The sequence below is a fragment of the Homalodisca vitripennis genome, chromosome 4 (genome assembly GCF_021130785.1).
Source record: "Homalodisca vitripennis isolate AUS2020 chromosome 4, UT_GWSS_2.1, whole genome shotgun sequence".
NCBI classification, from domain to species: Eukaryota; Metazoa; Arthropoda; class Insecta; order Hemiptera; family Cicadellidae; genus Homalodisca; species Homalodisca vitripennis.
This window is the reverse complement of record NC_060210.1, coordinates 153,100,884-153,245,062: the sequence shown is the minus strand read 5'-3', so window position 1 is coordinate 153,245,062 and position 144,179 is coordinate 153,100,884. Positions and strand designations below refer to the sequence as shown.

Genomic DNA, 144,179 nt, shown 5'->3' with positions numbered 1-144,179 from the left:
GTTTCGATACCATAATTTAATCGAAAATGAAGTAATTTCCTTGCAGTGTATGTATACTATAAATGTAAGCATATAACAAAAATTTGTGCAATTAAACATATTTTTATACTATCGTAAAACAATGTTTACGCAGAAAAGTTGATTAAATGTTACAGGATCTTTCTATTAATAATATGTGTTTGCTTTAATGCAACTTAAGTCACTAAGATATTATTGTTAGCATCCTTAGAGACTGATGGGACGTATTCTATATAAATATTAAAATTAGAATAATCTGATACGTTAACCGGGGGTTTTTATAATGTAAATATAAATTTACAGTAAAATCAGTTGATTAGTTTACGCGTAAAAACGAAACAAACTCACTTTCATATTTATAGTATTAAATACGTTATTATAATTAATATACCTTGTGATTATCTAAATGCATAATAAAGAAATATATTTCCTGTTTGCAACTGATATTTCAACTATTAATGAAAATTATAGCAATAAAAGTTTCATTCTAATAGCTCAGTTTTAATTCACAGAATAAACACAATATATTATTGTCAACTTTGTTATTGTTTCAGACATTCGGCCAGGGCGAGAGTATTGTTTGTCTTGGAACAAAGAAAGTTATTCAACGGGTATTGTTGTCATCCTCATAGTGTCACAAGATAAAATCTACTCAGGTAAATTACTTTAATTAACGTAACAGTTACATTTATCAAATACACGCTTTTGTTGGTAGTGTTTGAACTATAAAAAATTCATTTGTAAACTATTAAAAATAATAAAATTTATACAGCATTTACTGTCTGCATGATACATTTTATAAGTATGAATAACATTTAAAATACATTGTCCTAATAATATGTTGACTTCATAAAATTATGAATCATATGCAATTTTTACAGGATTACAAACAGTTTTGTGATGTGCGAACTGCTACATTTGTATTATTAAACTAGTTGGTTTTAAGTTTGGTGGCAAATATTTAAGAACAAATTTAATTATTCATAGTTTTTATCTTTTTAATTTGTGTTTGCCAACTAGGGCACAAAAAAACTAACATCTTTAGTTCTGTTCAACACGATGCTGAAAAAGGATCGAGATTTATTATTACATTACAGTGCCTTCATTTGCTTATCAATTATAACACACACTTCTATTATTTAGTTGATTCTGATCGAAATAAATTACTTTTCTTTTATATTACAGAATTTAGAAAGGCAAAATCAAATAATGTTAATTATTATTTTCTAAATATAGGAATATCCTAATGTATTGAAACACACACATACCCGCACGCACACACACACACACACACACACACACACACACACACATAAACAATTACGAGTAGCCTAAAGATTTGAAGTCTGTTATATTTTTTGCAAAAACTAAGCTTGGAATGCGCTACTACACTACACAAAGAAGCTACAACAAATAATGAACCAATATAGTATATGTCTAAAATCTATTGAAACAATACCAGACAGGAGGACACCACACCACGTGTCGCGTAACAAGTTTTTCGAGGGTTATGTGTAACTTTCCAGATCTATAAACATTTCATTCATGAAATGTGTGAACAGACAGACGGACTATCATACACGAAATAAAATGTCAAACAATACCAGACAGGAGGACACCACACCACGTGTCGCGTAACAAGTTTTTCGAGGGTTATGTGTAACTTTCCAGATCTATAAACATTTCATTCATGAAATGTGTGAACAGACCGACGGACTATCATACACGAAATAAAATGTCAAACAATACCAGACAGGAGGACACCACACCACGTGTCGCGTAACAAGTTTTTCGAGGGTTATGTGTAACTTTCCAGATCTATAAACATTTCATTCATGAAATGTGTGAACAGACAGACGGACTATCATACACGAAATAAAATGTCAAACAATACCAGACAGAAGGACACCACACCACGTGTCGTGTAACAAGTTTTTCGAGGGTTATGTGTAACTTTCCAGATCTATAAACATTTCATTCATGAAATGTGTGAACAGACAGACGGACTATCATACACGAAATAAAATGTCAAACAATACCAAAATGTTTGCTAACGCTTAGCCAAATCAAATTGAGTGAAACATGCCATTATTGAACTTTTCTATGAATTTTCTCCATGAAGATTTGAAGTTATGCGGATAAACAGGCAGGCATGAATAGTGTTTCAAGCCCGCAAATTTATAAAACTCAAGCAATAATAACTTATAGTTGTTAATGTCTTGAATGAATGAATTTTTAATTTAAATAAAATCCATAGCTTAAGGAAATTATTAATATTTACGATTAATAAATATTCATTTGTGCCAGAATTTGTGCTGTGGTGCAGGGATAAAGAAATGTTCTGATATAAACTGAAGAATGATTGATGAGATATCTCCCCTCTGATCTTGATCCGTCAGGGAAATAATGAAATCTCCAGAGACCTTACTAGGTGTTGTTCTCTCCTTGCCTGCGGTTTAGGTTGCCAGCGGAACATTTTTCATTTTCTTTTTATATCACTTACATTGCAATATTTTAGTTACGTTCCATAAAATAAATACGTATAAATATATGTATCATAATACATATTTACATTCTACACACACAAATATATAAATACACACACACATTTATATATAAATATATATATATATATCTAAATAAATAAATATATATATATATATATAACTGTAACTGTAAATATATATATATATATATATATATATATATATATATATATATATATATATATATATATATAACACTGTAAAACTCGTATTCAGGTTCATAAATTGTTAAAAAATTTACATTGTATATATATGAACATAAAGTATACCGTTTCAAATTATTCCAGTTATTTCGTTTAGTTCCTTTAGTGGTAATAACTAAATTAGCCTGATTCACTGACCATGCTCGACTCTTTATTACCTCGACTAATTGATACAATATGAGAATTTTAAATTAGATGGATTACGCCAAACGTTTATTAAAAAACCTTATTGTAAGTTAATTGTTAAATCAAATAATAAAAAAGTGGTAGAAACGCTGTAGTGTACGTTCAGATGTATTTATTAAACTAACCTTAAACATGATTATGGTTATTGGTTAGACTGATATTTTTTCTATTTAGAAAACAACAATTTACAACCTCAGTGAAACTTTAAGATTGCAGTGTTAAATGCTTTAGCGGGCTGATCTATTTCTTAACCTCGTACATATAACCTAAATTTCTCTATTATGCTAATTCACTTGAATCTATTTTGATTACTTCCCTGCAATGACGAAATATTACACACATACCTTTTCTGAAAAAGATTGTCTTTCAAAATACAAATTATGGTATACCATACATTGTTTTATATATTTTAGGATTAAAAGTGAAATAGATAAATTGCAAGTAAAATATTTTATAATCAGGCTATAAATAGGCTACGTCATAAATTTTACTCTCTGAAAACTGGAAGAGTATATTAAAAGCCTAATATACATATAATAATAATATTCATAATATATACATACATATTTCTGATTAACTGACGATAGCTGTAGTAACTTTCACGACATATAAAATTATTAATAAGAACCTGTTAGTTGGGTAACTTTTAGTTTTGAAATAGATTATACCAATAATGATGGGTTTAAGAAATAAATAAATGCTTATTATGTACTTTGGAAAACCCGGAAACCTAATCTGGTCCCCAGATAACCGCATCATATTGAATTAATCCTATTTTACCATTACGAATGTCACAGGAAAAGATAATATAACTTGAAAAAGTCTAGGTTGTTGGGAGTTTTTTTATATATTGTATGCAAAAATGGCAATAGAAAGATTTAAACTCTTATGGATGATTACGAACTCCACCATGGTTACAATTGTCAGATTTGAAATGTTTTATCAATTTAAATTTGATTATTACAACTGTTGGTTTGTCCTCTGTTTATAGATTAAATGTATTCCATTTGGAGCAAAATATATCCTGTAATCCTGTATAATATATGCGTGGAAACTTTCCTTATTACAGGGAAGTAATCGAAATAGATTCAAGTGAATTAGTATAATAGAGTAATTTAGGTTATATGGAGGGAGTTAAGGAATAGGTCAGCTCACTAAAGCATTCAACACTGGTCGCACAGGTGCGGGGTTTCATTTAATATCAGTCGCTTAACTCAAGGATATATACTTATCCCACAGATTCTCCGAATGTTTTAGAAATGTATAACATGTTACCGAATGTCTAATTGAAGGGAAAGTGTATTCTATCCAAAAGGATCAGCTATATCATATAGAGTGCATAGATGGTGAGATTCGCTTATCCCAAATATTGGAAGACTGTTTTAGAATAAGACGACATGTTACCTAATCTGTTTAGAGACCAAGTGTATTTTATCCGGAAGAAAATATTTAATATAGAATGAAGTGGTTGGGAATTTGTGACAATTTTCGTCCCTTACCCCGAGATTGTAAGGATGTATATAATTGTATAACATTATAACGGTTGACCTCAGTTTGAAGGCCAAGTTTGTCTATCCTGAACCAACTATAAAGAGTGTATGGATGTTGATTTGTTTGTGCAAAGTTTCTTCACTTATCCCAAAGTTTCTATGGACTTTTAGAATGATATAACATGTTATTGAATTATCTCTGTTTGAAGGCTAATTAAAGTCCATTATCAAGGCGCATGATGAGATATACGATAATACAATAATCGTCACATAACTTCGTGATGCTGGGAGAGTTTGCTGTTTATGTTCTGGTTTGAGATGACCTGAAGATTGTAGGCCTATTGTAAACCGCCTTAAAACGTTGATGTAAAACGGAGTGAAGAGATGTTTTTCTCTATTGGATTTATCAATTGATTACAGATGTATAGAGAATAATTAATTTTTTATCTTTTTGTTGTTTATATATACAAATATATAAGTAATTTATATTATAAATGCGTGTATAAGTGTTGGATTTATATATTGTTTTTTTTTCTGGGAAGACGTGAGAAGGAAGCATATATTATGTTTTATTTTAAATTTCTGCAACTTATGGTGGATTAATAATGAATATTTTAATATAATACAAACTTACCTGTTAGGACACTGCCTTTGTTTTGTTCCGAATTAGGAAAGTGGGAATGTGTTTGAAGAAACTCTTAAGGCACTTCTTCATGTTTGAGAATTGCCAGTGAAACATAATGATTGTACAAGTTAACATAAATTACCAATTGATGCTACTGGACCACAAAATCAATCACCACAATACATAAAGAAATAAAGTGCATAACTATACAGAAAACGTTTGGTTTTTTTTCAACTTTGGTATCTTTTTATGCATTATGCGGGGGTAAGCTATTTAAATGAAAGCTTCTTACTGTATTTTGGTCGAAAACGAAATGAAGGAATAAGATTACTGCAATAAAATACTACAATATTTTATCCGCTCTGCAAGTTAAATTACTAATCACGTAGAACTATAGTCATTATTTGTTTCATACAATCTAAATTGACGTACGCATCTTGCTTTTAAATAACTGAAGTTCAAAAATAATTGTATAATCTGCCTATAGAATATAAACACAGTGAATCGCACACTTTTACAGTATGTGATGTAAAATTCATCTCACCATAATAATTTCGTCACGGAAAGAATGAACGTACTAATAGTATGGTATTTCTCCATGAAATTTAAGTATTTGTATTACAACTACTTACAATTTATAAATATACAATAGTTTATTCATTTTCTAAACTTTTACTGATAGCGACAAAATAGATTAAAATTATTATTTTTAACTGATTTTAAAATATTCTTGGTGATAGTATTAGCCATAACAGTGCAAAATCATACATAAGGATTAGGCGGGTTTTCCTCAAAGTTTATGTGAGTAGCCAAGACTTAATCTATTACAACATACAATGGACAAACATAAAAACATTTTCAAACTCTTAAACAAAGGACTAACTGGAGTTTAAATAAAGAAACCACGTGGATCATTTACCTCTAGAAAAAGTTAGATCAGATTAACAATGAAATAAAAAATATTTAACGTTCTTTTAAGATGACAGAGTAACCCTACATCGTAAAATAATGTTTCACTACTAAATTCAATCTAAAAATGCCACTAGGTGACCTCTGTTTCTTTTATATCGGTTATATTATTCTTAATTAATTATTCGTTAGTGTTTATGTATCAGGTAATGTGGAAAGCAAGATAGTGCTCGATAGAAATTCCCAAAGAGGGACGCATTGGCAGATAAATAAAGATGAGCTCGATATTGCCGAGAATTATTTGTGTGTTAGTGTATTAGCTGTCAGGCAATATCGGAAATAAGCAACCATCAATATCGATTCCCCAGTAGCGATGCATTAGCTGATGATTAGATGTTCGCTCAATATTTTCAAGGATCGTTAGTGTATTAGGGTTTTAGCTGACAGTCAATGTCAGAATCAAGCTACTGATCGATAGCAATTCCCGAGTATCGATGCATTAGCAGATGAATGTGGTCATTCGGTGGTTATTGTCTAAGATCATTAGTGTTTGGGGTTTAGCTGACAGGCAATGTCAGAATCAAGTTACTGAACGATAGCAATTTCCGAATACGAATCATTATCGGATGAATGTTTACATTCGCTGGTTATTGTCCAAAATCATTAGTGTGTTAGTGTTTTGGATGTAACGCAATGTCAGAATCCAGCTACTGATCGATAGCAATTTACGAGTAGCGATGCATTAGAGGATGAACACAGATTAGCTCGTTCCATTTGTTTTTACGTGTTTTACACCAGTTTACTATTGCCGGGATTTGGTTTTGCTACCAGTCAGAAAATGTACTATTGTATTCTGATAGTTATGGTGCTATGTATATCTAGAAATAGACTAATGAAATGGGTAATAAAAACAACTGTTTTTTTTCTATATCCAAACCTAGTAACATTTACAAAATACAAGTTAGAAGTACAGTATACCACGTGTCACGTAACAGGCTTCGCTGGGTTCAATGGAAAAAGCTGAGGTTTAAGTGTAGTGTGCTGAGGTGTAGTGTTATTTCATTATTAAGGGATAGAATGTCAGAGCTAAATTTTATATTAAGAGATAGGCTTCATCATCGCTAGAAATGAAGGTTCAATAAATTTTAAACTATAGAAATGTAATATATCTCGAGATATCTTGCTAAATAATACAGTCACAGTTTTGTTTGTAACATTGCCTTTCATATCAGTGTATAATTCATACACTAATTTACGTTAAAATTATGATGGATGTGGGGGAGATTAAGTCTCTTGTGTTAATAATAGTACATGTTACACTCTTGACTTATTGGTTTTGGAATACATATTACAAATGTATGTATTCTATTATTTTCTCGTTGCTATTATAGTAACTCATAAGACCAATGTACAATTGTTTTCTAACGCTCTGCCTAATTCCATGAAACTACTTGGACAGTAATTGACCTCGGGTTCCTCATATAAAATTTTAACTTCATGTACAGATTTTAAGCCTAAAGGTCAGTTTTTTTCTTCGAGAAATCGTGAGGACAGACAGACAGAAATAGAATTGTACAGTTATGTCCATAACAAGACGCAATGAAGTTTCAACACATCTTTCCATTTAGTGCAACAAGTTCTCTATTTATAATTTAACCTATAGTATTCTTTTAAATATGAATATATTAAAAAGTTTTCTATGTGTTCCCCAAACAATATTACATATTTCAATTAACTAATATATCATTCACGATGCATACTAGGTACATACTGAATATTAAATAGCTTTATTTATTGAGGATGTGCTTCATAGGAAACATTCTTTTAAAAGGGGAATTAGCTAGAATTCCTAATGTTCGTAAAAGTCCCACATATGCAAATCTGTATCCGGAATTTATAACACATCGTTGACTATTATTATACTTAATGAGTCAGTCAGGTTGAAGTCAGGTGGTTTAGAACGTACTGAAAAGGCTTACCATTAGATTTATAAAAAGTAATACGTAGTTCCTTATAATGTATCTTCACATTAATTTCAATGTATGTAATATATTTTTAGTGAGTACATCTTCTAACTGAAATGAATCTAACGACATTTTTCACTTAAATATCTGTAAAAAACATAGTTCACAGTTACTAGATTAGTACATGTTTCGGGTACACTAATTGTCTGTTTTACACAATTAATGAGGTTGAAAAAACTAACCAACTACAAATTTTCAATAAATTAATGAGTGTATATTATAAATGATTATAAGCCCCACTAGATTTGATATTATTTAAAGAATTAAGTATCGCTAAATGTTTTTTATATTAAATATGTACGTAATCACATAACTTATTTAATAAGTAATTTAATCTCTCAGCCAATTAAAAATAATATCTGATTCTTAAAGGTTTATGGGATAAATCAATAATTAATGCTATCGAAAATAAATCATTATTTTTTGCGTATTTGAATATATCCTCTTCATCGGGGTTTCAGAATACTTAGTAGTTTTACTAACAAACGGTTTGTTGATCGTCAATAAGATACTTTGACGTCAAAGGAAACGGCAAAGTAAAAATTTTACAATAATCATTAGAATACACAATTAACATACTTTCAAAATGGAGATCATAGTTAATATTTAGTTTTCACTTTATTAGAACAAAAGGTAGGAGTACGCCAGTTATTAAAGAAGTTCAATTTTATAGGGTACATATTTATAAAATATGGGCCGTCTTTGGATACAAATAACTTACAGTAAACTCTGGTACACAATAAATGATAGGCAATGCAATATCTGTTAAATTACGTTAATCGTTATTGTCATACACTTAAAATAATCCACAATATGTTGAGTAACAAGCTTTGCTAAGGTTGCATGCAAAGTTATAATCCTGTAGCTCATTTCATTATGTTATGTATAGAAATTTCAAACGTTTTGTATTCAATGTGTTTAAAAGTTGTTAAAAAATAAATTCATTTATTGTGTGAATTTCTCGTTTCTATAATAATTACCCATTAGAACAATAAAAATATGTTTTACATGCATCATCATCTAAATCGGTGTTTCTTATACAGAAATAAGGTTTTATGTAAAAGTGCTAATGCTATAGGCAGTCTCAGATATCATACAGAGGAACAAACAGATGAACGACAGAAATGATATTTTTCCAGCCTCTTTAGTGTGGAATTCACTGACGCTTAGGCAATAATGTGAATACTATATGTATATACTCGTAATATAAAAAAACATAATGGTATTTTGTTTAAAAAAATCTATCGTATGAGACTTGCAAATCTGGGTACGGCAACAAAGTATAACTTCTATTTATTTATCATATATAATTCTTTAAAATATAAAGTGTGTGTACTTATTTAATAAAATGTAAATATGACATAAATAGTTAAATATTTCCTGAAATAAATTGAAACTATGATTAGAAGTCTGTTTGTCAAAGTTTTTAAAAGTATTAATTCTAATAGAGCCTTGCTGAAATATTGCTCTAAATAATGTAGCTTACACTGTAATTAAACGAAAATAGCGCGCGCACACACACACACACACACACACACACACACACACACACACACACACACACACACACACACATATATAATTACCCACACAGGAAGATTAAATATTATATATATATATATATATATATATATATATATATATATATATATATATATATTGACAATCAATATTAAAACTGTTATATTTAAAAGTTAATAAGTTTATTAGCTATCGAGATTGTACAGAAGATATTTCTAAAATCGGGGACACTCTGAAAAAGAACACTCATATCTCATACGTGTTCATTTTTACAAAGCAATTTTTTCTAAATCTATGAAAAAACCTCAGTATCTCATATTTTAAGTTTTTCTAGTGGTATTGTACAATATTTATATACAAATATTTTCAAAATAACATATATTAAATATTTTATTATAAAATAACTTTGATATAACAAATACCTCAAATTTTAAGAAGAATCGTGCTTGAAACCAAGAAAAAGGAAATTAAGTATCATTTACTACATTATCGTTTTTTTGTGTGTAACGCTATTTTATCTAGTTTTACGTAGCTATTGGTAACGTTAATACGCTTAATGGCAAAAATATATGACAAAATAATGTTATATTGTACTTTCAGCCTTCCGCTATTTTACCATTTCAACCTTCAGAAAAAGTATTGCGGTAAATAATGGATATAATATTTAAGGAACTATTTTATTCATTTTCGAAATATTTAGGTTGTGTTGTTGATATTTCTTAGACTATATAATATTAAAAACAAGTGTTGGAATGTATGGTAGCATCACTTCTGAACTTAAAGTGTAATACAGATGTTTTCTTGGTACCTACAGTGGAATAGTAATGATAAGTGGAAGACGATATCCCCATAAATAATAGGATAGGAATACTTAATATACAATTCCAAGCTCCTGTGGGAAGAGTAATAAGCTGTCAAGATTGAATTGGCAAGCCCTGTACGGCAGTAAGCCCGTCGCCCTGTAATGGAGTGTGTGCTCGGTGGCTTACCTTGTCTGAACAGGTTGGCGGTAAGGATTAAGGATCTGTAATCTCGCTGTTTGTCATTTCCCGCATCTTTAACTAATATTCTTTTTAGGTCAAACATCTCACGATTTTTCAATACCAATAGCTGGTCAAAACATTTAAAATTCTTACTTCCAAGACTTTTTTATAATACCCGTTGTAGAAAAACTAAATAATCCTGCTAATTTAATTCCTAAAGTTAAAACAATATGTTTTAAAAGTGTATTGATTTTAATAATAACATTATCATTATCAGTATAGTTGCAGGATATATTTTGTATTTATTATTGTCAAACAATTACAAAATAGTCGGTATCTTGTAAACCTTTTATAATTTAGTTAAAACAGCTGGTGTCTATCAAGAAGAAAAATGTTTGCCGTTTCCGGCTTGTGCAATCCTGTTTTTAAAGTAGTCGTGCTCGCTTATGCGTAAACGAATTCTGTTCAAACAGGTACCATTAGAACTTTAATTGCATTTTTAAATAGTTGTTGTTTAGTAAACATTTTATTAATCTACTTGTTTCTTTGTTATTTAACTTTTAATATATTGAGCACACGCCATTTTGTTAATTTTAAAGAATAAAATATAATTATTTTGATAAAGTTTTCTAAACAACAACTATTAAAACCTATGTACCCAATTTGGTTTCTTTAAATTAACTAGTTTTAGAGGTAATAATTACAAAAAATATAAAACTGCGGCTAGCGGCTGAACAGATATAACAAAAAAAATATCATTAGATATATTCTATGATATTCTATTTATTTTTTAATTTCGAATTTCCATTAGATATATTTGGTCATTCGATATTGATTAGGGCTGAAATGTATGAAATATTAATAATATAATCCAAATTATTATACGTCAAAATAATCACTGCACCGGCCTTACCCATCAGGTGGAATAGATAAAGAAAGATGAAGGATAATATAACTCACAGTGAAGCCGTTATTAGGTAATAAGGTGTCTTGTAGGTCAACCGCACCGCTCCTTTATACAGTTCTTGTTAGGAACACGTATTTTAGTGCATCAAAACGTTTCAAAATATGTAAAAACAAAATTTTATAGTACTCGTATTTGGATAAAACATTATAATAATTAGCATACTACCCTTTAACAAGGATATCAGAGTCAGTATTTTAGTATATGAAGACTTTGACACAATCTATCAATTACGTTTATCCCGACATATTAATATATATATATATATATATATATTATATATATATATATATATATATATATATATATATATACATATATATATACATATATATATACATATATATATATATATATATATATAATCATAGGAATTCTTCGGAAAAATATATGAGTGGGCGTTAGTGATCATTTAGTAATTCGCCAGTACTAACTGTCTGACTGGTACATACTTGGTTTACCTTGTGCCGTAGGAGCGCACTAAGGAGAAGTTTTTCCCTCCGTTCCACTGGCCTCTAAATTGCTGAAGATTCACATAGGAAATGAATAAATAAAAAAACATATATTATTAATAAAGAGAGCCTGTTAATATAATGAACTGTTCTTTGAAAAAAAGCAGCACGACCACATATTTAAGTAATTTTACTGGAATTTAAAAATGGTTTACGTTTATAGTGTTTATGCCATAGAGTAAGCTATAGTTCCTAAATTCGTTATAGGTCTATCTGTTGCTTAAGACACTAACAATACGAAAAATATAATTATATTTTCTTATTTATAACATCAATATTTATAACATATATATATATATATATATATATATATATATATATATATGCTTTTTTTCACAGAACAGTGATAACAAACATATTTTAATAACTAAATATGTTATTAAAAAGGAACTGTTGATTTTCCTTAATAAAATTACAGTGTTGTCCACAGGATGCTACATATGATGCTAATATTAGTATTACATTTAAACAAAACACACGATACAAAGTCAATATAGCGCTGACTTATCGCAGTTTATTGCACCAGTCAGTTTAAACGTCTGTTACAATAATGTCATGCCGTTCCCTCAGTAGAGAGCCTGCTAAGACAGGGACGAAGTACAAAAGTAGTGATCTTACTACCACAAAGACATCGTAGTCTGCATATGGATTCCCAGTGGTGCTCATATTCATAACTATACGCTATTAAACCTGCGATAGAAGGGGTTGGTACCGCAGGGATTTTACTTACTTATTATCTTTACTTACCTAATTCTAGGTGGGAACATATTACTATTTTTTGTAGTATTAGAATACAAAATTATGTAAAGTTATAATAGAAGGCGCCAGGAGTAATATTGTTGGGAACCGTTTCGACCTCAGAGCTCTGTCACTTTTAATACCACAACAAAAAAATCTTTACCATGCCATTTTGTTAAAGGAAAATCTATGTATGTTTGGATATGATCCATAAATAATAAGACGTCTGAGTCTGTTGTTATTAAAATGGTCTTCCCTCTGGCGTCTACAAAATATTAAACTACATACAATCATAAGATGTCCATAAGAACAATTTCTTGTGTAAAAAACTATATTTGACTCTGTAGTTCACTCCCTTATACAAAAAGCTGCTTCGTTTAGAATAATGGGAGTTTTCAGTTATATAAAAAATTATTATTTCATATCTTGTGTATTTCACAAATTGACGATGGAATATTGATAAATAAATTAGAAGTTTCGAAAAATTAAATGTTACATTCTTATTTGAAGTTCATGAAGTATTAGGTTCATTATTAATTGTACATAAGAATCTGAAGAAGTAGAATATGAGTTCCTAGCAATAATTTTATATAATTTCCAATGATTTCGTGATAGCAATTTTTTAGATAGTTTATACGATAATCATAAAACAAGATTTAAGTGTGTTTATTTATTATATTACCAAATCGTAATTTACCTTAAAGGAAGCTGTAGTATATAAATGATAAGAAAAATAACCCACTTTCCGAAGTCATTCATGATTCGGTTGGATTAAACCTTGCCGCTACATTAAACTCATTTACAGTTAAAATTAAGCCAGAATCACGTTCCTATAATTTATCACAATTTCTAACCTTATCGTTTCCATGATATTTTTTAATTTTGCATCACTACAAAATGTTTATAATGTTATTAAAAGAATTAATTTAAGTATGATTATTAGCACAATGCATCAAATTTATCTCTTAATTTTATTTGAATTTCTATGTATGTGTCTCCTGCAATAGGCCAAGCAGAAAGAAATGTAGTATTTCAGTATTTTATGAATACGTAAATAAAATTCGAAATGATTCTAAAATTGTATAATGGAATGTTCCCAGGAGAATTAAACAAATTAATTAGAATATGATTAGTGATTTATTTTAAGAGTGATGATTAAAACGTTTTCAGTTAACCAATGTGTTACTAAATAAATTTTCGACATAAAAAAGATATACCTTTTTCTTGGCTAAAAACTTAAGATGTAACGCTTACAATTATACACACGAAATTATTATCAAATTTACACATGGTGATTATTTAGCTAAATTCTAAATCATTATCCTCAATATCAAATTTGTTTCAGTTATTTGTGAGTTATACATTTACGCCACTTTGTATGGTTCGTGTATCACCTTGTCTTTGCTAGACTTTCAGATATTTGCTTTTGTCAAATTTTACTAATAATAATTAATCAACGTGATTTTTTGACATTGCAGTAATTTTTATGCTATATTGGGGATTAGGTTTTACCACCCGAAGATAAGAAAGGATTCTAATTCTCAAATATTATTTCTGTAAAATACAGTAGTGGTAAAAACCGAAATACTACTGCTTTTTTAAGCAAACCATTAACAAAAATGAAACTTTAAGTATTTTCAGTTATATTTCAAACTATTCAACCTACATTGATGATGATGTTCTGACATTATGTTTTAAGTTTCCATCAGTATTATAAATATTATTGTATATCTGTAGTAACGTTTTGATAGTCTGTAACGATGTAGTTCCATAATGAAAAAGTAAAACGAATCCAAAGAGTATAAGTTTTTTATGAATATACTAGATCGTAAGTAGGATAAAATTTTGATAATAGTCACTTTTAGACCGTTCCTTGATAAAAATTCCGCAGACATTGGGGTCCTCAGTTATACATAATTATATAGATTTTCTTAATCAAAACAATAACTAATATTTAACTTATAGCGTAGCAAATATTTTATATGGAGAATAAAAGTTGAGGGCCTATATTTGACGCTCTTTGTTGGTACTGTGGTAATTTGCACAGTTGGTTTTTGTTGGTATATATTTTCTTGATTTGGGCAATAAGGCAAACTCAACTATGAAACTAGAAATATCCTACACTGGAAGTGAATTAAAATGGCTGGGATTTTATACTTTTTTGCCAAAGTACGTTGGCCTAAGGTTGAGACTTTTCTATGTAATCATTTTCTTGATTTGGGCAATAAAGCAAACTCAACTATGAAACTAGAAATATCTTACACTGGAAGTGAATTAAAATGGCTGGGATTTTATACTTTTTTGCCAAAGTACGTTGGCCTAAGGTTGAGACTTTTCTATGTAATCATTTTCTTGATTTGGGCAATAAAGCAAACTCAACTATGAAACTAGAAATATCTTACACTGGAAGTGAATTAAAATGGCTGGGATTTTGTACTTTTTTGCCAAAGTACGTTGGCCTAAGGTTGAGACTTTTCTATGTAATCATTTTCTTGATTTGGGAATTAGGACAGGCATTGAACTTTGATGTCAGAGTGTAATATATTTAAACTAGAATTACATGCACACGAATACAATCTAAAATATAAACCATCAATAGTTTTATTTAACTTTCGAATATCTTGGCATGAACACACGAATAATAAGAAATATATAAAAATTTAAGTAAGTACCAATGCCTATATCTGTTTCAAACCGGTAAATATATTACGTTATAAATCCCTTATTAAAAGATTAGACCTATCAAAAATTTTGTAAATCGTGTGCAAAACCACGAATAATTTATGGTATATTCTCATAACTGAACTGACTACTGTTATTAACGTTTCTTATTACAATAGCCGCAAATAACAGATGCTATATTCTTATAACTAACTGAAATGCCTTTAACGTAGGCATTTGAAACTGTTTTATTTCAATACAAGAAAATTAACATTATGGCAAAAAAATGTTTATGAAACATACGGTTAAGTTCTAAAAAAAGTTGTTTTATAATGAACAATGAATTAGTTTTATTAAAAAATTGAAGTGTATAGTATATTAAAAACTACATTTTCAATGAAGTTCGTACTAATGTTAATTCTAAATAATCCTTCCTAAAATAAATTTGATATTAAAAATTCCATTTTCTGTACAGGGCTTAACAGTGGAATTACACAAGCTTGTGACAATGGTGAAGGAGGAACACCGGTATGACTACAAGAGAACAATAATAAAGTCGCTTTCATGTCTCCCCCTGGCCTACCAGGAAAGAGGATTAACGTAATGGAAATTCTTACACAGATTATTTTATTTATTTTCTCCCTCTTGCATTGCTACATGAATAAAAAGGATTTTATATCGGATTGCTGTCAAGTCTAAAGCTAACACATTGTCTGCATAATTCTTTTGTGGCCTTAAAAGATATCCTCGATTGTGTTCATAAAACTTTATTATTGTCTATTTCGGCTTACTACATAGCATTGGAATCATTGATTTAAAATATAAAAATCAATAAAAAGTTCTGTATATCAATTGTTCAGCCAGTCAATTTTAATGAATAAATTTGTCTAAAATGTTATTTGACTTCTAAAAGTATTTGAAATTAATATTTATGTTCAGAAAATCAAATACAGGGTAGCTGAATATTTCGATATTATAATGTAAAGTAAACTATATTTTAAACTGAAAAATTTCACACAATTGTTAATTAAACACAAACTAGTCGCACTTCCAGTCGTTTCAGTTAACAATCGTGTTTACTGAAAGGTCTATTAAGTTTGTAGTGAGACGGTTTTTATTGTTATTCAGTAAGTAAGTTAGACATAAATATGGTAAAGACATCGGAATGTGAGAAAATGTGATGAAATTTAAAATAAAATATTACTAGTAAATAGACTTTATGACGTAAAATATAGAAAAAAGCCGCGGCACTGCCTAAACTGTAATAGTGAACTAACGTCTATACACCCTTGAATTAATTTCATTTTTTGAACATAATGCATCTGAGTTGCGACTTCTAAAAATTCCTGGTTTTAAACTGTACCTCTGAAACCCCTTGCCTCCCTTTGCAAACCACCACAATTGTGGACTTTTGTATGTTTACTATAACCCTTTAAGGTATAGATGTATACATTTTGAAATTATTAGGGTAGATTATTATATATACAAATCAATATAAAATGTATTAAAACCAAACAACTTAGTTTAAAATAGTACATAAATATATATCCATGCATACAATATAAATTTGTTTTACTTTTTAGCTTAAAAAATCCAGTTTCGAATGTAAATAAAGTTAAACTATCCTATAAAGAACTCACATACCGTCTTTAATGAGGACCAACCGTTTGGTGTAGATTTTGAGTTTTAATTCATAGAACTCTTATGTCATGATATTATTTAAAAATAACCATATCGGTAGTTTTGGGAAAGCTCGATAGATTGTCAGTTCGTAATCACAAAAATTAAATGGTATTGATACATAGTAGGAGTATTGTCAGTTTCCCCGTGGATGAATATGGTGCAAGAACCTAATCACGCTCCCTCCGGTGTGTACAGTTTCAGTGTTGTATACACTGTAACTAACGTTGTGTATATACAGCCTGAACTGCACCTTAGGCACCCATGTGCATCAGATGCTCAAGACCTGACCTTGACGTTACACATGGTTTATAGGTTAAAATGTGTATAGAACGAAGATACTATTTTGTTCAAACCCATCTAATAATACTTGCAGTACATGAGAAATGATTTTGTTTGAGCTTTCTTCACATTCCCTAACAGAGCGTTTAGCAAATAATTATCTTAGTTAAAAATTGATGTCTTACAATGTCGAACAAAGTCCCCTAATTGGGACTCCATTGACTTAGCTCGGATTGGCCTTAGCAACATACTTGACTTTGTTCATTATTTGCAGATTTAGCTTCAGATCCGTTTTATTTTACGTAAATACTTCTTATGATGCTTTGGAGAAGTTTATTATACATTTTAATAGAGTAAAATTTTAATATTTAGAACAAGAATTAGTCTAATACACTCTATAGACCAAGTTTTATAACAATAAGTATATACATATAAACAAATATTAAAACCATTTAACAGATCTAGATTACACATAAAAATATTGGTATGATAATGTAACAAATTCCGGTAGAAAGAAAAATAATTGCTTTATATTTGATATATATATATATATATATATATATATATGTGTGTGTGTGTGTGTGTGTGTGTGTGTGTGTGTGTGTGTGTGTGTGTGTGGTGTGTGTGTGTGTGTGTGTGTGTGTGTGTGTGTGTGGTGTGTGTGTGTGTGTGTGTGTCTATCATAGAGGAAATAAGACAATTAAAAGGTAGTGATTAGGGCTAGACTTTAAAAATCAGAGTCAGGATTTTTACTCATAATTAACATACTTAAATACGTATATGAAGTGCTACATTGATATCATATTGTACTATTAACCCCAAATTTTTATAGTCAAAGATAACAAATTGGAATATTTAATTCAGACACTGCTTAATCTGAAAAGACGCTTTGCTTGTAATGTACGTAATACATAACTTTCCATCTGAATGTCTACATATGTATTAAACCTAGCTGAAATCATTTATTTTACACTATTTAAGTTTTAAAAATATGGTAGTGATAAAATATTTTCATTAAACGGATAACGTGCAGAAGTAAGAGGACGAGAACTCGAGTATGTGTACAATAGAGACTGGTTTGTATTTCGGAGCAAGAAATATGACTCAGCAGCTAAAACTTACGACCTTTTTATCAGGACAAACAGCCATTGTGTGCTAGTCTTCTCGACTTTATCTTGAGATTCCTGCTGCGCTCCCACATCTAGCTTGCTGTAAGTTGTATCGGCTTTTTACTTAGCCTACTGTTGTATTTTTGAATAAATAACACAAATATACTTTGTGTAGAGATTACTACGCTACTTGTTAAATGATTCTTTCATGAAAATAAATTATGTATCTGCAGAATATACGCTGTACAATTATGAATTAATATATAGGCTATTTACGAAATTAATATAAAAATGTATGATATACATGTTGCACAGAAATAATGTTAACCTAAGTACTTTATTACAGTGCTACATGCTTTATTTGTGATACGGGCTTAAAAATAATTATTTTTTCATCAACTTTGAACCAAATTACACTTTTACTGATCTTTACTTGTTCCTATTCAGAAATAAAATTATACATTTTTAATAGTATTATAGGAATTGTTTTTTAAGAGAATCAAGGTTTAAGTCTTTTTATTGCGTATCTACACAATTATATTTAAATATGTGTTGCACGTTTATAGAAACCATTAAATATTGTTTTGTTTATACAAATAACATGTTTGTAGCTCGGTTTTTGTATGAATACAGAGTACTAGTACAAAACACAATGTGTCGTAATAGGCTTCACTGATGTGCACCCGAATTTAATAATCTATAACTTGTTTCATTCTCGAGTTGTCCCACAGGCAGTTAGACATACAGACCATCATAAAAAAGATCTTGACACTAAAATAGCACTCATTATTGTTAAAACCCATTACTGTGGAAATAAAGTTTCATGCCAAATTTTAGAGTTCACATATGAAATATTACTCGATATAATTGTAGTACATTTAAGTTAGGTACATTGGTTTTCAAATAGATGTTTAAATAATAAGTCTGCAAATCAAGTTAGTATAAAACAATGAATGTGTTGAGGTAGCTAGGCTACATGTGTTAATATGTCACATGTTTTAATCTCTCATGAGGTATTTAGTTTGTTTATACATTTATTTATTATTATATTTTATCATCACGATTTGCCAAAGGAACAATGTAAGCATCAGGTAATACTCAGCCAAATCTCATGGGGTGAAATGCATCAAAATCAAACTCAATGTTTCTCATAAAGAAACGAAGCCTTATGCATGGTTCCAAGTCCATAGATCAGTTGGTTATAAGAGATATCGTGCTGATAGAAAGAAAGATAGACAAATTAAATTTTTTCAGCTCCACAAGTGATAGGCTTCAAAAAGCTCAGCCAATAAATTGTTGTTTTCTGCTTAGTTACATGTCTCTTACTATTTATTGGTTAAACAAGAAGAAAGTAGTTATGATTTATCTTGAAACACTGAAACTTTAGTTCATCAAGATGAATCTAATATTTGCAAGATATAAACAGTAGTTATCTAATATTGTAGGTGAAGTATGAAACCATGTATCTGTTACGTAATGCACGGTAAAATTATTTACATTATTTAAGCTCTGTGTTAGTTACATTGTTTGAAGTTGATAAAAAATATTATGGTTTTAGCTTCAGAATTACAGAGATTTTAATATTGAGATAGAAAGATGTCTTTTGGAAATTTGTAATCTGTAAGATAAATTGACAATTGTTCTCTGAAGACGAAGCGTCAAACTGTAGAAACAAGGTTGCCATTGTGTGAACAAAGTTTTAGGTGCATGCGCCAATGCAAATGTGGTGTTTGCTCTATTTCCTCCATTTGTATTACTTATCTCACAATATTATATTGACTGTAACTTTTCTTTCTTCTAAGGATTTATATTTTGGATCACATCCCAAAGATATACTTCTTTGTTTGAAGGTTTTATTTTGACGATGGAAGAATTGTGAAGGAAACAGGATTCATTTCTGAGTCAGAAAAACAGAATTGTGACAAATTTGTGTTTATGCCGGGATTATCGGAGAAAATTATAAGAGTAGGTAGAAAGTACAACATTATAACCGCGTTTAAAACATACAATACTCTTAGACAAAGTCTCGTAAAAACAAAATAAAAAAATGGCACACAGGATCCCAAAAACTGTGTTTACAGTATAAAATGTACTTGCAATAGGGATTACACAGGCGAGACAAAAAGACCACTAAACGTAAGGATAAAAGAGCACAAAGAAAACAGTAGAAAGTTTCTCACAGAAAAGTCAAAAATTGCACACCATTGTTGGCCCGAAGACCATCATATGAATTGGGATGAAGCCAACATAATACATCGGGAACCACATTCCTTCAAAAGGAAATTAATCGAGGCAACATACATTAAATACAGATCGACAGACAGACACAAATGAAAGTTTTTCAGTGTCTCGTGTAGTAGGCTTCATGAAGCTCAACTAATAACGGAGTAAACATGATTGCTTATAAAGAGCCTTAAATACTTCTGTCTGAATAAAATCGCATGTTACTTAATTGTACCTGCACTTCACTCGTTCGAAACATTTTCGTTGTTGTGAATAAAATGTTGTTGTTGTAAAAAGTAAATATGTTCACACTGTAATCGTTTTAGCCACACAACAAAGAAACGATAGCGAAGGTTGTTTTTTATGGTTGGGTAGGATTTATGGTGAAGCCAGTCAAGATTAGACCGTGCGGAGTATCGGAGCTACTCTCCATCTTATCTGCTCCCGAACATCACGAGCTATTGGTACGTCTCCCTCAAGTCATCTTCTGCTTTCAGTTATTTTGTTCGTGCTAACCAAGCACCAAGCATTGTATACCATATTTTTACAAGTTACGGGTCAAAATGTAATCTGTCCGTATAAACTGTAAAACATTATGGGTGTATAATCCTTTCGCACACATATATATATATATATATATATATATATATATATATATATATATATATATATATATATATATATATATATAAAACAGCTTGATTTTATTATATTACCTACTACTTAACTTTTGAATAAAAATACTTTTAATACTCATTAGTTATTCCTTTGATACTTTAATTTTTATATTAGTAAGTCTAATTCCTGTATGTAATGATTACTGAAATATGACTCGTTAATATTACTGATTATGAAAAACGTTAAGGTTAACGGGCAAATTTTTCGATGTGTAAACAAGCCCACTGAAAATATATGTTTAAAATTACATATTACTACGATCGTATATGTATTATATATTAATACATTAATACATATACGATCATAGTAATATGTAATTTTAGAATATATATATATATATATATATATATATATATAAAAATCATTAAAATCATTGGTTTGTTAATATCTTAAACGTTTCTCCTGGTCAAACGTTTTAAAATTTTTTAAATAGTAAGCTTATGGAGCCCAGCAGACAATAATAATATTTAAAAAAATCAGAACTGTCCTAAGCGTTAAAAGTGTAATTTAGTTTCATAAAAGTTACTAATTTTATGGAAGGACTATTTATTCTATACTAGTTCAATACTGCAAGAGTTAATCTATAAAAAGTCTCAATTTGTTAACATCGATACAAAGTTTTAACCACAACATTAGCAATCAATTAATGTATGCCCACACAATACACATACAATAAATAAGTGTACATAAAACATATTATCGTTGCAGACATGTTATTATTAAATCAAGATTTTAGTTTAAAAAGTCTGCATTGACGGTAATAAACATGTAATTTCAATGAGGTACGACAAATATATATATATATATATATATATATATTTAAAATGGTAAATATCTTTAAGTTTTCGATAAAACATAAGAACACATCGTTCAGGCCAAAAATAATACCACGTGTAATTTTCAACAAATAATTATTACCTAGTACACTTGTCAGCTTTTCCATCACTTCAAAAAATAAATCACTTAGATTAGTAATTCGTTATTACCACTTATGTACTACACCATACTTAAGTATATTTCCAGCTTATTTCATAGAAAGAAAATTTCACGTTTAGCTATCATTAGGAAATGTAAAACAAAACGTATGTCATTAGGTTAAATGGTTAATGTTTACATCAATGATAGGATGATAGCATAATACATACACTGTTTCTTGTTTTTATAAATTCCCAAAAAATAAGATTGTTAAAAATTTACAGGTTTGAACTTGTTTATAATAAAATTATGTGAATGTGGTTAATTTGTAGTTCACTGTTATTGTATACGGTTGAAAATACTTGAGTGTTACCTGTAAACCTATTATAATGTTTAAAATTATCGTGAATGAAGTGAGAATTCAAACCTCTTTTTTAATTCTCCTATTTGAAACATGATGACATATAACTAGTTTCGAACATTTAACGACCGACAACTTAAACCGACCTATTGGAAAAGCAGTCAGGATATAAGGTTTCCTGAGATTGTCCGGAAATTACAAAAAAAAAACAGTAATTTTGTTCACTTGTGAAATTGATACACATGCGAACAGCAGCCATCTTAAAACTTTGATTCTGTGGACTGGCAAACGGACTCACTCGAGTGTTATATGGCAATATTGCAGTTATATGCAGTCTAGTCTCGATGCATTTGAAAATAAAACATAATCACGTTCACCATTATTTCATGTAATAAATCAAACCTTTGTAAAACAGCTGTCTGGAAATCTTTTGAGATAAACACGTAAAAACAAACATTATTTTGAAAAAAACTCAAATTTTAACCACACTTTTTGATTTCCTTTACGATACATACTAACTTACATCCAACTATTTCTTTATAAAATTTAAACGGCTACCATTTTGAAACCTTAAGAGATATTAAACATCAGTAGTAAAGTATAAAAACACTGAAACACATATACACCTAATATAAGCGCTCATACAAGGTTATAAATTATGATTGAAGGGATAAACAATACACGTCCTCCTCCTACCACCACTGAGGATATTGCTTTATTACTTTATTGCTAATATTGCTTTAAATCCAAACATCACCGTCGGCAAGCCTAATAAACTATAACGTGTTCATAAACAAAGTAATTGTAAGATATTAACTATGAATTATGTCATAAAACGCGCATGTTGCTTTCTCCGCATTAAAAAGTAATTTTTGTTTACAGTTAAATCATGATGCAAAATTTAGGGCATTAAAAAGCTTTGAAATCTACCATTAACATGTTCAAACAATAAATGTAGACCGTACTTAAGTTGTTTAAACAATAACATAACTGTACAAAACAGTATGTGTCGTATTATTGATAACTGAATATACGTAACTTTGTAAAGTTTAAACTATCAGCATCATTACAAAATCATTGCCACAAATATAGTGATAACTCTTAACCTACCTCATAGAATTTACTTTCAGAATAAAAATTACATGTTTAAATATATGAGTTACATTTCCCAGTTTTGTTATAATAAATCATTGAAACTAAATACTTTTTGGACTTACATATAAGTTTAAGGTTATGGGATCATTACGAAATTAAGTTTTTTTCGTTGAAGTAGATATAAACGTGTATGGAGAAACTGATTCAATAGCTAGAACACAATTTTAATTTGTTAAGAGAAGGTGGATTTTATCTCCACTGTAGCGGATATATAAAGCTTGAGCTTAGAGGTTCAAAGGTGAACTATTTATCAGAGTTTAGTGTTTCTGGAGATCTCGATCTCTCTCCAACACTCACTTGATCTCATCCGATAGAATAGCTTTCACTTTCACTACTTTATCCCGAGAAATTTATGCTTAGAATTAGGGCATTGAAGTTTTTATTTATTTATTTCAAAGGAAATCCATATTTACAATTCTATCTATTAGTTTATAATGTTATAAGTTTTTCATTTAGATAAAATAATTTACAAAACATTTTTAAAAACCAAATAATTATGAATACATTTTAGAGCAAAAACCATAAACAATGAGTGACAAATACCTTCAATAAATATAATGTAGTAAAAACGTTATGGATAACTAAATAATAATTTTATATAATACAAAAAATCTATAATATACTGATATCAAAGCTCATGGGATGGCTCCTTAATAATAAATAACAAAATTTGAGTTGGATCATATAATCAAAGAAACAAATAATTAAATAAAAAAAAAACAAAAAGCATCAATGACAATACTGAACATTACATTAAACAAATAGCAAGTAAACCAATACATTTATTTACCAATTGAGATAATTGTAAGTAATAACAAATAAACACGTAATGAAAATGATAGATCCAAGGACTCCAATTTATTGTAATAGGATCTACAATCCTTCAATTGCGGCGGAGTAGTTTATCAGCAATATTAAAGCATATTGTACAACATTTTTTTAAGACCCAAGAGAGTCTTCTTAAATCGTCTAGTTTAGTCTGCCTGGTTGCTTGCCGACATTTCCATGCGATAACTCCTGTCAGAAATAAAAAATATATTATGTTACACAGTAATGCGTGTGATTTTAAATTTATTGAATTGTTCTGTAAGACATTTCATAGTTTGTGTTAATCCTTCGATTCTTCGTTTTATCGTTTCAATATTTTTTAACCAATAGGATAAATTATTATTTGTATCAGTTATAACTAATCAGGCAAATTATTCATTATCTATTATTATACTTACCTTACTGTTATGGATCTGTATGCTAAATATTCGAAATAGGTCACATGTAGTATAGACCTATTATTATTATGTCATTTCTGTCAATTTTTGTTTCATAAAACTAACGTATACAAAGTGGACCTAGACGTTTACCATTTAAATTGTGTTTTGAAATTTAGATTACTTTTACTATGACCATTACATGTGAAAACAATTGTATACTGTATTAGACTTTATTATCACAGCAAACCTTTGGGATAAGTATTCATTATTTCAAATACGTATTATTTCAAGCCTACCGATATTTTAAGATTTACTTCAAAATTTTATCAGTTCTTAATATAATTTAATTTATTATATGGAATAAGTATACATACTCGTTAAAGTATTGGCTTTGTAAAGATAAAATTTATAAGAATCAAACGAGTTTACAATGAATTTTTCAAAACAAATTGTATTAACTGAAATAAGTAATATTAAGTTTTGAAAATTAACCATTTTGTCAGTTGGAAGTAAACAATCTTCAATGGATAGAATAACACCTAGCTAGAATAAGTAAATATGCATTAAGATTAAGGCGATATTAAACAATTTAATGGTACAATTATTACGTTTAACATCTTAAACTGTAATTAACTAACTTCAATTTAACAAGTATAGTACATCAATAATACCTTTAATATTTTTATTAATTTAAATAAACGCTTTTGGAGGCTACGTCAATAAGTAAAAAGTTACAATTCTACTAGGATTTCAACAATTTTTCATTAAATAAAATCCACAATTTTGAAGATTTTAAAGGTAAAAATTAATATTTTTTGTTACAGAGTCCATGATGAGAGTGGAGACTACGAAAGTCATAAAATGGTAGCGGTCTACGTCAAAATGACATCGGTTCAAGAGGAATCAGTTTCAGTCCACATCATGATTCGAGCATTTCTGTACCTCAGCTGGGACGTTAATGAAACCTAACCTTCATTAATCCATAATTTATGCACAATGGACGTACTTGAGAACGACACCAACGCCACCTTTTCGGACATTTACATGAATGCCAATGAGGACGAAGCCTTCTTTGAGTTCATCGCCTACGGTGTGCTCTTGAACCTCATCGGTCTTATGGGCATTATAGGGAACGTTATCTCCATGATAATTCTGTCCCGTCCTCAGATGAGGTCATCAATAAACTACCTCCTGATTGGTCTCGCTCGCTGTGACACGGTTCTCATCGTGACATCCATATTACTATTCGGCCTTCCGGCTATTTATCAATATACAAAGACTGATCTTCTTTTTGCTTATCAATATAAGATATTCGCTTTTCTCTGCCTAGTAGTATTTCCAGTAGCACTAATCGCTCAAACTGTTTCTGTTTATTTGACCTTGACTGTCACCTTGGAACGGTTCGTGGCGGTCTGTCATCCACTCCAAGCACGATCCTTGTGCACCTACGGAAGAGCGAGGCTCTACGTCATACTTATCATCATATTCTCAACTATATACAACCTTTCTCGATTCTGGGAGATTAAGATAAGAGAGGAGTACAACGAGGAGACCAACTCTACAGTTTATATGCCAGTTACCTCTGATTTGAGACAAAACAAGATCTACATCTCCTTGTATATCCACTGGTTGTACATGATTTTCATTTACTTTCTTCCGTTCAGCTGTTTAGCAGTTCTCAATGGTGCTATTTACAGACAGGTAACAATGAGTTCAGTCATGTTATGTAAAAAGTCTCCATAAAATTATGCATTATTTATTGTTATATAATTTGTTTCATATATCCTGAAACCGTTTCTAAGTAGTATAAAGTGTTTGGTATACTGTATATTTCTAAAGAAGAGGATGATTTGTATTACTCGAAAGAAATTTAAAATCAAATTTACGTCCAATAACTATTATTTTATTATTAAGACTTGATAAACTGTTAATTGTCAAAAATTTATGAACATAGGACAGTATTATTACGTTTTTTGTCTGGTTTATGGAAATAGTATTATGCGCCAGGCTTATTAACATTAGTCAGGTCAATTATTCAGTCACTATATAACCAAAATTATTTAATTCCAGTATTAAACTAGATATATATTGTAGAGTTTTGTAATTCTGAAGATACCGTAATGCGCCAGACTTGAGAATACTTTTATAACTATTCATTATAGAGTCACAGTCAATTGTATAGTTGAATTATTATAGCTGAATTATTGTATAGCAATTTAACAATTTTTCTGCCACAGGCACTGTCTGCAGACCAGGCTTGAGAACAAGTCATAATTACGAAGTATAGAGCAATAGTGATGATTGTGTCAAAACTAACCTAAAAATATTATTATGTGGGTAAAAGTATAATTACAACCAACTTGGTATTAACACCAAAATATTTAAAAAAAGCATTACCCTATAAATATTTCAGAAATAATTATATAATTTCACTTGAAGCAATTTTATTCATACCGTTTAGCTGTTCAACATTTAAAATTTTACGTAATTAGGTTTCTTTGTAAACAGATGTTGTTTAATTATAACTGACCATTACAGGTGCGGCGAGCTAACCAAGAACGCCAGAGGCTATCCAGGCTCCAGAAGAAAGAGATCGGCCTCGCAACGATGTTGCTGTGTGTTGTAGTGGTCTTCGTGTTGTGCAACATCCTCCCTCTGGTCACGAACGTGTTGGAGTGTTTCTACGACATCATCATCGATCAACTAGTAAAGACGAGTAACCTCCTCGTGACCATAAACTCCTCAGTGAATTTTGTGATTTATGTGATATTCGGCGAGAAGTTCAAGCGACTGTTTCTCAAGATGTTCTGTTCGCACGGGATGTGGTCGTGTGCAGGCGCACTAGGAGGTAGGGACTCTCCCGGACGGTGCCACTCACGAGGATAGTCTGATATCTAACGGTGACGGCAGGAACTATTCTGTGCGTGGTGTCCACTTGTGTCAGTTACATCGGTCGGGCACCACTATAGTCCGTAACGGTCGACTCGGTACCACCAAGAACTACCACCGCAGCATGCGTGTCTCCCGCACTCTCTCCCCTGGACCCTGCGTGTACTATCCGGCCCGCTCGGCACCGGAGACCTGGGACGAGACCACTACCACCACCACTCTCAACCAGCTGTAACTCTCTACGCGTTGGGGAAAAGCTACTAGCACTTCATATGTACATGTATATCCTAGATGTATCTATGTCTGTTGTAAGATATTTTAATGAAGAGTATGTAATCTAGTCACCGTTTATGTTTTTTAAGTTGCCAAATATTTTATTATTTAATCCAATTTTATGACATTTTAGAATAGAATCACATACACACACACCCCTTTATTTTTTTTAAACACAAAGCTGGAAAATTGTAGTTTAGAACTGCTCCTCTCAAATATCCTTCTTAAAGCTCTTGAGTAGTATGTTATCATTCAAAAACAAGCTAAACTGTATATGTATATAAGTCGTGTAAGTACTTATCAAGAAAACTCTACTGTCTCAAGAAAAGTTACAGGAAATTATATTGCTGACATATGGTGTAAATAGCAGGATATGAAACAGAGTAAATAAAAATAAACTATTTACCAATGCTTTATCAAACTGTCTCTCAGTTCTGATATTACTATTGCTCGTTTGATAACTCATTTTATTTATATTGGATTTAATAATTTTCCAAATTTTATAGCGAGATACACACGTCACAAAAGTATGAACATTTGTTCTATTTTGTCTCTTGTCCATTATACTTTGTTGAGAGAAATACTTTTTAGAGTAATATATAACATATTTCCTTGTAATATATGAATATATTAAATAATTTATTTTCAAATATTATATATTACTGCTAATTAAATATTTAGCAAAACGGGTATTACAATTCCCAATTGGCTAACAGTAGTCCAGTTGCAGATTTTAAGTGTAAATTTGTGTAAAATTAAGACTTAATAATGTTTTAAAAAACAAGTTATAAATTAAATATTTGTTCTATCAAAACGAATTAAAGAAGTAAGTATAAAAAGAAAACGTACGGTTACGATAAATTACAGATCAAGTCAAGGGAAACCTTGTAACTATATGAATATTCATGCTTATGAATGACCTCCTTTAAATCTATGTCTCTCATCTTTAAATTAATTTATATGCCTACGATTAATTGTATTACATTATTTTGGACAGTAAATTATTAGCTAATAAGGATACATTTTTCTTCATCGGTTTTGTGTATCTCTAATTTATTTTGCCTATTCATTTACAAGAAACTGTAATAAAAAGTGTGACTTACATGCAATTTTAAAAATTTACTTTGGAACAATAACACATATACACTAATATAATATCAGGAAAAGTGCTGATTATAAGAATTTATTTCTCTAAATACTATAGCAGACATTTTATATTTTGGTTTTATCTAATCCCTCTTTCTTTATGTACCTTCACTAGAATCGTCCTTTAAAACTATGCGTAAATTATTTGGATACAAAAATTACATTATGTATTATGTCATTAGTTATACTCGTATTACCAAAAGATTTACCTATAGTAGTTTACATAGTAAATGAATGATTATATAGTTGAATAAAAAATCTAAGCTATAAACTCAATAATTATAAAACAGGTGCACCTACAAGATTACAGTTACTTTGTTGATAGTTATATTTGTTTTTACCGTATGTAATGATTGCTTAGATTAAACAAGATAAGGTGTGCTGCAGATATTTATGGTTGGCGGTAAATGTCTAACCATTCAGGGACGAAATATGAATATATGGTTTTATATCTGACCATCTCAAGTTCGCCCTTTCAAAGCTACAGGGTATGTGATAACCTAGAGAACCAAACTGTAGTTGTGTACATTCTACATATTTTTATACGTACTTATCAGAAATCGCATTACTTAAATATGTCTATATGTGTGTACCTTTTAAACTATATTACAGCTATACTGTGTTTTACGGCGGTTTGTTGAAGAATTTTAATTCTTAGTGATGATTATTTTGTAATGTTTACAAATGTATTATAAAATGATAGAAAAAGTGATTATGATTGTCAAAATCATACAGACATTACTTAACTGAACTGTGCTTTAAATTTTCTTTTGATAATATCCGAGCGTAAACATACAAAAACATGTGTTCAGTTATAACTTGTACTCAAAATATAGTAAAAAGTTGTATTAAAATAGTTCATTGCAACTTGTAAACATTTTTATTTAAATTTTAACTAAAATGCTGAATGCATTTTAACGAGTAGGAACTAATGATCGAATAAGAACTAAAACTACATTTAAATAAATAAACTTTTTATAGCATTATTGCACGACCGCTTGTATTATTTTTTCCTTAATTATTTTGTTTTTCTAAATTCAATAAATGAACAACATTAAAATGTATATAAGAACATTGTGCCTAAAAATAAGGCGTTAGATAAGTTTTATGAAAATCAATAAACATACTTTATAAATATTACTATTAAAAGTATGTTTCATCAAGCGTGCTGTGATATCGATTAAATAAAATTGTAAGCAAAGTTATTACCGCTGTTAAATTATTAGTACTTATAAAGGGTACTATTGAGTTAATGAGCTGAAATGGAACTTTTACCTACGAATACTTAAAAGTATTTGTTTATACACTGATTTTAAAGTTGTTTTATAAACATTACTATGATAGATTTGTACTTGTTCATAGGCACAACATATCGATTTTATTTAAAATTAGGCTTGGTTTAAACACAATCTCCTAATTGCCAATATATTTTAAGCTGATTCTTTAAACGTAAAAGGTGTGTTATAAGTAATATTATATGAATAAAACGAATTGTATTTAATGTGTTTTAATTGACCTTAACAATATTTTGAAGTTTTTGGGGCTTTTAAAGTTTAATACTAGTCTCAAGAATCAGAATAAAACTACATGCTTTTATAAAATAAGTAATTGGAATAAAAATATTAATGTGACTCAATATTTATTTGAAGCATGTCAAATATACACAATTTAAACATTGCAGTTATATTTTAATGTAAAAAATATAATAATAATTGTTTCTATCTAATAATAAAAATATACCAGATTTACAAATATGACTCTTGTAACTAATAGAGTTACACTCCTCTGTTAACATAGAGCATTATTATTCTGGGAGCCAGTAGAAATGAAATAATAACATGATTATTAACTGTTTAAGACAATATTTTGTGACATAACTTTTAAAGAATTTATGTAAGTAACTGCATTTAGAGTATTGTTATAAAATTACAAATAAACAAAATTGGGCTAGCAGTAATCAGCTGTTAAATGTAATAATCAGCAGATGAACTAAAATTATATCTTGTTAATATACTTAAACACATTCAATACCAAAAGGGCGCAGAAGTGCTGTATGTTGACACTTTCTTTATAATGAATTACGACGCTTGGTAGCCAAAGTGTTAATATTGTATATTACAGTTAGATCAGAATTGGTTCATAATACATTCACTACCGAGGTGCACAGAGTGTGCGAAAACACCTACATTATCATACATCGAGACGCTTAGTAGCCAAAGTATTAGAGATATTTACAAAATAAAAACTCTGTAGTTCTACATACATTTCACGTATCGGATTACACTAATGTATTAAAATATACGTGTCAAAGTGTCCAATATTTATTATTATTCATGAAATATTTTTATGAAATTTAAATAAAGAATAGGTTTTTTAATAAGAGGCAGAAAACGATGCATTATACGACTACGTTTCATTTGACGTTTCTTATTTATTTTTGCTTGGCAAGTAACATAGTGTCATTTGATAGTGTAGTTTATGAACGGACTGAATATCAGTTAGTAAGTTTCAAAATTGAAACATCTAATTGGTAATGTACAATGTCATCAAGTACAATGGTGTTCACACGAAACACATTAACCAAGTTGAGCTGGTTCCATTGTGTTCAGTTAAGAGGCCATAGTAGAACTTGGTGTATTGTTTACTGTGGGTGCAAGGATAATCTAACACCAAGAGTTGATTACCTAGGATCCTGCTCTGTGTTATCTGCACACTTTATATATATATATATATATATATATATATATATATATATATATATATATATATATAATACGGTATATTTTATTATTTAGAGAATCATATGTATATGACAAATGTTTCATTAAATAATATAGTTTAAATATAATTTAAATTTCCCTTAATTATATATATAATTAAGACAGGTATTTGGTCTTCCGATCATATGTTAGTTTGCTTATTTTAAACGCATATGTGACAGATATGGCCAAACACAAAATAATTGAATCGTAAAAGTAAGCGCTCTGTGGTGTAATGGTAGCACATTCACCCGGCAAGTGAGAGATCCGGGATCGAATCCCGGCGGAGCAAGTACTTTTTGTGATTCAATGTTTATTGAAATTAAATAAGGCTATTGCCATTTATACAGTTGAACGTAAATAAAAGTCGTTTGACAGGTATTTGGTCTTTCGATCATATGTTAGTTTGCTTATTTAAACGCATATGTGACAGATATGGCCAAATACAAAATAATTGAATCGGAAAAAGTAAGCGCTCTGTGGTGTAATGGTAGCACATTCACCCGGCAAGTGAGAGATCCGGGTTCGAATCCCGGCGGAGCAAGTACTTTTTGTGATTCAATGTTTATTGAAATTAAATAAGGCTATTGCCATTTATACAATTTAACGGTATATATATATATATATATATATATATATATATATATATATATATATATATACGTATAAAATTAAGGGAAATTGTAAGTTGCTGCCAACTGCCATAAAAAGTTATTTTAATAGCTATATAAGCAACTGTTTTAAGTCTTACATTTCGTACATATCTACTATATACAATAATGAAATACAAACATTCCACAGAACCAATTGAAATGTAACATTTTACGTGTAACTTAGGTAAAATGCGGTTTTATTTAACTATGGTACACCAAACGTGGTTATCTCCGGCAGTGGTGTAAAACCATCACCACGTTTTTATAGCCTGTTTGCTATTTAATAGTATTATATTTAAATGGTTTATATTAAGAAATTGGTTAAAAATTTTAATTTGAAATGGAAGCGGAGAGTTAATCTCATTGGATATACTTTTATAAATGTTAAAAATAGTTTATTGTGTGAAAAAGTTAAAGACATAGTGTAGAACGACATAGCGTTTACCGCATTTAGTGACTTATACTACTGTAAAACGTCTCTATATTTATAGCAAATATATATTATCAAATTCTCTACTGCAGATAAAACTTTCTGAAATATAACAATACGATAGTATACAGTCTATAGTACATTTGACTTTTACTACAGTCAACGTGGTTACGTAGTGTCAACATATCGTTTTCACACACGGCTGTACCTAGCGACTAATGACCTAAAACCGTACCAATCGATGTTTAGAAACAAGAGGTATATTCTGTAAATAACAGTGTACAAAACATTATGACAAGCTATCACGCTCTTTAAAGTATTTTTTTTTTCTCTTTTTATACTTCAATTTATAGTGGTTTTGTTTTTATGTTTGCATGAAAAGAACGATAGTTTTTGGGTTTCTTATGAAAAATCTCTTAATAGTTGAAAATAAAACAAATTACACTTGGCCGATTTAAAAATAATACACCATACAATGCAGCTATTTAGTCATTATCGGATAAAATACCAATATCATATTAATAAAAATACATCGAAGTAAAGGAGATATACAATAACTGAGAAATATTGGTTTTTCAGAGCTCATAATAGTAATGTATAAAAAACTGATAACCGATACTGACACTTTACCTGAGGTGCACAAAAAAAACCTTATATTTAAAAAACATAGCCTTATCTAATAACGTCTTCTCTAATATTACAAACACGCACAGTAATTTTGCAAAAAAAATCACATAAACTGGCCGATTAAGTTCAGCGATGGATCACTGAGCGTTCAAAGCGACTTGAAATATTTATCCGCTCCCACCAAAGATGTTGACCACGAATGTCGAAACCACAAACTCACCTATAAAAAACCCTACACTATTAAATTTAAGGTGAGATATTAATTATTAATGAAATAAAACCTGCTTCAGTAAGGCTGGATTATGCACGTGATAATAAAATAACTGATTTTATCATGTAAAAACTAAATTAATTTTATTGTACGTTAAAATTATATTGATAATAATTTTGAATATAATTAAATAAACTTATTGCTTTCAACTCATAGTCACTGCTGCCCTCTATCATAAAAGGTACGTAATACGACTGTCATAACTATTTGAAACACACTACGACAGATAGTATTTTGTCATGGCATACAAAAATTTGCAATAAGTATTCTTTGATGAATAGTAATTAAATACACAACAAATGTATAAAATGGGTACTAATGGAACAAAATAAACATCTGCAAATATTATAATTTACAAGTTTTTCTATCTCTACTTATATAAAAGAATTTTATTTAATGAAAGTACAACACCTTTACTAGTATTTTTTATATCGTGAGAGATATCCTTCATTGTCTTAGAAACTTTTTTACAGTATGTTTAGACTTCATTATGGTTTACACCATAATTTAGATAGTTCGGTTTAGAGCTATGTTTACTTTTTCAAAACGCATTCAATTATCTAATAAGACATATATCACTTTGAAATATGTAATCATTATAATTCATTGGGTTCAAAAATTGATATCGTTTGTTTTGTGTGGCATAATTAGTTCAGTGTATAACACTGAAAATTGCTCTTTCAAAGTTTACCATTTGATTTTTCAGGTTAAAGTTAATTAAGATGTGTAAAAAGCATAGTTGTATCTTGCTTATTTTACCGACTGTTTTTTTTTTTTGTTTTTTTAATTTTTTTAGGAAAACATTATATGTTACGTAAAAATATAAAGTTAAAAATTTCAAAACTATTTTAGCTTTATTATATCTAAGACCTGTCTTTAGGAAAAGTTTCAGAAAAATATCATATCAGCTTTCAAAATGGTGGTTATACTTATTTTTCATAATTACTTATCACAAACTGGAACAAATAAAAATGTACACGATGATATATGTTGTTTGCGTGTGAACAACTTGATACGATGTTTATTTACAACAACAAATAATAACGGAATAGTGAAATTTAGACTCAGCACCATCAAAGTATTTAATAACTTATGCTGGGATTAGCGTTGACTTCTAAAACAGTATGTACAACATTTTCTTCTATTTTCCACTACACTTTATAATCAATTTTTATAAGTTATGTTATCACGTATGTTATGAAATGGTCTCTTATAACTATACATTACTGTATTTGACACAATTAAATACTCAGGAGTTTAATGAATGCGACACCAATATAACATGACAGTAATTATTAGATCAAGAGAACAAGGATCTCCTAACTCGAACTCAAATACCAAACAGGTTGCCAAGTGATTACTACTGAGAATTATCCAATTAGGAATGGCTCTCAGCAAATCACAGAAGCATCTTACAATAAAGCACAACTTGCCGGAGGCTGTGTGCTTGGCATTCCCTTATTACTCTCGCAGCCTAATATCCCCAAGTCTGTTTAGAATATGAAAACTGCTCGTGAAATTCATAATCCGTAAATTTTTTTATAATTATGATTTTAACGTGTAGATTGTTATAAACAAATGAATTACTTGATTGAACATTTTCGTTATATAGTCAATAATAAAATATAACAGTATGTGAGAGAACAAGTAAAAATATAAATATTGTAGTTGACGCTATAAATTTGGACAATTATACGTATCCCAATGGATATTAAATAATCTTCATATCTATATTTAACTCGTATAACTTGTTATAGAAATACAAAGCATATATTCCTATAAGCTATATTAAATACCCAGAAATTAAAAAACAAAAGTTGAACTTGGAACTTGAATTACAAATTAACATGGAATCATTATTTCATCACTTGTTTTACGCTACGAGGAAATATTCGATTGGTTTTTCTTATTTTCCCATTTCCCACGTACACTTATATTGTAATTACTTGTAAAAAGTTGTTAGTTGAAAAAGTTGTTAAGTCCATAACCATTTTGGATTTTATTCACTGAATATAATTTTTCAATACAATTAAAACAAACACTAGGACCGATATCCCCTTTTATTTTATTTATTTATTTATTTATTTATTTTGACTTATAAATAGCTACAGGTCATCAGTTACCTAAATTAGCTATATTAAATAAAACAAAAATTAAAAAAAATTATACTATCCTCTAACCTAAGTGCAGTGCAAATTACAAATAAATTAATAATTATATTAGCTCAAAAAACAAAATGAACGATGTTATTCTTAGCAATAGAGGAAAAAAACTTTCACCTTGAAATAAATAACATGCACAACATCTTAAAATTATATAAGAATTAAATTGAAAGAGCAAAATGAAACACTTCTAAACAAATAATATCTAGATTGGTTACATGAATAACATACAAAAAATCCTACAAATAATCCAAAAACTTAACTTATTAGTAAGAATACTAAGAATTAAACAGATTATTACAGCTTTTCGAGTAAAAGTCTCAAACTAAAGGTTTTAATTTTCCAATAAAATCTTTTGCACTTGTAAATCAATATAAGAATGGTTGTTATTAATAAATCTAAAACTCCTAAACAAAGAAAAATAATAATGGCTGATTGTGTTACATCTAGGAATAAAAAACAATATTTTGGACCTTGAATGAAACTTAGGGACATAAAAGTTTATATTTTTAAGTAAGTGTGAACTATCAATCAGGTTATTTAGTAATTTAAATAAAAAAGATAGATTAAAAATTAGTCTTCTTGCTGAAAGTTTTTGAAAATTAAATAAATTTCTTAAAGAATAAGTGGGGAAATTTCTATCACAATATGTGTTGTGTTTTTTTTTTTATTTATACGCCCTTCAACTCGCAACGATTTACAGATTCTTTAAACTATTTTCCAAATAAGTAACTGTTCTAAAGAGACCTCATTCAATTCATTTGGAAACTACACACATACTATACAAGTATTTTACATATGCATGTGTATTTTAATATTTATTTATAATTAGTAACTTATGCACAAATTAAAAAATTTACACTCACGCCGACTATTTTAAAATAATCCTTTCCAGAATAAACCATAATAAGGATACCCAGATATTTTGTACAACTTATTTGTGACCAGCTTGTTTATGGAATTGGTAGAATGTAAATCTTTATTCGCAAAGTTTAAAAATACGAAGTTTGTGTATTATTTTGGAAAATAATGAATCCTGTTTGTACTGTTAATTGTGAAAATAGGACTGTACAGAGGAGAAGAAAGAAAAAAATATGTAAAAATTAAATTGTTTTTAGCTGTAGTAAGGTATAATATTTGAAAACAAACATTTTTTTGATTAAATTTTACATGTAGATTATAGATTACAGACTATACACTATGCAATTCTATACGTAGAACAAGTTTCAATATGAGTACCTTACTTCAATATATGTCCAAATACTGTTTTCCGGACTAATATAAATAGCCTCTAGTAACTTCAATAATTCTATAAATAATTCTAAGAGTCATAGATGTTGTGTTTATTTATTACCTAAAAGAATTATTTAAAAAAGAATTTAAATAAAATTGATTTTTGAACAAATTGTCCCTACACTGCATATTTTTTCCAACTTATGGGACTACTATTTATTAAGTTTTACTATATAATGTTCTACATTATTCACTAACAGTAATTATAGTAACATTACATTATGAATTCTCGTGGGTATAGCGGTTATTGTAAAACAAACAAGCAACATCTTGGATTGCGATTACTAAGCGATTTTCGCCTAGCAAGCAGTCTGACAACCTGCCATTTTGTGATGTTTGGAAATCAGTGGTTTCAGGTCAGGTAACTACATATATTGCAACTACACACCTAATGTGATATTTTATTGCGTAATAAAATTAGCACGACATCGTATCGTAGAAGAATCTGCGCGTATTCCAGTAGATGTAACAAACAACGCGTTGTCAGTGTTTTGTCATCGGCTGGGATATTGCCAAGAAGCCGAGGGGAGACAATTTCAGTGCCTACTACAACAATCTACGTAGTTGATTTTGTATGGCTAAAGTTAGTAACCACTAAAAGTTTTTAATGAAAAAATTAAAAAACCGTTTAATTTCTCAGGTCTCAACTTCCTAAATTTTATGCTAAATTTATAATTTACTTTCAAAATGTTTGAATCACAATCATAAAATCGTACCCACCTATGATTGCATAAAACATTTACTACTGACTCCTCATGGATGGTTCCTTAGAAGAAAAGTAGGACACTGAATACATCTTAAAGTAGCTGTTTGGTAATGTACACTGACGTATGACAAACACATTAGAAAATTCTGCATAGAAAATTACAATATGGAATCAGAAATAACACACAATTTGTTATAGAGCTCAGTTCAAAGAATTAGAATTTCAAATAATGTAACGATGACTCAGAAAATATCAATATTTTATAAATATTATAAAAAAATACACCAGTGACTTTTCATGATTTAAACTAAAATATTTGATGACTTCGTAGTATAATTAGGGAAAGGAAATAAAGAATTACTTAATTAAATTGTTCTGCATTTGAACTCTGTAGTTCTAAATCTCAAATCATCTCTATATTCAAATTTAAAGTTACCTCTTTGAAATATATTTTAAATGCAGTTTTTAAGAGACGAATTAATTCGAGAATTGTAATTTAAATAATAGAATGAGTTAAATAAATTGGAAGAAAAAACTTTTTAAATTTAGACAAAACGAAATATATTTTTGATTTGAGAATTATTGTACATTCAGGACATATTAAAGTTCATGAACAGAATAGACTTGTACTCGTTAATAGTTTAAAGAGAAAGAATGTTGTTTGATTAAATTTGTAGAATATATATATATATATATATATATATATATATATATATATATTTACATTTAAAAATATATGGTTATGGATCTTCTGGAAAGCAATTATATAAATGATAAAATTGTAGTCTTAACAGTTTTGAATATCATCTTCAAAACCGCCCTATATTCATTTAAATTTAGTGTTATTTCTTTAAAAAATGTTATTTTACTACAATATAAATTTAAGACATTTTCTGTGATAATCTATAAATGTTGTTGATGAATCGTGATATTTACAAAGAGTCTTAAATAATTCATATTTTGTCATGAACTCGTTTCTTTTATATTCATTTTATATTCATTATAAGAATACATTTTTTATGTTATGAACCAATTTATATTATAAAAAGTTATAATAGTTAATGTTTTTAATTGTTTATATTTCCATTCAATATTTTCAAATTAAAATTATATTTTTCCTCTACAATTTATGTGATAGTCATTTGATGACTTTAAAATTCAAAGAATAGTTTCTAATATAAAGCAAATAACGAAGACAGTATAAAATTGTGTTTAAGATGATTCTAGATGTTTATTATGACTGATTTCTATTATAAGGTTTTAAAGCGTCAGAAACTGGAAAGATTTTCCAGAGTTCGTTTGTATAGGACAAATTTAAATATTCTGTTAAACAAATTTTATTAATAAATTGTTTTTTTTTTCATGATAAAGTTTTAATATTCCTAAGCTGTTTGAAAAGTTTTCGTCAAAGTTGGACGTTTCGTCAAGTTATACAAAGATTTAATTTTTAAATTTAGTTAAATATTATTAAGTTTTAGTGATTTTTCCATTCATAGTTTTAAGAAGGTACTGTTCATGGGAATGAATTTATGTTTCGTACTTTAACACTAAATGTTATAGATGTTCGAATGGCTCTGCAACTTTATCCGCTTGATATGTAAGATAAATGTTTAGTACAATGTATATAGATTATTCGTTTTTTTTTCACCGTCGTAGAAATATTTCATATGATTTTATAGGTCAGTGTGTGATATTTTAGAGATTATTTCCGTATGAAAATTGAATGGCACAAGAAGTACACTAAGAGTGAAACTATATTGTGTAATTAGATTACAAGTTAATATTTGGAATTTATATTTAGACATTCTCATATATTCTTGCGAAAATAAAGCCGTATATTTGGTTGAATATCTCCAACGAGTTTAGTAACACTTGTACAGTATTAGACCATGTAGCCTACAGGAACTCTAAAATTGAAGTTAATAGCGTTCTTACTGAAAGCACTTGTGATGTAATACGATAGAGTCTTATGATATTTTCAAAATCAAATTAGTCATATATAATAAAAATTAGTGACCAGATACCCATTATCGATGTTTATGATTAATACGATCAGAAATTAAGCAAAATTTAGAGTAGTCCTTATTGCTATTGTAAAAGTGGAGATTGCAATTTCGGCCCACGAAACTATACATAAACACACACACACACACACACACACACACACACACACACACACACACACACACACACACACACACACACACACACACACACACACACACACACACACACACACACACACACACACACACACACACATATATATATATATATATATTATATATATGTATGGTTCATATTATGTTATATAGAGATTATAGTTTTCTAAATTGTATGGATACAGACATAGTCACTAAAAATAAAAAAATAAAATTATCAATAATACGTACATAATACGCGATACTTAGTACATCTTGCCTTCCAATCCATGTTCGCTTTATCATACTGTTTCCTTGGTACTGTCTAGGAATTATATAAGTATCTCTCTACCTAAGCAGTATCATACTCGTATAACTCAACAGTGAGAAATGAAATCAAAATTCCCTCGATTTCTTTAATCAAAATTGCACTTAGTGTTGCGTATGTAATATTTCTACCTGCGTCTACTTGCTACAATCACAGATTCTCTGCGGTCACCGGGAGGAAGTTTAGCCACGGACCAAGATGGAATTTTTAACTGTTTCAGAGATCATTGGGGCCTAGCCCAGAAGGATGTTTGAACTAAGAATAGGCCTAGGGGCAAAAAATATCCATTTACAACTTCAGTACATTCTGTTGAATAGTTTATGCGTGTAAGCAAAACAAACGAATTAAGGCAATTTTTTATTTATAATATCATTTATACAAAGATGTAAGCTATATTTTATTTATGTAACAATCTTATTAAATAAAAATTAGAATCGTTATTTATAAAATCCTTTGCAGGTTTAGTTACGTCCATACGCGTAAATATTAATTACATAGTTCTTGTATCAACAAAAAAATATGACTTAATACAATGTATTACAAAAAAGTTCTTCGACTAATCAGAGGCGATGAGGCATAACGGGTGATTGGAGTCTCGTAGAAACAGTGGACTCCAGGTTAAATACCTTAGGATTCGAAATGCAAAGGTTAAGTGTCTTGAAGCTAAATATAATTGTAGTTGTTATTTACAATACAACTCCAAGTTTTGCGTACTAATAAACTTGACTTGGATTGAGAAAGATGTTAATAATTTAAATTTATATTTCGTCTATAAAATAAAATAAATACTGTTTGGAATTTCGCTTCGAATGATAATTCACCTATGTAAGTAATAAAAGTACAACACTAAAACTAAAATTAACAAAATATGTTTTAAATGTACAATTGGCGAACAAAATCTGAATACGGCTAATACATAAATATACCAGGTTGACCAACAATCGTGATGTGTAATTACCAGGAAGGGACAGGCGCGTTGGAGTGTTAAGAGGCGCTAGAGTGGTTCATCTCACTTAGAGTGTTACTGGAGCCAGCTCGTTACACATTTTCTTGCTTCTGACGGAGTTCCCTCTACCCAGATTCAGAATTGCATAGGTAATTACTTAATTGGAAAGCAGGTATTATTATTTATTTCTTAAGAAAATTTGGGTTATTAAGTGTTTTAATGCATTTGTTACTATATCCGAGACGATTTATCCCAAAATATCTGATTTTTATTAAAAATAAAGTATTATTTTAAATATTTATTCACAAGTTACAATTTAAAACCCGGTTGCTAAAACCAACTATCCCTAAAAAGCCATCAGTGTAAAACTCTGAGTTAATTTTCTTATTAAAAAACTCCATAAATATGCCTGAGTTTTATCTTCATCCGTGACTGAAATCCCATCTTGGTCCGTAACTAAACTTCCGAGAAACAAGTGACCGCAGAGAATCTGTGATTGTAGCAAGTAGACGCAGGTAGAAATATTACATACGCAACACTAAGTGCAATTTTGATTAAAGAAATCGAGGGAATTTTGATTTCATTTCTCACTGTTGAATTATACGATTGTGATACTGCTTAGGTATATAGATACTTATATAATTCCTAGACAGTACCAAGGAAACAGTATGATAAAGCGAACATGGATTGGAAGGCAAGATGTACTAAGTATCGCGTATTATGTACGTATTATAGATGTTAATTTTAGTTTTTAATTTTTAGTTACTATATTTGTATCCATACAATTTTGAAAACGATATTGTCTTGAATTATATCTCCATGTATCACTCATACATATATATACTCGGGCCAAAATAGCAAACTCCAGTTTAAAATATAGCAGTTAATAATAGCAGTTACAATAAAGACTACTCGAAGTTTCGTTTTAGTTCTGGTCGTAATAATCATAAACCCTGAAAATGGGTCCCTGATCACAATTTTTAGTGATATTTGACTAACTCAGCTTTTTACATATCATAGGACTCTATCGTATTACATCACAAGTGCTTTCACTAAGATAGCTAATAACTTCGATTTTCGAGTTCCTGCACATGGTCTAAAATAGCACAAGTGTTACTAAAATTGTAGGAGATATTTAATCAGATACACGGAATGATGCATAGAAAATGGAAGCGAAGTCGCCGGTATGCGCTAATGTTGGTACCACAAAAAGGAAGGCATAAAAGACAGAACAGGAGAGATGAAGGCAGTCAAGAATGAAAATGTAAACGGATCGGCTGGACGGACCAGACACAGCCACACAGGCCATACAGGCTACATATACAGTGGTTCCGCTGGTCGCGACCGTCACTTTACTTCGGCACTAGTGTCGCCTGTCCTAAGAAAGGGGTGGAAGACGTAGTAACAGTAGTCTTAAAGGATACAAATAAACTCATTTAGTTTTATAAAAGGAAATAGTTTGAAAAATACATAAATACTATTGTTGTTGTGACGTTTATATTGAACTATTTCTTATTTCTACTCGATACATTAGTGTTGTGAGTTCCCTTTAATTTAAACTATTGTAATATACTCTTAACAAACAACGACATAATATAGTGTATATTTTACATTTGTTCAGATTTGTTTGTTTTAGAGAATAAAATGATTTTCCACAATGGAAAATATTTGGATTGAGCGCAATACGACTGTATATGTATATATTGATGTATTTTGCAGATTATATCATCTTTCATGAAAACTTTGGAGATTGTAAGATGTAAAAGTAGTCGTAAATTTGATATCTTTTGTAGAAAGGATTCATAGAGCTGGAAACCTGCCAATGTACAACTCTTCTGTAGCAAAAAGCTTTATAGAAATGCTCACTTGTTTATTCTCTTTAAGTGCGAAACACTCGCTTCACACTTGCGCGCTTGTGACGTTATATATAAGTTCGATATCAGTGCCAACTCACGACATGAAGGAGTTCAACCATTTATTATGGTTTACCGATTACACTAATTTTAGTTTAGTTAACGGTTTCAAATATAAAGCAATGAAAAATGTTTACGATGGTTTATTACTTAGTAAATGTAACGTGTTCGTGAAAGATATTACTATTGAAAATAAACATCATACTAGGTTTTCCCTTTAAGACGACAAATTATTTACGCAAAGATACTGTATTTTATGTAAGTACTATACAAATATCTTTAAATGTTAAATGTAAGACCGAATGCTACTTAATACGGAAGCACCAAGTTTTGCTTAGTAGTTATTGGCATGAAGAAATTGAATATATATTTTTTATATTTTTTCCGAAAGAACTTTAGTATATAATGTATCAAAAGTATGTATATAGAGTTCCTTCGATTTACAAAATATTAATATGTCATTACTAAGAGTATACTTTGGTATATATGTAATAGTAGTAAATATAAAACATTCTAAATACTGAAATTTGTCTTAAGCTATGACCGGTATATTTCGTATACTGTGATTTATGTGGGGTGCCTATACATATAAAATAGGATGTTTGTATATATTACATTAGTAGACTATTTGACCGATCATCATGACAAAATATATATATATATATATATATATATATATATATATATATATATCAAATCAAATCAAAATCTTTTTATTCACATACAAAAAACAATAACATATACATACATGTTACGCATACATATTCATACACACGCGCGCGCACACACACACACACACACACACACACACACACACACACACACACACACACACACACACATATATATATATATATACATATACTCACCCATCTCTATACAGTTTAGGCACCGCTTAACGACCATATTACTATTAGATGGATGAAAACAATCCAACAGCACCACCTAACCAAATCTCACAATAATAATACTTACAAAATATTCCCAAATAATTTGCTATTAACAGACTTTTATATAATTTATTGGCAACGCCAACGAATCAGTGCCTCTGCAGCAGCATCATCCAGGCTGAGCAACAAGCGACCCACCCTACGCTTGTACTCGGCTACACTTCCACACTCTGCCTGCAATATGTGCTCTGGTAGATTTTTATAAAGCACATGAGCTATGTAAAAAGAGTTAAATTTTTCTATGGAACAAAAATGTTTTTTTTTACATCATATATATATATATATATATATATATATATATATATATATATATATATATATATATGTATGTATGTATTTTTCCACAGAGAAGATTTTTGCTATGCCCATTGATGTAACTCGACATCAGGCAACGCTACAAATGGTAAAGTTTTCAATGTGCCTGCATATTATAAGCTGCAATTATGAGACTATTAGGTATATTAGGTAACATTAGGTTAAACACTATTTGAAGGCAGTACGGTAAGATACAATTTTTTACTTTAAAACATATATTCTTTAAAACATTTGTTGGACATAAACCTTGAGTGTTAGACCGCTTTAAAATAAATTTCATGTAGAATGGCTACAAATATAAAATTTTTACAGATTTTTTGATCTTGACAGGAAAGTGTACATCGGCGTTGGAGATTTCATTCACTTGAAATAGAAGTGCTCATGCAATATTAAAACTTACGAAAAGCGTGCAAAGCTGAGAAAAACATTTAATTTTCGTATATTTTTAAATTACAGGCATTGTTCAGGTAGGAGTAAAATGAAAACGGGCATTGCAAATTTGATTGGTATTGGTCTTATTAAAATTGCATTTTACTACATGTTTTTATCTCTTATAGAAATGAAAAAAATTAATTTCTTTATTTGTCTACTATATATTGCAATACAAACTGAAGCTTTATTTGCTTTTATTATTGCTTAATTAGCTATTGATATAAATAAATAAACGTTTGATTTACAATTATTATTGAGTTTATTTGTCACATGTACGATACAGGGTTTCGTGAATTATATTGCCATGGGCACATAAAAAAATTATATCCAACATAGAAAAAGTTTTGGTGAATGTTAGGTTTGACTTTATACAAAAAATAGGTTTGAAATTTGAAAGGTTTGGAATCATAAATTGGGTAGATCTTACTTGAGTAAGTCCAGTTTTACTTTGTGCATTCCATTGACATTTATACATCTTCCAATCATCCTTGTCGATTTAGTACTAGCAATGTTGATCCTTGAAGATTTGAGAGTTCTGGTTGCCATCCAATATTCAAGCCTCTAGTAAATGTTTGTTCTGTGCTTTTACAAAAATCGAGATTGACTAAATATTAACACAAATAATAAAATGTATGACTGTATTTAATAACTAAAAATGTTGATTAATTTTGTGTTTTTTAATACATTTCTTGATGAAAAAAGGTTCTTCTCAGTCTCATATTAAGTCATGATTCAAAAGAATAAATTCCGTTATTGTAAAGTCACCATCTGATCTAAATTCACTTTATAACTCCAGGTGTTGTAAACTTACTTTGCATAACAATCTCCTTGTTTTTAATATTAAGATTTAATGTATTCTGTGGTATTTGGTCTAAAGAAATTACTTTATTTTATCTGATAATTAAATTTTACAATAATTTATGTATTTCTATCTTATATGTATGATAATTTGTTTTATGTTAGTTTTAACTCTAAAATAGGTTGCTACTTTATCTTAATTTCAAAATCTATTAACTTATATATGTTTATTGTAAGTTATAAAAATTGTATGGGTGTATGTTCTTCTTCTTGTATGGATTCCTGTGTGTGTGTGTACATATGTGGTATAAACTCCTTTAGTTATTTATTAATCTTTTAAAAATAAACATAAAATAATATGAACTATTAACTTTTGAAATCAAAACTGTGATAGTATAAGAAAGGTTTAATGTATTATTTTAATTTATTATGGTTTTTTATTTATGTATAGTCAATAATGATTTTCATGATTTTCTATGTTCAGTCTATCCATGGAATTTTGTTGATGGTCATGGAAGTCTATCACTCATTAAGCTGCACAAAAATTTCTTTTGTCTGCCGGGGGGACGTTTGGCGGGTTTAAGAGAAAGCGGTGTTTACAAGCACTGAAACGAATAGCCTTCTACGGCCTCCATTCCTGGTTTATTGCCCAATTCACTTAGCTTTACCTAATGTGTTTAACGAGATTTTCCACATAGTTGATTATCATGTTCTGTTTACTGATGTATTTCTTACATTGACAAAACATTTATACGTTTTTTAAATTAATGAGTTATCAGTTTATCACATTAATCTTCCAAAGGGAACACATACATATTTTATATCCCTATACTGTGGCCATGAAGCAATACAGTCTCTATCAAACAATCAGTTAACATAATTAGCTGCATTAATAATTATTATTTGATAAAGCAAATAATTAGGTTACACCGTATAAGTAAAAAAATAGCTTCTCATTATGTTACAGGATATTGCGTTACTGTTAAACTGAGTACAATGTTAATATTGTACTACTGTATATTGCATGAGAATATACATTTTCAGGGATACAACGGATTTTACAGTGTTAAATAAATTTTATATCAACCCCATTTCATGTTATTTGATATCCCGTTTTCTAGGAATCAAGACCATATTTACACTCTATTAATCACATAAACTGGTTAATATTGAAATTTGTCCCTGTGAAATAATCGATCGCTGCAATAATTATTGAGATATTAGAAATATTATTGTATCAGATGGTTTCGCAATATAAAATGATAATGATCTCTCAAATAATTATTCTAATAGCTTGGCATCTTTAAGGCCTACCGTTAGACACGCAAATAAATGTTAAATTAGGGTCAGTTAATTATATATATGCCCTTAAATTGGCAATTTTCTGTCTCTTCCTCTTTATAGTGTTGTACCTATTATTTTAGTGAATGCTGACGGTTTTTAAGTGTATCAAGTTAAGTACACTTAAAAGAAAGTATTAAGTAATGTTTTATATTTATAGTCTTTTTAGTACCCTCCCTTGTAGACCTACACGAAAAATAGTATTATTAATGATTTAATTATCTTCATCACACATATTAGTAATATATTAACTTTATTGAAATAAATGTCTTAATAATGAATAGTGAAAATTACTGCATTTTTATCTAACGTATGTTACATTTTCGTTGAATAATCTTTTAAAGCATGGCTGTGTTAAACATAATGTAGATGCAATGCGTTTTCTAAAAGCTGGTTAGTACCTATATTCAAATTGGTGTAAAAAATTTAGAGAGTTTTTGGTTTAGGACTATCGTTGATAACCGGGATCTCCAGGTATTGCCACAGAGGTATCATATGACTAGGTATCTAATATGTATGTCCTACACTGAAAGATATCTACAGGTAGTGGTGTCACAAAACATTTAGGCTAAATCAGCGTCAAGGGACCGAACATAAATAATAGTCTAGGAGCCGATAGCCATGGATATCTAGGATTAGTCCAGTATTTATACTGTATAAGCAAACAACCTGGTTTATCTTGAAATCGAAAGACTAATTTTTCCTTTAAAAGAAATCGATCGTCAGCCGCGCTAGTTTTGGCCGATATGGGAATGGTAGGGAGGAAAAGGTTAAAAATTTAAAAGATAAATGTTTTAATATTATATTTAATTTATTGGCACTCGAAATCATCCTTCAGATAGATAAATTATCGTTATATCATAGAGACTTAAAGTTTCTATTTTACCGACCTCTATATGGGTACCTGACATTTATTTAATATTTATTTCCGTGTCTGAATATTTTTTAATTATAGTTTTTAAGTTTTTTACAGTATTATGTTAATAAAATGTCCATTTCTTACTACAAAGTTTAACAATCGATTTTCTTTCATAAGTGAAATTTCTCACGATTTAATGAATAACTAGGTTATGTGCTTACACAATTCAAATTGAGTATTGGTTTCTGGACTTTAAGAGTGTGATCAAAAGTTGATCTGCAGATATATGCTGGGTTTGGAAAGGTAGAGACGGACACAGCTACATGGAGTAAAGAAACACTCTACCGTACAAATCTGGTTGGAACTGTTTTTAGATACCTTCCTGTGCGAGATATTTTTTAAACATTTAAGAGTGTGTTGGACAAACATCTAATACTTCTCAGCTCGCATCTCTTAATTTTGTTATGTATTTGAAACAAAACCTGCTATAAAGAAATGATTTATTTATCATTTGTAAACATAAACAAAATTTGAAGACCATATATTACTGAATGAGAGTATTATAAAATATCTTGTCAATATGAGTAATAAGAATAATAAATGCTTTAAACTGTTTAAGTAAAAACAATGTGTGTGTTTTTAAATTGTTCTACTAATAACTTAAAATATGTATTGTTGTATACGTATAAGGAACAGATCGTTATATTTCTAATATTCCAAAACAAGTTAAGTAATTACCGATAAAAAAAATAATATTCCCATAATTTTATAAAATTTTATAATGTATATTTTTTCTCTAGGTATTAATGTCGGATACATATTTGTTTGCTTTATAAAAAATGTATAGGGCGGTTTATTACATTTTAAAGAAATAAACACTTTTACTCAAAGTAGTACAATTTTGTATTTATATTTTCATATACTACAAAGACTATATTAAATGGATAATTTCTAATAATTCACACATCTGTGAAAACATCTATATCTCTCTCTATAGATTGGACTTGCAGATGGTCGAGCCATCTAGACTTTGAATCAGCGTTAGCGATAGCTCAGTTTCGAATCCTATCTATGACCGTTGAATGTTTTATTATTACCATCAACCTTGCACTAAATCGACTCTCCCACTTATGTTTGATAACATCCTTGCACAGGTCAGTGGCCCATGAGGACGGGCAGAATAAGGCTTAAAGGGAATAGGCGCTTCTTAAAACAAAAAGAAAGATGGATACAAATTGTATAATATACTGTACGAGCTTGATAAGGATTTGCAGTGATTAAATATATGAAACTAAATTTCATCTAAAATAAATGCATTTTTAAATGTTTATAGACGTCAATGTCCAAAGAGTGAAATTTCTTGAAATTACATTTCTAACGTCAAATATTTTTGTAGTTATAAGCTACATAACTAGAAATTAGAATTAACTACAAAATTATTGTAAAAAACATGGAAATTTCGGATATCGAAAGGAAAGGAGAAAAATTAAACACGAAAGAAGAATACATATATTTAAATTATAACAAAGATCCTCAAAACATATTAAATAGCAATCTAAAAAAATAAAACAAATCCTATATTTGAAAAAATATTAAATACAGAATCCAAAACAAAATTACAACTTTGTCATATAAATTAAAAATCTGTTTAAATGGTCCACATGTGTACTGTATATTTGGTTGTTTGTAGTTAAGTTAAATAAATAAATATAATATATATATATATATATAATATATATATATATATATGTGTATATATATATAATTGTTATATCGTTAATCCCTTTGCATTAATAATGTTAACTGGAGTGACTATTGACAAATGTTTGTTCTTGGCCAACGTCCCGTCGCTCGTAACGGAGACCGATAGCAGGAACCCAGAGTAGAGCAGTGTCGACAGACCACGGTGACTCCCACATCAAAGCATTCCCTCGTAGCATCTTGTTAGTTCCAGCATGTCACAGCAACTTTAGCCAAAAGACGATGTGTTTAGAAAGTCCTCGGAAAAAATAGCGTTGTCAACCCAAGGGTAGAAGCTGAATTCCATTTGATCTATTGTCTACAAATACATGTTAAACCACACTGTGCAGTGTTAGTATTTCCATGCAAAAAGGGTCAATTTTTAACATTTTAGGAACGTGGAATTTTCTTTCAGTAATGTGTACCATTACTTGAGAAATATTTAAATTACTAGCTGACCCGGCAAACGATGTTTTGCAGTATAAATTCTTATTAGTATTTGCGAATGTGGTGTATGAGTGGAAGAAGCATGGAGCGCTGTAAACTATGACGAGTATAAATGTTACAAACCATTAAACATTCGTATTTTCTTACTAAATATAACTGATTCTGTGTAGTTAATAATCATATACGATACATGTCATAATATTACTATATAATTACAACATCAATCCCTTAACGCAATGTATTCCATAATATTTTTTGCTAGCTAATCTTTAGGTAACATAAACGAACTGAATGGTTTGCCCACTCGAGAGCATGCCTCATATAATTGCCCGTGTGACAAGTAATACTTTAAAACGGGGATGCTTTTCTACAACCTACGGTGCAAACCTGTATGAAGGTACCCTTCTTCCGAATATCAAAAATGCCTTTCTTTACTGCTTTATTTATGGTCATTGTAATTTGCTATGATATTAGTGTCATTTTCTATTGCTGAATTTGCCTCTTTTCTGATAAAAAAATACATACATCCACAGCTCTGATAACCTTACCTTTGTAAAAACACAAATAATTTAGGATTAATAACAGTGTTTAAATGTAAAGTAAACGTCCTACTACATTGTCTGTTATATCTGCACGTCTAGCCGTTACCCGCTCATTTGCACGCAATTTAGTAGGCGATGCACGTGTATAACAACTACTAGTTTGAGTGAATTTTATTTTCGACGCCAATGTTAAGTTTGCCTTAGTGCTACGATCAAGAAAATACGTTAAAGGTTTATATTTATGGCTATTGTAATTTATTTTGTTAGATAAAAACATTATCTTTTAGATCTAATTATTAATATTTTATTAATATGCACAGCTAAAAGTTAATATTTTAGAACATTTATAGCTGGAATTAGTACATTAGTATAAAAGCACAATCCAACGAATTTTCATCTAGCATAGTTGTTGGTGACTGCTTCAAAGGGAGTCTTCGGTGTCAAATTCTGACCATCTTATGTTTTTGGATATTTTATGAAATAGATAAGTACTTAAATAATCACTGAATTCTAAAACGGGGTTAAAATATTTTCACTCACTATAATTGTAAACAAATTTAAAATTAAACATTGTTTACACAGAAAAGTTGATAACATTAGAAATGCTCTTTAACTTAATTTTTTAGGACTTTGGAAGGATTATGTTGTTACTTTAAAAACCAGTGGGGTGTAACTGGAGGGATTTTAGAAATAAGAACATGCATATATTCATCCCAGGAACTTTAACAATCTCCATGTCACATATCAGCGCAGTCGTTTGAATGTTTGAAAATCAAGTTAATTTTACAGACACACATTAATTCAAGTAACGTTTAATAAATAATTAAAATTACTTAGTGATGGTAATTATTGCTCATTTTAAAAATTTAATAATAGAAGATTTAAATTTTTTTGTCTGAAGTGTCCTGTGAAAATTATAAAATATTAAAAAGAATAATATTAGAAAAATAAAAAGAAAAGATATTAAAAAAGACACAAGGTACACTTACATGTACATTATTATAAAATGGTATAAAATTCATGCTTTACGTTTAACCTTAGATAATTTATTTTAACACATTTAAATACATCTTAACTTAGCTCCTTCAAATAGTGTTTGGCTATATAACTAACGTAACGGTCTGGTATTTGCAGATTCCAATATGCAGGCGCTTTGAAAACTGTGATCTAAATTTAATTTGTGGACCACCCTGAACACTTCGGGGTATGAAAAATAGATAATAGCCGATTCTCAGACCTACTGATTATGCATATAAATTTGGTAAAAATCGGTAAAGCCGTTTCGGGTGAGTAAAGTAACTATCATTGTGACACGAGAATTTTATGTATAAGATAAGAATTGTTATGAGATTATTCTACATTTAAATTACGGTTTGATTTTAAATGTTGAACAACATGAATTTTGAGGAGCTTTACAGTGTGTTCAGTATTTTATTTTTAAACCTGTAGATCCTGTAGTACATTTCTCTATGAAGTATATTCGATACATGTTGGACTTTTAGTTTTGAGGTATGTTAGTTTTGTTACTGTTAAAAAAATGTTTATGTTTGAAATTTTCGTACATCTTCCATACACCAGATATACTTAACAATACCTCCCAAACATCTACTGTCAGCTCTACGGTCCAAACATGAACACTTATGTTTTCAAAGGTCTGAAAGTTAGCCCTTACTTAAAATAAACTGGTTGGTAAAATAATAAATACTTCACAAAATACTTAAATCGTCGTTCTCGAACGGAAGTAAAATAATTGTTTTGTTTTTTATAATGCCGTTATCATAATATATTGCGATTAATGTTAATTAGGAGAAAATTTGTTGTATTTATAACGGAGATTTTGCCATCAAACAATACAATAAAGAGTTCGTAAAGTGAGTGATTGTTTATTACGTAATTGTAATATCGAATCATTTTTCAAGATTATAAATATAAATCATCTAAAGATTTTAGGTTTTTAATTAAGAGTTGGATCTCCAAATTGTACGTGGAAAATTTTAAGATTACACATTTTTAAAGTCAGAATAACTTTCCTATAATCATTTAATAAGCTTCTAACATTTAATCTTGAAATGAATTAGGAGAACGTTAGATTTATTATGTTACTTGTCTTGAACCTACCAGACAATTTGTATAGCTATGAAACCCGTCTGAATAATTTATCAACTTTGAAATAAAAAGAAAGGGTTTTAGTGACAGAAGACCAGCGATGGTGGCAATGTGCAAGGGTAAGATTGCCATGTTTAGGAGCATTCTTGTCAAAACGGTACTTGTTCAAGGAAAAGCTATGTACATTAATTGTTGACTAGCTTTCTTACTGTATCTTCATTGTCTATATTCAAAGTGAGGTTGATGGAAAGATTACTGTAATTTGCATTGTTTTAAAAGAATAAAACTGGTATTTCCTAACACTAATTGATTAAAAAATAATAAAAGAAAGTTCCTTCATGATAGATTTTCACTCAATAGTTGGTTATCTTTCATATTACAGCTATGACAGCTTTGTCTTGTGACTCAACTAATCTAGTCAAAATATACAACGGGTTACAATCATTCAACCATATTGTCCTCTTGTACACATGATATACTTCTGTACTATATAGGTCAGAAAAATATTTATTTAGAATTTTACTTTTGTATCTATATCAAGTTTAAGTATATCAAGCTTTCTATTTAATTTTATTATTCCAAACACCTGTCCTAGCATTTTGGGGAACAATATCCTGCGTTATATGAGGGTCTCCATTTTCTGCATCGTTAAAATAACCCTCCAACTTCTCGTTAAATATTTTAAGGCTAGAGAGGTTTTAATTTTTTAGTGCATAAAATATATGTGACATGTGGATTATGGTTATTTTTCTAAAGGTTTCTCAAAATATCATAAAATTTGAAGAAGATCGTTATTTGTTGTATTTAAAAAGTTTAACTTTAAATTGAAACATAAGCAGAATATGACGAATGAAATATATTTTTATATATCAAATAAAGCTTTGTAAGTTGTGTTTATCTAAGAGAGAACGCATCAATAAATAAAAAAGGTACTTCTGCTTCATTCATATATTTCTGTGTTTATAGACATAATTTTATTTCTATAGATGTATTAGCAGTTATCAGTGGCTTCGTACGCAGTTTCGTAGGTTTTGCTCCTGTATGGGAACGTATGGTTCCAGTAAATCATATTTTCCACGCCAATATGAAGTTTGCCTTCTTGCCACAAACAATGAAATGTTAAAATGTGTATGTTTTGGCCATTGTAGTGTACTCAGGTCTTAGTATTGTTTGTTCAATATTTAATTTTCTTTTTCCCGATAAAAATATTAATAAATATACGGATATGAGCGTACTTTTGTTAAAAGACTAATCAGAGAAATATTATAACAGTCGTTAATTTATAATAAAAGTTAGATAGCAACTTTTTATTTCATATCCAATAATTTATATTTGCTAAAAAAATATATTGTTAAAAGAGCATCAACAGTCGATATATACATTTTTATTTATAAAATAAAAGATGTTTTAAAAACTGTTGGAAATTAATTTAGAGTTGAAACTAGTCCAAAAGCAGGTCCAGCGAAGTTTCAATTTTTCCCGCCTGTTTTAAAAGGAGTCTTCAGAGTCAAATTCTGTCCATCTTATGATTTAAGTCACTTTTTAAGGTTGATTTCTTAGGTATAGTACTTAATTGGTGAAAACTGAAAATGGCGTGAAACTAATAGTTACTCCTTAGAGTTTACAAATTATAAATGTGAACAAACTGAAAATAGTAGTTCATTAATATATGTGGTTGAGCTGTCTTAAAACAATATTTACACAGGCCAGTTATTTGGCATCGACAGGCTATTTAATTAATATTCCACAGCTTAAGAGATCAATATGGGATTTTTCGCTACTTATAAGACAATGGGGGCATAGCCGGAAAGAATATTAGAAATAAGATTAGGCCTATATTCCTCCCAGGGACCGTATGAATATCCAAGTAAACTTTTAGTACAATCAGTTGAATAGCTTACCCGTGAACGTAAACCAAATAAACGAAGGCACTTTCGAATTGATAATAGTATTAGGATTTATACTCTTCGGATAACTACTAATAATACACAAAATTGCTGTTTCATAATAACATTTGGCCACTAAACAAATCGTATTGGCAATAATTTATTTGTTGTATTTTTAGGCAATAGTACTCAGTAAATTTTTAATCCATGGTAAACATAAACTAATCCATTACAAAACTCCTCCTATGCATAATGCATAACAGAAATCAGTAACATAAATGTTAGATACATAAAGGCCCATAAACAGAGATGGAGAGACAGGCCTTGTAGATTTTATGGAGACAAGTTATCGAGGTTTACACCTTTGTTAAAGGACAGTAAACACGCAGGTCACTGATTTTATGTTCGCACACTATAAGGGCTACATGTTCGACAACCTTCAGAAGTGCATAAGATCAAATATCTTCATCTGAGGTTTTGTCCTAATATCTAGGTGATATGTACGTATAAAATAAATAGATTTTATAAATAATCTATGTCAGGTTTTCAGTTAGATGTGTAAATTTAAAATTACATTTTATAGCTTGTTATCGGGACTGCGACCTTTTGTTTTTGAGAATCTTATTTCATGAACTGGTTTGGTGATGCCACAGACGTATCCGGCACTAATTTTGATTTCCACACCACCACCTATTTTACCATGTCCATTATCCTCCAACCAACTATTTCCGGCCTGCGTTGATCTCTAGTAAGGAAAATCTAATGTTCCGAGAACTGCAAGCAGCGCTTCTGAATATCGTCGTCGCTCAGATCTCACAGGTCCGGAAACCACGGCTCCGGTACATTGTCCTTTGGACCATACCTCCAGTTTTCAGCCAACCTAAGCCTCCTCCGGAGAAGATTGCCTGCTCAACCGAGAAGTGACCAATCAAAGGATGTTAGTTTCACACATCACTATAATTAAAGTCTGTAAGTAGAGGTACTGCATTCATTGCCCGGCGTTCCCGGTTGATTGCTCATGTACGTGAGCGGCCTAAATTTTCAAGCAGAAGTGGTCCTTCCGTGTGTATTTCACGTATCTACGCTCGGGAGACGAACCTACTTGCTGTGTGAGCTAACCAGGATGACTGGATATTCATGGGCTCGATACAGCTCTTCTATATATGTACTGGCGGAGATGATGCGTGGGAAATGTTTTAAAATACGAGATAGAGCTCTATCGGACGTCCTGGGGATATTCCACACACCAGTCGTCTGGACACTTTACAAGTATTTGTATACTTATTGTGTCATCGACACCGACCTGTGTATGCGAGGGTGAATAGATTGCTGTGATGGGGGCGCCAGTAGAGTCATCAGTTTAAACAAAAAATAAATAAAACAATAAGAAACTCTGGTTCTGATTTATCAATATCGTAAATGCCATTTCCTAGCCATTGCTATGCTTCATGGTTCATCAAATCCAAATACTAGGCTCTTTGATTTACACAATCTTTTATAATAGTATTGGCAGAATGTATAATAGTCCTATTGTACATCTGGTTATCTTTTAATTTGCAGTATCAACAAGAAATGTTTCCAAAAAAGAATTTCAATAATGGTTTATAACTTTAAAAGAAGAATTTTAAAAAAAATATAACCTAATATATTTATTAATTTTTTTATTACAATGATATCGTGACGACTAATTTGCAGTATAATTCAGGTTATTGCTAAGAATTGATGTATCCATTGACAAAATCTTAAAATTTTGAGCTTAACTTAGTATTAAAGACCCCCTGAGTGTGTGACTATTAAATTATATTACGAAATTGTTAAATATTGCACAGATCTAAATATAGTAATATAAGATATATTTAAGTACTGAGCAAGCAATATTATCAAACTTATATTTCTTTGCAACTCAAGTTATATATACTATCGTAATGCACTGAATTGTACACCTGATTTCATTTAGACAGCACTATATGTTTATATTATTTAGTGTAGATAACTTTGATGTCGATATGATGTAACAAGTTCATGAGTTTCTGCCTCACTGAATATTTTAAACCTCTTCGGATAAACATGACAAAAGATTTTAGAATTCTAGTCTGAGACAGAATCAGTTTCCAGAGCTGCACTAAGAGTAAGGTGAACTGGAGATAAACTCAAAATTTGCATTGAATCAACCCTTCCCATAATAGCTACGTAATTATGTTTATTAAATATGAGTATATGTCTTCTGTTAATTTCAAGCTGAACTGGAATATGAAAAGTTTTGCATGTGACAAGTAACATTACAAATGCAAGAAAAAATATTCAGCTACATATTAAAAAAATTTCATAAAATGATTTATAGAAATAAAAAGATTTTTTAAAATTATTTGACTAGGTATAGCTTTCTTAAAACTACGCCGTCCTCTTTCTGTTTGACCACCTATGTGGTACCTATTAATAGAAAGTTTCTAGAAATTTTGACATTTTGTAGCTATGTTCATCTTGGATAGACAAAGAACGTTATTGAATTTAAGGACAAAACGCAAAAGAAAAGTAAACTAACAGGAAAAATTGTAACACTTCGTATTGGTGTTATGGTTGTTGCTCTAATTTTAATCTTTTGATTCTTGTGCCAAGATGAGCATTTATACCAAATTTCAGGTATCTAAACCCTTTCTATCAAGAGTTATCTTAATGATGGACAGATAGTGATAAGAAATATGTTTACACTTATAGCTCATAAAAAACTAAGTCCAGTTAACAGTAAGGCATTTATTTTTTTATATAGTGGTAACAATCAGAACTATGGATTTATATTATAAAAGTAAAACACAACAATAGGTACAGAACTACCTTATAACAGTTAAAAACATCCAACATAATTAAATGGATTCAAAATTATACATACAATTAATTAATTGTATTAAGTACCTAAATATAAAGTAATTGTTAATTAAGATATAGAATACATAAATATTTAATTCAGTTTAATTTATCAAACCTTTTTATTACTTACTTAAGTTAATGAGTACAAGGTTAAAAAGTAATTGGAAACAAATTCAATTTTTGTTTCTTTTTAATAATTTGTTTGATTGATATAAAAGAAAATTTATGAAATTGAAATCATCTGAATGTTTCAGTTTATGCCAACGAGCAATTTTAATATAGTACATAAATATTATAATGAAAAATGACATAAATACACCTAAAGAAACAATCTTAAGAAATACAAATAGCGTTGCATGAAGTTGTGCAATCTCTGTAGGTTTAAAGACAATTCGGTGATATTTTTGTATCAAAGTGTATATATCTAACATTGAATATAGATTTAAATAGAAAGCTAAAAGATAAAGAGTTATCAAGTATGATATTAGCACAGGTATTAGCCAACGTATCAATTTGAATGAAAGTATTATTGTGTAATAATAAGTTATTATTGCTCTACCAAAACGCAGTAACATAAGTAAACGTATAATAGCTATACACAATAGGACTGACAGCCATATCTGTAACTGTACGAAATATAACATAAATGTATCAAAGTCAAAATAAATATTCATGCCTTGTTTTTCGAATGACGAAACATAACTGTTAAGTGTATAATAAAAAATAAAGTAGACAGCAAAGCTTATGAAACCGAGTAGTACTATAAGTAAACGAAGGACATCTGTTACACTCGAGAGATATTCAAATAGACCTTCTCGATTAATGTGCGAAAGACAACGGTAAAGATAAAATACAATGTAACAAATATATATAATTTTCCAGACATTGAACACTACGATGTGCTTCACAGAGATGACCTAGAAGAAAAATGAAATAAAAAGAGTTACAAAAGATGTGAGGAAATACATTATGGCAACAGAACATTAATAATTATCAATAGTAATCATAGTAATAGTATCAATATTATTGGTTTAAAAAAATCAGGCTAAAATAAGATTAATGATGAAATCGCTCGCTGTTTTTTAACTTTGTATCTTATAATAATTGTTGGAGGTAATTTCTTTTTATATATCAAGAAAGCTAGGTTATATTGTTATAAATCAAACTTGGCTGCTTCCTCCTGAAATACACTAACTATAATTTAGCAAATGTTATTAAGTCCGTATGTCCAAATTTTCCATATGTTTTCGAAGCTGAGTGCTAAGCACAGATCAAATTCTTTCTTTCTTATATAGTTGCTTCGTTTATTAACTATAATACAGTATATATTGTTTATACTAATAAAAGTGTAGGAACTTTCAACAGTTTTATGTCTAAACTAGTTTGAAATATAAACGTGTACGAACAATATGTAATTGTGTGTGTATGTTTATGTGTGAATATGTGTTTTTAATATGTAGCCATTTTTAAGTTTCTAGCAGATCAAAAGATAATTAGTTTTTCTTTTGTCAGATATTCAAACCAATAGTAAAAAATTAAAATGGAAAATACATAATATTAAGTTTAACTTAAGACCCTTTAACTAATATTATTTTAAACATTGCATATGGGTTTGCTTAGCATTTATTTATGTAATGGCCTTACGTGAAAAGATAACTGGGTTGAGTATTAAGTTAGTTTAGGATTTTTTTGTCTTATTGATGTATAATAATAAACTTACAGATGATAATGAAGCAAACAGAAATCAACATATGACAATGAACACTAAATAGGTTTAAATTTAAACACGTTTGGCCTTAACCATTTTAAATCATTGTGAAACAGTTGTGGCATAATGTAACTCTTAATTTACTGAAAACTTATGTAACTCCCCTGTGGTCTGTAATAATGGAAACATATATACTCGCGATTTACATATCAAAATATTTTTATAAGGTGCTTCAAAAGTTAACATGACATATCAATACACCCTAAAAAATCTGCAACCATTTTATTTAGTTAATAACAACAGAATATAATTTATCTCATATCTTCGTAAACCGAAGATTTAACTAGTTTGAGCGTTGTGGTAAGTCGAAAAAGGAAGCTAATACATCCTGTGTGGCATAAATATCTTACGGAGATATAACAAGTCTAATGGAGGTAGGCCAAAGCTTTTGGACTATTTTGATGACTTCACATTTAAGAATCACAGTATTTACATATTTACAAATAGTTATTTTATAAAATTGTTCCTGCCCCCCTCCAGCTGTATTTTGAGTTATAATTATTACAGTGCAGGAAGTAATTGTCAAAAATTATGCTATTCCAAACTCACAAGTTGCAATTTAAACTCACACTTCACAGTTGATGGACGCAAACAGTTGCATGCTACCTTCTAACCCTAAATTGCGTACAGGGCCGCAGCTACACTGAGTAGGGGGTGGGGGGCGGCAATGTAGTCTGGCAACGTCAGTTGATGAGTCACTACTGTTTGCGCGTTGTTTAGTGACTGTCCACACAAATCACTTCAGTCTATTTTTATAAGCTATTGTCTTGCAGTTATTTCGCCAGTTGTTTGTACTTACGACTATCTCTGTTAATGCATTGCGATATACTTTTTTAACCAGTTAAAAGTTTGTATAAGTATTTGTAAATGTCGTGGTTTGTCATTCGTGTTACTGCTATTATCTAGAAAAAGGAACATCTATGAAGAGGAAATGAAATATCTAAAATAAGAAATGATATTAAATTTATAGTAACAATCTAAAATATTGTTTAAACTATTTCGAGATACCATCAAACAAATATATGATTTAAACATTTCAACCCAACAAAATATTAAGTTGTTACATCAAAATCACCTCTTTATTTTGTGAGATGAATCTAGTTTAAAAAATTATATTTATGTATTCAAATCCATAATGTTAACTTGTACATAATAATTTGAGTTATAAAATATTACAATGTTGATGTTCATAAAATGTAACATGTTTTATAAACGTTTATGGTTAAGAATACAAATAATTTTGATCTAGTTCTTGTTTATTGCATTTTTTAACCTTTAGCCATAAATGTAATATGTTTGAAATATTTTAAATTTAACTAAACAAAGCAATTTGTTTTTCTTTTTTATAGTACAAATTGATTTTTATTTAGATTTTATTTTTCTTAACAAGTTTAATATTTAATTATAAAGGTGTCTAATTTGTTTTTAATTTGTGAAACATCTGACACAGTTAGAAACAATTCCATTTCAAACAACATGGAGATGTTGTGAAGAAGTAACCTCCGATACTCTAATAATTCCTTTTATATTTTTTGGCAAAGCGGTAACAAATCTTATCACTCAAGGGGTCGGAAAAGTTTCATTTTTGTCTCTTTGTATATTCATATACGAAGAACTAATTTATTATAGCCTTGAAATTCTGCACGAAGCTTCATTTCTATAAAAACTTCCAGTTCGATAATAGTGGATTTGACTGAGCGTCGTTGAACCCTATCACTGAGAAGGAGGGCTTAACATTTTGTTTGTCTGCCAGGAGGATATAAACTTTTTTTCTGTATAAAAGTCTGCCAACAGGATATATCAACAACAACATGAGCTATAAAATTTAAATGTTGCATACAGTTTCAACAAAACCTGTTATGCGACACTCCGTCTTGTTACATATCATTATTCACTCCTGAGAGCATTAACAATGTTTAAACTTTACATTTATTCGTGTTCAGTAGCGTTTAAACAATTCAAAACAATATATGCTGTATACATTTATTTCAAGCCTAGTTTTTTGTGTTTCTGTCTTATAGTTTGTCCGAAACCTCAAGAGCCCTGAGCATTTGGTGATCCTCGTGCCGCATCAATCACACGTTTAGCCCAATCTGATGTCACTTTTGTTTTGATGACACACACGCTAGGGTTATTTTACTTAGGCTAACTTTTAAGTAGTTTATAATAGATTAATATTTTGTTTCTGCATTTTATTTCATGGACGTAGAGTCCAAACACGAAATGCCTACAACATTACCGACGTATCTCCGAAATTAGTGATGATCAACTCACAAAATTAAAATTCATAACGATATTGTCATATAGTTGTTAATGATATAAAACAAGAATAAAATTTAAGTTTTTTCATTAAAAATAAACAGGCATATTAACTATTCTCATTATTATATTAACCTAATCTCGTACGCTAATTACGTTATCGTTTCGTAATACGTACTATTTATTTCCTTTACTAACAAGCGCTTACTAAAATAAAGTCTAAGTAATTGATATCACAGTTTTTCATTGACTAATCTGGTTCTAAGATACGTCGGGAATGTCGTAGTTATTTTGTATTCGAACTATATTTTTATTGAATAAAATGAAAACTAAATAAAAAAATAAATATTAACCTAACATAAAATTTATACAAAATAGACAGCCTCCTACGTAAGTTATCAGCACGGAGATGGCAGGTAGGCCGGGTAGTTTCAAAAATTATTAATTTATTTACAATTAGTTTTTTTAAGTGTGACAATGGATAGTTCAGAATTTTAAAGTAGGTCACTAATTCAAAAGACCTTGCACCTCGCTTAGTTTATCAACTTACTGAGTTATCCGTTTTTCATTTTACTCCGAACAAGTGCTCTTTATGTCGTTATGGACGAAGTATAAATTGATAATTTTGTATTTTTTAATTATGGACCGAGTTAAATTGTCTGTAAGACTGGGAACGTTTTCAGATGGGTGATTAACCCACTTGTGTAAAGGATGGTGTACGTGATTAACTCGGCTTGATTTGCATTCTTTTTCAGTTAACATTTGTATTGCAATTTTAACATTCATGTTGCCAATCCATAACAATAAAGTGAATCGTGTTATAAATTCATCCATATAACTTTACTGCCAGATTAGTACTAACCCACCATCATATTCAAAATTTAAACTTAATTATCTGACTCTCTGGGTTTGTGTTAATATTCTCATTTTCATAAAGATTAAAAAATTATATGATGTATCACATATAACCGTATGTACCATTTTAGTAGTTTATATCCTCATTTATTCTATTCGTTTATTTCATAGGACAATAAAACCAGAATAGCTTGCCGCAACAAACTGTCTGGTGCCGCATACAAGAAAAATAGAATAAAGAAGAAAAGGAACTGAGCATGATGAAGGCCACTTTAAAAGGTATTTAGTTCTAACAACTTCACATGCATTAGAAAGTCCTACTCCATTATCATCCGATAATGAGTTGCCATATATCAGAAACTCCCCAGCATAAAGATATCTTTTTTAAAATCTTCGGGATCATCGATTCCAATATACGAACTATCAAACTCGGATGAATATCACAGCGCTGGTAACCTTGTCGGTGAAAATATTTGACAAATTATGCCCTCATTAACCATTTAAGTATACTATCAAATGAACACCAGGGAGAATCAACAATGTCATTTGACAAAATAACTAATATATTTTCTGCCAAAAAAAATCGAGAAAAAATATATTTAATTCAGGTTACAAATAGGTTAAAACACATTTTTTATCACTTAATAATTTACTACAAAGTTTCTATGCAGAGTTCAGTTTGTGTTTTGTTACAAAATGTTGTCTTTGTTTCGTTTTTAAAAGTATGTACGTAGTGGACTATTCAAAGTTCATAGAATGTAAAATTAGTAATGTTGGTTGTGCCATTATGAAAACATTGAACAATATCAGATTTAAGTAACAATAGTATTGTAATTTATATTATTACTACAACGTTAATACTTTATATTTCTCAAAATTATGTTTTACTAAATTCATTAAAAAAAATGTTAGATGAATAACTGTTTTGCATTGTTCTAACATTTATAGTGATAGTTGGTTACAAACTTTAGTTCTATCATTGATACAAAATCCCCAAATATAATAGTTATAATTTAGAACTTCTGGATTATTTACTAATTATTTTAGAAACAGCATTTAAAGTACTTTTTAAATTGCCGGAGTTGAATGTTGGAAAGGGGGCGGCAAATTTAGCGGTTGCCCTCCTGTAAAAATACGTTGCTGCGGCCCTAAGTGCGTACGGTAGTATAGTATATAGGAGTATTATCATATTACTAACCTAAATTAACTTTACATAATTACTTACCCCATCTAACCTAATCAGACCTATCCCACTATAATCTTACCTAACCTAATAAACCTAACCCAGTGAGATCACAAACTCCAATATTTATGATCTCAGTAGCACATTAGGATAATTTTGAAGGTATTCATTCTTTTGAACTCCACTACAAGAGTGGCCTAAATAAGAAGTCAAGATTAACACATTTATTGCTGAAGGAAACAGGATTTTTCCGGACATTTGCCATCGTTCAGTGAAACAAGAAATCAGTAACACTACGTTTCGAGATCTGCAATCTGATCTCTTCTTCAGGTAAAGAACTAACCTAATACATAATTAAAAACTAGGTTAAAATAAACAAACCATACCAAAGCGTTTTGGCACGCCTAAGTCATGAATCACAACCTACATGTTGTTTGTCAACTTCACTAACTCTATAAACATGCACTTAATATAAAACTATACAAAACACTAATCATTAAAACTGAACTACGGAATACAGGTCATAATACTCTCTCTTTTAAAACAAGCCACGGCTACGTGTGTTCATGATGTACTAATTTTGGTCGAGACCAACCTTACAATTGGAATTCATGACTCAGAATTGGGACTCCACAACTTTTCCACATTCAGGTGTGATAGATCCATAAGTAATAGCGATAAGGACAGTGGTGGTGGTGTCCTCATTGCTGTTGGTTCTTCTCTTCTTTGCGCCCAACTAACTACTTCTGTGACTGATGTTGAGTGCGTCTTCGTGAAGGTTCTTACTAAGGAATTCCCTCTCATTCTGTGTGCAGCCTATATTCCCCCTAACATGCCTATTTCCAAATATGAACGCTTTTGTGATGCCGTAATAGATGTGGCCTCATCCAATCCTGCAATCGATAACTTTGTTATTCTTGGTGATTTCAAACTGGAAAGATACGTCTTCCTGTTCGCTCAGCAGCGCCTCTCAAAGTCTTGTTGGCTTGGCAGAACTGCTTCAGCTTTATCAGCACAACAGGATTGTAAATCACCGAGGTGTTATTCTTGACCTAATTTTTACTCCTTTTACTGACACGATAGTAAGCCCAGCTGATGATGTGATAATCCCCGAGGAATTAAATCACCCACCATTAAATTTTTCAATCAACCTCAATTGTGTGAAGACCAATTCGAACCCTTGCTCAAGTCACAACTTCAGACGATGCAACTTGGATGCCGTCTTTGCCTGGATCCAGGGATTGTCTTACCCAACGGTTGATTCCACTAAAGCTGAAGAACACTTCACTATATTCTGTAGGAACCTTGCCGATGTTACCAAGCTTAACTCTCCCATTAGGAACTCCAAAAGATCAACCTTTCCCAAGTGGTTTACTGCTGAGCTCAGGCGCCTGGTGATCGAGAAGAAAACTGTCCATAGGCGTTTCAAAGACACTGGTGATCTCTCCTTATACGATTATTTTAGAAAACTTAGAAATCGGTGCAGGCAGTTAGCTGGTGAGTGCTATCGTGACTATACAAACTATGTGGAGTCCGCCATTCCTAATAACATTAAGGTTTTTTGGGCACATATCAACAATCTGAAGAAAGCAAACATCACATCGAACCTGGTGTATAATGATGTTGAAGTGGATGAACCTAGCGGCCAATGCGAGCTATTTGCTGATTACTTTTCGTCAGTCTATACCAACATGTCACTCCCATCATCTGACTTTTGTTTTAGAACTTCTGTCAACCTACACAGCCTCGTTTTAACTGCTCAACAAGTAGAATCAAAACTTAAAGCCCTTGATCCCTATAAGGGAATGGGTCCGGACTCTCTACCTCCTGCGGTGATCAAGTACTGCAGTCCAGTTTTGGCCCCACATCTCTCAATTTTTTTCAACACACTGCTCGCCAGTGGCACCTTCCCTGCAAATCTGAAGATTATTTCATCACCCCTATTTTCAAATCTGGTGAGCGATCCAATGTAACCAATTATAGGCCGATAGCCATTCAGTCGGTGCTTGCAAAGGTTTTTGAGAGCCTTGTGGTGGATAAACTTGCATTTGATCTCAAGCATGTAATCGCCGAGGAACAACATGGCTTTAGAAGTGGTCGATCGACCTCTACCAATCTCCTGGTGCTACATAACTATGTCACATCTGCATTTTCCAGGCGGAGGCAGGTCGATTGCATACTGCTCGACTTCTCAAAGGCGTTTGATAGAGTCAACCACAATCTTCTCATTTCTAAACTGAGAGGCTATGGTATAACGGGATCTCTACTGGAGTGGCTGTCAAGTTACCTGACTAATCGGGGAATGATTGTGAAGTTTGCCGGCTCTTACTCTGAAATGTTTCCAGCCCCGTCTGGTGTTCCGCAGGGCTCGCATTTGGCTCCTCTCCTTTTCAGTCTTTTCATTAATGATATTTGCGAAGTTATCTCTACGGGTTGTCTCATGTTCGCTGATGACATCAAGATATTTGTCGAAGTGAACTCTCCTGAGGACTGTCAGCGACTACAGGATACTTTAGATCATATCGTAGCCTGGTGTCAGCGGAATGGGATGGACCTGAATGCTGATAAAAGTGCTGTACTCACGTACTCCCGGCTGGACCCACCCACTGTATTCAACTACACTCTCTTCGGCTCCTCACTAAATAAAGTCTGCAGTTTTAAGGACCTTGGGGTCGTTATGTCTCATGATCTCAGTCCGTCGAATCATATCTCATGCATATGCAGCAAGGCCAATTCACTAATGGGATTCCTATGCAGAACATCGAAAGACTTTCAATCCCCAACTACATTGACAACACTGTTCAAAACCTTAGTGCGTCCGATCCTAGAATTTTCATCTGTTGTTTGGTGTCCCTACCTGACAGGGCACATTGATACTCTTGAGCGGGTGCAGATCAGATTCTTGAGGCTCATCGGACTGCGTCTTGGCTATCAGTTCCTGGAGACGCCTGTTGACTGTTTGAGGATCTCCCTTGGCCTTCCACATTTGGCGACTAGAAGAAGGATGGCGGACATCTTGATTCTTCATAAGATGGTTAACGGTGCTCTAGACTGCCCTCGTCTTCTCTCTCTTCTCGAGTTTCGAATTCCGACATCCACTCGTTCCGGGGACATCTTTTTCAAGAGGGCACTTCCTTCTCTTTACAGCTACCACAGCTGTATTCCCAGACTTATGAGAGAAGGTAATGAGGTTTCAGGTGGTGTGGAATTTTTTGGATCCTCTTATCAGTCATTTCGATCGTGCTTGGGGAAGCTACTATGGCGGGCAACTAGTTCTTAATTTGTTGTTGTTTAGCTGTTTACTGTTATTATTATTGTGTTCATATTATATACGTGTTATTATTGTTGTCCAGATTCCTATATATATATATTGACCCTAAAGTAACCCACCATTATTATTTTTATTATATAATTTTTGTTGTTTAGCTGTTTCTGTTGTTATTATTATTGTGTCAGATTTATACATGTTATTACTGTTGTTCAGATTATATAAATATCATCTCACTATAGACCATAATGTAACTCGCAATTATTATTATATAACTTTTGTTGTTAGCTGTTTCCGTTGTTATTATTATTGTGTTCAGATTCTATACGTGTATTATTGTTATATAACTTTTGTTATTTAGCTGCTACTTTTATTATTATCTCGCCCAGACTCTTTACGTATTATTATATTATTATTGTTGTTAACTTGCAATAATTATTGTTGTTCAGATTCCATGGATATCATTACACTCATCATAAACCTTATTTAAATCACCATAATCCTTTATGTTATTATTGTTATTTTTCTCTGATTGTGTTTTGATTTTGTTGTTTTGATTAATATTAAGTAAAATGCTTGGTTATGGATAGCTGCCAACTTTGTTATAAGTTATGTTGTACAAAATGGTTTACCGTTGAAATAAATAAATAAATACGTCTTCGTTCGTTTACTAACCACCTACGACTGACCAGAGGGACTAGCCATTGGTAATCGTCACGGCTGGCTAAAAGAAGATGGCGGAAATAAAAAGGAAGGGGGACAGGAATGGGCCCTTTCGTTATTATTGGTTCATGCGAGATGAACTTCTTAAAACCATATTGTGACTCCGCATTGGTTTATTACAAATATCTGATCCGTTTGATACTTTTGGTTTTCTCTTTAGTTCATTTTTTTAGAATTGGCAACCAAAGCGGCCTAATCTCGACTGATGGTTGACTGATTGGTTGGTCTGCCAATTTAATGTATGTTGCCTCAATTAATTTCCTTTTGAAGAAATGTGGTTCCCGATGTATTATGTTGGCTTCATCCCAATTCATATGATGGTCTTCGGACCAACAATGGTGGGCAATTTTTGACTTTTCTGTAAGACCCTTTCTCGTGTTTTCTTTGTGCTCTTTTATCCGTACGTTTAGTGGTCTTTTTTGTCTCGACTGTGTATTCCCTATTGCAACTACATTTTATACTGTAAACACAGTTTTTGGAATCCTGTGTGCCATTTTTTGGTTTTGTTTTTACGAGACTTTGTCTAAGAGTGTTGTGTGTTTTAAACGCGGTTCTAATGTTGTACTTTCTACCTACTCTTCTAATTTTCTCCGATAATCCCGGCACATAAGGGATTGACATAAACGCAAATTTATCACAACTATGTTTTTCTTACTCAAGAATGATTATTCTGGTTCGTTTGCTAATTGAGGGTATCCATTTCTTCTGAGATCCGATTCAATTTTCTTAAATTCTTCTTTTAGTCCATCTTTATCAGAGCACAAGCTCTTTGCTCTATCAAACAACGAGTAGGCTACTCCTCCTTTGACAGATTTTTAATGGTTGGATTGATAATTTAAATATTTGCCTGTGTGTGTTATCTTTCGAAAAACAGTTGTCTTAAGGACATCCCTATCTCTTAATACACACACATTCAAAAAGGGAAGCTTGTTTTGGACTTCCATTTCCATTGTGAGGTGGATGGAAGGAGAAATACTATTAATGTGATTCAAAAAATTATTTAATTCAATGTCTCCATGAGAAAAAATAACAAAGTATCATCCACATACCTCCACCAAATCTTCGGTTTGAACTGAGCTGAAGCCAAAGCTTTTCGCTCAAATTCCTCCATAAAGATATTGGCGAAAATAGGAGACATTGGAGAACCCATTGCCATCCCCTCATATTGACGGTACATTTTACCCTCTAACTCAAAATAATTGCATTAAGTGCATAGTTCTAACAGTTCCATTTTCTTGTTTTGTTTCTGATTTTGTTCGTTCTGTTCCTGTCCGTTTTCTTGTTCTGATTTCTTGTTTTACTGAACGATGGCAAATGTCCGGAAAAATCCTGTTTCCTTTACAATCCTTCTATCGTCAAAAATAACCTTCAAACAAAGAATTTATTGCTGGCATGACTCATGAGTGCCAGTGCCGCAAGCCTATACAGTGCTGTTGCACCTCATGAGTGCCGCGCAACTGAACTAAACTGGAACTGTCGGTATCGACCTGATGTTCCGTTGAGGCGGTTTTAGTATTGTGTGAGTGTTTAGAACATCTGTGACGACTCTGTGGACGGTCTGAATCGCACGGTGCGGCACGGCATTTATGAGTGCTACATTGCACAATATTGTCGCTTGGTCGTGGACGTACTATGGTGTTATTACCTACGTTTAGTGATAATAAGTGACTATAATAATGGCAAACGGCAAACGGCCCTTCTACACCGGGCACAAGACATATTCACATGGCGAAAGGTGCACAGTGCTGGGGGCAATCTGGAGTACCCCTATTTTGAACTGCCCCAAAAGTCAAAATACAACATTGGAAGCTGTTTTTATCCATCACAGATGTCTAATTACAGCATAAAGATAAGATTTATTTTATAAACAATTTTCAGTACAGGTATAATGTAAAATGTTTTTTACAGGTGGTAGTGAAAGTGTTAACGTTGTTCATAGTCACTCTTACATAGAATACGCAGATTAGTATAACAAACCGTGTAGTTTTTATTTATTTATCTCACCTGTCCCTTTAGGAGAATATTGCCAGTAATCTTGTACTCCACAATGAGAGTGACTTGACTCAAGAGGTCCAGTTTATTGTTGTTCATAGTCACTCTTACATAGAATACGCAGACTAGTATAACAAACCGTGCAGTTTTTATTTATTTATCTCACCTGTCCCTTTAGGAGAATATTGCCAGTAATCATGTACTCCACAATGAGAGTGACTTGACTCAAGAGGTCCAGATTAATGTTGTAGACTGTTAACTCTAAAATTACGACTCGTGTTAGCTTGTCCTGCCAATTGTTTCTTCTCAGTTCTACCAAAGTACTGTCTGCGTCATGTCTCGTAGGCCCCAATGTAACAGCATACCCTCCACGCTCATATAACTTGCCAGATTTACCTAAAATAATTATTAGTAACTGTATAACACGCATTATTATTCTATTTTCACTAGGACAATATTGCCATATCCTACAAGTTACGTGTCTGTGGCGTTTTAACAGAACTAGTCAATGTTAAATTTCTGAATGGCCGAATACACGACACTGGGGATTACCTTGATTGGAAATTTCAATGTTCTTAGAACATCCCTCACTCTGTTTTGAATAATAGTGTTCCAAGACTTGTGTCTGGAGCTTAAAACGAGTTATTTTTATGTATGATAATGACATTGAATAATACCTGTTATATGTGTTATACAGTAACTGAGGTTTTTCGTTTTTAAACTTTTCTACGATATTTTATAATATTGGTAGAGTGTATTAGGGTAATTTTAAAACAGTCTAAAAAATAATACAATTATGATTTAATCTGTTAATTCAATATTTCATATCATTATTAAATATAGTACCGGTATGTGAATATAATTTGGACCTTGATTTTATTTGTGCGAATAACATGAGCTATGTATTTGATGATTGGCAAATGCTAGCATATAAAAATTATTTAAAATTGCCATTTTCTATTTTGAATAGCTCATTTTAAGTGACAGTTTAAAATTCATTTTAATTAAAGTTATTTATTTTGATAGAACAGCTTTGAAGGTTTATTTATGGCATATAACTATCACGCTCACGATCTGTTAATTTAATTTTTTTTTTTATTATAAACATTTAACATTTGATATACTAATTATATTATCCTTATTCAGAGTATTTTTACTTTCATGAAAAAGTACCATCCGTATCAGTGTTCTGTTAATAGTTATGGCCGTAGTATTATCCCAGTTTTAATATATGACACGTTTTTGACAAGCAGATAAATTATAACTTTAGACACGGATTATTGTGGGCAGCAGATTTCGTAATAATATCTGATTATTTAGTTCAAAATGAAGAATTTAAATATACGTAAAACACACACACACACACACATATACACACACACAATAAATCAGTATATTAGAGTTTTCTTTTTTTTTTAAATTTAGATATTTTTAATATTGGTTGTAGTTTTAAAGGAGCGCAGTCAATGTTACAATGTTAGCAGTATATTTTATTGTCTTATATATAATATTTTATATATTGGTTTTAAATATTTTGATCTTATATATATATATATATATATATATATATATATATATATATATATATATAAACATTTAACATTTTCTTACTGATTCATATATTTCTTCCTATCTTTTCTGGTTCCTTTTAAATAGTTTTTAATAAATATAGCTCACTACAGTTCTTTTTAAATTTCTTTTTACTCTACGCAGACTTTTTTGAGTTTAAACAATGTTTGAATCTGTATTTTTATTTTTAATATGCTGTCGCACAATGTCAAAAACGTATCATATTAAAACTCGAATAATAATACTGCCATAACTATTAACAGAACACTGATACGGATGTTAAATTTTCATGAAAGTAAAAATACTCTGAATAAGGATAATATTAGTAGTATATCAATTTTAAAATTTTTATCATAAAAAAATTATGGTTATAAAATTTGGTTATTCTTTTATCTCATTAACATTCATAAAGAATTTCACATAAATCAGACCAGTAGATTTTGTGAGGTGGAGTATCAAATATCTAAACACCAATGTACAAAATATCCAAACTTGCAAACATAGTTTCTCACAAACTCTCGCATTCATAATAATTGAGTCAGTAAATGTTAAAAGAACCTCAGTAAAAAATAAATAAAATTTCGACGGAAGCTTTATTCTTCGCCTAAAATAATCTCAGTCACATGCATTATTAGTTGGGTAAATGTCTTATTAAATTTGTGACATGTACTAGAAGGGCCTCAGTAAATGACAGGCACTTTGATCTTGGCAACACTAATGAACTTCATTGTTTTATCAGATGTAAATTATTTAACGTTTTAAAATTAGAATACACAGCTGATTTTCTGATTCGTCCTCAAAATTATTGTCTTTCATCATTTTGAGTGTGATATGTACACATTTATTCAGCTTTAAACTCAACTTTATATTCTCAGTTATTTTAATATAGTATGGCAAACCATTTTCAGAAACGTTCTGAATACTTGTCTGATTGAAACGGTGTTTCAGTCTCCACACATGTAATAACGTCTAGGTCCGTGTAAGTTGTTTTAGTTTATATTGTAAAATTATAAGATTGTTGTATTACCAATCAGTTTCATAACGTTCTGAATACTTGTAGTGATTGAAACGGTGTGTTCAGTCTCCCACACATGTAATAACGTCTAGGTCCGTGAAAGTTGTTTTAGTTTTATATTGTAAAATTATAGATTGTTGTATTACCAATCAGTTTCATAACGTTCTGAGAATACTTGTAGTGATTGAAAACGGTGTTTCAGTCTCCACACATGTAATAAACGTCTAGGTCCGTGTAAAGTTGTTTTAGTTTTATATTGTAAAATTATAAGATTGTAGTATTACCAATCAGTTTCATTAACGTTTCTGAATACTTGTTCTGATTGAAACGGTGTTTCAGTCTCCACACATTGTAATAAAACGTCTAGTCCGTGTAAGTTGTTTTAGTTTTATATTGTAAAAATTATAAGATTGTAGTATTACCAATCAGTTTCATAACGTTCTGAATACTTGTAGTGATTGAAACGGTGTTTCAGTCTCCACACATGTAATAACGTCTAGGTCCGGGTGTAAGTTGTTTTAGTTTTTATATTGTAAAATTATAAGATTGTGAGTATTACCAATCAGTTTCATAACGTTCTGAAACATTGTTCTGATTGAAACGGTGTTTCAGTCTCCACACATGTAATAACGTCTAGGGTCCGTGTAAGTTGTTTTTAGTTTTATATTGTAAAATTATAAGATTGTGTAGTATTACCAATCAGTTTCATAACGTTCTGAATACTTGTTCTGATTGAAACGGTGTTTCAGTCTCCACACATGTAATAACGTCTAGGTCCGTGTAAGTTGTTTTAGTTTTATAATTGTAAAATTATAAGATTGTAGTATTACCAATCAGTTTCATAACGTTCTGAATACTTGTAGTGATTGAAAACGGTGTTTCAGTCTCCACACATGTAATAACGTCTAGGTCCGTGTAAGTTGTTTTAGTTTTATATTGTAAAATTATAAGATTGTAGTATTACCAAATCAGTTTCATTACGTTCTGAATACTTGTAGTGATTGAAACGGTGTTTCAGTCTCCACAATACATGTAATAACGTCTAGGTCCGTTGTAAGTTGTTTTAGTTTTATATTGTAAAATTATAAGATTGTAAGTAATACCAATCAGTTTTCATAACGTTCTGAATACTTGTTCTGATTGAAACGGTGTTTCAGTCTCCACACATGTAATAACGTCTAGGTCCGTGTAAGTTGTTTTAGTTTTTATATTGTAAAAATTATAAGATTGTAGTATTACCAATCAGTTTCATAACGTTCTGAATACTTGTAGTGATTGAAACGGTGTTTCAGTTCTCCACACATGTAATAACGGCTAGGTCCGTGTAAGTTGTTTTAGTTTTATATTGTAAAAATTATAAGATTGTAAGTATTACCAATCAGTTTTCATAACGTCTGAATACTTGTAGTGATTGAAACGGTGTTTCAGTCTCCACACATGTAATAACGTCTAGGTCCGTGTAAGTTGTTTTTAGTTTTATATTGTAAAATTATAAGTTGTAGTATTACCAATCAGTTTCATAAAACGTTCTGAATACTTGTTCTGATTTGAAACGGTGTTTCAGTCTCCACACATGTAATAACGTCTAGGGTCCGTGTAAGTTGTTTTAGTTTTATATTGTAAAATTATAAGATTGTAGTATTACCAATCAGTTTCATTACGTTCTGAATACTTGTAGTGATTGAAACGGTGTTTCAGTCTCCACACATGTAAATAACGTCTAGGTCCGTGTAAGTTGTTTTAGTTTTTATATTGTAAAATTATAAGATTGTAGTATTACCAATCAGTTTCATAACGTTCTGAATACTTTGTTCTGATTGAAACGGTTGTTTCAGTCTCCACACATGTAATAACGTTAGGTCCGGTTGTAAGTTGTTTTAGTTTTATATTGTAAAAATTATAGATTGTAGTATTACCAATCAGTTTCATAACGTTCTGAAATACACTTGTTCTGATTGAAACGGTGTTTCAGTCTCCACACATGTAATAACGTCTAGGTTCCGTGTAAGTTGTTTTAGTTTTATATTGTAAAATTATAAGATTGTAGTATTACCAATCAGTTTCATAAACGTTCTGAATACTTGTCGCTGATTGAAACGGTGTTTCAGTCTCCACACATGTAATAACGTCTAGGTCCGTGTAAGTTGTTTTAGTTTTATATTGTAAAAATTATAAGATTGTAGTATTACCTCAATCAGTTTCATAACGTTCTGAATACTTGTAGTGATTGAAAACGGTGTTTTCAGTCTCCACACATGTAATAACGTTTAGGTTCCGTGTAAGTTGTTTTAGTTTTATATTGTAAAATTATAAGATTGTAGTATTACCAATCAGTTTCATAACGTTTCTGTAATACTTGTTCTGATTGAAACGGTGTTTCAGTCTCCACACATGTAATAACGTCTAGCGTCCGTGTAAGTTGTTTTAGTTTTATATTGTAAAATTATAAGATTGTTAGTATTACCAATCAGTTTCATAACGTTCTGAATACTTGTAGTGATTGAAACGGTGTTTCAGTCTCCACACATGTAATAACGTCTAGGTCCGTGTAAGTTGTTTTAGTTTTTATATTGTAAATTATAAGATTGTAGTATTACCAATCAGTTTCATAACGTTCTGAATACTTGTTCTGATTGAAACGGTGTTTCAGTCTCCACACATGTTAATAACGTCTAGGTCCGTGTAAGTTGTTTTAGTTTTATATTGTAAAATTATAAGATTGTAGTATTTTATCCAATCAGTTTCATAACGTTCTGAATACTTGTAGTTGATTGAAAACGGTGTTCCAGTCTCCACACATGTAATAACGTCTAGGTCCGTGTAAGTTGTTTTAGTTTTATATTGTAAAAATTATAAGATTGTTAGTATTACCAATCAGTTTCATAACGTTTCATGAATACTTGTTCTGATTGAAACGGTGTTTCAGTCTCCACACATGTAATAACGTCTAGGGTCGTGTAAGTTGTTTTAGTTTTATATTGTAAAAATTATAAGATTGTAGTATTACCAATCAGTTTCATAACGTTCTGAATACTTGTTCTGATTGAAACGGTGTTTCAGTCTCCACACATGTAATAAACGTCTAGGTCCGTGTAAGTTGTTTTTAGTTTTATATTGTAAAATTATAAGATTGTAGTATTACAATCAGGTTTCATAACGTTCTGAATACTTGTTCTGAATTGAAACGGTGTTTCAGTCTCCCACACATGTAATAACGTCTAGGTCCGTGCCGCGGTTGTAAGTTGTTTTAGTTTTATATTGTAAAAATTATAAGATTGTAGTATTTACCAATCAGTTTCATTTACGTTCTGAATACTTGTAGTGATTGAAACGGTGTTTTCAGTCTCCACACATGTAATAACGTCTAGGTCCGTGTAAGTTGTTTTGTTTTAGTTTTATATTGTAAAATTATAAGATTGTAGTATTTAACCAATCAGTTTCATAACGTTTCTGAATACTTGTTCTGATTGAAACGGTGTTTCAGTCTCACACATGTAATAACGTCTAGGTCCGTGTAAGTTGTTTTAGTTTTATATTGTGTAAAAATTATAAGATTGTAGTGATTACCAATCAGTTTCATAACGTTCTGAATACTTGTTAGTGATTGAAACGGTGTTTCAGTCTCCACATGTAATAACGTCTAGGTCCGTGTAAGTTGTTTTTTAGTTTTATATTGTAAAATTATAAGATTGTAGTATTACCAATCAGTTTTCATAACGTTCTGAATACTTGTAGTGATTGAAAACGGTGTTTCAGTCTCCACACATGTAATAACGTCTAGGTCCGTGTAAGTTGTTTTAGTTTTATATTGTAAAATTATAAGATTGTAGTATTACCAATCAGTTTCATAACGTTCTGAATACTTGTAGTGATTGAAAACGGTGTTTCAGTCTCCACACATGTAATAACGTCTAGGTCCGTGTAAGTTGTTTTTTAGTTTTATATTGTAAAATTTATAAGATTGTAGTATTACCAATCAGTTTATAACGTTCTGAATACTTGTTCTGATTGAAACGGGTGTTTCAGTCTCCACACATGTAATAACGTCTAGGTCCGTGTAAGTTGTTTTAGTTTTATATTGTAAAATTATAAGATTGTAGTATACCAATCAGTGTTTCATTACGTTTTTGAATACTTGTAGTGATTTGAAACGGTGTTTCAGTCTCCACACATGTAATAACGTTCTAGGTCCGTGTAAGTTGTTTTAGTTTTATATTGTAAAATTATAAGATTGTAGTATTACCAATCAGTTTCATAACGTTCTGAATACTTGTTCTGATTGAAACGGTGTTTCAGTCTCCACACATGTAATAACGTCTAGGTCCGTGTAAGTTGTTTTAGTTTTATATTTGTAAAATTATAAGATTGTAGTATTACCAATCAGTTTCATAACGTTCTGAAACACTTGTTCTGATTGAAAACGGTGTTTCAGTCTCCACACATGTAATTAACGTTCTAGGTCCGTGTAAGTTGTTTTAGTTTTATATTGTAAAATTATAAGATTGTAGTATTACCAATCAGTTTCATAACGTTCTGAATACTTGTAGTGATTGAAACGGTGTGTTTCAGTCTCCACACATGTAATAACGTCTAGGTCCGTGTATAGTTGTTTTAGTTTTATATTAGTAAAATTATAAGATTGTAGTATTACCAATCAGTTTCATAACGTTCTGAATAACTTGTTAGTGATTGAAACGGTGTTTCAGTCTCCACACATGTAATAACGTTTAGGTCCGTGTAAGTTGGTTTTAGTTTTATATTGTAAAATTATAAGATTGTAGTATTACCAATCAGTTTCATAACGTTTTCTGAATACTTGTTCTGATTGAAACGGTGTTTCAGTCTCCACACATGTAATAACGTCTAGGTCCGTGTAAGTTGTTTTAGTTTATATTGTAAAATTATAAGATTGTAGTATTACCAATCAGTTTCATAACGTTCTGAATACTTGTAGTGATTGAAACGGTGTTTCAGTCTCCACGACATGTAATAACGTCTAGGTCCGTGTAAGTTGTTTTTAGTTTTATATTGTAAAATTATAAGATTGTAGTATCTATTACCAATCAGTTTCATAACGTTCTGAATACTTGTTCTGATTGAAACGGTGTTTCAGTCTCCACACACATGTAATAACGTCTAGGTCCGTGTAAGTTGTTTTAGTTTTATATTGTAAAACTTATAAGATTGTAGTGATTACCAATCAGTTTCATAACGTTCTGAATACTTGTAGTGATTGAAACGGTGTTCCAGTCTCACACATGTAATAACGTCTAGGTCCGTGTTAAGTTGTTTTAGTTTTATATTGTAAAATTATAAGATTGTAGTATTACCAATCAGTTTCATAACGTTCTGAATACTTGTTCTGATTGAAACGGTGTTTCAGTCTCCACACATGTAATAACGTCTAGGTCCGTGTAAGTTGTTTTAGTTTTATATTGTAAAATTATAAGATTGTAGTATTACCAATCAGTTTCATAACGTTCTGAATACTTGTTCTGATTGAAACGGTGTTTCAGTCTCCCACACATGTAATAACGTCTAGGTCCGTGTAAGTTGTTTTAGTTTTATATTGTAAAATTATAAGATTGTAGTATTACCAATCAGTTTCATAACGTTCTGAATACTTGTTTCTGATTGAAAACGGTGTTTCAGTCTCCACACATGTAATAAACGTCTAGGTCCGTGTAGTTGTTTTAGTTTTATATTGTAAAATTATAAGATTGTAGTATTACCAATCAGTTTCATAAACGTTCTGAATACTTGTTATGATTGAAACGGTGTTTCAGTTCTCCACACATGTAATAAACGTCTAGGTCCGTGTAAGTTGTTTTAGTTTTTATATTGTAAAATTATAAGATTGTAGTATTACCAATCAGTTTTTTTTCATTTACGTTGATGTTGGGGCTGAATACTTGTAGTGATTGAAACGGTGTTTCAGTCTCCACACATGTAATAACGTCTAGGTCCGTGTAAGTTGTTTTAGTTTTATATTGTAAAATTATAAGATTGTAGTATTACCAATCAGTTTTCATAACGTTCTGAAATACTTGTTCTGATTGAAACGGTGTTTCAGTCTCCACACATGTAATAACGTCTAGGTCCGTGTAAGTTGTTTTAGTTTTATATTGTAAAATTATAAGATTGTAGTATTACCAATCAGTTTCATAAACGTTCTGAATACTTGTTAGTGATTGAAACGGGTGTTTCAGTCTCCACACATGTAATAACGTCTAGGTCCGTGTAAGTTGTTTTAGTTTTATATTTGTAAATTGATAAGATTGTAGTATTACCAATCAGTTTCATAACGTTCTGAATACTTGTAGTGATTGAAACGGTGTTTCAGTCTCCACACATGTAATAACGTCTAGGTCCGTGTAAGTTGTTTTAGTTTTATATTTGTAAAATTATAAGATTGTAGTATTACCAATCAGTTTCATAAACGTTCTGAATACTTGTTCTGATTGAAACGGTGTTTCAGTCTCCACACATGTAATAACGTCTAGGTCCGTGTAAGTTGTTTTAGTTTTATATTGTAAAATTATAAGATTACAGTATTACCAATCAGTTTCATAACGTTCATCTGAACACTACAAATTCCTTAATATTTCCATTAGAGTATTGTATAAATATGTAAGTTTTAAGCAAAACTTATTATAGCTTTATCCTACTGAGTAAATTGACTGTACTTACCATATAATCTGAACAGTGTAAATGTGAATGTTGAATCTTTTTCGGTATACTTCCAAGGAGAGTTGTTTTTCATTACGTCAGAATAGAGGGCAGACTCCCAACCCACTCCATGAAGGTCGGTATCTGCATGCGATTGACTGAGTCCAGGTATGCAGCTTGCATTTTGGTTGACTTTGTTCCCACATGGTACTATATTATATCAGAGGAAAAGCTCATATAAATAACGATAAATAAGTAAACAAAAATAGGCTGTCAAATAAATATCCTACGTGTTCTATTAGGTCTAAATTCATATTGTCAAGTTAATAAGTCTGCATATAATTTATTAATAAAAATCGCTATTTGTAAAAGAAAAATAATAAAATGTTATAGGCCTAATATTATTTAAACTGATTTTAAAATCTTTAAAAGTTAAGAATAAATAGTTAAATAACAACGGTCTTATTAGACTTCAACAATTAATTATAACTAAATTTTGATACATCTTAATAGTTAAATATTTAGACTTTGCTTTTTTTAAATTTATTTTCGTAACAAATTTTCAAGTATGGAAATTTCAGAATTAAAAGAAATATTAGGGCATTCGTGACATAAAATGAAATATCATGTAAGTATAATTTATATTATCCATTTCCATTAAAGAATATAATAATGCAGGGATTTTTATGTGTATTTTAATAATTTCTCCATAAACTATACAATCAGAGGTTAAATGACTTCAAGGCTTAAAATTTATTCTTTTGAAAAAAGACAGTAAAGGGACCAGACACCACTACGGATATGACATGCTGCTCGTACAGGGTGTTTTCCAAAAGTAAATGTATAGAGCTAGAAATTTTTTAATTCATCGTCATAAAATAGCTCGAAAAATATAACTATTAAAGCTAGCTGGGTCAGAGAAACAATTAGAGGGTAAATTATATTATGATATAGTACTTAATGTTTTATAATAAATTGGTTCTAATTATTTACGAAGGGAGAATTTGAAATGCAAGAATGTGCCCAAGAACCGAAAGATACAATAATACTCTCATTCACGTTCTACGCGTTGTATGTTTTGATCTTACTTGGGTCTACGCGCAGCTGCCTCAACAAGGGCAGTCCTAACACTATCCCAGTAAAGTCTGATAGCCAGTACGCCCCGGTCTTCAAATCTGTAATCATAAAATAAAACCACACTAAAATGCTGTGTCATACTGTCCAATTTTGGGTAGAGATTTTGAGATATATATTATCTGCTTTTGGTACATTTTAAAGCTCTGTCCAAGCTTGCTTATAGTAGGCTATGTGTCTAGTTTTTCCTACAAATGAAACATTTAAATGAAAACATCATAAATAAAATAACAAAAAAATCCTCTTTTATTATATTATGGTTTTTAAGGGCTTCCTATCAACCACCACAGACTATCTAACTCACTCTCTCCAGGCACCGTACTTGCGTGCACTGCAAGGAACCCTAATTTTCTCGGGATAATGATTTCTAGGTCCCTGCCAGTGAAGGTTAGTCTCAGGGCAACTAAGTGATGAAAATATATGAGAGTGAGTGACGCTAATTTGGTGACAGTGGAAATGCAAACTTAAAATCAATCGATAAACATTTAAAGTAATGTTAAATCAGCATCTTACTAAACAGGGTGTCAAAAATGTCCCAGCACGGCTTTATATTATTTAACCAATCCAAATACGGCTTAAAAGACTTCAATTGTGTTAGTGCACATAAAACACTATTTTAACACGTATTAAAACAATATAAGGTGACAGCCTGCAATGATTTAGAGGAAAATGGTATAATCGGATCATGCGTGGAGTAGTATACTATGTAAAATTCCTTTATTATTTTTATAAAATGTTGACTTTATTGAAAATGTATCAGACTTTGTACTATTTTCATTTAATCTGTGAAGAGTAAATGCAACGGTGACAGAACAAATCGTTAAACAAATTAAAGATTCGATCAGTAAAATAGAATTTAGGTTTATATATTTATTGTTAAGAAGCCGGATGTCAGTCCACTTTCGCATAAGGGACACTTAAGGTTATTCGCCTGTTCTCCAAAATTGTATGCACAAGATAACAGGTGGTTATACAAGGGTAAATTTTAACATTATGCATTCTTAATGTTTTATAGCCTCACTCATATTCCAAACATCAAATATAAAAAAATATATTTATTAAAAATCACTGTTAAGAAAACTAAAAGGGATTAATATTAAAAGTAGCAGGTAAAGTACTTATTGTAAATATGTGACGGTTTTTAAATAAAAGTAGTGGTCCCAGTTGCCATGCTGGTGATGACATTTTTAATCATCATTCTTTACATACCTGTATGCGGCTTAAAAATACTATTTTAAATATACGCTGTTATAATCAGCTATTTATTTGTTCCATGAACCTTTTCAGATTAGGCCTATTAACTATATCTTATGCGAACATTATATATTAAGGATCAATAAATATACCAAAATTGTGTTTGATTATGTTGTGTAGGTGTATTTGTAATAGCTATGTTTATATAAATCAGTCCCGGGATTTAATTGTCACCCAGTACGAAAAAATATGTTTGTTCCATTGCAATTCCATTTTTAATATAATACTTTTTTAAAGTATATATATATTACATATAAATATATAAACGATTTTAGCAGTCTTAAGATAATTAATAATTATTTGACAGAACTGTTCTTTTCAGGAACGTTTCACGTATCATCTCAAATTACTACAAATATGTATATAATTGAGCGGAAATGCTATACAGAATAAAACGAATCACCATTTTTCATTTTATATATTCATGCAATCATTCATTGTCATTACTAGTTTTTAGACAATTGAGTTTCACTACGTGTTAAAAGTGAAAGTGACACTTGAAATACGATAAAGTGGTTATTATTCTATAATAGGGAATTTATTTCACAAGTATAGTTTTTAGCATAGTAACTTGAGGGAGCCCAATCCCTTCCAACAGCCATTCTGTCTTGTGAACTAGCCAAACAAATGTCCTAAACTCGTGAAATTAATTCGCAAACTCGAAAAATTGTGAATACACGTACGTAACTCTCTTGCTAATCAGCTGTGTTCCCTACATGCAAGTAATAGTATATTAGCTGTTGCTGTACCCAACACTTGGCTGGGCCAACTATAAAAAACTTGTCAAGGATGAAACTTCTATTAATAAAAAAATAAATTTGTTTGGCAGAATATACAACAATACCCTGTGTCACGTTCATCTCTTCATTCTGTTCCACAAACTTGACGTCATTATACCATCTTGTGTTGTATGCTGCATACATGAATGTGTGCTCCAAATACTTTTCCATTCTGTATAAACAAAATTTATAAAAGCACAATTGGGAAATTACAGTCATATTAGTTATCTACCTTTCATATTTTTCTTCTTGTTTATTAGTTTTACATATTGTACATTTGTTTTAGTTTTTTATTGTAAAATAGAACCTCCGAAAAGAAAGAAATGTAATATTCTTTCCTTATAACTCCATTAATTCAATGTAATAGATTGGGTTTTGTATCCATACTATACTCTACCTGTCCAGAAAGTGCAAAAGAATAATTTATTATATTCATTATTTTTGTTGTGTGAGATACTTCTCCATAACAAGATATCCATAACAAAATTTATATTTAATTAGCTATTTCATCTAAAACCTTAGGTATGTGTTTAAAATCTCCATCATATAAATTTCAAATATTGAATAGTTTGTTAATTATCTTTTTCCATTCCTTATATAAATGGATAAAGTATTGGTTGCTATGGCAATACTAGCACCTGTGGATTAGCTAAATGCAGTATAGGCTCCCATCAACCTCCTACCCAATTGTCATATCTACTAAAAAACAGTTTATTCTGGAATATTCCTTGTCATCTATAATTTTGTGATAATCGTAAAAAAAATATCCTAATTAAACTATAACTTAGAATCTTTGGATCTATAAAACTGGAAAACAATTAAAGAAAAGAAATATGGATAATATTTGTTAATTTAAACATGAAAATATGACTAATACAGAAATACTTACTGGTTAATGTTGGAAATAGAATAGAAGTTAACAGCTCCCATGTTTATGTGGCGAGAGCTTGTCATTACCGTATGCAGTTGACTGTTTGTACGATAACGGGAACTCCACAAAATAGAGATGACAGTACAAACAACAATGACGAAGAACGCGGATATAACAAAGTCTATTAAATCAAACCAATTCTTCTTCAACTGTTTCTTTTGGATCATTTCCTATACAGGAAACAAATTAAAAAAGTTATTAAACGGTTATTTTATTACATTATACAAATGTTTCAACTAACGTGACAATTTTCAATCACTACACTGGTTTGTATTGTTTCAACAAAAAAATTGTAAAAGATCTTATCCTTTGCTATTTTGGCAACTAATAATGCATAATATTATATTAAAATTTTTAATTTAGAGTAAATGACCATTTTAGTTAAAACAGTACAATGTCGCAAATACATGAACTTTATATAGACACTAGAAAATATGGTTACAATATTTTTGGTTCAATGATGTCACTGACTCTATAAAATTCATATTTGTCAATTTAACCTAGATACTTAAAGACTCATTAAGTAATAATTATTTAATCTGATTAAGATAAGCAGCCATAGATTAGTGTGAATTATCACATAGTTTCCAGTAACATATCATGATATTTACCTCTCTTTGTTTTAAGCGGTGAAAGAAACAAACGAGTACTAAAGTTAGGTATTGATTGAGTTTTCTTATAACTATCTAAGTTATAACATTTGTGTATAAATAAGAAATGTCTCTGCAGCCTATTTCTAGATTTAAAATAAGAGTGATATTTATCGAGTACGTAGTTACACAATCGGTATTATGAAGAAAAAAAGTTTTAGAATAAAAAGTAATTTTCACCTACATTAAATCACTGTACTCCATTACTTATATTAACACTATTAAGAATAGTACATACATATCTCTTTGCATGTGTAAGAGGAGAGTACATTGGATGTTGTCTTATTGCTAATACTTTGGCTAGACTCTCTTCGTTATTTTCCAGGACCACACGCATAGCTTCCTTGTAGCTGACTGCATGGGTATTTACTTCATACATCGTCTAAACAAAATAAAAAAATGTGAAGACTATAGTAACCAATTTATCAAGTTATGTTTACTGTCGATAAACCTTTTATTTCTTCTACAAAATTCTATTTCAAAAATGCTTTCGCCGATGGTGTCATCAGTTAATATAAAAATAAATATGGTAAAATATATTCTTTAGAAGTATAGCTTTCTAAGTCCTGCTTTTCTGCAATACACGTTTGATACCTCCAATATTATTATTTCGTGAAAATTGTATAAATTTGTAACAAGGTATAAGGTTGTGCATGCTTGATAAATTATCTATCTTCTATATAAATATTCAATTAATACATGAACCTATAGGTAATTTATAGGCAATTGAATCCAAATTGCTACAAAAAGTCACGTAAATCAATGAGCTATAAGATTTATCGATGAGGGACTCATTAACGACTGTTATTTTTTCGTCCGAGTTCTATTAATGTTAATTTAACCTTGTAACAAAGTCGTATTGCTTCGTTTCATTAAAACAAACGAACATGGAAAATATGTGGTAAGCTTTATTATAATTATATTCTCAAATTGAAATTATATTTTAAATATATACATATATATATATATATATATATATATATATATATATATATATATATATATATGTAACAAGAATAAATATACTCTACAAGAAACCAATAACCTAATAAAATTATTAATGCGAAAGTGTCTTTGTTTTTTTGTTTTGCTTTCATGCATCAATTATTTAACTGACTGCACTAAAATTGTACATGAACATTCTTAGGGTCTCTGGGATAGATATAGGCTTATTCCTACATACACAATTCCTCCGGACTACGCCCCACTGGTCTCCAAAATTCCCATCTTCAATATGCTGCAAAATATTAATTGAAAGAGCTTGTTAAATGTAAGCAACTATTCCATGTAAACATTTTATAGTTACAACGCGGTCATATGTTCATCAATTTAACTACTGTTTTGAATTTGTTTTAATTTATAGAGTGAAAGCATAACAAAATTAAATCACTTCGTATTTCAACATCGTGAAAACAAGAAAAACATATTATTTATTTTACTAAATTAAGTAAATTGGAAATGTAAAGTTATTGAATTTAGTTTTCTTAGGCAATATGGGGCGGCAAATATACAGTATTTAAAAAACCAAAAACGGAGGGACTGAGCGTTACTTTGATTCAACAAACCATTCGCTGGGTGGAAGCAAGTGAGCTCAGTGAGTCCGTGATTATAGCAAGTGGAATCACAAAACAATACACGAGACTTTAAATGCAGTTTTTGTGACAAAAATCGTCGATCGGACATTGCATCTATGTCCTACTGAAGAGGTATAAGATTCTAATGAGGTACATAAATACTGATATAACTCCTAGACTGGACCGAGGAAATAAAATGATATAACGAACGTGGATCGAGAAGCAAGAACATGTATTTTACTATTTTATGTTTCATCTTTACACACAGATGACAACTGTTAACATTTGTGTATTGAAATGTATTAGTATTATTGAGTTAACTTTTAATTTTAAATATCAAAATCTATATTCATACAATTTGGACAACTGTTCAAACAAACTATTTGGGGACTGTTTTGAATCCCACATCATTACAGAATTCTATATATACCTATATATTTATCGCCTCTATATATATATATATATATATATATATATATATCGTTGGAAAATGGGAAACTCCAATTTTGATTTGTAAATATAGTTAATTAGTACTGGAAGTGCAAAACCTCAAAAATAAATTACTTGCAGTTTCTCTTAACTTTGCCCTCATAATTATGAACTCTGAAAATGGGTACCTGATGCACGATGTATAACTAATTCCGGTTTAAAAATATCATATGAACCTATCGCATTACATCACTAAATTCACTAAGAAAGATATGAACTACGACTTTGGAGTTCCTCTACATTGATCTAAATAGTTTGCGTTACTAAACTTGTAACAGCTACCCAAATGATTACACAGAATGTGCCATAGAAATTTCGTACGAAGCCGCGGGTACGTGAAAGTAATTGAATAAATCAACTTATATTATTTTTAATACAAACTCTATTATAAAATTTTTTTTCTCTTCGCTATACGAGAGAAGGTTCAACTTTTGTATAGCCGATGTAAATGTAGATGTACGAGGTGCGACAATAAAGTAAAGAGACATATCTTGCACCTTTGCAAGATGTGGCAACTCTACAGGCTTGCGTGGACAAAACCTCTTCAACCTTGGTCTAGAAGCTGTTTCTAGTCCAAGCGGGACATCGATGCAACTGCTCAGTCGTGAGTTGTGCTGTAATAATTTAGCGTTTGTGTGTCTCGTCAAAGAAATGGAACCACATAATATTACGCAATGGTATGCCATATCTTTTTGCATTAAATTGGGTGAAAACGCGACAACTTACGGTAAGCTTCAAAAGATTTTTGGAGGGGAGGAGGTTGTATCAACAGCTCAAAGTTTACGTTGGCATAAAATATTTAGTGAAGAAAGATTGAATGTTGAAGATGAAAACCTGAGTGGACGACCATTAACCTCACGGACGGATGTCAATTTGACCAGAGTGTGTGACCTCATACGATCTGATCAAAGAGTATCCGAGGAATAGATTGCAGAAGAACAGAACATTAATCGAGAAACGGTTTGTCTAATAATAACTGAAGTTCTTGGTATGAGAAAGATGCAAAAATGGTTCCAAAAAATCTCACACCACAACAACAAAAAACACTGAAAAATGTGGGAACCGATATGTTAGATCAAACCGAAATCAATCCAGAATTGTTGAGTCGTGTTATCACTGGTGATGAAAGTTGGTTTTTGTCATTACAATCCAGAAACAAAACGCCAAAGTTTTACAAACAGTTAGCCATTATTACCACAAAGAAAGTTTAGAAGGAGTAAAAGAGTTTTTCATATCCGTGCCACAAAATTGCTGATAATGGGATTCTGCAATACGTCATCCTATACTGCTCTGGCAGTACAGTAATTTTTAACCTCAAACACATTTCAGCTCTATCACAACCTCCTTATTCACCAGATATCGCTCCGTGCGACTTTTTCCTGTTTTCAAGACTCAAAACGGCGGCCAAGGGACACCATTTTCAAATAACAAAAGATGTCCAAAAAGATGTGACGAGGGTTTTGGAGGAAACAAAATTTTTTAACATCAGTCTCATTACTTTATTGTCACGCCTAGTAGATTCCCGTGTCCTATCCTGTCACCACAAGAAATTATCCTCTCCACTGACCTCTGATCAGATTGACTGACTCAGCAATAATCAGGCACAGGGACTTCTTTTCGTAAATAACAGTTCCATCATTTTTATTTATATATTGTTTTGCCGATATTAGATCGTACTCGTCAATTGGCACTAATACGAGTTACTGTCGCAGTAGAGACTAGAAAACTAGTCCTAAATATTTCAAAGGTGAAATATTTTTTTATTTAAAGAAATACCAATAAATACAGTAACTAGTGCACATACTAATTATGTATAGGAATTAACTAATACTTTTTACTCGATACTTTTTAAATGTATTAGTAAACTAAAAGTTACAGATAATAGATCAGCTCTGATATGTGTTGATAAGTTGGTGTGTGGGGTAGAAACACCGATGGGGGGGGGGCAGTTTTATCTATATTTTAGCTGATGGTCAGTTGGACAGAAGAAGTTGTATTGCTGAGTGCTAATTTCCAGATGATGCCCTCTGACCGACCATGACAATTATTGCCCTCAGTCATTCCAATACTATATTGTGTTATATACTTCGCAGTATTAAACATCTGTATGTTAAACAATACGAAGTATTTGTTTAAAATATGTTAATTGAAAATGTATCTACAATGAGGATGAAATTTCAATAAATTATTTGAATATCGACGCGGCTGGGGTAAAACAAAAAACCTAGATGTTAGATGTAAATTCAGTCGAGGAAGTCTAAGAATTAAGATCAATTAAGTCGTTCGTATAAATTATTAAGTTTATACACCTTTTATGGCTCTTTATTTATATTTACAAAATTATAACATCACTGTATGTACATTCTCCAATAGGATTTGTTAGTGTTGACGAGCAATGCTTATTAGTAATTGAATAAATGTCTGCTTATAAAAAATTCGGATAAAAATGCATAAATATGCTTCACGTCCATTTTATTAGAAATTAAATAATAGAAATATACAAAGAAGTACACGTATGTTTGAAAATGTACACACAATGTTTATTTTAGTTGTAATACAACCTAAATCGCCATATGAAATATAACCTTATTAAAGTGACACAACTTCTCGGAGATATTCATGAATTAGTAGAAGACAGTGTACTGTAACTGTGAAGAAACTAGTGCAAACAATTGAAGAATTGGGTTTTGAGTAGTACAGAAACCGTATGCTGTGAAAGCTATGATTATCAGATACAACTCCATTCTCTTCCATCTGGCGTTTAAAGTCATTGGATGAAGAAAATTATATTTGATAAAAATAGTGTCATATTTGATCTATGTTCATGTAATGTAGGATCATATTTACTTCTATAAATCACAAGTTCGATCCAGTCGGGTGGTATGGATGGATGCTTCTAGAGCATAACCATGTGTACAATGTTAGTTTTGTATTTGATTACAATTTACCTGGAAAACCATAGTCAAGATAAGAGCGAAGAATATTATCTTGATTGGACTTGAAACAAACGTGTCTGTCCCTGAAGAGACTAATACAGTCGAGAGCCATTCTTTACTTTGTACTGGACCAAGTTTCAATCCATAAAGCATCACAAAATAGGCAGATACAAAAATTGCAGCAATACAAAATATCCTGAAACAGTTTAACAGTAGCCTTGTAAACCTTTATAAACAAAATTATAAACAACATGTTTTATTTTATAGACGTTGAAAAACACAATGTTAAGTATAAATTTTTGAATAGTAAAATTATTTTATATTGGGAAATTTCCTAAAAAATTTAGGATTGTTGGAAGAATAGAACATTCACCATAATTCTAGAATACTTGATCTACTCAGATCATGCTTTATCAGAGATGATACCATTTTATAAAGATATTAATGCAATTTTAGACTTATAGTGACTTCAAAAATACTTGGAATATATATTTTAATTTGGAACACATGTGATCAAGTCCAATATTTTGCGTGAGACAAAAACAGAAGTCGAATATTGCCATTCCTCCTAGTGGATAACAAAATACACTTAATTCCAAGTCTCTACCAACATATTTAGTAAAATGATAGGGTTCGCTGACACAATCGAATTCTATGGGCCACTATGGACTTTGCCTTACAGAAGCAAATTATGTAAATCTGCAGCAGTTCAAAGCTTATTTTATTTATATATATGTCTTGCATGAAAATATGGAGTTTCAGTTTTGTAGGGCTACTAAATTAGATTCCAATTTTATTTTGTAACAACTTGAAACATAATATTAACCAATATACGATATATAATTATTATTTTCAACGGATAAGATGAAGGACACAGTAATTTCATAATCATTGTAATAACACGTTATTATGAAAAATACAGAAGGCCAGTCAGATTGGACATTTGGTTGAAATCGCATGGTCTCCTTATCCATTTAAGTACAGAAACATGAGAATGCACTGTACATAAATTTAAATTTCTGTCAAAACTTCCGGTACATATCGATAGCATACCAGTAGCATCGATTAAAATGCGTGTTATAATAACATACACAGTTTAAATAAAAATCACTTTTTGATATTCAAAAATTCTAAAGCATCTCGTGCTAGTGACGTGTTTAAAAATAATATTTATTAGTATATACATCAGGGTGATGTTTTATACTAATATTTTAACACGAAAATTTCAGTAGTATTACTTTGAGTTCTATACATTTTGAAGAGTGCGAGCTTTCCACTGACGTATCAATCATATAAATCCATTTATCAGGTTTTTTCCAGATTAGGCTGTTTAATTAAATATTATTTTCAATTAGAACAGACTTAGTACATTCGGTAGAAAAGTTTAAGGTTATCGTATACCTTATTTCAATATTCTAGTGCATACATATTTAGTATTGTGTTATTTTACCATGCTAATGCAAACCATATTTTCCTCTTCTTAATCACTATGTAGAATGGGGGTAACTGAACTGGTGGCAAAGGTGGTGTTCTCACAACTTTTATGACCAATCGAAGAAAGTTCTGGTACACGGATTTATCTGGAATCATATCATTTACATATTAGTAATACAAGAGTAAATTACTAATTAATATTAAAATGGTTGTAGAGGGACTAGAACGTCAGAATCACACATTAAGTGTGTTCCTTGACTTTTCTAAAGCATTCGACTGCGTTGACCATGAAATACTGCTTGACACGCTACATTCTCATGGCATCCGAGGTGTGCCGCTCTTATGGCTTAAATCATTTTTAAGTCAGAGAACTCAAGTGGTTCAGACCTCAAGCCAATTTTCTAAACCAATTCAACTGAGTTATGGAGTTCCTCAGGGCCAATCCTTTTCCTGATATACGTCAAAGACATACATTTATCGCTGCTGCGTGGTAAAATTGTGCAGTATGCTGATGACACGACTCTCTGTTTCAGAGATAACACATAAGAAGGTTTGGAGCTACAATCCTTTGTCAATATCAACAATTGTGTGCAATATTTCAAAAGCCTCAACCATCAAACGAATTCATCGAAATCCAAAGTGTTAAATTTCACAATGCGTCCAATGGACTCCCAATGTGGGCAACCGTCATGTTGGCAGATTCCATATTGGAAGAAGTCTACTCATCAGAATTCCTTGGAATACTCCTCGACCGAGGGTTGACATGGAATAATCACATTGACCATCTGTGCACCAAAATGTCCTCAGGAATATATGTTTTGAGGTCCTTGGCCCGGTATTGCTCCAGTCAGGTATTGATTGCGGCATATTATGGGCTAATTCACTCTCACCTTTCCTATGGAGTGGTGTACCTGTACAGGCAATAATTTCCTGAGGGTGTTCAAATTGCAAAAAAAAGCTATTCGTATCATCGCAAAGTTGAATTTCAGAGAGTCGTGCAGGGCAGCATTCTAAACTTTACAACTGTTGACTTTGCCCAGTCTCTACATTTTAGAAACATCTTCGTTCTGTTTTTCTAAATGTGCCCTAACCAGGGGACGTGACATACACGGGTATGAGACTAGAGGCAGATATAACTACCGTACTGGAAGACACAGAACGGTGGTTTATGAGCACTTGCCATCGCAGGCAAGTGTTCATTCCATCAATAATTTGCCAAATTCTATTACAAACGCCCAAACGCCCAAGGCGTCAAAAGCTCGTCTTAAGCGCTTCCCGGTGTCAAATGCATTCTACAGCGTTGACGAGTTTCTGGCTTTTAACTGGGACCCCGCCCAATTCGATGACTGACTCCAGCGCTGGAAGAGGGTTGAGATTGGCGATGTATGAATGAGACTGGAATGCACGAAAATTATGTAAGTTTGGACGTGGTGGTAATGTGGTATGCGAGTTTTAAATGCATAATTAATTCTGACGTTTGCCATACAATGTGTAATTGTGACGAGCAATTAAATATTTGATTTGATTTGATCTTGTGGCTTACGAAAATACATCTTCCCGGCGGGCTTTGTTTGTTGAACTTTATATCGTTAACATGTAAGACATTTTCTAACGTATGCCTTTATATCACGAAACCAACCTGGCCAGTAGTAAAATTGTGAGAGTTTCAAGGCGGTTTCTTTAATACCCAAATAACCTGCAGTTTCTATATCGTTATTTTCTTGCAGTACGCGGTTCCGAGACAGAGCGTCGGCCACTTTGTTTAAGGCACTTTTCCGGTATCGTATCTCCATATCGTGTTGTTGAAGTTCCAACACCCGGCGGGCCAGCCGAACAGAAGGAGTCTCTAACACTTGTAACCATTTCAAAGCCAGATGGTCCGCATCTACGATAAAGTGATATCCCTCTAGGTAAGGGCGAAATGTTTTTACGGCTCGGACTAACGCTAAACATTAATTTTCTGAGACTAAGAATTTGCGTTCATTGCCCGTCAACAATCTGCTACCGTACGCAATCACAACTTCTTTTCCTCTCTGTGTTTGTGTTAACGATGCTCGTAGACCATCGACCGGGCCCACTCTTAAAACAAACGTTTGTCCAAACTCAGGACAGGCTAGGATAGGCGTAGTCGTTAATTTTTCCTTAAGAGTCTTGAATGAACTCTTCTGTTCTTCCGTCCATTGCCATCTAGTATCTTTCTTCAACAGTCTCATGAGGGGTGTGTTCAGTGATGCGAAGTTGGGGACGAACCTCCGATACCACGAGGCCATACCAAGGAAGCCTCTTAGAGTTTTCAAATTGGGTGGCCTAGGAAATTCCGCCTCTTGAATAAATTTAATTTCATTTAATTTCATTTCAAATTCCACAATGGCTCGAACTTTCTCTGGATCTGTCTTAATGCCCCTGTCGTTCACAACATGACCCAAATACTTCAGTTCGGTTTTGCAGAAGTGACATTTGGCAGGGTTAAGTTTCAGACCTGCTCTTCTTAGCCGTTGAAAAACTTTTTGAAAAGCTCTAAATGAGCCTCAAAGTTAGGGCTCACGATAACCAGGTCATCCAGATAGGCAAACACTTTAGGTTCCAATTCTGGTCCTATAACGGTGTCCAAGAGGCGCTTGAAGGTAGCCCCAGCCGAATGCAGACCAAATGGCATGACGCGAAATTGGAACAATCCTTTTCCGGGCACAGTGAATGCTGTCTGCGGATGATTTTCCTATGACAAAGGGACATGCTAATATCCATATTTGAGATCGATGGTCGAAATAGCGGGCTTCCTTGAGTTTTTCTAAAATGACGTTGATTTGTGGCATGGGGTAAGCATCCTTCACCGTGACTGCATTTAGGCGTCGAAAATCGATACAAACTCTGTATGCACCAGATGGTTTTTTGGTAAGTACGATCGGTGAGCTCCACGGACTCAAAGACGGTTCGACCACTTCAGCTTCGATCGTACGCTCTAACATTTTTTTTAGTACAGCCTTCATTGACGGATTTCTCATACAGTACCTTTGTTTAATAGGTGTATTATAGATCAGGCAAATCTTGTGTTCGACTATTGTTGTTTTACCCCTAACATCATCGAATTCAGGCAACTACTCTCTTAGAAATTTGTCTAAGACCTCTTGTTCATCTTCTGATAGCTGATTCAATCCGCTAACATCCCCTACATCACTCTTCTTAAAGAAGATATTACCTTCGGGTCGCGTCTGGGGAAGGAAATCATATGTCAGCAACCCCAACGATTTAATCGAATCGACACCAACTATCAGGTCCGAAATAAGTAACGGCACGCAAAGTGCCTCGAACGTATGCGTCGTATCTCTATAGCAGATCAAGGCTTTGAACGTATAATAATCTTCCAACAATTTCTGTGAGCCATCAGCCATCTGGATTTTCATCGGGCGTTTAAATGGTACATTTCCATTTCTTCTCAGTTGCTCGGCTAGGCTCTTTCCCACCATCGACATCGTTTCCCCAGTATCTACTAGAGCAAAAAATATGCTATCATGGATTTCTATTTCGATGTGTGGTCTGTTTGTTGTTCATGTTTCTGCTACTTTGCACTGATCCAAAAAAATTCGCTATTTATTGAAGCCATCTCTGCCAGTCTTCTGGGTTCGTTTTTAATTTCTTCGATAGGGACTCAGGTGACCCCTTCTCGGCTGAGTCCACCGTCCGTTTCCCGTCTGGCAATTGCAAGCGGTAGTTGCTATACTTTGTCGCTTACAATAAAAACACCTCAAGGCCTTGGATCTCCGACATTCTTGAAAAAAATGTCTCTTTTCTCTGCAGTCCCAACATATTCTATCGTCACGTATACGCTTCATGTTCTTAACTGGGGTTTGGAACCTTTCTTTAAGCTCAAGTTTCTCTTTTTGAACGTTAGGTTTGACAATGTGGGTTTCTGTCGTCCGTCATTGCGTATGGTTCGCCTCGCCATGAATGGTGCAACCCATTTCGTTTACCCCTTGAATGGGTTTCGTCTTTGTAACGCCGCTCTCGCTAATCGTAGACGATTCGTGTGATTTATCAAACTTCTTCTTGGCATGGTATGCCGTCTCTGGCACTAGGGCGAGTGATGGCGGTGGAGGAGGACGGTAAGTGTTTAGGACCCTAAAATATTCTTCATACTGTTCAGCTCGGAGGATCATATCAGATATGGTCCTACATTCCTGTCGTTTCATCGTGAGTTTATACTCGGGACGCATGTTTGAATATAAGATGTTGAGTTTATCGACTAATTTTAACGACTCTCTTCTGCCCATTAATGTCATTAAAGCCACGACAAAGTATTTAAATTGCTCCTGTTGACCTTGTGTACGCTTCCGTATCTCGTCGTCAAGATTTTGTTTGTATCCAAGAGGAAAAAACTGTGTTTCAAAGTCCCTCCGAAAATCCACATAATTGTCCCATAAGTCCTTGTCGTTCCTATACCACAGGAGAGCAGATTTTTTAAAATTTCTGGCAAGGCTTTAAGGATGTCGTTCCGTTCAATGCCGTACGCGTCGAGTAGCTCATCCAATCTCTCTAAGAACGAGATCGGTCCTTTCATTCCGTCAAACGAAGATTCCATTTCCTTACTAGGTTGCATACGTTAAGCTCGTCGTGCCGATTGAAACCACCTGATTGTTTTTAAAGTCCAACAGGATTCGTTTGTGTATTAGGTCGGCTTGGGATTCTCCAGTGGTTTTTAATGAGAAAATCATTAGCCTAAGAGTTCTGCTGTCAGCGTTAGGAGGGATTCCAAGAATTTAACGAAGAGCTATGCTTCCGAACTGCTCGTCGCTGCTCGGTACCCTGTGGGTGTGAGAAACGGAATTGCCTCCTAATGCGCCCGCATAGTCCATCCTATTATTATTTTAGTTCTCGACCTCACTCCCTGAAGTCGTTAGTTTATCCGACCGTAAATATGCTACGAATCGTTTTCTTAATTCGTCGACTTTTCCCTCAGCATCTAGATCGTATTTTAATAATTCGTTGCGTAATTGACTTTTGTCTAAGTAATAGACCCATCCAACATATGGGTCATTTCCCGTTGGGGATTTATCTTTTATCGTTTCCAGTTGCCTAGTGGGAACATTAAGCGTGACAGTACATCGAGTTTCTGTTGACACTGGTACAGGCGTGTCTTCATCACCCTCAGTACCTTTAGCCTTGTCTGACTCGGCTATTTTGTTTGAAGTAGGCTAAGTATAAAATACTTCCAACTGCCAGCATAAAACTGCAAAGAACTTGCAAAATATGACGTTTTCAAACATTTCAAACAAATTTCCTTAATTAAACAGTATTTTAATAAAATTATCGTTTAATTTCGTCCAATTGTTCGGGCACCAAATTTATAACGTTTAATCGGAACAGGGATAGTTTATAATACTATATAACCCTCAGACACCGGATAGAACAGTCGAAAAGGGGTTAAATCCAGGGTTCAAAAGGGAAAGGTAGTTTCCAAGTTCAGCTCAGACCCAAATTAATGGAAAACCAAAAGCCGAAGCAAATACAGCACCGATGATCAACGGATCAACAGGCTTTCATCATCGCCGACTCGGAAACGAAAGGAAATAAAGGGAAGGCGTCAGCTTTTGCTTTAGAATGACTGTTTCCTAAATAAACCTTCCCTGACACGACAGTTGCTAGTTCAACTTGTGACGATTAGGATGGATTTTTTGGAAGCAAAACGTGTCACCGCGCAGGACTAGGCTTGTACCGCCTGCACGATGAAGACCCGTGGAGCGACCATAAAGCTTTCTTTGGTACTAAAAATGCTGGCGACGCATAGGGAGACATTGATGGTCTAATCACTCCGTTTGGCCAATAAATGATCCACATGTTCCTTGATTGCCTCCATTTTTGGTGGAGCAAACTGATAGGGCCTATTTCTAAACGATTGTATCAGAATTTAATTTGATTTGATTATTCGACCAAATTGTACGGCCTAATTTAGTAGTAATTGTTTCTGGAAATTCATTTACTAGTCTTAACAGTTGGTCCGCTTGATCAGATGAGAGGTTTTCCCCTAACTTAATTGGACATATTGTTGTACTTGGTAATTCAGCTGATTGAGCGAGATACATGACCGAAGGAGTGCCATATGGAAAAGTTAATGTTTTATTTGCCATATTAATGATCACCCTAGTTTTAGTTAGAAAGTCACAGCCCAGAATAATTGGCATTGGTAATTCTGAGGCGACAAGAAAAGGAAAATCCCAAGACAAGTTTGAAATTTTGAAGTGTAATATAACCTTTAAATTAAATATTATATTTTGTCCGAGGCTGAAATGGCTGACTCATTGTATGGTTGAAACAGATTTTTATCACCCTTGGTATATTCTTTAAATTCTGAAAACAGGCATTCGATATAATGGAGAATGAAGAACCCGAATCTACCAAAGAATTAATGATTAACTTGCGAAAAGTCAAAGGAACTGTACAAAAACTGAACTCCCGGGAAAGAAGGAGCTTGAGCCGACTTGGTGAAAGGTGTCTTCACTGCTGGCTTGATTTTATCAAAACGGGCGGTTAAAGTTAGAAGAGGGGATTCTCCGCCCATTAGAACCCTCTTTTGTAGTTTAAAAACCCACGTTGAGATTGATTCCTGGAGAAATTGATTATATAGTTGATTCCTATTGTTTGTATTCATATTTTGAAAAGGAGTCTATGTTGATTAAATTGTCCCGATTGACTGCGGCGGTTATGAAAACTATTTTGCTGATCTTGTATGGGATATCGATTATAAGTTACATTGCCTCTCCCTATTTGTCTATAAGATTGGTTTAGTTGACGTCCACCATGGACCTGTGGTCCAGTTTGTTGATAATACTCTGGTGAATTTAAATCTTGTGTGAACCGGTTTTCCGTATTTTGAATTACTTGTAATCGGGGGGCTAAGCTCAACAATTCAGAAATGGTGGCTGGAGCCGGAAAACCCGCTAATCGAGCTCTGGTTTGAGGGTTAATTCCTGTAATGACAATTTCAAGCATCTCCTGGGGTGAAATAGCCGGTATAAGCAATTCTGCTAACGGTCTGATATCATTTGATAAAACTAACCAGTGTTTCATTTGGTTTCTGGGTTCTATATATAAGTTCGACCGTGGCCTGTTGACGAGCTCTAGTAGGCAGAAAAGTATCGAGTACGGTGGTAATTAAGACTTTCCGGATTCTGTTTTGATGAAATAGCTTGTAGCCAGATATTTCTTAATTGACCTGTAGTTTTAGGTAAAATTGCTAATATGACGCTGTCTGGATTAGCTAAATTTAGCATCAAAATTTCCCTAAATTTTATAACAAAATCGAGTAGTTTTCTAATAACTATTCCATCAAGCGATGGTAAAGCTGTAATTAAATCAGTTAACACAGAGGGCAACATTGCGCGTGATGTCGAGGGTGACGGTGAAGTCCCCCTGCATCTGCGACAAGGCTGACGCAATTTGGTTTCCCACAGCGGTTGCCGTTGTGTGGACTATTTGCATCCAATCGGTTACGGGACTCTGAATGTCTGTGGTTGTATGGCTAGTAGACGACTCTGTTGGATTAAGAACAGTTTGCTTGACAGTTGGCTCCACTGATACGCTCTTTTAGTAGAACACGATTGTTCTCTAATTTAGGTGCTGGAGTGTTATTCCCCAACAATAAGCACTGTTCTTTGGCCTGAGATGCATTTAATAGATTTACCCAAGCCAGTCCTTTAGGGCGTTTTTCCCATTCATACGGTGGATCAGTGACACTAACGTCTTCTTTGAGGATATCTTCGCACTCTAACATCTTATTTATGCTTGACTCAATATAAATTAAATTATATCAATTACTAAATTATATCAATACTAATATCACAATACTATTTATTATGCAAAGTGGGAGGGGTATTCAGTACCAATTGTAACCATAAGGGGGTTTACCAATTAATATTGTTGTATGTTTCACTTTTACTATATATTTGTTATTAATTAATTACTGCAATAATTGAGTGCTTCATTTGATAGTTCAATTTTATTATAGTGGCCAATTATTTTTAAGCGTAATATTCAATTGGATAGATAAAAAAATTATTATATTTAGTAATATTATTACTTAAGGCTTATATATGCATCATATTTTATCTTATGGATACCCTTTTATTACTTACTGGCATTAAAGTATTTTTTTTTTACAGAAAACATAACAACAGTCTGTATATTAAACCTATGAAACATTTAATTCAGTTTTAAAATAACAAGTCTATATTCTATTTTAGCTGGTTTTAATAACTGGTTTCAAGAGTTTTTTTTTTTAAAATATATCTTTCAATAACATTGTTAAAAGTAGAAACCCTTCATTGTTAAAAATGTACGCTGTCTAGTCTGTCCGAATGTGGGTAAAATTTTATGGAATAACTTTCGATTATATAAATGACCGTGGGAGTAGGAACAATAGTGTTGTTTACCGACTTCAATGAAGATAAAAAACTGGTTGAAAGGCATTTAATTTATTAACTGTGTGATTGCACCGTTGAATACGAGGATAAACCGGAAGCTGAGAGATTAGAATGTGTAAATTTGGACATAGACGTCGAATGCATTTCAATAGAGCTACAAATTGTTGCTTTAAAATGTCAACAGGCGTGGCGTTCAGAATATCATTTGTTGCCGATCAGCAGGAATAGAGGGTAATCAGAATTTAAAAAAGGTCGCTGTGATTTGATTTTATCTTTTAAATCACATACTTTAAGTCCTGAAAAACTAAAATTTGTCTCAACCTTTAATTGTGAACTTTTGAACTTACTTAAATAGAAAAAAATAAAGTCGGGCTAGTGAGTCACCCATTAATTGAATTACGTGAGATTATTCATTTAATTTATGTAAGAGCGAGGGCGTAGGGCTTTCTAAAAATAGGAGGCAAGAAATATATTAAATTGCATGAGTTATACCGAGTCTAAAATATATTAATTTTAGTTAAAGACAAATCTCTATAACGGGTGCGAATAAGCCATTGTTTAAATCAAACCATTCATTACCAACAGTATGCATATATATAAGAGATATTTCAAACACGCAAATAAACAGGAAAATTCTATAATGTTTAATTTTTAATTTTCATTAACTGTTGTATCATAACTTTACTCGACTTATCGTATATAAGTTAATTACTTTTTTTTAACCCAGTGAAAAAAATATCCAAAGTTTCAATATCTACAGATTACAATAAATAAGAACAATAATTATTAAGTATGCACTAATTAACATGTTTACAATTTAAATTCAATAATTCAATTTATTTCAATACTTTAAATAACTCTCAAACATAACTTCCACTTTCTCAAGTGTTTCCCTGTCCGAGATTTTCTCACGATAATATGAAAGACCAAAGTTTGAAATGAGTGTACTAAATAAAATTAAGTAAACTAAGCATGTTGTAAAATCCCAGCAGAAGGCAAACAATAGGGCCTACTTCCGGTACTGATAATAAAGCGATAAGATATTTATTTTCCAGCAACTATACTACCGCACCATCAGTTAACTTACCTTTTTAAATCTTGGTTAAGAGGATATAACTAATGTAAGCTTTATTGCTATTATAGAGAGAAGTAATATATAACTTGTACTTACTAATATTGTAGCATGTTGTAGCTCTGAAAATAACATACTGAATTGCAGAACATTTTATGAAACATAGGGATAACGGACAAAAATATATGGTATTTACCAGTATAATATAACTTTACCCAACTTTAACTGACTACACCCCATCCTGGAACCAAAATATAATATGAACTGATTTTGCTAGTGGTTTTAAAATTATATCGAATGATAAAAAGTAATAATTTTTGATCAATAGGCCTATTAATCTAAAAATTAAAGTTTTATTGGCCTAATAGATACGATTAAATATACTTCAATGAGAGCTATAATTTTGAATGTTTTCAATCAACAGAATAGTATGAAATTACAATATTGTGGCTTGATATTGCCGTTAAAACATACCTCCCAATTTATATGTGAAAATTACTCCTGTAAATGGTATTAACTGTTATAATCATTTAAAGATAGATTTTTTAAACACGGAAACTCTAAAATAATCTAGTATGGTTTGAATTAAAGAGACCTTATTGACTGTGCTAATGTAATAAACGTATCATCAATGTATAAAATTAATAATTAGTAATAAATGTATCACTAATTAATTAGTAAAACTAGAAAACCAGCCATCTAGTATCCAATATCTATTATAATAAGATGATGATTACTGTTGTAATAAGATTAAATTATATAAAATTTAGTGTTTTTACAAAGCTTGCTTGAATAAAACACACCGTGTAGTGGATATGGGGAAAGAAATAAATTTGTGAAAGTGAGCAATTTACTGGTTTGAAAGTATCCTGACATTTACTTATTTTTTTTTACATTTTATGTAATTTTATGAATTTTTTTGGTATTTTTATAGGTTTATTTTGGATACTTGAAATAAATTTAGCTCAATCCAGTTGTATTCGTTTATATAGATCTATGCAAACTTTCACAACAATCGCAACTCTGTATTCTTATAGACTAGCAGTACTGTCTGTATATGTACTTATTTCAAGCATAGCTGTTGGAATTGAAATTTTGATTTAATTTGAAAAATATGCCATTTGAACAATTGTTTTTACATTAATTACATATGTGACTATTAGAAGTATTACCAAATATAAACGAATTTAAGTGTTGATATTTAATATTTCATATGTTTGCAAAATAAAAGTTTATTAGTACCAATGTAAACAAAACAAATTTTGAAATGTTAATTACTTTTGTTATAATTCCAATTCCCCATTTTTATTAGTTATATACTCGTATATATGTCTATTAAAATATGGCCGAAAACTTTCCAAAACAAATCATTCATAATTAATATGTTTGTAATGCAAAATGAAGGTTTTTTTAATATTAATTTCAACAAAATAATTTTGAAATGTAAGCCAATTCTCACATTGTCGGCGTGGTGTCGGCAGAGTTGGAAACTAATTATATCGATTATTGTATTATAATCAAAGTAATGAAATACATAAAGATCGTAAGTATGGCTAAATAAATTTAATTGCTGGCAGGAGGTAATTGTTAAACACTAACAACACGGCAATTTAAAAGGCAAACTAATTAATGCTTCGCGATGATAATAATCTGTTGATAATAAAATATTCTTTAAAATAAATAGATTGATATTACCTTGTTTAGTAATAAGTGTAGAACATATTCAATTTAGAAAAGTTTATATAATGTCGAATGATTTGTTTTAGGTTCTATTAAAAAAAAATTTATTTAAGATTCGGAAATGAAGTATTAAGAATTTAGTTAAACCAAGGATTTTGAAAACAGATGTAAAATAATTTGATTCAATAAAATTTTATAACCACGCTCTGCTACCAATTGTGACGATTGGGATGGATTTTTGGAAGCAACGTGTCACCGCGCAGGGACTAGGCTTGTACCCGCCTGCACGATGAAGACCGTGGAGCGACCATAATCCTAATTACACAATATTCTCCTGCCAGCTTTGATAAGAATTTTTAAGTTATAATTTAAGCACAAAACAGTAAAAGTAAATCGTAAAACAATTTAATAACCGCCAAAGATAATTTACACTTACCGACACCAATTTACACATACCGACACGCCGACCCTCCCATCACGACCAAACCCGTCCCAACATACTAACAATTTAGAATTTACAATTACCCCCCTATAATTTTCCGGCACCTAACCCCTCCGCCCTGATTATTAAATCAATCCATAGTGTAACACAAAATTCTTAAAAATAAATAATAAAACTAAGACTTGCGACAGGTAATATCTCCGTCACTGCCACTCGCCGATCAGACGTCCTCACTGCTCCCTGACTCAATCTATACTCCCCGTTATCAGACCACCGGTCCTCCATCCGCACGCGGCTTATCAGAAAGACCGGTTATAATCGTTGATTCGGGCGTAAGTACGTAATCTCACGTACTTATCGTATCGTTAATGACTAGGCAAGTGCAGGCAAAAACTTGTTCTGGCAGGCAAAATAAGTATCTAATACTGCTAGGACTTACTTGCACTTTATCGCGTTGTATGTGGGGGCGGTGACTACGACTCGACGACGACTCCGACTCGACGACTTCGACTGAGAGACTCCGACCGAGAGACTGAGTCAGCCCGGCACAGCGTACTTACGTACTGTAGTACCTGAGCCGTCCGCTGTAAGGCGCTTCAGCCCTTGAAGCAAACTCCAGCGAATTTATCCTGAAACTCCGTGTCTTACCTGGTCGAGCCGGACCTCGCCAGCTGACATCTCCTTGGTTGATGTTGGGCTATTGGGGTATAATTGTATGTGAAAGAAGTAAAAAATCTAAACATGTCATTAAAATTAAAATATTTTCCTCTCCATATAAAAAAATGCCTTATTTAAACTCCATGTAAAAAATGACATGTTAAAATTGGAATAATTGTATGGGGTAATACATATAACACCTCCTCAAATCTTCAGATTTCATTTAAAAGTAAGTTTGAGCCCTCATTTTCATTATTCTTATCACAAAATATATTTTCTATAAAGTAGCCTATATCTTCTTGTTCAAAGTTATGAAATAGTGTTCAAGAAAGTAGAAATCTTCTTCAGAACTAAAATACTCAAAAACTACGTATTAGGAATTTTTGCCTCTATACAGTTCCTATGTCAAAAAATACATTTTTTATAAGAACTTAAATTTTATAGCACCTAGAATTTCTAATCAATTATCATAAAACATTTCCCTAGTAGGAACATATTTCTTGAGAAGTTAAAAAAATGGTTGCTTGAAACTGTGGTTAAACAAATACTGCTAATATAGCAATGATTATACATTTTTGTATATATATATATATATATATATATATATATATATATATAAATGCGAATTTTTGTTTGTATGTTCCGTTATAACTTTGGAACCAATGCACGAAACATCGTGAAATTTTGTACAGTGATTCTACACGTTCCTGGAAGTAACATAGGCATACATACTAGAGTACATTTGGTCCAATTTAAATAGTTTAATTAATTAATCTTTTAACTATAAATCGTTGTTGATGTTAGAGTGTTTTATATTGGATCCAACAGACTGCGCTACGACACATAATACAAAGCGAACTGATACTTAACAGCTGTTAATACTTTCAGCTGAAGTTCATCAAAGAGGCAGAAACATTTGTTTACATTTAAAATTTAGAACATTTTTATTGTAAAGTGCTTGATCAGTAGTGTAATGCAGGTTGCATAGAAGACGTCATTGCCTAATTTTAAATTCAGATTGCACCAATGATCAATAAACTATCTAATGCAATGAAAATACTATTAAACGCTATTATGAAAACAACCTCATTGTAAAAATCCGTGAATGTTTGCACATAAGGTAATCGAATTTGGTTACATGGTAGGTAAATGAAAAGAGCCTAAAGAAGACACTTTATGATCGAAATTGGGTTTCTTTGATACATTTTCTTGAAGGCACACTCCTACATAATACTGGAAATATCTTAGACAGAAAATTAACCTATAACCTAATTAGTTTACCGAGATTCATCCATATACATTAATTGTTCTGAATAAGTTATCAACACCTAGCAAAAACCACGAAAGATAGAGGCAGGAATATGGTACATACCTTCATAATGCGCCCAAGAGGCTGACGATGGAACGACTATCAATAAGTGAATATAGTGTACTGTTTTCAACGGGAAATTGCGTGCGAAGCCGCGGTAAACAGCTAGTATAGTATAATTAAGTATTGAAATTTATTTGAGATTATAAAATTATTTTTAAAGGTATATATTTTATTATAAATGATGGAACCTCTAAACAGGTTTATCCTTAGAGGCCCAAAGTCTTTTCAATATTCAGTTAGAGAATTAATAATGATTTGAATTTGTTATTAACTTTTTTGCCTACAACTTTTAGATGATTTGATTTGTGTGTGTATATATATATGTGTGTGTGTGTGTGTGTGTGTGTGTGTGTGTGTGTGTGTGTGTGTGTGTGTGTGTGTGTGTGTGTGTGTGTGTGTGTGTGTGTGTGCGCGCGCGCGCGCGTGTGTGTGTATAATTTTATTCTTGTGTTCAGACCTGGTTTTATAAGAAATTATTGCTTGTAAAACAACTGCAGGCTACATACATTTGAGAAAATCAAACATTATTATTATTTATAGGATTTGATGGCCGAAGGTCTTTGAAGCGTATTGTTTAGTAGGATGACACAATTTTCTTTCGTGTGCCGCTGGAAATTCGTTTATCTGCTTATTTTTACTTAGAGCACGTCAAGAATAAAACTATATAAAGGCTTTAAATTTAGAACACAACCTCAACGAAGAATGTTACGCGACATATAGTGTGATGTTACCCTACATTGAAGAAAACCACTTATTTTAATTTAAGTACTCATTGTTAAGGGGATTAATCTGAAGGAAAACCTAACTAATTTTCTACGCTGTTCAAGTGTTTTAATTAGGCTGATACAACATTTTTAACCTTACGAGTAAGGTTTTCTTTGAATTAGATACGAACTAAAGAATATGTTTCATCGTTAGTCGTTGTAGAGATTACTATATAAGTATTTTACGTACTTACTGTGTTGTTCTTGAGTTGTAACTTCCTCTTTATTTTCCTCAACTGCTGGGCTTTTGACTTTAACGTTGTAATGATAACCAGTATCCCTCCTAACGTACAGGGAGGGCTTGTATCTAATATCGTACATGATAGTGTAGCTTCTCCTGAAATTATACGTGCATAGGTTATGGTAATGATACTTCATACAGTGTATTTACTTTATTATTGTTCACATTATAAGAAAAATATGTTAGTTCATAGAACACACACACACACACACACACACACACACACACACACACACACACACACACACACAACACATATATATATATATATATCCATATACATAATGATATGTCTTGACTGACTGATTCATCAAATATATATATATATATATATATATATATATATATATATATATATATATTTCACTTTTTCTTTAACTAACAAAGAGGTTATCCTAATCAGAACTAAAATTCTCAAACATATACTTTAAGTTAAAGTTAAGGTTAATCCAGTATTAAAAATCCATTTCTTTTCTATGGATATATATGGCTTTCAATTTTCAAGTAAGATTTCAAGTAACTGAAATTATAGGTTTGAGTCTCTGTTCTGACTGAAATAAGATCTTTTGCAATTAAAGAAATATTGAAATATTTATTGTTAAATTTATAATGTAAACTCACCTAAAAGTAAACAGGATGATAAAGGCGATTATACCGCTTATAATAAGACTTTGAATGCTGACAAAAAACTCTCTTGATCCAAATCGGTACTGGAAATCATCTAATTGCATATCTGAAAAGAATCAGTTTTATATTAATGGTAGCGCTACAAAAATCAAATAAAGAAAATGTAAAAATATTGGAATACATTTAAAATATTGTGAATGTTTGTAAACTCCAGTAACTTTTTAAGTGTAAATTGACAATATTTTACTATATAGAACGATCGTTTATTACTCAACGGGTTAGTGTCTAAAATATAGTTATAAAAACTGCAATAATCTTTATATTTGTGTGTATAAACATAATTTAACGGTACATGATAATACGATATTGGGAATTAATGAAAGAAAATTATAACTAAGAAAACTATTGGGTATGGTGATTAAATTCATATGCTCTAGGTGAAGCACAACTTCCTTAACTTGTTTGTTGACTTTAAGACCCTTCTCAGTTTTCTAAATTCGAAATCGTTGAATAATTGATGAGTTTTACATAAATGTATTAGAATATACCAATACCTTGACCAGTGGTTACGTTTCATCTCACTGCTTTCGGCCTGATTTTGACAATAAACAAAACTAACTGAATGACATATAAAGACAAACACAGTTATTTTTTATAAAACTATTTAGAAAGTAGTCTTAGTCTATATTCAGAATCACTTCTGTGAGTTACCGAATATAGATGCCAGTAATGCGTTTTTATATAGTTTATTTTCTAAATTAAATGTCATTTACTAATTTAAAAATCTCAAAGGCCATTCGTAAAAGGAAATATATAGTTTATTTGTGCAGGATAGTCACGACATGTGACAGATGCTTAAATTCAACGTATACTACGCCTTAAATATGAAAAGAATTAAAAATGTTTTAGCAAAGCTATAAGTAAAGTAGGCAGCTAAATTAAAATGCTAAGTTGAAAATAAATTGACCAGTCCAAATTTATTTCATAAAGCACGTGAAAGAATATACAACTATAGGAGAAAACAAATATTTTCTGAATTATCCCTTTCGAAAATAAATTTAAAAATTAATTTTACTACTGAATGTGGTAATCGAGTATATTATTATATGTGCTGAACCAGGGAAATTATGTAATACTAGCAGCCACCAATGGATTTGCACGTCGTTAAATTTTGAGAAAACAGGGACATTATGAGCTTATTGTTTCTAAATGACATTCCAAAGAATTCCGCGTTAAATGATAGTCACTAAAAGAAATTCCACCTCGTCTTCCATTTTAGATTTAAGTTTAAAGATGAGGCCCTGAAGTCGGAGATTGAAACATATGTTGTAAGTAACTCGCAGTTTCCTAAAATTTCTTTCAAAACTTTTATAAAATTTTACTGAACAGCTCCAACAATTTCAATAATAATTTAAATGTTATTATTAAATGCCAGTGTTGCGAAATCCAAGCCTGATAAATAAATAAAGTCCTAAGCTTTTTAATTAAGCCTTAAGATGTAACTACCACAAATGGGCTAAAGAAGTGATTCTTGGGAACGATAAAAAAACTGAACATGATATTGAGCTGTACAAAATAGCTCATTGTGGTTTAAAAAAATAGTTAGGAAAATAATAGTTCGAAATAAGAAATGAACTTTTGCTTTAATAAACAGGAAAAATCGTATTGGCCCTGCGATGATGGAAAGCATGTGGTCTTGGAAGATGCTGAATCCACAAAGTTCCTTAATTGATTTCTAGCGTGGACTATCATATCGAAAGCATTTGCAATTAATTATGTTTCTGCAACCTTGCAAATGTATAGATTATTCTATTGGATATTTATAGAATCCGTCTTGTTTGGTCCATGCATATCCAAATATAACTCAATACTTAAGATTAGGTAGGATGCATCTGTTCTAAATACACATTTTTAATAGTATATACAACACAAAAGAAAATTTTCAGAATATCAATCAACGTTGAACTCTAGGTCGTCGTCAAAAGAAACTTTTAGCAACATTTTGAGTACTTGATCTCTATATAATTCATATTATTCTGTTAATCCAAAGCAGAAACATCTGCCATTACGCATTGATAACCAGGGAAAATTTTAGCAATAAAAATACAGAACATGAACTCTTGCATACTGGTGTCAAATACATTTCACTGTATCAGAAACACCATGATGGGCCGCCTCAAATTCTTTAAATGTAAATTGTTATAAATGGTTCTTTCTGAGCTCTTTATTAAAACAATAACTATTGGATGTGTAATTAATTTGAACTCTTGCATACCGGTGTCAAAGACATTTCACTCGGTATCAGATACTCCATGATGGGCCGCTGCAAATTCTTTAAAAGTAAATTGTTATACATGGTTCTATCTCATCTCTTTATTAAAATAATAACTGTTGGCTGTGTAATTAGTTAGTATTATTAATAGTATGCCATGTTAATGGTTGATGCATACAATGCAGTTGTCTAATTTTTTATTCTATAAAGAATGTAATATATTATTACTATATATATTGAGTTTCATTGACGTTATTAGCGAAAAGTTAATAATTTCACCCTAAAACTAGTGTTGACTGTTTAAATATTTTAAATATTACTATCGGGACGACTAGATATCAAAAAATAAAAATGTGTCACTGTACCGTATTTAACATAGTCAATTAAAGGATTGATTGGAACAAAAGCTTTTATTAACCTCAATAATTGTACCCAACAATTTCCCACCCTCAACATCACACAAATATTTTTAAGTATAAACAGTATGTTGTGACCTTCAGAAAATATTAGCAATATTAGCAAACATTAATTTCAGAAAGTCTTCAAAAATCTTCAACTGTTAATTCTGCAAAGTATCTATATTGTAGAAACAATATTATTCTGTATGTAGAAATGTGAAATGACATGAGATCGAGAAAACTAGTGAACTGGAAGACACAAAACGGCAGATTATGAATATCTATCCTAGCAGATTCAATTTATTATCAGATTGCCAGATTTCGTAAAATATTTTCCAACATTGAAGGCTTTAAAAATTAGTCTAACACGTTTTTAAGTAGGAAAGGTATTTTATTAAGACGAAATGTGAGCTGATAATTGGGGGACCTCCATTATGGAAAAATTACAATGGTACTGGTGTTGGAAACAATGGAGGAATAAACGGGGTTTACTAATGGAAAACTGTATGTTTGAATATGTTATTGTGGTATGAGAACGAAAATTCTTACCTTACAGAATGAACTTTGCAACATTATGTAAATTATTACCATCAACTAAAAGCTTGAGTTGGAGTCTTAGTGTCTTTTACCAGCTGTGCTTACTTTCTTGCGCAATGCTCGTTCTTGATGTTTGAGCTTGACTGCCACTATAATACAGAGCTCGATAGACAGTAATTTTACCATATTTAGTATATTCTTATTTAATGCACTATTAAAAAAATCCTTTCCTCCCTTTCCAATACTTACTCTCATTTTCTGGAATGTAGAACATGATACTGCATAACATTGTCACCATTAAAAACGCTAAGAGGACACTAATCCTTTGTATCCGGTTAACTTCACTTCTAGGATGTCTGGAATTAAACTCAATTTATTTTAATGTTATAATGTCTAAAATAAATACACATTTAAATGTATGGAAGTGGGCCGTTTTATTACTTTATCAGCAATAGTAGTAGACTATAGTATGTAACAAGACACACTTTTGTGGCAAACTGTCATTACAGCCTTATTAAATAAAATAGTTCTCCGTGTCGATCTTAATAAATTAAAATATTATATATAATAGTTTCTCAGCATATGTTGTAGTGTATGATAGAGAATTATTATCTACACAAGTAATAAGTAATCTGAATGTTCTAAAGCTTAGCAGAGAAAAACACCAAAGCTGTCATTTGTTATATACATTTCTAGTATCCATTATAGTATATTATATACATTGAAACCCGAAAAATTTACAAAAGGTCATTACAATATATTTGTCTTAAGGAAATAATGTAAACGTGCTCTTTAATATTCAATCTATTGTTTTTCCTCCCCATAAAATTATAATGAAATTTCTTTTGTATTCTATATAGTTGTAAGAAAACGATTTAATTAATAAGAGTCATGGTTGAGCAAAATCAAAATGTTACCTCAAAAAGACACTTAACAAAAGGTGACTTTCTCTCATACCAAGGAAGAAATTATCGACAAATAATAACTTTACACCCATAACGTCCTCCTCAGTAGCTACTCTGACGTTCGCTTCAGGATAATCTCGTAAGCTGAGAGACAACCACTGTTTGAGGACAAATATTGCCTCTATGTTCCCTTTTAGATCAAAAACGTGCATTTTGTCACAAAACCTGCAACAAAGTAACAGACAATGCTGACACACAATTATAATATTACTTTCTTATGTTACTCGATTTTAAAGAATATTACAATTATATAATACAGTTCAATACTATGCAAAAAATCAGAAATAACTAAAAAAAAGTTGTAGTGTTTTGGACTGGATTGAGAAAAAAACTAAAAATTACATTTTATAAGAGTGACAGATAAAGACAATTATACAACGATGATGATATCTGATGTGAAGCGAGGTCTAATATCAACGAGGATTTTTAAAAAACGTGGAAAGAACACATGTGTTTTTTGTTTGGGAATACGTTCATGACCTATATAAACGAGTAGTAAATATAAAATTTAATAAGAATAGTTTACATACTTAAATAAGTACTAGCAGTTAAGTTTTTCCTGGACGGCTTTTAAGAATTTACCTGCTGAAAACAGGGACATAATTTAAATGTCCTGGTCCTGGTAAAATATGATGGTCAGTGGGATGTATACAAATACCCTGATACATTTTTGAATTACTGAACTATAAATTTAAAGAACAGTTTTGACCCTGAATTCAAAGAGTGGAACTGTTTTTATTGGTACAAATGAGATATTATTGTATTTCTCTCACCATTTCGTATACTTTATAGATTAGCTACAATGATATTAGTAGTCTCCGATCCCTAGTTTTTGTTTCCTTAACTAATAAAGTTCTACAATGAAAAGGTAAAATTAATGATGAGTATCCAAAATAACCTAAATGTTTTCACCTCAACTCCGTTGTTATCTATGGTGAAATTTGGAAAATCCCACCGTTCTTACTATTTGCAGCTCAACACAGAAAATAATATATTTCCATACAGATACATAATAATTATTATTTAATAGTAATATTACTAATGTATGTCAAAAATCTGTATACGCATTATTCTTATATCTAAGCAGTATCCTAGACAAATGTCGTCTGAATATTTCCTCTGCATTTTGTGTAATTGGATAGCAACCAAACACCCGAACATATAAATATCCACACATATATACATTATACTTAATATTTACATTTAATACATACATTTCTTTTTATGTTACGAATTAATATGATTTTGATTTTGTTCTGTCACATTTATTTAATTTATTTTATCTAAATGAATACATTCACATTTCAGATCACTTGTCTAATTTACCTCCGTATGCTGTCCTGATATCTATGTCACCACGTCATAAAGGAATATAGGACATTCAAAGTATCATTTTTGAAGTCTTAGCGAATTATAGGCCTACTTATGTGAGAACTATTTAGTCTTAAGTATTGTATGCGTGTAGGAATGTATTCGGTCATCATTGCAAGCAGAGTTTCTCCTTATTGACATTCAGTAAATGCATTCGATAAAAATATATGTGGAGAAAGAGTATTCCTATGCTTTTTGTAGCGTTTGAAATGGTAACGTGGAAATGTACATAATAATAATGCGATAATGTTTGGATATAAAGCCAAGTCATTTTCCTCATTTCTAAATATATATTTCATTAAATTAAATCCATATTTTAGCTTAAATAAACACAAAAAATACAGTAAAATATAAAGAAAACAACTGAACACTTGTATGTAAAAGTTTTAAACACATTGGTTTGCAAAAATTTAAAAGCAAACAAAACTATAATAAATCAATATTATGTTGGCCAAACTCTGATCAGCTGATCAATGTAATGGGTGTACATCAGGTTCCTGAATGAAATAAAATCTGTTGAGAATAATAAGATTGTACAATTTGTATGATAATTCTGTTGTAATTTGTTTTAAAAAAATTATTTATGATTTGTGGCTATGTCATTTAAGATATCATACCTTTATTTGAATTAGTTAAAACTAAACGTGTCACACAAGGAATTTTGAAATGTTAGTTTCGGTGACTTGGATTATTAATGATACAGTTGTGTGCCGAGTGGCTGGAGGTTCCGAACCGATGTTAAATATAGCTTCGTTGTAGAAATGACAGTACAGTAACAAATAACGATTGATTTGATCAATTGTAATATATTTGGGAAAGGTGAGTTCATAGATTTAATTTATACGTAGGAACTTACCAGTTTATTAATAAAAACATACGCGCGCGCGCACACATACACACATTATATATATATATATATATATATATATATATATATATATATATATATATATATATATATTAATTACAATTTTTATTTCAGTACTGAATGGATGATCGTTAACTAATTTACTAAGATAGGAAAATAAATAGTAATAAATAGTCACATAATATTGTCATTACCACTCAGGACTAGACCCGTAGTTGTCGTGCCATATGTGAATACTCTCCATTGTACCCAAATATTGATCACAAAATATCAAAAACCAATCATCAGAGCTTCTTTTTAAAATTTTGCGATTTCTGGCTGAAAAGATGTGTACCTTGAAGCAAAGAACATATGTAAAAATCGTTTACCACAGTAAGAACACTATCAACATAATTTATTTAAAACTATTCTAAAATACGGAGAAGTTTACATAATACAATCCGGCTGAATAAAAAGAAAATTAAAACATGAATTCGTTATAATGCAGTGAATTGATTCAAATAAGATCTTAAAAATAAATTTTGTGTGTAGAAAAATATTCAAATAGTTTAGTAGTTTTCCGTTAGTAGAAATCATTTTGAGGAAAGTGTTTCTTACCCGACTCTTTGCTAAAGATCCATTTATTCTAAATCCTACATGAGCTGTGGTTCCTGAGTTAACTCGCGAACTGGTGTACACTGCGATTAGGTACGGATAATGACTGCCAGGAAAATTGTCTTCAAGTACAACCACAGTTCGCTGAAAAAGTACAGATTAATGCAAATTATTTGACACATCTTTAACATTTAAGTCGTGAACAATTTTCTTTTTAGTAGATCAACTAAATTATTAATGTATTCCGAGGGTCACTCATATAAATCAAAATAAAAGTTTTGAAAATAAAAAAAACAAATAAAAATAAGAGGTTTTATTTAAAGACACATGTAAATTTCCTATATAACTGTAAAATGTATATTACACAATAAATCAATAACTGTAGTAGGTAACCTGTTGTATAACCATAATATGAACTACTCTACTCTATTACTTTTATATATTTCTAAAACATATCCCATTAATTCTTATTTGGTGCAATGTAATTTATTAATAAACATGTAAAAATTATGCAAGGACTATGTTGGATTGACAACAAAACATTAGCTCATAAGAATGAATGATTATTCATTCGTTGCTCTTTTAAAAAGAGGATTAAAGATTGGTTTCCCAACACGCATTAGGCCATCAACAAAATTTTAAACAACGTTATTCACTGAAATGTATTTGCTAGGTACACAAGGATCGAAATTAAATTACTTACAAAATTTAGAACATGTACTTTAGTTAATATTAAAATCAAAAGTACGCTTTAGTCTGAATAAAAGATGGATTGATAAATTGTATTCATTATGTAATCCTTTTTTTATAAACCCCATGTATCTACTATATAAATCTTTCTCTGCTCATGAAAATTCATATTCATTTATATTAGATAATTAGTTTTGTTTGTTCGCTGTACTGTTTTATTATTCTTTATATCTTTTTGTGAACGTAAAATTCCAAAATATTAAAAGGCATTTGTACAAAGAAGTCTGCTTTATGTTTATAATGGGGAATTTATGAAATTATACAAGCCAAATGAATAGTAAGAGACTTCTCTTACTACTTTACATATATTTGGTAATCATGAACAGAAGAATTCGAAATATTTACAGTATTCCTGGTCAGTTTAAAAACATGCTATTAAAATTGTAATGTTGAATTGTAAGATTGCTTTTCTTACAGTCTGTTTGAACCTTGGCTTGACAACTTAAGGTTTACACCCCAAATTGTCTGTGTTTACTTTTTCAATAGAACTTAGAAATTAATTATTTTCCTTCACTAGACAAACTAGCTATAGTAATAAACTTTGTTCTCTGTTGGAGCTTCTTCGAGACGAACCGGAGTTTGTAAATAAAATATTACTAAAATGAAATAATTTGATAAAAACTAAACTAGCCCACCTTTAAAAAAAATCCGTAACCTTTATATGAGGACAGCTGAACTGAATAAGGTCAATTTAATAGATAACTACAGTTATCAAGTTTTGAACATAAACCAGAAACTATAGACATAATCTCAGATAACGATACTACAAGACAATCGGCAGAACATTTCCTTATGAGTTGTAATGTAGATAAGACAGTATGTACAAACAATGAACAAAATGACATGATAGTTTCTTACATACTTAACCTTTTGAAATATGATCTGAATTCGGGTTAAATTTCTATTTTATCCAAAGGATTAACTTTCTTACCATCTTAAAGACAGTCTAACACCAGAAGAAAGAAGAGCTATTACATCTCCTAAGAATAATAAAGACATAATAGTTTTAGCAGCCGATAAGGAAAACGCAAGAGTACTTCTAGATATGGAAGATTTTGTTTTTTAAATTATGAAGCAATTAAATTATACGAAATTCTAAAAAGAAATAGTTTATGACCCAACTGAATGTTTTAATAAAGGCATTAAGCATTTTCGGAAAGTTGAGGGACCTAAAGAAGATATCAGTTAGGGAATTTTAGTTCTCCTATCTCCTGATGTACCAAGAACCCCTTTTTTATACATTTTACCTAACATTCATAAGGCAACAAGGGAGACCGTTAGTTTCGGGTTATGTTTCCCCAACAGAACGGATATCCAGCTTTACCGGTGACATTTTGCAGCCAATGGTAAAACATTTGAAGTCACATATCAAGAACACCGATCACTTTATCGCAAGACTGAAGGACGTGGTGAAACCCATATTCAGGGATGCAATTATGATCACCATTGATGTCCAGCAGTCTCTGTACACAAACATTCCTCATGATTTGGGCAAGAAGCAACTCATAGCTGTTTTTTAACCACTAGACCTAAGCAAGCAAGTTACAGCACAAAATGTATAATGTACTTAATTAATTTTAATGTTAGTGTTTAACTATGAACAACTTAAAATTTCAAGATAATACTTGCCTACAAATTAATGGAACAGGGATGGTACGTATTATTTATCAATCCTTATAAAATTATTTTTAGAATTATCAATCCTACAAACTTGGAATAAAATATTTGAGGACTGTGTATCGTTGTAGTATTGTTGAGATTCATTGGTAATATTTTTATGATATGGAATAATAATTTTTAAGCTTTTAGAAGTCTTTTTGGAAAATTAAAAAATGTATCCATTTTGAAATTTAGCTGGAAATTGTCTACAGAAATCATAACATTTTTGAATGTAGATGTTTTTATTAAGTCTGGATTTCCCAAAACAGAAATTAATATTAAAGACACTAACACAATGTATTATCTTCATTTTAACACCTGCCAGCCTGTAAATGTCAAAAAATCAGTACAAAAGGGTTTTTCATTTAGGGCCGAAAAATTATGTACTGATGATGATAGTGGAGACTTTTAGAGGTGTGTGGAAAAACTCGGAAATGCGTTTGTCAAAAGAAAAGTTATTAAAATTCTAAGTTAAACACTCTAATGTTGTATGGTAAAGGTTGTACATTGATATCTCAATCCGTTTGGAATACATCCAGGCGTATCAGGACTTAACTTACACCCTGCATACATCGGACCATTATCCTGTAGGAGTTAAAGTGGGTTATGTCAAGATATATGACCAACAACAATAATCCAGATACCATTACATCAATTTAATGAAAGTACGTTATGACATGAAGTTAAAATGCTAAAATTAGTTAATATCCCTCTACAGAATATAAGCAATGCGTTTAATTATATACATGATGTATCTACAAATGCTTGCAAAAAATATAAGTTAACAACTTATGAGCATCAGGATAGAAATAGAATAAGGAACAGACTTAAGAAAGAATTGATGACTCGACATTAAATGAACACGACTACTGAAAGATAAAGACTATTTAGGGAATGGAAAACAGACCGATATAATGCTAACAACATTTAGGAATAGGGCTAACAAAGAGATTAACGGTTTTAAAAGTATTTACTAGAGGGCCTATTTTATTTGAAAAAATAAATGACCCAAAGTATACATGGATTGAGGTGAGTGAACTATTGAACAGGTTTCAAGTAAAAATCTACATGCGTCTACACGCGTAAACTGTAAATCACGTGAGATCTTTTAGAACAGACATGTTACTGTTTTCTGACCATTTCGTTGTAGGAGTGTGTAAACTGGAACACGTATGTGACAAGAAGCACATGTGTGTACATAAGAAGTAAGTAAATAAACATTAGTTTTTATGAACCTAAGTCAAAATTAAATTAAATAACATTTTAATTGATATTATAAATGAAATGAAGGTGTGTGTGTGTGTGTGTGTGTGTGTGTGTGTGTGTGTGTGTGTGTGTGTGTGTGTGTGTGTGTTTGTTGTAAATTATATGATCATGTACAAAGATCTGAAATTAATATCTAGTAATATATAGCTCTGATACTGACGAAAGCAACGAACCTCTCACTAAGGACAGGTGTGTTTCCACCCTACCTCGAAGTATCAGTAATTAGATCTGTTTATACTAAAGGACCTAGGGATTATTATGAAAACTTAGAGAAAGGCAGAAAAAACGTGTTGTTGACAAGTTGAATAAATCTTTTCACTGAAACAAAATAATAAATTCAATAAAATATTATAACTAAATTAACATATTTTTTAAAGCCTGCATTGTCGGTACATAATTTTTCGGCCCTAACTAAAAACACTTTGGTACAGATTTTTTGACCTATACATGATGGCAAGTAGTAAAATGAAGTTCATTGTGTTTCAGAAGGAACAGATGATATACTAAGACATACGAGCAACTACAAATATATGCTACGTATTGGTTTTGTTCGTTGATTTATCATAAGCGCTACGGAATTTGAAAGAATTTTGAACCTCTTAAAAATATAGGGGTGCATTGAAAACGTCTTACGTAGCTTAGATCATATTTAAAAACATATTAAATTGAAGTTTATTATTAATAACGTATATAGTTATAAAAATAATGCATGTACGGAGTACAACAAGGTTCAACCTAGGCTCCGATATTTTCAACAACTACATAAATAAAACATTTTAAATTGTTGGAATTGTACTTATGCTGACGATTTTCGACGATTTTCTTATTATTTGAAATGATAAATATTGCTCTAAAATTATCTAAAATTATTTTAACAAAACAAGTAAGGGGATGCATCATTCTGATCTCATAATTAATTCAGAAAAAGTTATGTTTCTGAATATTAACATCTGAAATAAAGAGTATTTATTTAGCAAGCCATAACATTCCTTAAAGGCTCATATTATGATTTGTTTGTAAGTGCTATTACCAGATTTAATTGTAGTGCCGCGAAAAATACAACTTGTGGATAATAGCAATTACTTAAGAACCATTATTAGTGATGAATCGATTTGGGATGAACAAGTGATATATAACTTCCAATAACAGGAGCAAAATGACTCACACATATATATTTATATTAAGTTAAAAAATTTTGTTTTTTATTATAATTAACTTATAGTGTGAACTTTCGAATATGTTAAGTTGTAACTTTCGTTACGTGGGTCAATTTCAAGTCTATAAGTTTTATTTAATTTCTTAGTAAATGTAAATTTCAAATAGATTATATAGGTTTAAATTTCAAAAGAACTAAATCCAATGAGCAAGGATAATCTATAATGTAAAAATATAGTTGTGAAGCATTTATTAAATCTGCATTTTAAGAATTCTTAAACAATCAAGAAAAACAATTGTTTTTTTTTTGTGAGTAGAATTATTAACACCTCTTTCTTTACTAAATAACACTAGTAGCCTTCAATTCTTATTATTTTTATGAATTCTTTCCAAATTATTGCAACTAACTAGATGTTAAACAATTAGTTCTGGTTACCTTCAAATCTTACCTGTTTCTTATCTTTTCTGTCCAGCCGCCATAGAAAAAGTATTAAGAGCAGGTATAGTAACAGAATACTCGCAACAATAGCGACAACTAGCGGATTGTCAAGAACTGTAAGGAACAACTTGGCATCTGCAAAAGGATCTATTTCCTGGGGTGGTACAAGAAAGGCAGCCGCAAACATAGATAAATGTTTGCACTGACAGTGAACATCCTTTTCCTTGGTACTGGGATCTACCTGTATGTAAAAATTATGACACATGTAAAGGAGTTAATATTGAAACTACATTATCTAGGTACTTATACATAAAAAACCAGGTTATAATGATAATGAAATCACCAGGGTCAAAGTAAAGGGTGATTCAATCAGGGAGCCAGTTTTGATGTATCAAATTATTGCTACAATTTCACGTATAATAAATGTATGTCATATATTTTGCCACCTCAATTGTGCTGGCACAATAAAACTCACAATGAATGCACGACAAGTGTACACATCCATTTCGCTGACAACCCGTTAGATTTTTTTCATTCAAGTAAGTGATGTTTCGTGATGTATTGGTATACTCCAATCACTTTAAACATGAAAGTCTCACGACCTCGGTGTCCAATGATGGTCGGAATTCTGAGAAGTGACGTGATCCTGGAAAAACTTATTTATGGTTAGACACGGAATACAACAACGATAAAAATACCAGTTGTGTCAACGATCAGTGTATTCCTGGAAATAGGAACGAAGTCAAATATTATTAACAACAGATAAAAGAAATTGTAACAGCCGTTTATAAACTGGCGCTCTTTTTTAATCACTATTTATTAGAGTTTATACCTTAGCACACTAAATATATTCTCATATTCTATAACCACATTATCCAGTAGAGCAAACAGCCCTATTCGATATTACTCACAAAATAGACTGAAGTAACGATTAATGACTATAATAAGTATAGAGAATTGTCAGAGAGGGTGTTAGTAGGCTACCATAATATTGAATACCGATCTCGCTATTGGTTCTCGTGTTCTACGTTAAAAAGATCATAGATCATACTCATGTAGCTACTGTAATAAATCAAACAAAACGCGTGATTCTCCTCACTCTAAACGAGAGAATCAGACATATTAATATATTCAAAGTCAAATATTTTTTATTTATATATACAATTTGTATATTACGCCATTCAACACAATACACCGTTCCCGTAACTCCCCAAACGTACATAGAAATCTTGATATATATATAAAAAAACATACATTCTCATAAATTTCTCTTCTTTGAGAAAGAAATGATACAAATCACCCAATTTTTTTTAAAAGGAGTTCTCCAAGAAGGTAAAAAGCTGCAAATGCTAATTGACGTTTTAACCAACCTTAAAACGTATAAGAGTGAAGTATGCCCCCTGAAACGTGACTGAAAATATTTTGTCTGAGTTATAGTAATATACGAGTTAATTAATATAAACTATCATACCAAATATATTTATAAATAAATGTACTTTTTAGTTACACATCCAAACACATTAGAGTATTTCCGTATTACATCATTAGATTCCTATACGAAAAACCAGCAGCCATACATTGCAATCTAATATCATATAAAGACTGGAAGTTTTCATCCAAATTGTTGTTATTCGCGAGGTTATGTTACCCTAATTCTACTGAAAGTTAATGCATGCTATTAAAGTTATAAAAAACGGTAAAGTGATTTAAAAAAAAAATTGATTTATTACAAAAATTATATATTATCGTTTCAACTCAGCTAAACTGAATTTAAACTGTGTGTATTTTGACAGTTTTCCAATTTCGTTGAGGTGGTACCGGTACTGTTACTTAGAAAGTATAAGTTTGTTGAAAAATGTCTTCCCTTAACTTTAGGGGGCTAACTATTATTGAAATATGTTTCGTAAGCTAAGTGCATTCCGTTTGCTTTTTATATGTGACAATTAAAGTTGGAAACAATTTAAGAAATAATGTACGGAAATTAATTAATACAGACAATAATTTTAAAATATATTAAGGTAAGTAGCGAAATCGCCCGTCTAACAGAACATTGGAACCGGGTCATAATTGGTGCCTGTTTGATATGTTGGCTGAACTATATTTCAGTATACGTCGCTTACATACTTGTATAACTGCAAAGTTTAGTATTCTATATATTCTGGTTGGTAATGGTTTGAATCCTAACATTAGAAATAAAACTACTATAGAAGGTTCTGAGGGTAGTTTTGACAAGGATGACGTCCACCACCCGCGTCAAAACTACGCGTGGACCTACAGCCTACAATCACACGCACCACACGGTCAGTTTTTGCTTTGTAATGTGAGCAGTTATCAATAAACTTATGAACTTTTAGAATAATTTAAAATTTATTGTATGTATATAACTAAGCGAACTTTAGGTTTCTTTTGAGTTATCCTCCAAGTTTAGTATTTGAGGTAAGAAAATATTCTTCTTCCAGGGGAGTCGGATGGCCAATACCTGCCAATGTTAATTTAGTATACTTTATGTACCTATATCTTTAGAACCGTAATACATAGAGCCACAATTTTAAAAGTATGTTGTTCCTTATATAAAAGCTACACAAGTTGAGTACAGGGTTTTCAAAAATTATTTCAAATGAGTCCTTGACAGGTTTTTGTAAAATCTTAAATATTATAACTTACCATAAATAAGTAACTACACATTTATAATCAGGTATATGTATTGAATATGTGCACTCAACAAAAAAAACCCCTAGAGAACCTAACCTCATTCTCTATATAGGGAATACTTGCAAACTTTGATTTGATTGTTTCAACAAATCTATAATTATTTCAGTTTAGAATCTGATTTTCCAAGGGCTATAATAGAGAATAATGCCATAGGCGTACTGTATCATCAAGAATTACACAATAAACATGATTTTAAGCAGCTCTGTTGCCCAGAGTGATGGAAATTTAGGAATATGCTTCCTTACTAGCTTGTGATTAGTGTAATTAATTGTTATTAACAAAAATATGTTATTACAGTACATTTATTTAGCAAATAACTTGAGTATAGTGTATTTGTTCTGATATAAATAATTGTAAAGTTGTGTTTTTGATATTCCTAATCACACAAGAAGCTACACTGAAATATAAATTTAATGACACTTATTTAGTATACTTAAAAGTTATTTAGATACTCACATCACACCCACGTGAACTCCATTGACCTCTATCCCAATATTGACAAAGAACAGAACTCATTTCAAAGGAATAAGGAACGGTATGATTTATTTGAATCTGCATCAGAACAATAACTCATAAAGTATATATTTTTAGTCTTTAACAATAGCATTTTTAGTTAGTTGTGAGTTCCTTAGTTGACCTGCTATTTGTTTTCAAACATGTTAGAAGTAGTAAAGACTCCCTTAATTACAAAATTGTTAGCTCCCCTAAGCAGTCATCAGAATGCAAAGTACATTTATAAAAAGTCATCAAACAAAGTGTAACTTACCTCAAATAGCAGTTTTAATATAACTATATATACATATATATGCAAGGCTAAGAGTATGTCTCGTATTTTTTAATTATATGTTTTATAATATTTTCCTATACCACATCTCAATATTTTTATCAATAAGTGTAAACACATATGTGTTATTGATTTTACGTTGATTATTGAATAGACTTACAGTCAAATCCATTTAGATTAATAATTCAAGAAGGAATCTTTATTAGAGTTCTAAACTATGATTTATTAATAAAAGCTTAAATAATTTGAAGAGAGATAGCAAACATTGCTTTCTTTATTTACTTTTGTCTTTCAAATATTCTCAGTTAATATCTTTAGCTTCTTTTTGTATGAAAATATTGAATTTTAATATATTTAACAAACTGTTAATAGTAATCTTAAACTATAGATTTGACCCCTGATCCACTAATTAATAGAGTACATCTTTTTTATATTTATTTTATCGGTTCAAAAATAGTTTTCAATAAGTTTAATTTTTTATCATCAAACACCAATTTTCTTATTTCTTATTATTGATGTTAGAAAAAAAAAAAGAATAAAGACCAAATTATTTCATGAGTGTAGCATTTTTTTATGTATCACCACGTAAAAAATCGCTCTATTTTTTAATTATAGTATAAATAATAACAGTAAATTATTTTAATACAATTTGAATATAATTTTTCCTTACAGATAAATCATTCAAAAATGCTGGAAATAAATTAGAACTGGTGGTTTTATATAAAATTATTATTATTCAGTTATTATCATTATATTTGTAGGATTTATCGATTGCTTTAAATGTCTTCAAGTATAACTAATAGCACATTCAATCTAATAAGAACAGTAAATATAATTCATCGTTTTAAACATATTTACTAAGATATATATCATCAATAATCAGATTGATGAAAATAAAATATACTCATATCTACCTTCTGACTAATTTATTTATTGACTTACCTCTATTCCAGGAAGGATTGCAACGAATAAAAAGCTTGGTTCTTTTTGTTTGTTATAAATAGCTGGATAAAAAGGAGAGATCTGGGTTATATTAATTATAGTGACTCGTCACCATCTCGTAATCAGGTCTGAAATCTGGCAAAGCATAAACCTGCAATCAGTGGTGAATGGTATGGTTATATTAAAAGTGCCTATTTAGTACAGTAGATGATATATTTATTAAACACACCAATGTTTTATAAATTGGTGTGTTTAATTTTGTTGTGCCATGATGATGCAGGTACAAAGAATCTTTTTATAAGTATACATAGTTCATGAATATTTAAAAAATAACAAATACAAAAGACATATTAGAGTTTCTAGTTCTTCTGTTTGAAACATTATAAACATTAAATACAAAGGATGTTGAGAAGAACTTCAATATAATAGCAGCAAGAATTTTGTGAATCAATGTTTTATATATATCATCAAATTGAACGTAAAGTCATACGAATTCAACCAATCAATTCCTATGGTATAACATAAGTTATAACAGTTTTTTCTAAGTGAAGTGGGACAAGAAACAGTTCAAACAATAACTGAGTAATGGATAATATTATTTAGAGAATGTGCGATTTAAAAAATATGTGCTAAAATCGTTGTTATAAATTATACAACGTAATAGATTATGTCAATGAATTTTATGAAAGTTTTCTTTGAAGTTATGAATAGCTGCACAAACGTTTAAATACTCATACTTAAATTAATAAAGGCTTTTTATAACAGCATACGTGTGAAAACAACGGAGTGAAAAGCATTTAATTGTGTGGTTAAATTATTTCAGAAATGTAACTGGTAGCTTAAGAGATATATAAATAATTTCACAAGGTACATTCATTTATTATAAATAAAGAGATCACATAATAACTATTTTAGCATAGAATAAATTCGTTTTCAATTTCATCAACATCTAGGGATGAAGGAATTATAGTAAACAGTATTAAAAAATTAAAATCCTCAAGTTTTGACAACATTAACATGATTTTATTAAAATAATTCGCTCATTCAATTGGGTTCAATTTGTCTTACGTAATTAGTTTAAACTTTGCACATTGAACTTTTCATGAGATGTTAAATCTAGGTAGAGTCTTAACAGTATTTTAAGAAAAGTTGAAGTATTTTAACATACAATCTTAGATTAACTACCTTTATATCTGTTTTATAAAAACAATCGAATAATAATGAAAATACAATTATTGATTAATTTTGTTGAATGTATATATTTTTTAATAGGAGTGAATAAGGATTTGAGATGGAAATGTAAAAGGGATACCCTTTATAAATTTCACATATTTTATATAAAATAATTTTCTTAAAGGAAACAAGCCTACAAGATTGATTGCAGATTTGTTATAGCTTTTCATTTAATAAAAAAAAAGATTCTTTTTCTTAAATGGTTTAAGAGCTATCTAAAGCTATCTATCTATAGGCCAGTGATCACACCTCGTTGGTGAGACTTTGTACCTCACAGGAGGCAGTATCACAGGATTCCGAGTAGTTTTGCAGTGGTATCATGATTTTTACCTCTTTGAAAAAAATAATGATAATTGGGTTTAATTATTTGACAACCTGACTCATATAATAAAATGGTGTTTCCTAAATAAGTATAAAGTAAATATTATGCAACCTAAATTTGTAAGTATTAAATTTAAAGCTTCAAAATCCAATAGGATATTAAATTTTTTTTTAATGATCGAGGAAATTATGGTTGTTTTGTTATAAACAAGAATATGATTAAAATGTTTTAGGTATTTTTAAGAAACCCTTAATTAAGGAAAAATTAAATTAACTCGCCATTGAAATAAAAGGTTTAAGAATACACATGCGCACACACCCACAAACACATACATTTTCAAGCGTATGATTTTAAGAATAATTATAAAACAAAACCATAATTCATTCATGGAAAATGCACAAAGTAAGGATTGAAAATCTATATAAAGTAAAATAAATCACAGCAAATTATAGAAGAACGCATGCTATACCTACTTAAATGCACTTTCTTACAAAATGGTCTAACACTCAAGCTTTAAGAAAATTCAGAAAGTTGTTTAAAAAGAAATATAAATAATAATTTAGCGCCTGCAAATAGTGTTTAGCTATTTAGTATATGTAACTGTCGCGTATTTGCAGTATATAATTTGCAGGCGCTTTGAAAATATTTATACATTATCTTTTAAATGTAATTTGTAACTGCTTTAATTTGTAAATATAAACCATTTATTTCCACTATTCTGTTAAAAGATTACCAGTTAATAATTTTGCAATACAAGTTGTGCTTATTTTTTACATAAAAATCAGTAACATGGCAAATAAGTAACTTTATTTTAATAATAGAAATGTTAGTAGTAACTAATTTCGAACACTTTTAATTCAAGTCATCTTTTATTTAATCGTTCAAAATATGTACGAGTATGTCCAACTTTTAACAAACTAACTGCAGAAATAAAAGATTGTACAAGTTTAAAAGTTTTTACTCGGAAAGTCAATAATTTGTTTTGCGTAATAAAACTACTTTTTTAAACAGTGTACTTAGTTGATAACGATACTTAGTTTTTTACTGTGCGCTGACTGACATTCTGGATGTTGGAATTTTGTCATTACTAATTTTAAATATAGTAAAAATGCAGTTTTTAAACAGTTATAGTTATTTTTAATTATTATATATAGTTGTAATTGTATATTTTCTAAATTTAGTACCGGATAGTATAACTGTAAACGGCGATAAGACGGCACGAACTATAATAATCAAACAGCTGGTCTCAACTGTTTCTGTTTATAATTTATACCAGCAGTTACCCGCAGCCACCATGCAATTTCGTCGTTTTTCTACCTGTATTAGCACTTCTGGATCGTGTGAATAAATTAGGAGGCCTATCTGACACGAATATTGGGTTTGCCTTCTTCCCACGATCAAGAAAATATGTTAGGATGTGTATATTTATAATCGTTGTAATTTACAATTTACATTTTAGTATCATTTTATCCGATAGCTGATTTTGCTTCTCCCCCGATAAAGAAAATATTTATACACATACAGTTCTGAGAAGCATAGACTTTTGTCTCAAGACAACTTATTAAGGTTTCACAACAGTCTAAAGTAAATTTTACACTACATTATCTATTATATTTGCCCTGCTATCAGTTATCCGATGCATTGCACGAAATTTAGTAGGCGTTGCATTATAACAACTCCTGGTTAGAATGATTTATATTTACAATGCCAACGTTGAGTTTGCCTTGATGCCACGTTCAAGGAGTTGAGTAAAAGGGGTATATTTATAGGCTATTTTGTACTTAGTATTTTTTGTTCCATACTTTATTTGGCCCTGTTTCTCGATCAAGAAAACGTACATCACAGATCAGAGAATCCTACTTCCGTCAAAAGTGCACTAATATGTGTGTTAAGTATTTATTGCGTTAAATAACTTGTTTTCTATTGCCTAATATGAAAAGGCTACTTTTATTGAACAATAATTATGTATATATTTTTTGGGCAATTTATACTCTATATTTGCCTTTATTAAACTGTACATACTGCATTAATTCTATATCTCTTTCTGCGGCCTAGTGCCTACAATACCATTCCTTACTGGATTAAAATATTCACGTACAGTGACAGACCAATGAACCATTGTTTCACGAATCAGCTGTTTACTGTACACTCACCAACCAATCACAACGGTTGACTTATCAAGGCTCAGTGTTGCCCACCTTTCAAGCGACGGCACGCTTGCTTAGTAAAACTCTCAGTCCCGCCTGGGGCATGTGTACACTCTAGCCACTGCTGACCATACTTACTCAACACGTGACTTTATGCCCCATGTGTTACTCTCTCATTTAAATATTAGTTTATCTCTATTTGTTGTACATTTACATTAACATTAAAGTCAGTGCTCTGGATTGGCAATCTCTACCAGAATGTCTCTGTTCCCGGACACCCGCGTCTACCGTGCTCTACAGGACTGGCCACAGTGTTATGAACTATTCGTTTGCGGTCGTATTGTGCGTGAGTGAATCCGTGAAGGACATCTTCCGTCTTCACGCTTGCCTACAAGACAGCAGCCTATTTCCACACTTCCTGATCACAACCTGGCCATCAACAACAGCAGACTACGGTTACCCCTCATGAAAACAAAGGTAACTGTTTATTTTCTGCACTTTATTTGAATATGCACTGTTCATAAACTCATTGTGTGTAACCTGGTGAACTCTTGTTAAAATCAGTGTGTTCGGCGACTTTACTGCCTAGTGTAAAGTGGTCCTTCTTAATCGAGCCTCTAAAATCTTATTTCACGGTTCTCATAACCAAAATTCATTCTTTTCAGTGTGTTTTATATCAGTCTTAAATGTGGAGAAATAACATAATAACATTTACTTTTAGATTTAATACTTAATATTTGGTAAAATGTACGGTTCAATGTTCATTTACATTGACACTACGCGTTTAATTGTTTATAAACTGAAAAAAAACATTGTTAATATATTAGAACACACTTTCTAATGTAGATGAGCACTTATCTAATCGCTAAAATCTAAAACGGTGTGAAAAATAATGGTTATTCCCTAGGGAATGAATTCATTTTAAATTTAAACAAACTTAAAATATTAAACAAGAATTACACAGAACAGTTCTTTAAATTAGACATGATTATCTAACTAAATTTCTAGTTTTAGGGACCAAGAAGGGATTTTTCACTATTTTTTCACTAAAATAAAAATAGGCCTATATTCATCATAAGAACCTTAAGAAAGTCCATCTAAAAGTTTTCTTACAATCTGTTAAATATTCTACGCCTGAGACCAAATACAAAGGCGTGAAAACAAAAAAAGGTACTTTCGCATTATAAAATATTATAATGTATAATACGAGTATCATAATATTATTACATAGCGCTGCCTCAATACTACACACAGTGACAGTGTCATTTCAAGCCTGTAATTCGTTTTATATATGCCTATTCTTTTGGAATTATATAGGTAGTTCAGCGTAAACTATTGTAATCATAACTCTTTATAGAGTTAATGGACCATTTATGTTATACATACGTTGTATATTTTACATTAAAGCGTGAATTTCTTTGCATGTTATTTCCACCATAGGATTTACACTCTGTTTCTCTGTATGCAAATCTTTTATTCCACCTATATACAAGCTGTCTTAGACATGTAGTAAATGTACTAAGAAGCGGAAAATGTGGAAGAAATGCATACACACCATGTTACGCAACTATTTCACTGTGCCCTCGAGTAGAGAGGAAGCTCCGGTTTTTCATAGTACTCAACTTCGCTGAGCCCGCGATCTAAGTTAGTTTATATACAGATACGCGTGACTGACTCAATTCACTAGCAGGAGGCCTTAAATTGCTTTACAACGAACACGAACACAAATACGTGTATATGGCTGAGATAAAAATAATTTTCTGTGGTCCTAAATTTAATATATAAATAATGACCCTATTACTATTGTATAAAAGGAGTAAAAAAGTAAACTTGTAAGGATATGGACGAATACCATTTAAAAAAATAACAGATCATAAAGCAATGGTAGCCATACTATTTTAATTCATATGACTGGTTCCAATCACCGTTGTTGTGAATATTTCCTCTGACTATAACTTGTACGCCTTTATCGCATGTAAATCCTAATATTATGCTTTTGTTTTACACAAAATTGACACTAACAAGGTTGAATGGACACTGATTTTAATAGTTTGAAAAAGTTTAAAGCCAATAGAAAGCGTCCCTACGTTTTATTTACTGAAGAATAACTGAGTAGCTTAAGCGTGAAACATTTTAGATAGCTTCTTATATATTTGTAATAAGAAAAGAATAATTCATTTATAATCCCTTTAAAAAGGTCTTGGCACATCTTTAAATACAGTTCAAAATTGTTAATTTGTTACTATCGCTAAAATATTAATTGTAGACTTTTACTTTAAAGATTATGCGACAAAAGGTTCCCCACAGGTTTTCCACACAAAAGGTCTCTTCGTCTAGTCAGAGAAGATGACCTCGAGACGAGGAGGCATTAGGATTTAGGACGTGATCACTAGGCAAGGAAGCGATAGGACATAATTATTAGGTGACCACTAGGTGCAGAGGCGGTAGGACAAACGAAATAAACACTAGGTGAGAAGGTAATGGGTCAGGGGATGTGACCTCTAGGGGAGGGGGCGATTAGTCATAGGAGGTGACCAATAGACAAGAAGACAATGGGTCAAATGACGAAAGCACTAGATGAGAAGACGGCGGGACAGACTAGGTAATCATTAGGCAAGAAGACAATGGATCATAGGGAGTGTCCGCTAGGGGAGGAGACGAGTAGGCAGAGGACGTGACCACTTAGTGAGGACGCGGCACAACAGAGGATGTAACCGATATGCAAAAAGGCAATGGGTCAAAGGAGGTGACCATTAGGCATGGAGGCGATGGTGGTAGTAATGTGGGCGAACATTAAAACACTATTTTACTACTATGTATAACTAAATATACTTGCTCGCAAGGAAGCGTTAGTTGGAGGGAAGTTAAACTTAATTGACGTAAGGCTTCTGGAAGGACAGTCGATTCTATGGATATTTAGTGTTAGTTCCAGATCCAGTTCGGTCATATTGGGATCTAACTGAGTGGTGATACCAGTAACTGTAACACTCTCCACGTCTTTGTTTAATTTAACTTTAAAGTCGAGAGGTGTAGTAAGTTCTGTTACTGCATTTATTTTATGTTGAAAGTGCTGGTTAAGAGAAATTGATATAAAATCTGATCTGATATCCGACGTACGCCACCAGTATATGTTATCCGTAAGGCGTGTAACCTGAAACATAAAACACACAACCATAAAGTATGTCATGTAACAACCCAGTAGAAAATTATAGAAACTTTATGATGTTTTGACCTTGTCGAGTATAATTATTAGGAATTTAAAGTAATAAACCATGCTATCTTTATTTAAATTTATTTAACAACCGCATTAATATTTTAACAACACGAATCAAAGAACCAAACTAGATTATAATACATGATGTGCATGCCAATCTGTACAAATACTCTTGACCTAAGAACTTAGCAACAATGTATAGTGGAATATCTTTGACTAAAAATTAATACATACAGAAAATGAATCTATCGAAAATTCAGTTTTACGTGTTCCTTTCTCCCTTTAAGTATTTATAATCCAAATTTATTTATATTGGAAAAATAATTTTCCGTATATAACAGCAGTTAAGAGATTCAGCTAATAAACTCGTTAAGGTTTATGAATTATTAGTGTAGTTTGTATAGTCATTCCAGTAACCTTTTATCAATAATCTTTTCTCGCTCATTTCCATGTCTTCTCCTCTTAGATTTTGTTCACATAAAAGGGTTCAGCCGCTAGTGAATGTATTTGACTTTATAAAAGTTAAGACTCCAATGATTATAACGCAGTGTACGATATGTCATACAATAAAGTCTAAGTATTATACATAACAATACGTTATGTCGTACACTATAATATTATGTCAACATTAATTTAAAGTTAATTGATTCATACTGTAATACTTTTATCAGCCAAAATATAAATTTTATTTAAAAAGCGGTACTAAAGACTATTTACTAGATTAAAGACTCTTGGAACAATTAGAAATAGATTTAGAAGTAGTAGTTAAATATACAGTGCAGCAAAAAATTCATCCATTTATAGCAACAGGACTGTACTCAACATGCAAATTTCCAGCAACATATCAGTAGATCTAAAAAGTGTTAATTACCAAAAGTGCCAAGTTTGTTTCTAGTGTTCCTTGTTTCTGTAGGCTTCGGAACAGAAAACTGGAAATGTTTACAGGTATATCTGTGTTTTGTGTCAAAACGTCATTCATGGGATAAGAGTCCTCATCTTCCTATAATCAATAAACTATTATAATATTTATTATATACACATAATATATATTTATATACGATTATAAATAAAATTTGTATAAATTGCAATAGTCAAATTTAATTTCAAATAAATATTGATTCACAAAAAGTGGCAGATACGGCCAAATACAAAATAATTTAATTGTAAAAAGTAAGGGCTCTGTGGGGTAATGGTAGCACATTCACCCGGCAAGTGAGAGATCCGGGTTCGAGTCCCGGCAGGGCACGTACTTGTCGTGATTCAATATTTATTTAAATTATATATATATATATATATATATATATATATATATATATATATATATATATATATATATATATATATATATATTCCGATTACTTTATGTGCAATCATTTACAACATTGCTAGTATATGTAATAGCAGTTGCCCAAGTAGCCTCGCACGCAATTTCCTTTTGAAAAACTGGACAATATATTCATGTGTTCTTTTTCTATGCCATAAGAAACAGTCTACAGTTCACTTATCGATAGTCACTTAAAGATATTCCAATCTCCTGATCCATTTTAGATTTAAGTTTAAAGATCAGTGTTTTGGGGTTCTTAAGTCGTAAAGTGAAACAGTTTTTTATAAGATTCGTATTTTCCTCCAACATTCAATGATAATTTATTTAAGTTCTCCGATGATTTCAGTAACAATAAGAGTTAGCCTTTTTATCCCAATGACGAAAGTGTATTGTATAACTAAAAAATTGCTGAGGTCAATATGAGTCTGTTCTGGCCGTTTAAATTCACTCCCGGTACAATCTATTTACGGTACCACAGTTTATTTGTGCTGCTGCACTGACCAAAAATATCTTCTCATGTGTTGGATCCGAAATTCAACTTAGATTAAATTTTAGTGATTGGTTTTGATTTTTTTTACCATTCAATAAATATGTATAAGTGGTATGTGCTTCTAGTACAAGGTCAACAGTGTATTATCCCCAATTGCTTTTCTATAACTACAATACAAATGCCACAATGTTAAAGGAGATAACAAGATTTGATTAGTTTATGTGCAAACATTCACAGCTTTATACGATAAGGTAGTTTTTATAACAACGTATAAATAGCATTCCCATTGCATTAGATAGATTATTGATCATTAATCATCAATTAATTAACTTTGTCTTTGCAATCTGCGTTACACTACTGATCTATCACTTAACAATAATTTGATATTTACTAAAATTTAAATGTAAACAAATCGTTCTGCCTCTTTGATGAACTTCACCTGAAATTGTTAAGTATCAGTTCAATTTGTTTTACGTGTCGGAGCGCTATCTGCCGGATCCAATGTAACAACACTCCAACATCAACAACAATTTATAAACAAATTAATTCATTAAACTATTTAAATTAAACCAAATTTTGAATCTAAACCATTCTCGAATTCCCTTCCATAAACTCAAAATTTCGTAAAAATCGGCCCATTCGCTTAGGAGTTCAGTGGCACACACTGGATAAATGTATTTATTTATAAATTTACATTCCTGGACTACTTAGAAAGCTAATCAAAATTAAAATGTCAATACGGTCTATAAAAGTCCCTAAGACTTTTTAGGAAGCATCGAAAATTTCATGGAATTTTTTTATGAAATGTATGAAAAATGTAATTTGAAAATTAAACTGCGACGTTACAAAACCATTTGAAAATCTATAAACTTTATTGTTACATTTCAAAAATGTATATTTATAAATGTATATAATATATAATTGTAAGTATATATAAACCAAATACACTTAAAATTCAAACAGCAAAGGTTTTCAAGTACTGTAAGAAATGTTTTTATGCTTAAGTTGTGCTAAAGTACTCCTGTAAATTCAACAACTATTAAAATACAAACTCATGTTAATCTTATGGTTTTAATCTATATTTAGTTTCTAATTTATTACACAAAATGTACAAACCTATATGTTATGCAACAAAATGTTAAGAAATATTTACTGAATGTTTCAATAAAATAACTTTAGGAACTCAAGAAACTCTATTTATGAACGGTGAAATTTTGACATTTATAGAAATAAACGTAAAAAAGTAATGTGAAGGAATAGTATTGTGGACAAAATTATGAAGTGAATTGTTAAACTTTAATACATGCTGTTGCCTTTCTCGTACATGATAACTGTAAATTACATATTTCGCAAAGTTCTGTTGTATTTGTGACTGGAATAATGAAATTTTGCAACAAAAAGTATTTAATTATTAAAGTTTTCCATTTTCATACAGGTGTAGTGATTTCATTGTGAAATTATGATAAATCATAGATGATATGTTTTAGGATAGATTGTATTATTGAAATAATCATGAAATGCAAAACTATGATTAAATTATGAACACTGACAAAAGCGTGCATTTTAATGAACACGAATACCATATTGCTGCTATGTAAAATAATTCTCAAGGACAAGCGTTGGTATTATCAGCATACTAGAGGTTAAGCTTTGCTGATACGCACGCCTGTGTCATAACATACAAAATTGTATTGATATAAATAAACATTCGTTTTATTTCTTATGTATTTTTAGAAAAAAGCACAGAAGTTTAAATGAAAAAAATGTATTGGTTCGTTCAAATTAGTGTAAATAATATAGTCAAAATTCCATAATTTCCTAATTGTTTCACTCACGGAGGATGATTGTATATATAGCTTTTATCAAATTTTATTAGATATCCTTATAATAAACATTACAATAAAGTAAGTTCATATTATTTAGTTTGTATACTTTCCAAAAATTCAAAAGTGCACCTCATACATATTGAAACCTAGATATCCATAACGTTTTTTATTTATCTTAGTAGAACAAGTATAATCAATAAAACCAAATATATATATATATATATATATATATATATATATATATATATATATATATGATATATGGTATAAAATGACCAGTTAATAATTAGTTTTTATCCATCTATATGTAATATAGATATAACTCTACATGTAATTTTTCTGTAAATCCAAAGAGAAACAGTTATATAATTACATCTGGTTATATAATTATAAAACTATTTCTTTTTGCTTCTACAAGAAAATTACGATATAAGTAGATACGAAGTAATTATTAACAACTGTTACACATGTTGTAACAGAGGTGAATTTATTTGAAAAATATTTCGTTTGATAAAGTTTTTGTTTGAAATTTTATGAAATTCCAAAACCAAAGAAATTGAAACATTTCAATATGTGACCTTAAATTAAAGCATGCAAATATATTTTTTTTCGATCCAATATTTTTTAAAAGTATATTTGTATATTAAAAACTGTTATTAGCAAAGGAAGTTCTTAAAAGAGGTAATGATGTTGAAAGATTTACATTTAAATAATATATGAAAGTAAACTGAATTAGAAAAGCAAACTAGTAAGTAAACTAAAAAGTAAAACATAAATTTTTTGTTGCAAAGGAAATGCTTTCAGATCTGATACTCTACAAAATTTACTTAAATATAAACTGAAATCTTACGTTATCGATAAATAAACTATATATACAAATCAGTACCATTGCCCACATAACAATTTTATCTCCTTTAGATGCCACTTTGGAAGGTGGCTGCCCTGAAGTTTGTACGTAGCTCACTGCCTTTTTGGTTAGTTCTATTATTTCCTCTGTAAATATTGATACTCTTCTCAACTGGAAAATTACAAATTTTATTTCTAAATATATTCATCGTAAATGAAACAAATTGCACTAATAGAGATACTTTTACTTTTGATACTAGATTTATATTGAATCTCAACTACTGTAAGAGTACAAAAACATAATTTATACCAAATAGTACATTCAATCCTGAAAAATTATTAGTTTGTGTAAAGGTCGGGTAGTTGTATATTTTTTATATTATCTGCCTAGATTTGGAACAGATATATAAAGTAAAAGCTTTTTACTCCTCGTACTAATACGGTGAACTTTTAGTACATTTATAAATTTTCTAAAAAAACTAAACGTTTTGACATAATACTTTTATTTCCTTTCTTAAATAAAAAGAAACTAGACGACTATAAATGTAGGTCAAGTAGTTACATAAATATAACCCTTCAGGGCACTGACAAAATATATAACAATTATTAAGAATTACATTACGTGTTTCATTTATACATATAGTAATAAAACTATGTATTTTGAATAATAGTTTGAAATTGGAATTAGATAAAGTGAATGAATTTTCTACTGTTTGTACTAAAAGGGTTGTGTTAGTTTATGTACACAGTAATCCGAACATTATTCAATTATTGCAAAACTGTAATAAATGGCGCATTTATTAAATTTTAGTGTAAGTATACGCATTGTTGAAAAACCTATTTTATAACGCATGGCAGTACTTAATTTAATCAAGAAAAATACATGGACAATAGTTGTAATGTAAGCAGGGCAAAACTAGCCCTTATATTGTTATGTATATTATCGTTTAAACGTTAGAAAATATGCAAAATTACTAAGAAATCGGGATAATTTAGCATATATTGCTAAAACAATACGTCTTTAGATAAATAATAGTCCACGGTTGTCAACAGAAATATTTTTTAATAATATTAGGGCAGAATATTCAATACTTACACTTATGTGTACACAGTCTATCTGCTATAGTTTGGTTAATGCGTTTGTACTTCTTAGCTGTAGCGCATAGGAATTGGGTTTCGAGAAGTTGTGACGCTACTATGAGGGTATTACAGTATGACGTTTAATTGGTCAGCCTACACGTCTCGGGCAGCGGTTCGGGTTAATCAAGTGTGCTATGACGTAAACCAATTTGATATTCCTCACTGGAAACAGTAGGGCAAAAATTTCCATAAAGGCTATGTACCAGGACATTGGCATTAAGAGCCGGATGTTGAGAAATAACCATGAGTTTTACCTAACGAGAACAATGTTAATCTTTTTCATACCCCTACTGTGTTATACTTAACCAATTATTTGTAATGTTTATTTTAAAGGTCTTATAAATAGGCCACCCGTGTTTTGAGTATTTTTTAGTTTATATGGTTACCTTTGAAACATTTCAATTGCTTAATTAGAATGTTTTAAATATTTCAATTATTTCCAACAGCAATATTTTAAACTGTAGTAACATAAGGATTCGTATTTGGTATCAATCAAAAGGTCTTTCACTCTATAATGGCGTCTTTAGTGAATTTGAAATACACCCGATTGTAGGCACCTGTACAACTTCCTATCGTACAATTTATTATATAGTATACTTTACTACCGCAAAGTGTGAACTTCTTATTTAGGACATATAGGTTTAAATTAAGTTTTATTAGAATATAAGGGATTTATGAAGAAGGAAGTTTCTTAAACTAATAGCCGAACGGAGTTTATTTTAAAAACTACAAATTATTGTAATAAGTGTTTTTTGTCCTGATTCTTACAAATACGTAATACAGTAACTAAGGGTTCTTTTTCCGCCACGTTGCAGTTACATCTCTTTCCTATGTATACGGTTATTTATCAGATCTTATGTGATTGTTCATTAATATAGCTTATGATTCGTGTATTATTACTTAACTTACAAAGTTGACAATAGAATTTAAGAACGAAACCACACAGGCGAAGTGGAAAACTAACAAAATTCTATTAGAATAAGGACTAAACTGCACTTTGAAAAAATTAAACAAAATTATTGAGATCAGAAAACGACTTGATTCCGATGTCTACACGTATATATGAGATTCCATGGTGTTGTACCTACATAGGAAAATAAAACGTTTAGTATCTGTAGTAATTTCATGAAATCGTTAAACCCACAAAATATCAAATTGCAGGAATTTTTCTATATTAAAACATAGTTAAAAATTAATATTTAATAGGATTCATCATATCCTTTAAATAGATCTGTAACATTAGTAAATAGTAATAAGAGAAAATTTAAAACTCAAGTAAGAAAATAACAGTATAATATTGACTAAAACCTAATTTCCTGTAACAAAGCAGTCGTAACTATCCCCTATTTGTAAGATTTGTTCATGACTGGTATGGGCTATGTAATTACAATTCTATTTCCTTCTTTCGTTTGTAGGTGCTCATTTCTAATTGCATTATTTGACTGGCAGTTTGGGATAAAATCGTGTCGACTTAATCGAGCTCTCCACAGAGAAAACAAGATATTTAGACATTACCAAATTTTATATAAATTTAACCAAAATTACTAGGTGCGAGATGACAATATAAAAACGGCAGAAAAAGTCTGTGAATTTAGATGTGACATATAAAACGTACTGGAGTGTTGCAGACTTTTGTAAGACTGAACACTCAGTAATACAATACACTTTTGTAATACTGCTAAAAGACTACTATGCCAATAGCTTTCTAATCTAATTTAAGAAAATTTATTGATAGTTGAGAATTTGCATTCGTTTCGTTCTATACACAAAACGTTTCAAAATTTTACATAATTTTAAACACTTTTGTATATAATAATAAAATTTAAAAGAAGGCCGAGGGAATCTACAGACCAAAGGTTTCTTGAATAGGCAAATTTCCAATGGCATGAGTCCTACAGTATTCACAGTATTATAGAATACACCCACATAGATACTTAGATAGACAAAAATCGTCTCTAGACCAGAAGTTTCTTGAGAGAGAAGTTATGGAGAGTATCAGCTCCTATAAACAGTAAACAATCGAAGAACAGGGATCACGTATTGAATGGAATATCACTTAGTCGGAGGTCTACGACAGTCACAGAGCTCCTGAGGCCAGATATTTCTAGAGCTTGATTCGTTGTGGAGTTCATGAATGTCTCAATGTCAAAAATCCAAAGAAGCTCGCAGTTTCCTATACCGGAAATCACTAAAACCAATATTCTGAAAACATCCCATATTCCAAAAATGTTCAAATTTAAGCAAGCTTCCAAAGGATAGGAATACTTAAAGGCAGTATTCAGGTGCCTAGGGCGCTAGGCAATAGGCATTTTTGGGAGGGTGCAAAAAATGGAAAAACAAATTGCCGTGGTTGTAACTGCATACATCATCATAAAACGTACTTTTTCCAGGCTTTCTTGAGCTGATAAGTGAATTTGATCAATTTCTCGCCTAACACAGCAACACATGGCAACAAAGGCAAAGATAGTGTACCATACCTTTTGTCTGACATTTGCAGTGAATTTATTGAGATTATGAGCAAAGAATTACTTATACAAATCTTAAATGTAATCAAGCAGGCTCGCTATTCGTAGACTCCACAGCTGACGTGTCGCACACAGACAAATGACTGTAGTACTTCGGTATGTTTCATTGCTCAATGCTTGTGTCAGCGAACGTCTCATACAACTTTTACCAAGTGTGTACCACAAGTGTGTATCTTGAAGTTTGGAAGAAGCAACCCTCAGTTTACTTGAGAAACTTGAGCTGGATGTCGATAACTGTCGTGGAAAAAGTTACTACAATGCATGAAACATGTCTGGCATATACTCAGGTCTTCAGGCAAGGATTAACAGCAAAAATGATCTTGCTGACTATGTTCCATGTGCAGCTCTCTTACTAAACCTTGCTTAGTGTTTTGCTGCCGAGAAGGTGTGTCCAGCTAACACACAGTATTTTTTACATTCTTTCAAGGGCTGTATGCTTTTTTCTCGGCATCCACTTACAGGTGGAAAATCCTAAAAAGTCGTATTGAAAAGAGTAACGAAGGAAAATCAAAGAAAGATCAGAGAAAGCTAATGGTAAAACCTCTGAGTGACACAAGATGGTCTGCTAGAGTAGACGCCCTTCGAGCTTTAAAAATAAGTCGACATGAATTAAAAGATGCTCTTGAGAGCTAAATAAAGGCGAGACTCAGACACCAGACACCCAGCACAGCCGCTCGGTTTCTTAAAACACTAGGAAGTTTCCAAACCATGTTATCAACTATGATCTGGGACGACAGTTTCGAGAGAGTTGATAAAACAAGTAAGTCTCTTCGAAATCAAAATTTAGACCTATTTAGTGCTACAAAGGAACTTGAAACACTATCCTAATTTTTTAGTAAAAAGAGAGATTCATTTGATGATTTCCAGTCCAAAGCATTGAAACTTGCAGAAAAAGAAGAAGCTGACAATATGACAAAGTAAGAAAAAGAACGTTATTGCCCGATGCAAAGAAGGACAGAAGCATGGAAGAAAAATCTCCTCGAGTAAGATTTTGGACTGGGGTGTTTATTGCCATTGTTAACAAATTAGATTTGCAGTTCAACAAAAGAAGGGAGGCCTATAAAAATCTCGACACTAGATATAAGATCTTACAAAATTTAGATGAGAAAAATTCCAAAGAGGTGGTTTGTGAAGCTGAACTGTTAGGAGAATTGTACAAGAACGATATTAATGGGCAAGACTTTGCCCAGGAATGTAACCATTTCAAACAATACATGGTTTTGGAGAACCTTTCTAAGATCAAAGAAATGTAAGCCAACAGATTAGAGAACACTTTCCCCTATTTGGAGGTCGCTCTCAGGATATTTCTAACCTTACCTTTTAAGCTTTGAATAGAATGAAGTCAGAAATTAGATCGATGATGGTTGATGAATAGCTCCATGGCTTATTGTTGCTGTGCACCCAAAATGACATTACTTTAAAATTAGACTACATAAACATTATTGCCAACACGGAAAATCAGAAAAAGCTATTGTATGAATCTCTAGTCAGTCTAGTGGCAATCCAACAAACAAAAAATAATTCAAAGAAAATGTGATTAAACGAATAATATAAATAATGTAAATATTTCAAATGTGAAGAAGGGAGGGTGGGTGGTCCGTGAGGTATATTACACGCCTTCCCACCGGAAGCCAGTAGATACCTCACGGCTGCCGGTGCTAGTACGGGACACGGCGGCTCCATAGGTGGATAATGGGAAGAGTTAAGGGACATTAAGTCTAAAGTCCTTCCCGAACCAAAACCTGCATGTCAGACAAAATCTAAATTTACGGAGTATAGGCGTTATGGGAGGTCTGGTGGGGGGGGGGGGGGCGTAGTCAGCTGGTAGGGATATAAAAAGGGGCGCAACTCTTCGTTGTGCCTAAGGCTAAGACTATCCAGTGTCCAAGACTCCCAAAATTTTCCTAGAGTAAGAAACTTGTATGAGCCATTTTCTAGACTAGTTCCCAGAAAAGAGGATACGTCATAGACTAGAAGGTAAAAGGCAATGGTACAGTAAAAAAATAAGGTCAAATGAGGTAACATTCGAAGGCTTAGATTCCTCTAAATTGGTAAAGAACTGGAAATGCACTTTTGATTATGAATGGTACATTTATAATAATGCATATGTATCGTCAATTCAAAGTATAATATTTGAAATGTATAACATTTTATTTAGACCCTATAATAATTCGGTACATCAGAAAACTCTGACAATGACCAATTATACCTGTAGGTTAGGAAGTGGAGCAGTGTAAATAAAGAAATATAGCCTGACGTTGGGATTTTATAGATTGAGCACATCAATTTTGTATTATTTATTGTTTTAAAACTTTAGTATCATTAATTTAAGCATGTTTACTTATAGTTTGAAGAAAACGTGAAAGCTAAAGTATATAACCTCGTTTAGAAGTTTTAGTGTAAAGTCATCTGGTGGCACATTCTCTGTTCCTGGATCCTTGCACATCAACCCAGCCTGAAGACATGTAAGTATAACTCTGTGGAAAAGAAACATAAGGATTAGTTCATGCATAATTAAACGGATATCTAGGTTATCCATCAATATTTCAAATAAGAAAGTTTGTGGAGATGTTCGGATGTCTCTAAGTTAGATGTTTGTATACCTGGATCACAGAAAGCAATTTGCCTGGGATTTTCTCGGAATTTTGTATTAGCGTAACAAATACCAGCTGACATCATTTGTTGCAAATTTTAATGGTAGTAGTAGCCTATTATAGATTTTTTTCTATAGATAATAGCATATTTAAAAGTAGCTGAAGGTAAAGAATACAGGAAAAAGGCACTAATATGACTCAAAAAACCAATCGTTCTGCTATTACAAATTCAGGAATAGGCGTAGTTTTTTTAATATTTATAGTTTGTTACTTTTTGTAAAACGACATACGAAATAACCGTATTAATATCCTGGGGATTCATTATTAAACAGTAAGAGATTATCATAAATTAAATAAAAGATTTGTTGTGCGTCGATGTTGGAGAATTTTGTTTAAGGCCCTTTTATGTTCTTTAAATTTGAGCATTTAAAAATGTTTTTTAATGCTACTATACATGTACTCACCTATATAATAGTTGAATAATAAGCTGTTCATGGGAAAACAGTGGTTTTGGTCTTATATAACTGAGGTTAACTCAATATTTAATTTTAAAGGCATTTTGTAGAATCTTGCTTATGGTTTGTGACGATATTGCATTTGTAAATTTAAAAAGATGTACCACACAAGCTATGTTTTCATTGATACAAAATGGGGTGTATAGTAGGAACAATTTTACAAATTGAAAATAATTTCCTTGTATTTTATCTCGTAGAATTAAGGGGAATGAAAGATTTTTTTATAGTGTTCTCTAGCTTTTCAGCTTTCAGCTTTTCACATCAAATGGGTAGTAAATGGTTTAAAAAAATGTTGCTTATACAACAATGTTTAGCATTATTTGCTGAATTATGCCACAATAAGTCATATGATATGTTGCCTTATTTGAAAGGAAAGAATATATTCATGACCATTTATTATTTCAACATCAAATAAATTGTAATGCTCGCAATAAAATCTGTATTTTAGGACTTAGCTGAACCTACGTTGTTGAAAAAGTGTCCAGAAGGAGAAAGCATAAAAACAAATTTTGTCTCGCTTTCCAACAAGATCCTTCATATGCCTAAACACTAATTGGGTGCATGAGATTCTGTGAAAATCCAAGGTTGGATATTGTAGTAAATGTAACTATTGAACAGTTCGGATAGAAACTTTGGGAAACCTGTAAGTACGGTTTGTGCCCAAATTTTCCCTGTTAATATAAATACATGTGTCATACAACTCATTTTGTATTGATGCAACTGGAGTGTATTACGAGGGAGAGTCTATAAACTGAAAGTAAATAAATTATATTCTGTCTCCAAAAATTGGTTAATATAGACAACATTGCGTAGTTTCCAAGTAACTGGCTTAGATGAAGAATACAAATATCAGTAAAATCAGATTACTACTAAAAATCAACATTTTAAACTTATATAAAAAGTTAGTAAATACATTTAGCATCTCAAATTACACCGGCGGATACTAAGTGTCCAGTCAATAATTAGTTTATATGATATTTTAATGTTTTTCGATGTACAATATTTTACAATTATGTCTTATTAGTGCAATATTCAGTTTTGCTATTTAGAAGAGTTTGGTTAGCATTGTATTTTTTAAATAATCAATAACCTGGGTAGTTACAATCGGGCGATTTCTCCTCATTGGTTAAACCAATGTAAATAACCAATATCTGAGTTCACATAACATAGCCTGATTGGTATAGCGTTCGATAGACTTCCAAAATAACCTGATGTGTCTCTCTTTAACTCGATGTAACCTGAAGCTGTTTCTCTGAGTAAGGTGTGGGGTGTCTCGAATGCTCTGCCAACCGCCATCCATCGATAAGCTCCGAGTGACTCCACGGGAGCCCCAATGGAGGATGTAGTGTCTCAGTCGAGCCATGCAGCGAGTGTGAGAGGAAGAAAACCACGTCGGTGAGTAGGCATCAACGCTACCACTCCTCTTTATCTTATGTTTATTTGCCTCTTTTTAATGTTTTATTTTTCATCAGAGCCAGGTCTATTGTACTCTTCTTTAATTTTTTCACAATTTCTCTCGCTCGTGTTCTGCTTGAACTTAATGTAGTTCTCTAGTTCTTTATATTTAATTTTTAATACATCCCGTTAACATTACCATTAAATTTGTCCATTAAAGTTTTTTTCTTAAATTTGTTCTTTAATTTTGTCTGTTAACTTTGTCTCAATAATTTATCTGTATTGTTCATCTCATCTTTGCGAAAATAGTGACAACTCCGTTTCGAAGATGTGTTAGCTTTTACACTGTAAAGTATTTCGACCTTATTATATTTTGTACACTCTAAATTCTGCACCCATCCCATTCAGTATGCAACTGGCATCACATGTGGTCTCGCTATTCTCAAATGAACCTTGCTCTAGGTAACGTTCCATTCAAGGTATTTAGTTTCAATGTCACGATGGAACACAGACTAGTGTAAATAAACTCTCATAAATTTACATATTATTCTTTTGTGCCTTGATAATTCTATTCTCCCTATAATAAATGTTCTTGGAATTCTAATATTTAACAAAACTAATTGGAACCTCAATTGTAAGTTAGACATTGCTAATTAATACTCGATTTTAATTCCATTCTACTCTAAATACTAATTATTTAAAAATTTGAACAATGTATGTCTCTTAATAGCATTTTTAGTAAAGTAAAGTAATTATAATTTAATACTTATCTACAATGCAATCTACAAATGTATTTAAGTTCAGAAAATAATTTAAAGTTGACACACTTCGACTCTAAATGGTCAATCTGTATTATTCTCTACTTGTTTATCAGTGTGACATTTTAATAGGCTATATTATTTGTTGTTTCAAACATATATTTTGATCACTAGAAGGTATAAAATATTTTATTGCTATGTTAATATTCCAAATGAAATAGTTTATTGTAATCCACTTATCTCTCTTCTTGTTATCACGTATGTTCAAACTATATTATATTTCTCCAGCAAAAGGTTGCATTGCTACTAAACAATAATTTGAAACTTTGTTTATGTTTTGTTGTCATAATAGACTATTTATTCTTGGAGATATGGTTACTCTGATTTGAAACAGCTGATTTTTTCATTTAAAATAAATCATGGGAAATATTTATAATGGGCTGGAATTTCCGTTGGAATCGTTTTATGTATATTTATAATATTTAATTAACTTACTTTGTCTTATCAGACAACATGCAAAATATAAATGTGTTTGTTAAAGCTATACTTCTTTTAAAAACTTGTAATGCTTTTATACAAAAACCGCTTATTCTCTTGCACTCTAAAATATTAAACTCGTCTGTGCGATAACTCTGTCCTTAGTGTTTATCAGATCCTCCAATATTTAGTTGTATAGCATTACTTATTTTCAGTATCACTAAAAATAATATTTTAATTCGGTTTATAAGTCTAAGGACGTGAGTCTAGTACATCGAAAAGCAAGAAACCTTCGCGTGGGATTTCATGTTAATGAAGACATATTTGTAATAAAAACATTAAAAAATGCATCTTTAATTCTTAAACAGTTTTCAATTCCAAGAGTCAGAATAAAAATTGTCAACTCATAATTATCACAAATCACCCAGCTATCAATGACTCGGCAGGTTAAAGTTGTTAAAAATATGAGACAGACTTAACCTACGGCTACCACAGAGGCTACGACTCTCTGAGAGCAACGACCTCGCGTGTGACGTACGGATAAGAGGGTGTCTGGAGAATAGGATGTAGAAAGAGTGGCAAGACTGATCTACCCTAGCATATAGCTGCAGCGCAGATATACTCATTTTCTTGTAATAATTTCAATACTGTATCAAAACAACCACAATATTTGTATTATTTAGTAGAATTTACTAAAGGACAAGCTTATTAGCAGCCTCAATAACTTTTATAAAAAATTACATATGACAATATATTAATATTTTATATTTATTCATAATTCTTAGAGAGTTTTGGTAATCTACTAGGAGGAAACGAAGCCACTCCGTAACCTCCTCTCCTAGTTTTTATAATACTAGATGGATAAGAAAGAAACCACTTGACATGAAAGCAGTGACTCTGACACGATCCCGATATCTAAAAGTTGATAATTATTAATGATGTTAAGTTTAATTTATAAGGGATGTATTACATTATCCCAACAATAAAATATTCCTTCCGTCTTTGGTAAATTATAGAATAATCAATGACATTGGAAAATATTGCTGTTATATCAATTTGCATGGAATATGCACTGTAATACTAAATCAGTAATACATTTCT

General features: G+C 31.0%; 3 protein-coding genes across 4 annotated transcripts; 1 reads left to right on the top strand and 2 right to left on the bottom strand.

Annotated features, from left to right (window-relative positions):
- Positions 1-18,500: 18,500 nt before the first annotated feature.
- On the top strand, positions 18,501-30,800 carry LOC124360351 (FMRFamide receptor). The gene is given in 4 exon segments (XM_046813906.1): positions 18,501-18,553; positions 25,816-26,692; positions 27,530-27,852; positions 27,854-30,800. Coding segments are annotated over 3 exon segments (1,290 nt in total). The 5' UTR covers positions 18,501-18,553; positions 25,816-25,987; the 3' UTR covers positions 28,116-30,800.
- Positions 30,801-57,981: 27,181 nt separating this feature from the next.
- On the bottom strand, positions 57,982-122,417 carry LOC124360350 (polycystic kidney disease protein 1-like 2). 2 transcript variants are annotated; one of them, XM_046813904.1, is made up of 18 exons: positions 122,273-122,417; positions 121,003-121,098; positions 117,845-118,075; positions 112,569-112,709; positions 112,166-112,305; positions 109,685-109,897; positions 109,017-109,123; positions 105,555-105,666; positions 104,887-105,029; positions 90,308-90,437; positions 88,870-89,053; positions 84,097-84,240; positions 83,167-83,378; positions 82,343-82,449; positions 80,199-80,285; positions 79,132-79,320; positions 70,024-70,253; positions 57,982-58,726 (listed from the first exon to the last, which is right to left on the bottom strand). In XM_046813904.1, exons 2-18 carry the CDS (start codon positions 121,060-121,062, stop codon positions 57,983-57,985), a joined length of 3,174 nt encoding a protein of 1,057 aa, XP_046669860.1. In that variant the 5' UTR covers positions 121,063-121,098; positions 122,273-122,417; the 3' UTR covers position 57,982. The 2 variants fall into 2 exon arrangements, with proteins under 2 accessions (XP_046669860.1, XP_046669861.1); XM_046813905.1 differs by lacking the exon at positions 80,199-80,285.
- Positions 122,418-128,786: 6,369 nt separating this feature from the next.
- On the bottom strand, positions 128,787-139,841 carry LOC124361235. Its single transcript, XM_046815279.1, has 4 exons — positions 139,720-139,841; positions 133,715-133,846; positions 130,060-130,188; positions 128,787-129,125 (listed from the first exon to the last, which is right to left on the bottom strand). The coding sequence occupies exons 1-4, from the start codon at positions 139,831-139,833 to the stop codon at positions 128,787-128,789; spliced, it is 714 nt and encodes a 237-aa protein (XP_046671235.1). The 5' UTR covers positions 139,834-139,841.
- Between the last annotated feature and the right edge of the window lie 4,338 nt (positions 139,842-144,179).

Coding starts and splice junctions, on each gene's coding strand:
- LOC124360350 (XM_046813904.1), bottom strand. CDS start 121,062: ATGAGTTCTGTTCTTTGTCAATATTGGGATAGAGGTCAATGGAGTTCA. Junction 90,438..104,886: donor TACAACTCAAGAACAACACA/GTAAGTACGTAA, acceptor ATATGATTCCAG/ATAAATCCGTGTACCAGAAC. Junction 70,254..79,131: donor TACACTGTTCAGATTATATG/GTAAGTACAGTC, acceptor TAATTATTTTAG/GTAAATCTGGCAAGTTATAT.
- LOC124361235 (XM_046815279.1), bottom strand. CDS start 139,833: ATGTTTCTTTTCCACAGAGTTATACTTACATGTCTTCAGGCTGGGTTG. Junction 133,847..139,719: donor CACTAAAACTTCTAAACGAG/GTTATATACTTT, acceptor GTAATTTTCCAG/TTGAGAAGAGTATCAATATT. Junction 129,126..130,059: donor AAACAAACTTGGCACTTTTG/GTAATTAACACT, acceptor TTTATGTTTCAG/GTTACACGCCTTACGGATAA.